This window comes from Crinia signifera, chromosome 6 (assembly GCF_055691185.1).
Source record: "Crinia signifera chromosome 6, ASM5569118v1, whole genome shotgun sequence".
NCBI classification, from domain to species: domain Eukaryota; kingdom Metazoa; phylum Chordata; class Amphibia; order Anura; family Myobatrachidae; genus Crinia; species Crinia signifera.
The window spans coordinates 215,339,613-215,461,508 of record NC_139222.1 but is presented as its reverse complement, the minus strand read 5'-3'; the positions used below and the strand labels follow the sequence as shown (position 1 = coordinate 215,461,508).

The 121,896-nt window shown below is 42.1% G+C and overlaps 2 protein-coding genes across 3 annotated transcripts; both read right to left on the bottom strand.

The window, feature by feature from the left end:
- Window positions 1–238: 238 nt before the first annotated feature.
- Window positions 239–20,423, bottom strand: TEPSIN (TEPSIN adaptor related protein complex 4 accessory protein). The gene is made up of 13 exons (XM_083148807.1): window positions 20,268–20,423; window positions 16,638–16,710; window positions 16,169–16,260; window positions 16,003–16,096; window positions 15,300–15,367; window positions 15,030–15,102; window positions 13,462–13,533; window positions 11,565–11,765; window positions 10,844–11,012; window positions 9,733–9,846; window positions 9,497–9,575; window positions 5,419–5,553; window positions 239–3,366 (listed from the first exon to the last, which is right to left on the bottom strand). The coding sequence occupies exons 1-13, from the start codon at window positions 20,301–20,303 to the stop codon at window positions 2,893–2,895; spliced, it is 1,680 nt and encodes a 559-aa protein (XP_083004933.1). The 5' UTR covers window positions 20,304–20,423; the 3' UTR covers window positions 239–2,892.
- Window positions 20,424–31,251: 10,828 nt separating this feature from the next.
- SLC38A10 (solute carrier family 38 member 10) lies at window positions 31,252–103,884 on the bottom strand. Of its 2 annotated transcripts, XM_083148805.1 has the most exons (17): window positions 102,960–103,884; window positions 100,553–100,670; window positions 96,011–96,056; window positions 94,381–94,474; window positions 92,710–92,853; window positions 86,546–86,670; window positions 73,634–73,736; window positions 71,739–71,921; window positions 67,178–67,289; window positions 54,402–54,508; window positions 47,157–47,316; window positions 44,401–44,568; window positions 42,386–42,817; window positions 40,733–40,822; window positions 36,432–36,455; window positions 35,727–35,876; window positions 31,252–34,330 (listed from the first exon to the last, which is right to left on the bottom strand). In XM_083148805.1, the coding sequence occupies exons 1-17, from the start codon at window positions 103,047–103,049 to the stop codon at window positions 33,309–33,311; spliced, it is 3,168 nt and encodes a 1,055-aa protein (XP_083004931.1). In that variant the 5' UTR covers window positions 103,050–103,884; the 3' UTR covers window positions 31,252–33,308. The 2 variants fall into 2 exon arrangements, with proteins under 2 accessions (XP_083004931.1, XP_083004932.1); XM_083148806.1 differs by lacking the exon at window positions 36,432–36,455.
- Between the last annotated feature and the right edge of the window lie 18,012 nt (window positions 103,885–121,896).

Here is a 121,896-nt window from a genome sequence, read left to right as displayed (position 1 = left end):
ACAGCGACCATATTTCCAGCGATTTTAGCCCCTATCGCCCCCTGTGTACACAGCTTTAGCAGGACTCTTATGACCTTCAATTGGCTCTGTAACCCCAAACCAAATAAAGAAGCTTCAACCAATGCAGCAAAATACATGCAGTTTCAATGTGATCTCAGCCCTTATGCACTATAGCATAAATCTATATAAACAGCAGCTATTCAGTGCCCCATGAATGGAATAATTGGGATAGAACCACTTCTGATACAAATTTGTATATTTTCCATTCTCATCAAAAGAGTGGATACCATGTTAACAAGCAGAACAACAATTGCACCCTTCCACACAGCAAAGCCCTCATCAACACAATTCTCTTTTGATGAAACTTGGAAAAAAATAAAGCAAAATATACATTTTAAAACAGCCATTGAAAATAAATGTCCCTCTTCATCCTGAACAATCCTGGGGTAGTAAAAAGCCTAATCTGGCATCAATATTTTGACCGCGAGTATCCCAATCACTGGCATGTTCATTGCATCCTCTGTAGACTGATAGATATACAGAATAATGTAGAATTGACACGTAGAGTTGTGCAAGTAGAACCTTCTATCTCAGCTGTTCAACAAACATTAAAAATCTTAAATTTTACATGCGGCTATTAAACAGTGCTGTTTGATGCTTAACAAATGCCAACATGGAACTAGATAGGTTTTTATTATTTTATTTATTATCATTATTATAGATGAATCATAGAAAAACGCTGAATGTGTGGTCAGTGGTACTCCCAGTGAGTGGCATGTTGGAGCCACCGTGAGGAGTGATGTAGATGTGGGCAGCAAGGATGGTGTAATGGTTAGCATTACTGCCTCACAGCACTGAGGTCATTGGCTCGATTCCCACCATGGCCCTAACTGTGGGGAGTTTGTATATTCTCCCCGTAATTGCGTGGGTTTCCTCCGGGTACTCCGGTTTCCTCCCACAATCCAAAAATATACTAATTGGTTCTCAACAAATTAACCCTAGAATGTTTGTGTGTGCGAGTACATGTGGTAGGGAATATAGATTGTAAGTTCCACTGGGGCAGGGACTGATGTGAGTGTTCAAATTTTCTCTGTAAAGAGGAATATGTATGTGCTATATAAGAAACTGTTAATAAATATTAATGAAGAGCAGTTAAGGGGCTCTTGAATCTGGTTTTCTCTCACTGCCTTAGATAATGAAGTTCCCTGTAATTTTCTGTAATGTATTTTTTGGCTGAGGCAGTCTGACAGATATCGTTATTTGGATGCGAATAGTGAGTTACTGTGGACAACACATGCAGATACAAAGTTACACATCTCTGACCTATTCTGAGTCAGACAGAATTCGGCAGATCTGGCTTCCTGTGAAATGGACATTTTGAGGCACATTTGGCAGATGACAATCTGATTGTGCCGATGTGCTTTTTCTAATAGTAGGGACATGCGAGTGTAGCTAGAGGTCTGCGCTATTCTGACTCAGGAATCCATAGAAGGGAAGTCTGTAGCATTGGTCTGGTGCAATCACCATTGAGGATGGTTGCGTATATCGATCCAAAAACATTGGGCATCCTGCTTGAAAGCTCATGGACAGACCCTCGCATTAGAGTCCTGTGTCTAAAGGTGAACATACACTACTGCAATGTATATCAGCAGTGTATGGGCCATCCGACCCTCCTGAACCGCCTGGGACCTTCCTGGGTGGCAGGATAGCATGCAATGGTCCTTTCATATGATGTATCGCATGTGACCCCACTCCAGGAAGGGGGGCCCCTGAGCCGTAGGTCTGACGGGCAGCAAACAAACCTGATCCCATTTGGTCCAATTTTTCGTACTAGTGTATGGGCACGATCCACTATGTTTTTTTGTCACAGAGCAAGCTGGCCATCAGATCCGGACACCCTGCATGACCCTGGACCTGACTGACCACCATTTTGGACAATGTTGCTGTATGCATTCCCCAGAGCAGAGCATGTTGATTATGCTACCGTATTCAATATAAATGCTTCTGCTAGCATATAAAGCTATTAACCATACTGCACCAGCTTATATCTCTTTACTTATCTCAAAATATCTCCCATCTCGACCACTCCGCTCTGCACAAGATCTGCGTCTCTCTTCTGCACAGATCACCAGCTCCTATTCACTATTACAGGACTTTCATTGGGCTGCTCCCATCCTATGGAATGCCCTTCCACGCACAATAAGACTATCCGCTAGCCTCCAAACTTTCAAGTGTTCCCTGAAAACTCACCTCTTCAGGCAGGCCTACTATCATATTTAAGTGTTACACGCATAACCCTGTGCTATATAAGAAACTGTAAATAAATAAATAATAGATAAATGCTGCAGCTGACACAAGGGGGGGGGGGGGTATGACGATGACACAATAGACCCTGTTGTCCCAAATAGGCTAGTAGCCATATTTAATTACTACATTTAAATTATGGGTTGACCTATAGGAAAATACAGGGGATAATCGATCTCATTTTTGGAATTTTCACTGTAAAACACACAGTATAAGCTGGGAATAAAGGTGTAATATCAGCTGATTCACCAACAAAATCTAATTTAGTATTTGTTTATAATTAGATTGAGAGACGTCAATGCCTTACACTGCTGCTGTGTAAATAGCAGTCCTTCATGGCATTTTCTATCGCTCTCACCTTCCAGCACAACAGGCAATTGTACATTGTTTTAGAACGGTAATTGGCATGTTAGAACGTAATTATATCATGTGCATTCTTCATATCATCAGGCACACTCCATTTTTCCAGTACTGGAAAGCCCAGCTACCCATGCTTCAAGTTTTCACCAGATCTACAGTTGTAAATAAACTTGTGCCAAAAGAGGACTCAAGTCCAATACAGGCCTCCATTCAGCACAACATGTAACCTCAGCTGTTCAGGAAGGAGAATACAGAGGGCAGACATGGCTTCAGAGTTCCTGCCTGTACTACCGTATCTACCGTGGTTGTATCATCAGCTTTGTGATCTACTATTGTACTTGTCACAGGCATAATCAACTCCATGCCTTCAAAAAGTGATAAATGGCCATGTTTAACAGTCTGAGCCAATGCCTCTGCATCACCTTCCACAGCTGGGCCTTTATCAGCAGCTGTTGCACCAACGTCCATGCTTTGGCTTCTGTCTTGCACAGATCCATTCACACTAAATCCACAACAGGCAGCATTTGTGGAGCTGTATTCTGGGATGAGTGAAGAGGAGGCCAGTGCTTTCTCTCCGTCTGGTTCGGGAAATACATCAGTTAAAAGATCCAAGGGGCTGGGTTGAGGGGATGGTGGTGAAGGCACATGGACAGTCTTGTGCACGGGTGACATCCGTGTAAGTGCTTCAAACTGGAGAAGAATCTTAAAAGAGTAATAAAAAAAAAAAAAAAATATTTTAAAAAGGCATGGTGACTTAAGGTGGCCATACACACACAGATTTATCTTCAGATCTGGCTGGTTGGAACAAAAACATGGTTATGGATGAGAGCAAATGACAGTTGACCATTTGCTTGGAAATGCTGGAAAACTGACAAACTGTCACTCATCCATAACCATGTTTTTGTTCCAACCAGCCAGATCTGAAGATAAATCTTACTAGTGTATGGGCACCTTTAGTAATGAGTATGCAGTATTTATTTGGGTCTTTTTTTTTTTTCCCTTCACTAAATACACATAATTCTTCTTTATTCAGCTGCACTTAGTACAGGTACATAAGATGTAATCCATTCTAGCGAGCAGGACCCTCTCCATTTATTGCTTTTTCTTTTCATACTATTTTCCACTCCATTCAAGACCCCTAACCTTTGGTTTCTGACACCCTAACAATTATTTTGGTGTCCTGTCCCTTGATTCAGCAATATTTACCTACCATGTAATTATCCTACATCCTGAGTGACCAAACCGGTCCCCGAGATCTACCAACAGTCTACGTCATGGGTCCTCAAACTGCGGCCCCCCAGATGTTGTGAAACTACAAATCCCAGCATGCCTTGCCACAGTTTTAACACTCCCTTATAGCAAAACTGTGGCAAAGCATGCTGGGATTTGTAGATTCACAACATCTGGAGGGCTGCAGTTTGAGGACCCATGGTCTATGTTTTCCAGACCACTAGCTAGTGCACAAGTGTAGTCATTACGGTCACATTTACAAAAAGGTGTTGCCTGCATTCCTAATGAACACAAGTGGTCTGGAAAACATTAACCCTTTCAAGTCCAACGTCTAGTCAGGCTCAACAGCCCTAGCGCTAGTAGCAGATCCAATGGTGAGCCACTTTAAAATAGGAAGATTACAATCCTTCATGATTCAATGTAGACCATTTTCTTACAATTTATTTAAACATTAAAACCAGACTGTTTGAATTGCAAAAAAAAATAAAAAAAATTGGACTGCAAAGATTAACTGTTGGCAGACATCGAGGACTGGTTTGGCCACCTCTGTCCTACATTATTATGCTCATATATTTATGTATGCTGTTACCCTGTGGAACCCTTGTGGCACCATATAAATGATAAGAAGAAATACACATTTTTAGGAAACATGTATTAAAATGGTTAAGAAAGTTCCTAGACCACTGATTCCCAAACGGTGTGAGCTGGAACCCTGGGGCGCCTCAGGACACTTGATTGGTGGTCAAGGTGCAATTCAAATTATATATGCTCCATGTAACAGACAAAACCAATGCTGGTGTCTGCCACATAAAAAAAAACACAATTTACTTAAGGACTAGGGATACCGTGAAACAAAAATTTTAATACTCATGGGTGCCACTATTAATAAAAGTTTGGAAACCACTGTCCTAAGTTTTGATATTAAAAAGAGAGTGTAATAAGCCATTATTTCTGCCTGGCAAATGTATTCCTCATTTGGGACAGAAATGTACAGCCAAAGTCATCTCAGCATTGTTAATGATTTTCGCTCACTGGCTCATGCCTATTCTTAGTATTAGGGGATTGAAATCCCATTATATACAGTAATGATCAAAGCGGACATCAAATAACACAAAATGCCTCTACTGTGCCAATTTAGCCCCGCCCCCTATCCACGGACCGGTGATTTGCGTTATTTGAATCAGCGGGGAAGGGGGTGCAGGGGCTCTGGCCAGCAAGCAAGAGACTGGCCAACCTTCCCGGGGATCCGGGAGGTGGACCCAATTTTCAGGAGCCTCACGGCCATTCTGGGAGAGTAGACAAGCCTGACATAATTATACCAAAAGTACACGTTGAAGGGTTGTTACCAGCAAACTATTGTGATACTTTGTAATTGCGGCTACTTGATGTCATAATATAGGTGGCAATAATTTGAATTATAAAATGAAAAGAATGCTGAGACTACCCTACATTTAGACACATCCTAGCATGCTCAGTAACGGTGTTTAAAAAAAACACAAAACAAACCCATAGGTTAGGCCTTACCTTCCTGGCCTTGTCCATAACAGGTCCGGGGGGTCCTTTGCTGAGCTTCATCAAATTTTTTCTAACCACTGACAACATGTGGTCATGTGACAAAAGATCAGAGGTCACGAGAGAAGCAATAGCACACAGTGAGCGCTGCAAAAACAAAGGACACCAATGTTTAAGATTACCCCTATCACTACGTAATGAGTGATCATACACAGAGAGCGAACTTACCACTCAGAAAAAAGAATGGGGAGTTTACATGGTAGGGTCATCCACAACACGAATGCTGGTCTCTAACCTCAGCAATACTAAAGGTTTAGTAGGAGTTCTCTAACAAAAAAGCAATGAGTCTTACTACTACTACATACTGTAAGAAAAATATAACTGACCAATGATGCCCCCTGGTGGACTTTTGAAAAAAAAAAAAAAAAAAAAAAAAAAAAAAAAAAAAAAAAAAGAGCTGCCTCAGTGACTCTTGCCAGTTGCTTTTAGTGGTATGCAGCTATTGAAAATTTAGGGGTATCGGATAATGGATTATCCAGGTGTTCTCCAAATACCCCCAATGCTGGCACTGTCTGGGATTATGTAACCAGCAATAACACATGGTTCTAGATACTTATCTCGGATTCCCTATGTGGACATTCTTAACCAATAAAAAAGCAGGTTATAATTGGATAGTCTAATAATTTGTATAGCGTGCACAAAGCAGAATTATTAATATGTTATTACAGTATGCTTTAACTTAAAGGAAGTGCAATGTGAAAGTACTTAATAAAGACATACTGTACTTGTAACATCTATAGAAAAAATTCTGTTATAATAAAGTTTAAAATGTCTTTTATTAGTAAAATAATACAATTTTAGAGACACTGGGCCAAATGTATGAAGCAAGGAAACAATGGGTGGACTATAGCGCTGCCCCTATGTCTGTGCCTTTCTAGTGCAAATGATGAGGATAATGCAGTGTTTTAATACAATTGTAATATTGTTAATTGCAACAATAGGTGTGGACATAAAGGGTAAAATGGTGTTCTGTACCAGTGTTGATGGTGATGCACTCAGGGTACTAGGAGCCCCTTGGGGAATTAGGGGGATCAACGGACCCCTTTGTACCATAAACCAGTTTGGCTTATGTCACCTAGCAGCTGTAGGTGTATATGTCCAGTGGGAGTTCACCTACGCTGTGTGGGATCACAGGTGGTGCAGGTGTTACAGTCTCCTTCTAATGTCAAACGGTGGAAAAGTCAGGTGGTGGTGTTCATACTAGAAATGTATGAAGCGTTAAAGTGAATGAAAGAGTGATAAAGCACCAGCCAATCTGCTGCTAACTCATTTTTCAAACACAGATAAAGAAAGAAACCACAATGACGGCCAAAGCTGCTGTATAGGGAGTGTGTAAAATTACTTAAGACAAAAAAGAAATGTATACAGCGCTTGGGTTTGACTGAAAGATGCACACTACCACTTGTAAAATATATACATTTATTAATTAGTATACAAATATATTAACATTATTAATGAGAATTTTCATGTAAAGAAAAACCAATATTAAAAAATTAAAAGAATCAATGATTAAAATATGGACTGCCTGCATACCATGCTGTTCTCAGTGACTTAAGATCCTACTGGGCATTAATCCGGGACTTCAAAGCATATACAGCTGTAATCACAAGGAGACTTATACAACTACCCCGTTTCCATTCTGGTAAATATACCCGCTGGTGCATGGAACGGTTTTCTATGCATTCTATGGAGCGAATATGCTAGCAAAATTCAAGATTTCAATAGATTCAATTTCTTATGGCAAGCCCCACGCGGGGAAACGGAATACACGTCAAGTAATCTGCCTGCGCTCGCCACACTTTATAAAATAAACTCCACACCGACGTGGATAGTGGGGGTATGAACAGGTTGGGAGGACGCGTAATGTGTGCGCTCGCCACGCTTCGGGGCTGGCATAGATAGTGGGGGGTTTGAAAAAGGAGGCATTTGCCAGTATGTAACATGGAGCACTGGCAAATGCGTCCTTTATTGTGTATGCGCCCACAACCCTCTTTGTGCATGAGACGCACGTGTTACCGAACCCCTAACCCCGTCTCCCTGAAGCGGACACAGGTAGGATTGCAGTACCCTGCCACAAGAATTACATGGAGCACCTGTCCGCCAGCGCAAGGAATCTGTCGGTTACTGGCTCTGTGTGCAAGGCGCTCACTAGGCTTGCCAGGGACAGAACGGTGACTACTCTGCATGACTGGGACACTACGCAGAGCCACCTTGGGGACACTACGCTGAATATGCTAGGCAGCCGTTGGACTACGCTGACAACATAATTTAGGCTGCCGCCGTGAAACTACACAAGTACCATATATTCATCGTCTGCAAAGCTACTCTGTCAGTCACTTCATTGGTTACCTGTATTCTACCGTATGCAATACAAAATTCTTTTACTTACACACAAAGCTATAAACCAAACTACACCAACATACATATCTTCTCTTATCTCAAAATATCATCCAACACAACCTCTATGCTCCCCCCAAGATCTGCGTCTCTCATCCACACTCATTACTCGCTCCCATTCCCGACTGCAGGACTTTCTTCAGGCTGCACCCACTATGTGGAATGTCCTCCCAAGCACAATAAGACTCTCCTCCAGTTTCCAAACCTATAAGCGTTTCCTAAAAACTCATCTCTTCAGGCAAGCTTATCAAATTCCAGAACCAGTCATAGAACCTTGCGTTCTGGTGGAATCGATGCAATAAAGAATACAGTATCTATCCTTATGTATCAATGCCTATTTCCCTATAGATTGTAAGCTTGCGAGCAGGGCCCTCCTACATTTTGACTGTCTGTAAATACCCTGTTTGTTGTATCACTGTCTCCTTTGTAAAGCGCAACGGAATATGCTGTGCTATATAAGAAATTGTTAATAAATAATAAATATATTTGTATACCAATTCATAAATGTATATATATTTTACAAGTGGTAGTGTGTATCTTTCAGTCAAACCCAAGCACTGTATACATTTCTTTTTCATTTTTCAAACACAGGGCCAGATGCACCAAGCTTCTAAAGTGATAAAATGAAGAGTGATAAACAGCCATCCAATCAGCTCCTACCTGGCATGTCACAGACTGTGTTTGAAAAATGTCAGGTAGGAGCTGATTGGCTGGTTGTTTATCACTCTCTAGATTATCACTTTTGAAGTTTAGTGCATCTGGCCAACAGCCTGCAACATGACAGGCTGTGGGTCAGATGCACAGAAGCTGATTGGCTGGTGCTTAATCTCTCAACTTTAATCAATTGTTAGGGCTTAATACATTTGTCCCATTGTATTAATGTTTTTCCTGATTAACAAAAACAATTAATTGTAAATGAGTTTTTATGTACAGTAATTTAGACATCTTATCATATCATTAGATGTAAGGAGAGCAATTTAAGAAAAATCACACCAAGGCAGATACTCCCAACAGATCCAGAAATAGGATCATTTTAGGCTTAGGGACAAAAACAGTATTGTTAATATCTTTCCCGCGGTAATGGTTTTGAGAATAAGCGGTCGTAGCACATTAGGGGTACTGTAAATCTTGACTTTTTGGATCAAAGTAACACTGCATCCCTAGGATGTATTTTATCAGAACAGAAAACGTAATTAGTACTTTTGGGCGGACTCAATTTATACGCCTCCTCCTGCTCCCATGTTAACGTTAGTAATATGAAATTAGTCATTTTGTTTAAGTAGGGTCTTTAAAAATAAAAAAATAAAAACTCAAACGAGTCTCCTACTTCAGAGTTAGACGCCAGTCAGACACAGCTAGACCTGCATTGTATGTGCATCTACGGGGCAGTACGGATGGCGTAATGGTTAGAATTACAGCGTCACAGCACTGAGGTCATGGGTTTGACTCCCGCCTTGGCCCTAACTGTGTGTATATTCTCCCCGTACCTGCGTGGGTTTCCTCGGGGTACTCCAGTTTCCTCCCACAAACCAAAAATATACTGGTAGGTTATTTGGCTCCTAACAAAATGTGTGTGGACAGAATGACGGCTTGATCCCAATGTCCTAACACACAATCTATGGTAATTCCTCACCAGTTTAACACAGGTCTCATCTCCTTCCAATGAATGGTTTAACATCTCAAACACCACTTCACAGTTCAGCAGTGAACACCTGGAGTGGAAATACAATCATCAGAAGCAAGAACTTGTGCAGAACAAGGACACAGATGCAGCACGCAGTGACATGAAGCGTGGATTCTGATTGGTGCAGATTACACAGATGTCATAAAAAATAATCAATTCTTTCTATCTATGGAAAACTCACTCACCCTCTAACAAAATGCTGCACTTCCTCTTGGGTTAGGAATACCTTTTGACCCCTGATCACTGTTAAAACCAACTGTGCCTCTTGTAGACAGTCCCCAGGGTGAGCAGGTTCCACCCTGCCAACAGAGAAAAGTAAAACAGAAAGAGTCACAATACTGAATCTCCCTCTACCCCCTCTCTGCAGATTTACCATACAAATGTCATGTTCCTTCTGTTTGTCCACCATAAGGAAATGCATATGGTGTCCTGTGGATATACTGTATGTGGAAATGCTGGCATTGTACAGGTGGAAACAAGCCAATGTCTCTCTACACACACAATGGATGCAGCCACATATTTGCCCACAATATGGCCGCCTTCAGTGTCTGTCAGCATTTTGTCTGTGTATTGAAAAATAAGAATAAGCATGCTCTAATTACCTCATAACAAGCAACATTTCTCTAATTTAAAACTTATGTGCACCATGATCTTATCCAATGCTGCTGGATGGCACATACACAATGTAGTCACTATTGGCCTTATTCTAGTTCACTCTGTCTGACAAAATCCTTCTTAGATGGACAAAACCATGTGCACTGCAGGTGGGGCAGATGTCACATGTGCAGAGAGAATTAGATTTGGGTGGGGTTTTACTTCAAAGTGAGATCTATATTGCAGTGTATAAATAAAGCAGCCAGTATTTACCCTGCACAGAAACAAAATAACTCACTCAAATCTAATTCTCTCTGCACATTTTACATCTGCCCCCCTGCAGTGCACATGGTTTTGTCCATCTAAGAAGGATTTTGTCAGAAAGAGTGAACTAGAATAAGGCCCTATGTGTTATTTGCACAGATGGTGCATTGGGATGTTTCCATTTGCAGGCAATCAGAACATTTGAAGACTAGTTTGTAAATTAAATCAACTATCCTAGGTTCCGGAATTTAGGAATCAGGGGTTCAATAATATAATGGAGGACTCCCTAAAATACAGGACTCTTGGGGCAGGTCCACCAGACATGTGCTGTTCGACAGTAGGTCTAGATTTGACACACCATTTCTACAATCCTACAGAGAACCGAATATTGCTTGTACCTTTAATTTGTCTCAAGGCCTTTAAAAGCAGATAATCTACCTTTCAGTGCCCTCTCTGTTGCTGCAGCGGGACTGGCCATCACTGCCTGTTTTGCTACCAGCATCTGAAGAACGACTGTGTGGAGATTTATCATGTAAGGAGTCCTGGGAGCTATGACCGCTGTCACTGTCATCCCATCCTCCCCCAGGCACTCCTGTGCGATAACTGCCTGGAAGGCAACAAAGAAAAAACATACTGTATGTACTGTAATTAAAGATAATTAGAAAAAATCCCCATCAAAGCATTACACCTCTTACTGCAGGCATCAATGTGCAGACTGAGCACAATAAGTTAATAACAGTACATCTATGGAGTATATAACCTTCAAATCTAATTCTGTTGCACAGGTGTTGGTTAACTTTTGTGAGCTGAATGTTCTAATGCGTCGACTGGCAAAAGGCAAATATGGGGCAAAATGGGGCTGAAAATTGCCAAGCAAACATTTGTCGTCATCACAATGACCTGTAATGTTTACCTTATATAGGAAATCGAATGTGTTTGTTTTTTTGCACAACTTTTTTTATTTGAATTTATATAACAAATGTGAGAAACACTTGCATTTTTAGCTCATAGAGATGTTGGCGCTCAAAGGGTCAAAACATCCTACTTCTCTTATTGGCTCCAGGCAATTTCTAATCTACCCTAAGCAATGCACCAACATTTCAAAGCATACAAAGAACAAATACAATACCCCAGGTATACACTGCTAAAAATGACACACCTCTGAAGGTCTGTGCTCCTGGAGGCATGGTCTTCTCTGCAGGTGGATGCCAGTCACCAAGAGGCACTGCCACAGGCTTATACGTGTCTTCTGTCTGATCCCTAACACATGGAGGAGGTGACGAAGTTCCTACTAGTACTGCCTGAGTCACAGCCACTGCTGCTCTCTGTATACCACTGAGCAGAGCTTCACTTGGCGTCCCTGAAGGAGAACATCTGTGGGTTAGTTTATTATGTAAGCACTTTCAGCTTTGACGAGTAAGAAAGTCAAAAGATACAATATATTCTGCAAAGCAAGACCTATATAAAAAAAATAATGATACAATAACGGTAAACTGGGAGTCAGAGTGAAGCAAAAGGCAGAAATACTGCACCTCATTCAGTGCTGTAATTCCTATAATTATCCATCTATCCTTTCAGGTGCAAACATATCCTACTGCCCAAAGAGAACATTATTTCTCTGGGACATCATAACCTGCCCCAGTAAAAGTTCCTCACCACATTGGGTCTATGCTATGTGCTGGCTACAGAAGGACATGAAGTTAACCCAGGTAAATAGCGAATAATTGGGGGGGGGGGGGGGGGGGGTTCTAGTTTACTCGCTATTTAGCGAGTTCGGCCTTGTCCCGACATTTTGGGGACTGCGCATGGTCTATTATGCGCACGTGCAGCTCCCCTGCGAGCCATTTGCAAGCATCAGGGCGGGCCAGGGCAGACGGTAGCGGGTATTGCCCAGCGTTTTATGGGCATCCCCATGGGTACATAGGCGGGCCGGTGCCTGCCAGGGGCTGGTGGCAGATGTCATACGACGTCAGCCACCCATCCTGTCTTTGTCTATTTGCGGAGCTAGGAGAAATGATTTGATGGTCTGCAGCCACCGAATGATTTCTCCTGCAGCGGAGGCATGTCAGGAGAATGTGTTTTTGTTACACATCCCCTTGCATGTTAATGAGGGGAACTGGCGATGGTGGTGGTGGGGGGCATTAGAACGGGTGGCATCTCAGGCGCTCCATAAGCTGCGATTTTTGCAGTTTACCAAGCCAACCTGAATCGGCTCCAATGTGCAAAGCATGGATAGCACCCAAGTTTAACATTTCAGTCCATGTCCCCTCCACATTTCTCTCTATAAATACTTAAGACTCTCATTCACATAATCCAGGCAACAGTCTTGCATTTTATGGTTTTATCATCTAGGACAGGGGTTCCCAATCTTTTTTGATTCACGGCACCCTAGAGAATCAGAATTTTTTTTCACTGCACCCCAAGGTCCAAAAAAAATTAATTTGATTGGGTTTATATGCGATTCTTAGTGGCAGATATGTGGTAAAGGGCAGGATTTGCTTCTGTTTGTACATATTCTATGATTGGCAGCCACCAGCACTGGTTTTGCTCATAAATAATTAACCATTAATAATTTGAGTTGGTCCTGGACCACCAAGCCGCGGCACCCCTGCATGTGTCCCGAGGCACCCCAGGGAGCCACGGCACACAGTTTGGGAACCACTGATCTAGGCCTTAGGCTGCTGCTCTCCATGCCCTGAAAGCACAATGAACAGGACTTTGGAAAGTTAGTAAACATTGGTGCCTCTTGTGTTTAATGATATGCTGCGCAAGCAGCCACACTGATGCTGAAACCGGTCTAACTTCATTTGATGCAATAAAATTCATATTAGCAGTCTTCTTCTTTACTGCCTAATCATTTTAATGTCAGCAACATGCTATGCAAAAACACAAGGGAAGAATCAGCAATCAATCTAGAAGTTTAAAAACATACCAAACTGCTTCTGTAGTGGGAAGGAAATACTGAAAACTAAATTACAGACGTTCTATTTTCTTTCTCTTGACAGCAATCATTGTATCTAATCATGAAAGTCAGATCTCAAAAGAAATAAGTTAACCTGAATTGTTTTTCTCTTGGGAAAATCCAAACCCTTGCAATGTCTGTGGACGAAAGACTTGAGAACCCATTCCTAAAAATGAAATAATGTAATCAGTGTCTAGAAATAAATATATAGTATATCTCCAGTCTTTGGCATTACAGGTCTGAAATACTAGCAGCTAACATGTTTTATCATATTAAATCATTCTACACTTAAAATGATACTTTCCTATAATAAATCTATTACAAGGTTTTAACCCATTGAGTGTCAACATCTGTGAGAGAGGTTCAAAATATCTGCTAAAAATGCCAGCTTGACTAACATTTGTTATATCAATTCAAATAAAAAAATGTTGTGTAAAAACAGATTATATTTCCTATATAAAAAAAAAAAAAAAAAAAAAAAGTAAAAATTTCAGATTATACTGAATAAAACTGCTTGGCAATTTTACACCTACTGTATTTTGACAACTTCACTTGGCACTCAAAGGGTTAATTACATTTTGTTTGTTAATCAGTTGCAAAAAATGTGGCCTGGTATTTGGTTTTAAACAATAATCCATTTACAATATTACAAAATGTTATTATATTTTCAGGTTTATAAAATGTATGCATGTATGTATTTGGTTTTGTAATGAAAGCAACAATTTTGTGTACTTATTCTGTTACAAAGGGCCTTATTCTAGTTCACTCTTTCTGACAAAATCCTTCTTAGATGGACAAAACCATGTGCACTGCAGGTGGGGCAGATGTTACTTGTGCAGAGAGAATTAGATTTGGGCGGGGTTTTACTTCAAAGTGAAATCTATATTGCAGTGTAAAAATAAAGCAGCCAGTATTTACCCTGCACAGAAACAAAATAACTCACCCAAATCTAATTCCCTCTGCACATTTTACATCTGCCCCCTGCAGTGCACATGGTTTTGTCCATCTAAGAAGGATTTTGTCAGAAAGAGTGAACTAGAATTAGGCCCAAAGTGTACCTACAGTATTACCTGCACACCATAGAGTTAGGGGGCTCAACAAATATTCATAGTAATTGAGAAATTCAATTCACTAGAAACAATTGACAGCACCAAAGCCTTGTAGTTAGTTGTTCCCAATAAACTGCATATCTAGCTGAATTTTATCTTTGATTGTGGATTAATATTATAGACCCACAATGACTAGGTAAGACAGTTATCGGGTCTACACCATATGTTCCACATGCATTAGGCCGACAGATGAAACGTTGACACACATTTTTGTTATTTTGTCCCAAATGTTTCTTTCCTTTTATCTGTCCATCATCACTAGAAACTAGTACCTTCGCCGGCTTGCTTCGCTCCAGTGCTTCATTACTAGACTACTATTTCCAATAGATATCCACTTGCATATTGAGTTAAGCAGATCCTACATTTGGGACAAAAATAACCAAAACAACATGCGTGTGTGAACCGATTTCATGTCAACATTTTGACCTTGTCGACCTATACATTGTCAAACTATCATCCAGATACCATTACGTTCAGCCACTCAAAAAAAGTGTGATAGGACTGTACTGTTAAAGTGCATGCCTTATAAATGTATGTGGTTGTTAAACGTTACCTGTCTGGGACTTGGTTGGCACCACATTTGGCATAGGAGGGGTGATGTCGGAGAACAAGCTGCTAACAAGTTCCTGGAAGCAGGAAAAGACAATACAGCTGTAATAACACAATGGTAACACCTGCAACGTACAGCAACAGTGATTATTGTCTTCAGTTATCAAACAATGGACTCCAACAACATGACTTCTACAGTTTAATCAATTGTATATGGAGTATGCATATAAAAATAAAACAAACCTGTGCACTAAGGCAATGCTAACAGCCTTACCTGAGCAGTGCTTCGTACCTTCTGGTACATGCTGATACCGTGAAGGGGGTCTGGTGGGCCACTTACAGCTGCAAAGAAAAAAGGTATAAGTCAACATGTTTGTCCCACAAAGCATGGAAACATGCTTTCTTCAATTTATTATTCAATCACAATGCATGGGTACAAGGATATACCATTTATATAAGATAATACTCATCATAGAAATATAGAATTTGATGGCAGATAAGAATCATATGGCCCATCCAGCCTGCTCTGTAGGGTTAAGGGATTAGGGTTAGAGCAGGCATGTCCAACCTTGGCCCTCCAGCTGTTGTGAAACTACACATCCCAGCATGCCTTGCAATAGTTTTAGCAGTCCCCGATAGCAAAACTGTGGCAAGGCATGATGGGACCTGTAGTTTCATAACAGCTGGAGGGCCAAGGTTGGACATGCCTGAGTATTAGGGGTATCAATAGAGAATACATTGTTAATGCCATTGTAAAATAGAAATTACACAGTGTAATATTGGCTGGCCCAATATTGCAGCATTATGGCTTTAAAAAGATTGGATTGGAAGACTGGTATCCAACTACACATGTGGAATCTAATAAACCAGCCAAACCTAACACTAACATGCTTGCGTGGTCATCATTGGAGGAGGCATTCATATAAGTCTTCCTTCTTTGTTAATTGTACATTACATTTAGGAATTGATGTCTGTACCTGCAGCCTCCTGGATGTACACCACATTGCGCCTGAGATCCTGGATGAATTGATCAGACCCATGAGTACACAGATAGAGTAGAATTTTCAGCACCTAGATGAGACAGAACATTACAATATATTCTAGTCACCACTTCACACCCATCCATAGTTTCTATGAACTAACCTTTAACTTAACATTGCATGAGCAGCTCTGCAAGCGGTTTATTAGATATTCCAGGAGACACCGACAGCTACCGGGAGACTCATGAGGGATTTCTAAAGGTCTTGTTAGGGATATGACAGCATTTGTTCCATTACATACAGGTCTACAAAAATGCATAATGCAGTGACAATACAACCGACATTGACAGCAGATGTCACACCTTTACACTGCTTGGGGCCACAAATAATGTTTTGAGGCTTAATAACATCATGTGGTCTAATCTGATTGATTCTCTTAATAACCAAATTGTAAATTACTAATAACTCCATTCAATAACTTCCAGTAGGGTACACTGCACACATAACCTCTGCTATTTTACTTCATGGAAAGGGGGGGGGGGTTCTAGAAAATGTACTATACAAATCGAATAGAAAATATTCTTTATGTGACAGCAGTTGTACAAACTTCAGCAGAGGTGGGTAAAGGATACTGGCAATTTCCTCATATAAGTATCCAGGACATGGGGTCTCATCATCAGATGTCCCTTTTATCAGCAATGGAAGCTAAAGAAACAGAATATGTTAGGAATAAATCACAGAAACTGCAGAAGAGAGCTGGAACTTGGGAGCTCCTTCTGAGGCAGCAGACATCACAGCTAGAAGTATGGTTGGTCCAAGTACCACGGTCTTGGAAAGCATGTCAAAGCAGAGTCAGATGCCTACCTCATAAATCCAGCCAGCAACTTTCCAGTCACTAGTACCTGGAGCAATTATTCAGCCACACTTTCTCAGTACCTTTCCCAAACATTCGTAATCATACACAATTCTCACAACAATCCACCATGCACACACCCAACTTCGCTCTTTCGCCAATTCTTTTCCATCAACTCCCTTTCCAGCATTCTATTCTCCCTTTCTTTTAAATGTATTCCTTTAACGGTAGTGTTTGCACACATGAAATATATTTTTTTCTCACCCACTTCAATTATCACCACAAGCAATAAATCTAAAATTAGCCGTGCATATCCTTTTTTGACCCAGTTATGTCTTCTGGCAACATTTTACCCAGCTCATAGCCATGTCTACTCACTGTTATTCTTCACAAATCTGATCCAAAGACTGACAATCTCCTTAGGTTTAGGATTATCCCCCCACACCAACACACAATTCCTTAACTCTGTAACAAATCATACTATCTATTAGTTTAAAAACCCCTCTTCTACACCTTTCCAGTCATAGCCCTGCATTGACCTTTCTTTTCTTCCTTCTTTATATTCTTTTCAATCCACCTGTGTACCCTGAAGTTGAGTCTCTCAATTCCCTTACAACTTTATTGTCTGAATCACATATTTCATCTTCTTTGACTTAGCTACTCTAACATTAATTGACTTCAACATTCTTTGCCACCACAAAATTCCTTTCACGTATATTTGTTCCAGTGGCTCATCCAAATGGACATCATCTCCCAGCCAATGTGATAAGAATTGCTCTTCTCTGGCTTCTATTGCAACTCTAATTTCTCTGACACTCACAAACCTTCCATATATCTTATTGTTCTATTAATAACCATATTGACGGCCACTAAGAAACAAAAATCTCTCAACTCAAATCCTTTGTTGTCTTCCTGAATAGGTAACCCTACGGTTTATAATAACCCTATACTGCCCTTGTTGGTTTGCCTCTTCCCAAAATAATGCTCTTACTTCAACCCATGACAATGGACAATAAACAAACTATCTACATGCAAATCTGTCCCCACATCATTGATGGAAATGTTATGTTTATTTCCCTCACTATAAATGCATCCTCTTCCAACACTGGCATTTCACTTGTCTAGCACCTTTGACACTTATTCTTCCCCCCTTGCTTCACAATCCACTTCCATATCCATAGCCCAGGACTGGTCGCCTATTTTAAAAACAAAGATAGACACTCGTGCCAGAAACTAGTGTCGTCTACCCTCTGCCTTTCTCGTTGTACAATTATTTTATAGGTGATGAAACCCAAATATACCTTTAATTACCTGGCCTATTTATTATCTCAGATGACTCAACTGCCTCGCTGCTATTTCCATATAGAAGTCATAACACCACCTAAAAGTCAACATAACAGAGCGCATGACCCCCTCCCCCATCATCAACAGTACACCACATTTTTCTTCAATCTTCCACACCTGCTGGCTTGGCATGCCCCATATCTCTAGCATTTATGTACTCCTGACATCCAGTTGCCTACATCTTGCTAGTAGCATATACTCTTTCCTAACCCAAAGTGAAGCCAATACGCTGATCATCACTTGCCTTGACTACTGCAACCATCTCTTAGATGCCATTTATCAACCATCACTTTAATCCTAAATGCTGCTACAAAACCAACTTCCACGCCATACATGAAACATTTACAGCACCACTTTCTCATCAGATTCAAAATATTCTTCATAAATCGAACTGTAAAGTGATACTCCATAAAAACCATAATGAAAATTCAACATTTTTCTTTTATAAATAATACTTATTTTTAAATGTTATTGCAATTTGCTGTAAAAGTGAAAACAGATTGTAATAATTGCAGAATACCTCACATAAGAAGTAGTACTTTGCATCCGTGCATACTAAAAATGCAATGTTATAAGTAATCATAATTTTAATTGGTCTGTGTGTGTGCGTGCCTGTAAATTTAGAACAAACACATACTCACAATAATGTAATAAAATGTTTGGAAAGCATTGAGAGGTAATGATGGCGAATAAATATATGTAAATATATAAAAACATTTCAGTTGGGAAGCATGAATGCAGAAAGGGAGGAGTTATTGAAAGGATTAGGACATGAATCATGGAGAATGTTGGAAAAGGATTTCACTGGCCAGCTGGGGCACATTCCTAATATATGAAACATGCATATGGATGGGAGAGAATTCTACAGATGGACACATTGTTAAGTAATATTTCTAAAGGTAAAATAGCTATTTCCCTTCCATAGGTTGCTGTATTTCCTGTGCCCTTGGTAGAGATACTAAAAGGTGTTTTGAATATGTTCTTGAGTCTGTCTTTTAACATTAGTTAACTTTAACTATGAGACGCAATCCTCGAACCAGGAATTTCGCGTTCTCATACACAAAAGATCTGAGTCCTGGAACCAGCTTAATTCAAAATAGTTAGAAATGGTTTGAATAAATTTAGAGAATTTCTAGTCAAGGGATGGGGAACCATCCGCACTTCAGCTGTTGTTGAACTACACATCCTAGCATGCCCTGCTACAGTTGTACTATTTGCCCATCCTAAAACTGTTGCAGGGCTGTTGCGTAGTTCAACAACAGCTGCAGGGCCAAAGGTTCACCATATATGCTCTAGTCTAGTCCATGGACAGCCGTGAATCAGATGTTTTCCATTGCACTGCCAATATGCTTAACTACACTGCTGTGAGTAACCAGAGGGAACACTTTTCAAAAATGGAGAACAAAATGCATGTTTTGAACAGGAAGTGAAAAAACACAACTTTCTATTGCCTCGACCTATTCTTCCATTAGTAACACTAGCAATGCTGTAACATTTTGCTTGGTTTGTTGATTTAATGGTCAGTTTTGTCATACTCACACTTTGTTACAATAGTTTTTCCATGTATTTTGTATGTGTTCAGGCACTATATGAATATGTTCTACTGAGCTATTTATATGAATGATAGATAATACAATCATCAATGCTTAAACCACTAACATTTGCAGTGTTTTACAATTAAACAGATCAGTTTAAATAGTTATAAAGGTGTTACAATCATAGGTAATTATGGGTCTACTGCTGAACACTGAAAAACATCTAGGTTTAGGATTATATTGTAAATTGGGATTTAAATATCTGAACGATATCCTACTGTATATACTATAGCATGTCCTAGGCTGCACTGGGAGCATAAAAAATACAGGATGAGGATCATACTTATACACTGCATTACAGATGCAGCTTCAGCACCAAAGAGAACTAAAAGTGTGTGTATACTTACACATACATGCTCTCACCAATACAGGTACCACATGACCAATGGAGGAATCTACTAATACTAAGGACTAGTTATAATCCCCAACACATACATATTACAGACAATAGACGGGCAGCTCTCTGTTACCTGCTGCAGGAAGGTCAGCCGGTCCAGCACTGCCATCCTCACACCGCCCCGTGCTGTGCTGGGCTATGAGACAGCAGCCAGCGGCCTCACTGACAGCCGGAACTGGCGTTTACCTCTCACAGCTATCACCGCTCCCACGCCATCCAATCCCCGCGCAGATCCCTTCAGCTCAGCCAATAGTCATCATTTTGGGGAATAGACCAATGAGAATACGCCTATATCCGTTCTCCGACGATTGGCTAAAAGGCGAATATGGCGGCGCCCGTACAGAAAGAAAGTCTATAGATGCAGCAGCATCATGAGCAACAGATCGGTCACTCAGGGAAAGTGGACGCTGGAAACGATCCCCCGGCTATTGGTGGAGTGCAGGGTGCAGGTGAGGACGCTGGACGGTATCTAACTGTTAATAATGAAACTAGGCTAGTCTTAAGGTGCCATATATCTACAGTCATTAGGTCGACATGGGTCTAGGTCGAAAGGTCATTAGTTCGACAATGTCTAGGTCGACAGTGAAAAGGTTGACATGTGGTTTCACTGTTTTTTTTTTTTACCAGAATGTCAACACAGTTGACATGGGCTCAGTTTAAGTGCACTCGCATCGCTCGCTATGCGCCGGGCACTATTTTATTCTCCCACCATGCCCTATTGGATGGTAGGGCATGAAATACCGCCTGTTGGCTCGAAAAACTGTAAAAAAACCCATGTCGACCTTATGACTATTGACCTAGACATTGTTGAACTAATGACCTGTCGACCTAGAACCATGTCGACCTTTTCCTATGTTGACCTAGGGGTTGGTTGCGGGCAGGGGGGGGGGTGCGGGCATACCTGGTGTAGGTGAACAGTGGGTCTGCCCGAAAGCGCCCCCCCCCCCCCCCCCCCACACGAGGGTATGCGGGCAGACCCGCTGCTCACCTACACCAGTTGGCTGTGGTGTGTAATGGTGGGAGTGTGTTGTAGGGGGGGGTGTATAACACTGGTCTATCCCTAGGAGGGGGGGCGGGTTTGTGTATAATGCTGGGTGGGGGTGTCCTAAGGCAGATACTATGTGTGTATAACGCTGTCAATCACTCTTGTAACCCCACCCAGCATTATACACACAGGGGATGAGTGACAGATTTGGCTAAATATATAACAGATTTTGGATTGGTTTATAAGACAAATCTGATTGTTGCTGTACTTACTTACAGTATTTAACACTTTGCTTAAAGGCAGCATCCTATGGAAAATGTGTGTCAGCAGATGTGAGTGGAAAAACTGACCTGCGGAAAGGAGCATGTGCAAAGGAGTTTGACGCACTAAAACAGTGTATCACAAAGGCTGTAAGTTACCCCTGCATCGTGTTTCACATAGCAGCATTGCATTCAGTAAAAGGGTTGGGCACACTGGCATGTTTGAATTATATGCATAGTTGCCTACCTTCCTGCATTCTGCAGGAGACTCCCTGCAATAGCAGCAATCTCCCTCATTAGTCTAGCAATCTCCCTCAGTTCAACTAGCCCACATTACACAGTTAAATTTTTTTGGGAAAAGAAAGCGATTAAGGAAAGACTGTGAATGAGATGAGGGGGGAAGGTGACTGAGTGAGGTGACAGAGTGAGGAGTAAGGGGCGGAGGCAGGCCTCATTCTCCCAAGCATCAGGCGCTCTTCTGCTCCACGGTGCCCGCAGCTGCTCTGTGCCTGGCCCACTTGCAGACGCTGTGGCTTGTCCAAGGGTGGCTCAAATGGATCTCAAACACAGTGCTCAAGGCACCCGTCCAGGTTTTAAAGATACCCACGCTTGAGCACAGATGACTTACTGTAATATGTACCTCAGTCGGTTTGTCTTTACCATTTGTTCCCTAGTAGGGATATCCCTAAAAGCTGGAATTTTGGAAACCACTGCTTTATGGTGATGGTGATTTAGACATTAACCCTAAAGTTGCAGGTAGTTAGGATGAAATTACCCCTGGACCAATTTGGTGGCATACAGAATGAACATTCTTTGCTGTATTTGTGAGGTATTTTATGCAGTAGGCATTACATCTAATGTAGTGTGGGCTGGCGTTGGGGCGCTGTCTCTCCTTGCATATTACTTTTCTTATGCTGAGGGTACATGATAGTGTCATGCAATAGAATGTCATAAATAAAAAATAATGCTAATTATTAAATTATATAGGATTAAATTAACCCTCCTTACTTCTCTTTCAATAATCCGCTAATTTTTATATCCACTGAAATTTGTCTTTTAAGGCTTGTCTAAATATTGACTCATTGCTACACAATGGGTCTTTCAATATTTCAAACACTGCACAACTTCCTATCTTTATTTTATATTGGGGAACCTCAAATAGACTTCATTTTTTTTTTTTTTAGATATATATATATATATATATATATATATATATATATATATATATATATATATATATATATAATTTATTGTAAGTGAAAATGATCAACATTGTAAAACATTTTTTTCCTCTATACAGGCGAAGCGGAGCCCAAGGTGACTGAAAGACCACTTCATAAATCAATGCTCAGCTACCATCTCCTTTCATAGCTAATGCCCAGATCTATTCTCTTTCCATGGTGTGAAATATCTTTTCAAAATTAAAATTAATTTTATTTAATTGCATTCCTTTATTGTCCCATTCTCTTTGTTATGGTGCCCATACACAGCCCAATGTACGGGTGGGATGAGATGCGCGCTCCCACGCACATCATACAGCACATAAAGTATGTTCTGCCTGTACTTTATCTAGATTGCATCACTTCTAGTTAAAATGCACAGTGCTTTAGCACCCCGCATGTGTTTTGAACTAGTTGCGATGCAATATAATTAAAATCGCTCAATTTATGGGCGGCATTACTTATCATGATGATCATACGCAACATTCAAAGGCCCATATAAGGTAATATAAACCATAAAGACGATATGGAGAAACATTAACTGCACGAAAAGATAAATCTGAAAATTAGGTGTGAATGTTTTTATTTCGGGAGTTCTTTTGTAAATCATTTAGTGCTGGTGCATTCCTACTGGTCACAATGCATCTACTAGAGCAAAGTCTCTCAATCCTTTTCCATCTACAGTAAGTACCCTTGCCACACATTGTTTTTACCCAAACTGTTCTTGGATGGTTTGTAGCAGTCACTTTTGGAGGATGTTTTTGTACCATTCTTCTTCATGGCTGTGTTCTTAGGCAAAATTGTGTGTAAACCAACTCCTTTGGCTGAGAAACAACCCCACACATGAATGGTCTGGGGATGCGTTCCTGTTGGCATGACACAGGACTGATGGTAGGACTCACCTTTTTTCCTTCAAGCATTTTTCCAGATGCATCAAGCAATCTATGGGGGTTATTTTGGTTCACTCCTTCTGACAAATTCTTCCTTAGATTGGCGGGGGGGGGGGGGGGGGGGGGGGGGGGGGGAAGGGTACAGATGTAAAATGTGTAGATAATTAGATTTGGGTGAGTTATTTTGTTTCTGTGCAGGGAAAATACTGGCTGCATTATTTCTACACTGCAATATAGATCTCACTGTGAAGTAAAACCCCACCCAAATCTAATTCTCTCTGCACAAGTAACCTCTGCCCCACCCGCAATGCACAGGGGGCCTTATTCTAGTTCACTCTTTCTGACAGAATCCTTCTTAAGCTGTGTACACACGGGGGCGATAGGGGCTGAAATAGCTGGAAATATGGTTGCTGGCGACCATATTGCCAATGATTGGAGAGTGCTCTCTCCCATTTTCAGCCCCATTATAATCGCTGGTCACAGGAGCTTGCTCCTACAACCACCTGATTACCTCTACGGCTCCCCCAGCAGAGGTTCCTTCTCATCAGCGACCATCTCTGGTTGCTGATGAAAAGGAGAAACTGAGCAATATATTGCTCAGCCATATATGATTGAGCAATATATCTCTCCCCTATCCCTCCCCCCCCCCCCGTGTGTACACAGCTTAAGATGGACAAAACCATGTGCACTGCAGGTGGGGCAGATGTTACTTGTGCAGAGAGAATTAGATTTGGGTGGGGTTTTACTTCAAAGTGAGATCTATATTGCAGTGTAAAAATAAAGCAGTCAGTATTTACCCTGCACAGAAACAAAATAACTAACCCAAATCTAATTCTCTGCACATTTTACATCTGCCCCCTGCAGTGCACATGGTTTTGTCCATCTAAGAAGGATTTTGTCAGAGTGAACTAGAATAAGGCCCATGGTTTTGTCCATCTAAGAAGGAATTTGCCATAAGGAGTGAACCAAAATAACCCATTAAGTGACTATACCCCAGTCCTTAGCAGCCCAATACCTTTACATTTTGCTAGTTTTACTTCTTATTAGCAATTAATAAATTATCACCTCCAGAATTATCGCAAAATTATAATGGAGAATTGTTAACATACTATCAAAGTTTAATTTGTTCAATTATACATTTTTTTTCTTTAGAATTGGATACTGTACTGCTTAGTATACTACACTAATTGATTGTTCCCTCCATGCCCAAACTCATTTTTGTTAAAAGCTTGAAGATACCTGACCTATGGTAGTGGGGAAGAGACAGGAGGGAGGTATGTCCAAACTGTTTCCTTCCAGCTGTTGTGAAACTACACATCACAGCATGCATTGCCATAGTGTTAGCATTCCCTAACAGCAAAACTGTGTCACAACAGCTGGAGGGCCTTAGTTTGGACATGCCTCCCACAGGTTCATGTTTTCCAGGTCTCCTCATAGAATCACAAGTGTTATAAATCAGCTCCACCTGTAGATCTTTTTAGATGGAACTAATAAAAATACAGGTGTTCTGGAAACAATGAACATAAACTAGGGTCCTAAGCACAGAGTTTGAGAACCATTGCTCTATTTCTTCCATTACATTGAAAGATCTCTAAGCATCAGTATTTTACCTCAGTCAGAATCTGTAGTATGTAAACTGCAACTTTTCCAACTGCATTGCCATGATCCCCAGTATTTCTGTTGCATATTCGTAAGTGCTGTATAAGGGGATTTTGGTAAGAACTTACCGTTCAAATCCCTTTCTCTAAGTCCATCCTGGTGACACAGCTCTACCATGGGATGTAGGAGGTTTCTCAGGAGCAAGGCACCTATACTGACTTCTTTTGAGAGCAGACTCCTTCCTTCTGCATCTCAGAGTTCATCAGTTCAACTTCTAAGGCACACTGGAATATATTACACAGTACAAAGCCTGAACTTTTATTATGCACAATCAACATAACCAATAACATGACAATACATGAACAGTATAACTTGCTGAGCGTAAGTGAGGAATCGCTGTGTCACCAGGATGGACTCAGAGAAAGGGATTTGAATGGTAAGTTCGTACAAAACGTAAACTTGCGGATGTCCTTTACCCTTTCAACGTATATTCGCAAGGCGCGAACCACGTCAAGTTTCCTTAACTTGTCCCTATTCTTTGTCCCATCTCCTGGTTTAAATTAAATGAAGACACTAACTTAGGCACTTTTCGAAGCACAGCCCTGTCTTCATGAAAACTCAAAAATAGAGCCTTGTAGGACACCCACCTCCAAAACTCACCTAGCTGAAGCTATGGCCAACAAAAAGGTAACTTTCCAAGCTAGAAACTTAAGATCAGCTGACCTTAATGGCTCAAAATGAGGTTTCTGTAACACAGACAAAACCAAGGACAGGTCCCAAGGCGCCACTGGCTGCCTATATGGGGGTTTGTGCATCATGACTCCCTGTAAAAAAGTCTGAATTTCAGGTAACAGGGCTACCCTTTTCTGAAAGAAAATTGATAATGCCGACAACTGTACCTTAAAGACTGCTGACTAAGCCCTGCAGAAAATACATCATGGAGAAATTCTAACAGTCTAGACAATTTGAACCTAGAGGTGTGTACCCTCTGACGCTCACACACCCTGATATAGATCTTCCAGACACAATGGTAATTTGCAGCTGAAACAGGCTTGGGAGCCCTGATAATGGTCTGGATAACCGCTTCCAAAAACCCTTCTTCCTTAGTAGGGAGATTTCAAAAGCCAGGCCGTCAAATTTAAACTAGCTAGGTCCAGGTGTAAAAATTGTCCTTGTTTGAGCAAGTCCAGGCGAAGAGGTAGAAGCCAAGAGTCCATCGACAACCTCATTATGTCTGAATACCACAAACTCCTCGGTCAGTCCGGTGCAATCAGTATGATTTGTACCTCCTGCGTCCCACTCTCCCTCCAACAGCTGTTCCTTGCTGAGGAAATCCGCCTCGACATTCCGGATCCCCGGAATGAATACATTGTTAAGACCAATAGTGATCAGATGAATAAGCAGGAGGTGGTCCAAAGTGGCGATCAGAGGTCCAAGAGGGGGGGCACCAACGCGTTTTGCTGGGTCTAAATGCCAAGATCCTTGATAAAGCTGGCATTTAGACCCAGCAAAATGCGTTGGTGCCCCCCCTCTTGGACCTCTGATCACCACTTTGGAGCACCTCCTGCTTATTCATCTGATCACCATTGGTATGACTATAGATACCCGGCTTGGATGCAACAGACCACTAACGGGACAATACATTGCAGTACTGTTCAACAGTTGTTAATTTAACACCACAAAATTTGCAGTTAACTAACCTGGCAGGCGCTCGCTCCCCCAGAGCAGCAGCACTACACCTCTCTGTCATGAAATAACACACGGTGCACAATGTCAGGCAATTGCACAGAATACTGTATCAGTGTTACGTATCTGTTTGCTTGCTGACCATGATTCCCAGCGATCAGCGGGGGAAGCGCTGCCCAGGAGAAACTTCTCACTGCACTGTAATGAAAATCCCTTGCTTTAGCTCCACAGCCTGGAGAGAAAAGGGTGCCAGCACAGAGAGTAGGAAGAGACCAAGGGGGTTATTCTAGTTCACTCTTTCTGACAAATTCCTTCTTAGATGGACAAAACCATGTGCACTGCAGGTGGGGCAGATGTTACTTGTGCAGGGAGAGTTTGATTTGGGTGGGGTTTTACGTCAAAGTGAGATCTATATTGCAGTGTAAAAATAAAGCAGCCAGTATTTACCCTGCACAGAAACAAAATAACTCACCCAAATCTAATTCTCTCTGCACATTTTACAGCTGCCCCCTGCAGTGCACATGGTTTTGTCCATCTAAGAAGGATTTTGGCAGAAAGAGTGAACTAGAATAAGGCCCCAAATCTCTGCTTCAGCGGGGAAGGAAGCCTATTGTCGCCTTTTCCCCCTTTAGCCACTCCCACAAGTTTCTCCTCACCTCCAGTGCCTCTTCTCCTTCATGGGACCACTTGGATGCGTCCAGCAGCGCTGGACTCCCGTGATAGGCTTCACTTCCTTTTCAGGATTACAGCCTATAAACCACTTAAGATGGTGGCCACCATTGCGGGGGTCTGTCCCCCACAATCCACCCTAGGCAGTGAGCCGGTTCAGGATGCCCCCGGTGCCCAGGAAAACCTCTCTATAAAGGATGTTAAGCGCTGTGCAGAAGACGCAGCAGCATCTCTGCACACAGAGAGCTGACAGGACGCGCTTCTGGCAGCCTTTTGCTGTGCTCTCTTCTAGTAGAAGTAACACACTGGAAAACCTGCACTAACTAGTGAATTAATAAAATTAAAAACACTAGCTACTCTATCCAAAACCGGCTGCAGCCCACAGCCGGTCAGCCCAGCACCCACTCTGGTGGGCACCTAAAACAAACTGGGGAACTCTGGGATGCAGAAGGGAGGTGCCTGCTCTCAAAAGAAGTCAGCATATGTGCCTTGCTCCTGCAGACCCTCCTACATCCCATGGTAAAGCTCTGTCACCAGGATGGACGAAAGAGAAATAGGATTTGTTGGATGGTACAATTGAGCACATATGGGACACCATGCTCGCTCCATCCACCACCGCCATGCTGCACCACAGACTGTCCAGGAGTTGGCAGATGCTTAAGTCCAGGTCTGGGAGGAGATCCCCCAGGAGTCCAACCGCCACCTCATCAGGAGCATGCCCAGGCATTGTAGGGAGGTCAAACAGGCACGTAGAGGCCACACACACTACTGAGCCTCATTTTGACTTGTTTTAAGGACATTACATCAAAGTTGGATCAGCCTGTAGTATGTTTTTCCACTTTAATTTTGATTGGAACTCCAAATCCAGACCTCCATGGGTTAATACATTTTATTTCCATTGATAATTTGTGTGATTTTGTTGTCAGCACATTCAACTATGTAAAGAACAAAAAGTATTTAATAAGAATATTTAATTCATTGAGTTCTAGTATGTGTTATATTAGTGTTCCCATTTTTGAGCAGTGAATATCATATGTGATCCATCACCCTGGAAAGCTGTTGGGTTCAAGGAAGATTATGTAAAGGCCCCCATACACTATACGATTTTGGGACGATTTCATCCGATTTCGGCACTTTGGGCCGATAACTGGATGAAATCGTCCCAAAATCGCAGGTGTGTGATATATGATCCGATCCGATGCGCGGTCCCATGCGCATCGGACCGGATCAGGGAGGTCGGACGGTCAGCACATAAGATCATCCGACCTCCCTGTATGCTATGCATATGCCTGCCCACCTGTCAGGCATATGCATGCAGACACCGGGGGGCGGGGGAGCATGGCGGGCAGACACACTGACCTGGCCGGCATGCTGTGATAACAAATAGCAGCGGCAGTAGCGGGGGCGGGCGGCGGCTCACAAATGAGTTCCCGGCGGTGAGAGCTCTCTCAGCCAATCACAGAACGGCCGGTCATTTGACAGGTATTTTGAAAATCTAATAGCCGCCACTGTGCGTCCCGTCCCACAGCGGCAGCGCTGCTATTTGTGATCACAGCATGCCGGCCAGGCACTACTGCCGCCGCCCGCCCCCACTACTGCCGCTGCCCGCCCCAACTACTGCCGCTGCCCGCCCCACTGCTCCTCACCGCCCTGCAGCTCCCCATTTGTTTTACATGTGATAAATCGCAAGCGATTTATCACATGTAAAAACTGGCTCATCAAGTGCCGGGCGGCTCACAGGAGAATTGGGTCCGACTTGTCCTAAGGACAAGTCGGCCTAATGTATGGGGGCCTTATGACTTCTCCTCTTGGAGAAGATGGACAAGTGTATGGGGGCCTTAACCCCTTGTTAGAGATGTTCTGCTAAAAATGCCATCATTGCTTACATTTGTGATATCAATTCAAATAAAATAAAAAAAATGAAAAAAGATTATATTTCTTACAGAAGGAAAACATTACATGTCATTATGATGAATAAAAATGTTTGCTTGCCAATTTTCACACATTTTGACAAATTTACTTGGCACTCAAAGGGTTAAGGCTTAGTCGTGTTAATTTGGTGACAGAAACACAATCCATGAAGCTTCTGCCTAGCAGTTCTTATGCTGTCAGGACGGATTGTTAAGGGCTAGCACACTGTAGTCGTATAATGTTAGCTTATATGGCCTACCACTTCACAAATGGGCTGGCCGTGCGCCTCAATATTTCCACTTCACAATAATGGAACTAAAAAATAAAGAGGGAAGCAGTTTAACCAACGGCTGTATTGGGAAGGTAGCATTCTATGACATTGCAACAGAAGTTCCCAAAAATCAATTTAACATTAGGCTGGGTACACACCTAAAGATTTATTGGTCCAATCTGTCTGATGCAAATAAAACTCTGGAAATGTATATGAGCAAATGAAAATCAGCATTTGCTTCCAAATATTGGAAATAGACAAAAACAATTGATAAATTTGATTTAACCAAATTGTCTAACTGTCCATTGTTTGTTTTCTAGCATTTGGGAGCAAATTTTTTCTTGGAATTTGCTCCCATACATTTCCTGGTTTTTGCTCGCACCAGATAGATTGGACAGATAAATCTGTAGGGGTGTACCCAGCTTAAGTTACATAGTTACATAGTAGTTAAGGTTGAATAAAGACTTGCGTCCATCGAGTTCAACCTAAAATTACCTGTGCCCAAAGCTGGTAATCCTTAAAATCTGGACAGTTAGGGTGCTTTTGATGACTGTTTTGGAAGCTCTGGAATTATATGGCATTCTATGGCTTGATTTACCATTTACATAGAGTGTATACTTTATTTGCTGCACCAGTAAGCACAAGGTGCACCTGAAATATCAATATAAACCAATTAAGGGGTTGTGCATGTAAGTTTGGACATTTATCATAGCATTCAGTAGTTATACAGGTTGAGTATCCCTTATCCTACTGGGGACATCTGTAACAGCACTACTGGGCACATTATATGTAAATGGCACTACTGGGGACATCTGTAAAAGTACTAATGGGCACATGATATGTAACTGGCACTACTGAGGACATGATATGTAACTGGCACTACTGAGGACATGATATGTAACTGGCACTACTGAGGACATGATATGTAACTGGCACTACTGAGGACATGATATGTAACTGGCACTACTGAGGACATGATATGTAACTGGCACTAAATATATGCAAGAAAATGATTCCTTAGTATTCAAATTCAGTGCTTGAGACAGTCCACAAACTTTCATGTTTTAACACCTTGTTTCATGCACAAATAAAATATGTGCATACTTCATGTGTTTATACAACGTAAATGCAAGATACCTCATTCAAATATAAAATCATTCAGAAATACAGAATAATCCAAAATGTTTCTGGCTCCGAGCATAAGGGATACTCAACCTGTATTATGAAAATGGATAAAAACTTTTTAAAGTAAATAAACCTATTCCACAGCAATTTTCGGAATTAAATATACATTGTTAGCATGAAATTGTCTTATATATTCTGTTAAATGACTCGCTTTGTCTTCTGCTTTTGTAATATGTGTTAGACCAGAATTTTTGTTATTAGAGGCTATACTCACTTGCTTAAGTAATACTGTAAAGTGGTAAAAAAGCATGTTCTCATAGTTTATCAAATATGAACAATTTACAATCAATATAAGATTAATGATGGATTCTTCTAGAAGAGACAAAAGGAGGTGTTGCTGTGAATAGCTCATAGAACAAAAAAACAACCAATGAGATATGAGACATTTGGCAGTTGCAAAATCTTTATGTAAAGACAAGGCAGTAAAACATGACCGAACACCCACAACTGACACCTAGTTACATGATGTTCTGTGACTGGGGGAGGGGAAAAAGAGAAAAAAATACAGTAAACACCTTCGTTATTAACCTTTTCAGTATTCCCAGGACGAATATCAAGATGTTCTATCCAAAAAGATCAGGATGCCAGAAGCATATGGTATGTGCATCATTAGCATTTTTCTGCTTTCGTTACCTGATGAAAATGCTCATTAAAGGATATTGAAACATTGTGATATACAGGTGTACAGCGTCTTTCCTACAACTTACAGTGCAACACATTCTACACTGTATAACAATGTGGACGGATTTCTTTACAGTGTATACTGTATGTAATGGCAGGGGTATCACTTTTTGTGAATGCTAAGGTACCAAAGTTGCACTCCATGGTTGCTTATATATCTCATTATGCCAGTAGGAGCACGGCAGTCATCAGGTTTGATTCCGCACACCCATTGAGACTGCAAGACACACAGACCAGCATGCTTCTAATTGCCCAATATACCCTGTTAATAGTGGGATTTCTTCTCCAGACAAAAAACAAAGAACAATCTGGTGTAAACGTAGCGGAATGACACGACTTAGCTCAGAATGCAAGTACCCATACTTTAGTAATAAGGAAATACATCACAGGAAATTAAAAATTGGTACCTAAAAAGGTATTTGAAAAACTAAGTATTTGCCACAAACAATATTGCAAGACCTCAACTAAGCGAAGTTTAATAGCATTTTGGAGAGGACAAAAAAAATGAGGGCATCTCTAGTTACGCTCCTTTATAAAGCAAGCTGTATTTTACATTTGACAGAAAGTATTTGTGCTTTGGGTCTACTGGGATATTATACCAGTGCAGTAGCAGTTTTATTACATGTTACTACAGAGACGCTGTATAGCATGTGGCTGCTGGGGGTCTGTGGGGGTAACTGCTAGACTGGGACCTGCAGATAACTTGTCTGTGTCCCATGCCATTGAAAATATACTTCCCAAAAGGGCTGCAGTAGATAATTATCAAGTATACTGTATATGGTGGCGGTCAAATGATCTGCAGGTCCAGGTGTAGCGTTAACCATGCAGACCCCCAGCACCTGATCAGAGTAGGATACCCATAGCATAAGCATCCGGAGCTCCCCCTAACAATGAGCAAGACATGTGGTGGTGCAGCAGCCCCTGATAATAAGCAGGTAGACTGAACACTTTCTGCCAGGGGTGTGCTTTAATCCTAGTTAAGCCACTGTGCTACTGGTATCACAATCCTTTTGTGAAGGGTATTGTCACATTACAACTTGTCTTAGAGATCATCAGATGTCTGGTAACCATACTGGATGTAAGTTCTGAATGTGATTGGAAGGATTCATTTAAATTATAACAGTATAAGATTAGGAAAAAAGGCACGAGGTTTGGAGGTCTAACCTCCTCATTAGAAGTGTAAAAGCATTTTAACTCTGAATAAATGCTTCGCATAAAATGTGACTTGTTCTGTATTAGGAGGCAACAAAGTTCACTCCTAACAGTTACAGCACTGCATAAGCAATCAATACTGTGTGCTCCAATGTACTGAGGTGTAAGAACAGCAAGTGACATCACCGTAATGGACGGAAGGCAGAACTTCTGTTATCTCTATAGTGAGTAAACTGCCACTGTGATGGAAGAGAAGATTATGGCTGAAGAAACTTTCCTTACAGTTGTCCAACTACAGCTATTAGTACCTGAGATACATTTGGTCGTGCACAGTATATAATGTTTGGTACAGGTCAATTGTAAAAATCCAATTATTTCATTAGGCGACACATGGGCTAAATAAGGTTCACAATGACTCCATTATAGTCACAGGATGAAGACTGTCAGGTTTTATATTATTTTGAATATTTGCTCATTCAAGTTGGCAAAGAGCACAGATGCCCCTCAACTGGTGTCTTAAAACACAGTTTCTGTAAGACAGACCAGCACAATAAGACCACCAGGAGACTTTATGTGCAGCCTCTTTCCAAAGTCACTGCATTCCCTCATCTCTGCTTTTCCTCTGGCACTTGCTTGATTTGTCGGCTGTGCACAACATGTAGTCCTGCCTCAGCGGCCGCTTTAAGACGCATCTCTAAATCTGTGTGGAGGTCATAAACTCTTGGGTTGTGGTCATGATTGAAGCCGATCATATGAGCTCCATCTTCGGGAATGTGTTCCTCATTTCGAAGATCTCTCTTCTTTCTTCTCAGATCCAAATCGTTTTGAAGCTTCAGGTCTTTGTTGGGCTTGCCTAGCTCATTATCTGGCACTACATCATCTTTTACTTCCACTTTTTGTTCCTCCCCAGCAGGCTTAATAGCATCTACTGGTATCACCGCTTCATCCGCTTGTGACTTGGGGATACTGAGGATTTTACCTTGATCCTGCACGTCTTGGTCTGCCATTTTAACTTTTACCTCTTTAAAATTGAGTTCCTCTTGCAGCTGTATCTTCTCAACTGGAGCTGCTTTCTGTTCTGAGACTTCTGCTTCGAGGTCACCAACATTAGCTTTATTTACAGCTGGTTGCTCCTTCATCCTGGTGATCTTTACAGGAGACAAGGCATCATTTCCCCTTAATTTATGTACATTTATCTGTTTACCATGGTCTTCATTTTTCAAGAGCTCTTGGTCATGTTTCTCCAATGCTTGCTGCTCTTGCTGCACTGGTTTCTGTACACCGAAATCCTGTATTTGCTGCTTCTTCATGCCTATTGTCTGCTGTACAACATCTGCTGCTACATTCTGCTGTGGCTCAACTTTCTGCGCTACAGGAATATCATCAATCTTTTTGACTTCAGGCAATTTTTCCCCATCTTTCAGACCTTTTCCTTTCTCCAAATCAGTATATTCAAGTACTGCTTTTTTCGGGGATGCAAGCAAGGCATCTTCGTCCTTTCTCGGTTGTTGGTTCTGCAAATCCTGTGCAGGCTCTTGGTTAATGCCTAGGTCTTTTTCTGCTACTCCTCCCTTAATCTCTTCCTTACTTCTTGGATGGTCCTGAACATGGTCCTCTGGCTTGTCACCTGCACCAGTAATGTAATAATATATTATTGCGTGCTCCACAAAGTTTGAATACAGTAGATATGCAATTACTACCAAAAAGGTTCCCTACTTAATATAGGATGGAGAAACCATTATACTCTACAGACTGAATTAATTAATTCATTAATCATTTCCCTTAAAACCATTTTTTTTTACCTAAATCAAGTGTCGCCCTACTTCAACAAAGTTTTGAATGTTTTATAGAAATACTAAAACATATTTTTAAACTTCTGGTATTGCAGGATGACAGTCATAGGTATATCCTGCAAGCAAATCCACATTTGTTTATAAGGAAAGAGCATCTACAATGATCAAATGAATGCTATAGCCTCTCCATGTGTAGGCATTAGAGAACCTAGGGGTAAAATTTACTAATGCTTCTAAAAACGAAGAGGTGATGTTGCCAATAGCAATGAACCAGATTCTGTCTATTATTGAATGAATCAAGGGTAGGTAACCATTAACAGGATGTATTTGACATGCTGATGCTCACAATATTGGGGCAAGATCTTGATGGGTGAATGGGAGCGTTAGGCTTAAGTTGGCCATACATCTACAGATGTATTGTCCGGTCTGGCTGGTAGGAACAAAAACCTGGTAATGGATGAGAGCAAATGACAGTTGACCATTTTCTTTGAAATGCTGGAAAACTGACATGGTCAATCAGATTTTACCAGTTTAAATATCAGTTGTTAGAACCACCCAGATCTGACAATCAATCTGTAGATGTATGGCCAGCTTAAGCCTAAAGGTGTGTACAATTTGGTTGCTCAACAATTTTGGCTTAATATCTCTCAGCAATATATTGCTCAGCGACCATATTGCTCAGTGTACAGTTTTCATCAGCGACCAGCGATTCTGGCTAAAAATGCATTGAGCACCAGCGATTTTTAGCCATAAGCAAAGGAGCATGCTCCTGACCCATAAAGGGCTGGCTGTGGGAGTGCACTCCTTGCAATTTATCGGCCACAACATACAAAAAACACAGGCAATATGGTTGCTCAGCAACCATTAAGCCAGCAATACTGGCTGAAATCACCCTGTGTGTACAGGGTTTTAGATTATAGAATCATCAAAAGCTGCCTGCATTTTCATAGTTGGAATCTCAGTCCGGCATCTGATTGCCAGGATGCCATACCCAACCCCTTGACAGTATCGCAGAAAGCTGGCATTCAGTGACAGTTGGGTGAAACAGTCCCTCTCCTACTACACCTCACCTCCTGCTCCATCTCCGTCACTCACAGAGAATACTTGCATACCTAGCAAAGCCTGGACCTCTGGTGTGTAAACCCTGGCACTATAAGTCCTGCTCCAGTCACATTTGAAAACATATCTGTCTCCAGAATACAAATCATCAACTTTCAGGACACTACAAACCTTGCTGCTCCTGGTGGATTTCCATGTGCTGTTCTTTGATCACCTCCAGGAGCTTTTCCTGTTGGTCTAACAAACGCTTTTGCTGCACTTGCTGCTCCTTGATGACTTGTAATAAGATTGCATGGTCCAGTAACTCTGCTTTCCCAGCATCTGTGTATGCAGGGGGAAAAAGCAATCCTATCAGTCTAGCATTTGGTATGCCAAGCTAACAGGCTTTTTCACCTTCAGGGGAGACATTTATGAACTTGAACATATCTTTTTACTTTTTGTTTAACAAATATGTTGCTTTATATTACCAAGTTCCTTCTGAGTTTTCAACAAAGGCTAAATATTCTCCTGACATAGGTACGTTTCTTACACTTGTAAACAACACAGATGCTGTTACACTTGCAACCAAATGATAGTGTCATATCCAAAAGCAATAAGAACAGAAAATGTTGCTTATATGATTTAACAGCCTTGGTGAAAGCTACAGAAGTAGTATTTCGAAGGTAGACTTTTAATTACTCCCGACAATACACCAAACATCACAGCCAAACTGTAGTACACATATCTAAAACAATTCGTAGTAAAAGAAATTAGAATTAAACAACACATGTCTGCACACAAATTAGTTGTTCAACAAAGAGTGGATCAAATATGTTAAGACAGTGTACATGGACTGACAATAGCATTCACACACATACATTGGGTAACCATGCTTACGTTCTGCTAGCCTTCTAAGCTCAGCTGTGAAGGTCCCAGGAAAGCGTGAATGGGAAGAGAAATAGGAGGTCACAATAGGGCATCAAGAAACCAGTCTCTAAGAATTCTGCTGTTCCTACTTGTGAGACTGGTTATCTTTGACGTGGAAATTCAAGTGCGTCTAAGCAGATCTGCTCTACACGGTAATATTCGGCCTTTGCCCCCTCTCTGTCTGATTTAATTAGATGGGGCATGTTCCAAAGACATTAAAGCCTTTCTATTACTAACTTTTTAAATACCAAAAAAAATGATACAACAAAAATGGGAAAAAAATATACTATAAATACAGCACCAATTAACTATGTACCATTTTCCAAATATATTTGAAAAAAAGGTTTTAAAAGAACAGTAACACATTATTAAAATGTATAATTACGGTTTTGATTATCATTAGGGTTCCTCTTTAAAAAAATTTAAATTGTTTTCTCTAGATGTTGAATACAGAAGGAGGCATAAAAAACCCTCCAGATTTGAAAAGCCTATTGTGCCTTTTTTGTTAACCTTTAAAATCTGGAAGGTTTATTTGCCTCACCCTGAATATGCAGTGATTAAAATGTATTTACTGGTCTATAATAATTTTCATGCAATGTAATCTATAGGAAAAAAAGAAAAAAAAAAAAAAAACAGCCAATCACGATAAGGTTATCGCTACTCTTTATAACTGGGGCAGTGTTATTAATGCATGTACAGTATTACAGGAAAATTAGATCCTACAGATCTCAATGAAAAAAAAAATCGAATTTTATAATTATCCCACAGGGATCTGTATCAATATAAAATAGAGCATCTTCTAATCAGCCAAACTCTGTGTGGGATTAATATTCTATATACTGCACTAGAAAGTTGTATCATTAGTCCTTCTGGGACATACTGTATTCTTGAGCACATTATCCATTGAGGCTTTTGATTAACTTTATGTGGTTAGAATTGAAACAATCAGCTTAAAACAGCCAAAGGAAACTGGCACACCACAATTAAAGCATTAAATAAAAGTGTACTGAAAACACATAAACTGCCATAATAATCAATAGCATCAGTATCAGCATTAACAGGTATGATATTTGATTGGCATTTATTTTGGTGGGTCTATACATCTTCAACAAGAGCATGGTAGATAAAGATTAACAAAGAAGCAATCGGGCGCAGATTATTGTTGTAAACACTCCACTAATAAATATATTGGGATATATAAATATTTTATATATAACACTTGTGGGTCATAGGAATTTTTTTTTTTTAAATACTTAAGGCTGCTCCCAGTGGCAATCTGGAAATTGCCTTGTTGGAAATAGAGATGGGGATTCAATATACACAATAGGTTTACGAACGATAATTGTATGTATATATATGAGAGCGTGCCACACAATTGAGACTACCAAAAAATGTATTAAAAATATTCGGAGAGATATTAAAAAGTAATAACAATTATGCAATAAACCTGTAAACAATCAAAATGAGGAATTTCCTTGATGCATAGATCTAGAGTAGCATTCAATATGCCCAACTCCGGCATGTTAGTAAATACTTTTGAGAGAACCACCATCTCTTTGAGTGACTTGAAATTGATTGGGTAATATCACACCCTAAGCAATTGAAAGTTTATAAAGATAACTGCATATGTTTCTGTATTGCAGACAGATATTTGTAAAGGTATAGGTGGCCATACATCAGAAAGATCGGTCTTATAATCATGATTGTGTCCAATTGGTCCTTGGTGATTTTTTGACACAGAATGTACTCACAATCTGTCAAACAATCCATCTGCTGCATGATTGTAGGATTGAAGCATCATTTAAATAGGGGGCTGGCCTACTAGGATCAAAAGGATAGGAATACCAAAAATGCATATTTTTTTTAATTTACAGGTTGCCAGAAACGATCAATCTGCTCACATCTGCTGTGTTATGCCATTATTAAATAGCCCGAATGCAGCAATCCTCTGGAAACTGTTTTCAGAGTGTTGACAGAATTGTGCAAAAGGATGTCTACCGCTCTCTTTAGCCGGCCCCCGTCTGCCGTTTGGAAACTTCTGCGGCTCCCAGCATCTTCACTGCCAGGTGCAGCTTCTAGGCGGCCCGTAGCAGTGAAGGTGCTGGGGGGGTATTCCTATCCTTTTGATCCTAGTAGGCCAACCCCCTATTTAAATGAAGCTTCAATCATAAAAACCTACAGCAGATGGATTGTATGACAGATTGTGAGTACATTGTGTCCAAAAACCACCAAGGACTGCCAGGGAGTTGAAGGGAAATTGGACACTATCATGATTGTAAGACCGGTCTTTCTGATGTATGGCGACCTTAAGAGTCTTGCATACTGTATTTATCAGGTAGATCCTCAAATCATGGTATTTGGCCAATTCAAAACAATTGGCATATCCAGGTGTGTATTAACCCACAGTAAGCTGGATTTGGAGAAAGCCTGTGTGAGTTTAAAATCCTCAACTTTGCAGTCATAGATTTATACAGTAAATATATACAGTGTATATTGAGTCCCCATCTCTCTGGTAGATAAAGGCCTACCAAAATGGGTATCAGGTCATTTGTTGGATATATGTGCTGCATTTAGGATAAAGTGCCGTACTTGTACAGTGCTGCATCTGAGGCCTTAATTGATTATGGCAGCTTATGTATTTTCAATACACTGGAATTTAATGCTTTGAGGGCATGTGCTGGTCTCCTTATGCTGAATACATACACAATATATTGGAACAAGACTACTTTAATAACTTGATTACTGGCTTTCCAGATTTTCTTTTTTGGATTTATTAAGGGAAGCCAGTACAGTTCCATTGTCATGGTCGTACAATTGACAGTATGGTGGATACTATATTTTTTCATTACTTCCCAGTTACTCATTTGCCAGGGCTACCTAGACGGTTCCATACTATGCAGCATTGGGGTAGCCTCTACATGCGGGGCTGCTTCATTTTACGGGCCCCCTCCAGAGGACAGGCCTTATGCTTGAAATCACTGGAGTGTTACCAATACAAAGGAGTAAACTGGATGATTTCCCATCTGTGTTTACCATGTAGTTTTGCCTAAACCACTTGTGGGATTTAAAACTGTGACATACTGCACATGTGTTTTAGTTTTCAGCATTAAAACAGCTGTATACTAGATCTTATGGCAGAAAAACGCAGTATAGTGTATAGTGCTGTAAACGGCATTTTGATACGTCATCCATAGAATTTAAATAAAATAAACACAGAGCCTATAAAATTTACAGATGCTAGAAACATCCTAAAATATTGATGCTAGAAATAATGGGGCAGATGGAACGGGATGCAGTTATAATCCCAGTGGTCGGAATACCGACGCCAGAATCCTGACCACCGAAATCCTGACAATTTATCCCTCTGTGGATGTCCACGACACCCATAAAGGAAGAGTAAATTAGTGTGCCAAGCGTAGCGAGGCACCGGGCCCGATGCGTGGCGAGCGCAGCGAGCCCGCAAGGGGGGGGGGGGGGGGGGCGATCCACGCCCCCCCTTGCCGGGAATGCCGGGATTTCATATCAAACCCGATGTAACAACCAGTGTTAAGTGCATATGCTGCACTTAACGCTAGTTCACTAGGGGGATAATGTTTTTTCATATGTATTACTAGCGCTCCTAGGGACAGCTCGCTGAGTAATGCTTGGCGCGGCTGTCCCCATCAATCCCCCCCAGCAATTAGCAGCCAGGGCAATGTATTAACAGCCTTCTAGGAGTTAATCCGCCCCAGACATCACTAAAGGGGGAATTTACGCTTTGCCTCGTTAATGAGGCGAAGCAGAAGTATTATAGCGGTGCGATAAGCGCCGCTAGAATACATCTGCCACAATGTATTTAGTAATCATCCTCCGATATGCATAAACTTTCTCTCTAGCCCGACTAGTCTATGAAAGGAGACTAATGGGGAAAACACAAGTAGTGATAAAGGCTTATTTTCGAAGCAATCTGGCTAGATTTGACTAGATCGCTTAGAAATTAAGCACACATTGTTGTGAGTGTAAGGCCCATAGCGATATCGATGTGCATCGCTATCGCCGGGAGACGTAGATCATGCATGCAGTATAAATCTAGTCAGATCACTTAGCAAGAGACTGCACATCACCTGTGTTTTGTGAAACAAGCGACAGCGATCTAAGTCACCAGAACCCTCCCCCCCCATCGCTGAACTTTTCTGTGTGATCTAGATTACAGACAGCTCAAGGGAAATAGCCCATGCTAAATCGCTGGTGCAAATCGCTGTGTGTGTATGCCCCATAAGAAAAGAACCAACCTTCTTGATTATCTGCTGGCTTCAGCTCCGCATTTCTTGCTTCGCGCTGCTCCAATTCTGTATCAACAGGTACTTGCTCTTTCTTTTCATCTGGAAAGGCAGCGACAGGTAAGATTCATGACACAGACTTGTCATGTAAAGCCCCATACACAGTAATCAATTACCATCGATATTAAAGCCCCATACACATTAAGGGATCCTTTAGGTGATATAGTATAGTAAATGTCACCACGAATGGCTCTTTTTAAACAATATATTTTACTATATCGCCAACAATGCACAGGCACATGTACAGATGAGGGAGGTCATCAATAAAAAACAGCCATGCTGCTATCGCTCCCCTCATCGTTCATTCCTGGCCAGCATCGGCAAGTGTGTATGCACTTACCAATGCCATCTCCCTGCTGCTGCCAATATGGGCAACAGCAGGGAGTAGTTTATATGTATGGGGCTTTTCATTGAAATAACTCAAAACAAAGGAAATAATTAGTATTTCTGCTTGACTAAGAAAAGAGCAATACACCGGACATGCATATAGTGAAAGGAGCACAAAACAGTATTACAATGGTGGTTCAATAAGTAAGGTAACAAGACCTCTCATGTGTGGTCTCTAATTCTAATTTCCTGCCAGAGCAGGTAGATCCCTCAAAAGCATTAGACTGTGTAGTGTGATTAGATTTGTGTACCTAAAGGTCACATTAGAAGCTTGGGTTTGGTGCACTGCCCTTGATAATGGCAGAAGAGAGTCAAGATGAGCAGCAATTTGTCCGGCCAATCACTTCCACCACAGGTAGTGCACTGAACGAAAACCGGTATCCCTGACACGACAAGTTGGCGATGAATTTCAACTACTTAGATTTAGACACAGAACTCTGACCAAACAATGTACATCAATGTTTTACCATGTTTCTGTTAGCCCCATCATCTCACAACTGATGTTGGGACAGTATGACTGATATGAATCGGTGAGGAAGCAGTGGTCTACCTGCTTTGGCCTGGCAGGAAATTAGAATGAAATAGAGAACATTGCGCAGGAGAAATATTGTTATTTTACTTATTGGACCACTCATATAGATTCAGAATTGAGGGAAACACACACTCACACACAGCTAGGATACAGTGGAAAGAAGAACAGCCATCATTAGCAGCAGTGGGCACATACATACCCTTGTCTATCACTCTACATGTACGAGTAGAGTTAAATGCAGAGCAACCAAATACTACTTATTTCTTGAACACCTTCTAGAAGAGGATAGAATCGGAAACGACCACTTAAGTAACTATACCTCTAACCCACTATGCAACAAAAGTTCCTATTCCAGCTATACTCATCTAATCATTGTTCTGGATACAGCAGACAAAGGAAGACCTCAACTACAACTCTCTCAAGCAAGACAAACCATTGATGAGGTGCAGAAGAGGATTCTTGTAACCGTAGTGGCCATTTGACCTCTGCTAGCACGTTGGAGAGGTCTTACTTTTAGAAAATATGTCTAGCTATATTCATTCTATAAAGGTATTTTAAATGACAGGAAAAAAAGTTACAGTTTGGCACACCAAACATTGGATATATAGGTTCCCTCTATTGTGTGTGTGTGTGTGTGTGTGTGTGTGTGTGTGTGTGTGTGTGTAGCTTTTTTTATAACTCCTTACCTTCCTTGATCTGTTTCTCCAGAACTTTCTCAGCCAGGGCTAGATCAATAATTCCTGCATTCTCTTTAACCTCCATAGCAGCATCCTCAGCCTTCCCGTTTACCTGCAGATCTTTGTTTAAAGGCTGGGCATCCTTATCTACTTTCACTTGGACTCTCTCTGGCTCCTTGTTGGGTAAATCTTCCTCTTGAGGAGACTTCTGAGGTGCTGCTGGTTCATGTTCTTCTTTATGATCCAGAAGTGGATCTTTTTCGGCAAATTTAACATTTATTTTTTCCTCCGCTTGCTCATCCCTTTGACCACCTTCAAGTTGAGATTCTGGGAGCTGCTTCTCCTCGGAAGCCTCATTGTCCTTCCGTATATCTACAGCTACTTCATCCCGTGGAACAGGAGGCTCATGTCTGTGAGCTTCCCCAACTGGAATTGCAATACCTGCAGACAAATACATGGGTTACTTAAAATGCCATAAAGTGAAACACAAATCAACCGATATAATAAAAATGATGCATTTTCTAATGTATTTGATTCTATTTGTGTTCCCTAAGCAAATTTCATTACCATATGGTCAGTAATATGCTTTAGAGATGGAAGCATCCCTGCCTGCGTCGGACACTGTGGGGGAGACAAGCTGCCCCCCGGGAGAGCTGGCAGGAGACGCGGTGGAGGGAGCTGTTGCGCTGGTCCCGCTCGTGCATATGTACTGAGCGGGACCAGTGTGCAGTGAATATCTAATGAGAGGCTCCCCCTGCTGACGTCATGTGTAAAAAAATAAATAAATAACATAATGAATATATATTCATGTGCTGCAAGCACATGAATCCAAATAGCATGCCCCTTCACAGAATAAAATTACTGATTTTTTTACACAAAAAAAAACAAAAAACTTTATTTTAAAAGATCGCATTCCAATTCACTTTAAAAAGATGTCAAATGCAAAATGATGAATCATGGCGAAAATCATGCTGAAAGCAGTTAGTCATCCTAGCATTGAATACACTCTCGGCAAATCAAAGTGAAAACCCCAGAAATACACCAGAGACATACAGTGAGCATGAAACGAAGAACTGTCCGGCATTCACTGTTCACTTTTGGCGAACAGTGAACATTGAATAGGGTGAATCATATTTTCAGTGAAAAAGATTCACCAGAGGGAGTGAAAACAGCCCGATTCGCCTAAAAAAAAACGGTGAATGGGGAGCATGCTTTATTGAAGTTTACGTGCAGTGATTACTGCAGTTACCCTTCTTAATTAACTGTCCACAAGTTTTTTTGACAACAGCAGGTGGTATATTTTGCCAATCCCAGGATTCATGGAACAGCCGTGCATTGTCTGCGCAATCTGAAATCCCGGGATTGGAGTATGAAATCATGGTAATTTTGGGATGCCATGATTGGACAGGTGTGGTATAGGGTTCCGACAGTCGGGATCCCGACAGTCATTAGCCCGACGCCGGGATCCTGACTGGCCGGACTTAGAAAGCATGGTGAGCGCAACAAAGCCCCTTGCGGGCTCGCTGCACTTGCCACCTATTCTATTCTCCCTCTATGGGGGTCATGGACCCCCACGAGGGAAAATAGCGGGTGGCCATCGGGCACCTGTCTGTCTGCGTTTTGACAGTCGGGATCCCGACGTCAGGTAAATGACTATCGGAATCCCGACTGTTGGGACCGCGTCCGGCACCCGGATTGGACACCCTACTTGTCAATAAATTATACACTTAAGTGGACAATATGGAATTCGCTGACACCAACTAGGAGATGTTGCAGGTTCCAGGTACCAATGATAGAAGCCTGGGAGAAGTGGTTCCAAAGGCTGGTGTAGGAACGTGGAGGTGGCAGCAGAGAGTTACCCACCCACAACATAAAAGTCCACAAAATTGACGGTACAAAATAATCTTAATACTCCAGGACTGCTGCCTTAAATCCATTCAAGGGTTTTAAGCCAGGAAATCCTCACTATAGGTTTGCTAGAAAAGATGCATTAGAAACTACTTTTCATGTCTAGACCAGGATACCTTGGTCTGGCCGGTCTAGCTGTACTTCTTCTTGCTTCCTCTTTTCCTCCTCCTTCTGAGGAACATCAATAGGACCTTTAATCTGGGGCTGTTCTTGTTCTACCTTCTTCGGAGGTAATTTAGGTTTGTCCCGGTCGTCAGCTGGTTCTTCCACGATGGGTTTCTGGACTGAGGACACAGGGCAAGCCATCAAATAAAGATGATAAACTTGTGAATTCATTACACAGTGACATGCACTTCTGGACAATGCCTTCTACAACACTGCAGAACTGAGGAACAATCAGATGATCTATAAACTGTGTGAGATCGGGATGTAAAGAAACCCTTTGAGAACACTACCTGCTAATCATTTACTTTTATTCCATTTGGATTACAGTCCAATATATCTGTACAGAAATATGAATATAGACTGGTACTGTAAAATCTGACCTGACCTGAATTATACATACAAAGTGGATGGTAAGAGGAAAGCATTGGGTGAAATTTAATAGGATGAGAGATTCAGAAAGTGAGAAATTTGTTAAGAAATCTCCTTAAAGCGGCAATCCTTTACACTTCAAAGTCAAACTGGTTTTGCGGTGTAAATGATTGCCACTTTAAAAACTGGAGATTTCTTACCAAATCTCACATCCTATTACATTTCCCCCATTGTGTCTGTGGTTAATGTGTCAGTATACTTCACTTTGAAAACAGAGCTTTACAATTTAAAGAAAGGGGAAAAAAATATGTTGTACTCATTCTTCTAAATCATATTATAGTTGATAACATAATGGACGCTGGAGGTTGATACAATAATAAAACACCACAAGTTCATCTATTCTATCTAGAAATACACTTTAAAAGCTGGAACATATACATGAGAATGCACCTTCTGAGCTTACTTGAAAGCAGGGACATCGGTGATCTTTGAATAGGGAATGTAGATACCAATCAAAAATATGTCAGTGGCCTGCCTACACACACACACATACATATATATATATATATATACACATACATATATATATATATATATACATACACATACATACACATATATATATATATATATATATATATATATATATATATATATATATATATATATATATATATACACACACACACACACATTATATATATATATATATATATATATATATATATATATATATATATATATATATATATATATATATATATATATATATATATACATATATATACATATACACACACACATATAAATAACACAATCATTACACTGAGATGAATTGCTTTTGGGTCAGTGCTAGTAAACAGGACACAAGTCATTTTCCCCTGTGGTCACCTTGCAAAGGACTATTTGAGGATATCCAGGTAACAGTTTGACCCCAGTTTCCTCGCTCTCTTCAGTACAATATGCGGAAGCAGCTGGAAAGCCCAGATCACAAACACTGATTCTAAAACAGAGAAATGCTCAATGTCCCGAACACAGCTCCTCTGTCCTTGTATGAACAGCTTGAATAGTAATTACAATTATATGCAACTCTAATCTCACCATGCAGGAAAACATACTATAGATTAGCCCTGAACAGACTTGCATAAATGGGGAAAGGGTCTTTGATTATTTATAGATCTTTGAGCACAAACAATGGCGATGGGTCTGATCTACACAGCAAATGTCTAAACATTTAATAAAGGATTTTTGAGTATGCAAAAAAAAGTTATTGTATGAAATTCCATTGTATGTGAACAAGGCCAATGCATAATTGTCAGCTGAGCCTAATTTCAATAGACAACATTATCTTATTGCCATATCAAAATGCATTTTTTTATTTTTTTATAAATGGCTAAATAGTGACACTTCTTTGGTATATTTCTCAATAATCATTATTATTCTAAACAATTTCCTATGTGACATTGAATATCAAATAACACAAATATGGACAAATCATATCCAGTAGTCAAACCCTATAGAAAACTAGGTCAATCAGACAACAGTTTCTTTAACTGTATAACATTATATAAAACAGTACTTTCACTATATGTAGCAGAGCCCAAACAATTACATATAGCCGTGACCTCCGAGAAACCCCTGTAACATGGCTTGTTTCTCTTAGCTGGCGGAGGAGATATTGGACACAGAGGGTCAACACTAGAAGTATGTGATGTGCTAGTACCATGCTACACACACTGCGCCCCTGCTAAATCAGCAAAGTTGTTAAACAATCAACGTAAAGTTTGTTTTTGTAAAATTGTATTGACAACTGATATCCGATATGGTGTGTGCTTAATACAAACACATGCTCCCAGATATTATATGCAATGTACACTATAAGTAGAGAAAAGTGCCCAGCTACATGGAAGAGTATTTTCTTCTGACAAAAAAAATAAATAGGTACTTGTGTATTTTCACGGCGCCTGATATATCGGATGCGATATCAGCCGATATATCGATACGATCCGAACCGATTTTTGACCTGTTCCTAACCCCACTATCCACTATGCATGGAGTTGACTTTATATAGTGCGGCGAGCGCAGCGAGCCACCGAGCCTGAAGCGTGGCGAGGGGATGCGGATTACTGTGCTCGCCACACTATATGAAATCATTATGAACAGTTCACACATAGGTTCGGATCGCATCGATATATATCAGCCGATATAGCATTCGATATTTCGGGCGCCGTGAAAATACACAAGTACCAAAAAATATATTTCTATATCCAAATCAAGTCAGTCGTACCAACATGGCCCCACACACAGACACAGTAAGAACATGGCTTTGTAGCATCACCTGATATTTTGGGGACATTCTGTTTCATCTCATTCTCTCCGTCTTGCAACCCCTCTTTAATCAGCAATTCCGACTTCTGTGGTGCTGATGTTTCTTCTGGGACTATCACAGTGGTGTAGGTACTGATCACGAGAATGACTAAGCCAACTCCCAAAATAAACTGCACAAACATAAAACAGAACCACAGGTCAGAATCATTATTTATAATATCCGTATTAAAACTCCGCTCAACAGAACTTTAGTTATATTTGCAGCTTATAATCATGCAATGTTCCCATGGCTTTGATTCGTTTATAGTATTTATAGCCTGTCTTATGCCAAGTGGCACATAGATGCTAGGTGTATGAGAACACATCTGTATCAAAAGGTCATGCATCCAAATTGTTCATACACAGAATGTCACAAACAGGTCTAGGATCCCAACTTTCAACGTGTATCAGTCACACCCACATACATATCTAGTGAAGATTTCCATGACGTGGCCGTGATCCATAAAAAACACCACGTATTGGTAATGCAATGTGAAAGCTTTCCTAACATGTACCAATCTGGTCAGCCATGTTGCTTTATTCATACAGATGTGCCCTCATACATTCCGGAGTCACTTGAAGCAGCCCTAATTGGGACGCAATGTCAGATGAGACTCTTCTTTATGGCCCAAAATGCATCTTAGTCACAACACAATGAGACTAGGTCACACAAGGAAACTGTGCTGAATATATGACACTTGTATATGCTGCACCGGGTCTCTGAATCTGTACACTGCTTTTTCTGATCCATATGCAGACTCAGGCACAAACAATATACAAGTGTCATACACACAGGATTTATTATGGGGAGATTAAAGACCCATTTCTAAGCAATCTGACTATATAAGAAGCATGGATCTCTCAGTGTGTATGGTCCCCAGCCACGGCGATGTACGGTTCCACGCGTTGCTATCGCCTGACATAATATATATATTATACATACATACATACATACATATACACATACATATACACACACACACACACACACACACACACACACACACACACTGCATGCAGTATAGATCTAGTCATCACTAGTGGTCTCTCTCCATAGAACACTGGCCGTGACAGATCGCTCAGCACACAGCACTGGTGCAGTCCCCCCAGCACTGTTGCTCAGCCCCTCCATGTGTACAGGGCATGTACACTCCATATCATTATCAATGCGCAGTCCTGTGCATCGTTAATGACTAACATGTTCGCACGAGGGAGTCCTTGATACCTATGGTCACCGTAGCTCCCCAACATTCACGGCATCGGTAAGTTTGTATGCAGCCCATATTGGTGTTGTTGGGGATTGGGTAGTGTGTATGAGGCTTAATGCATCCTAGGTCACATTGTTGTGATCAAGATTCAAAATCTGATGTTAGCAGAGCTGCATGGAACATGCTACTCAGGTCACAACAGGCATGTTGCACTTCATTGCATATGGAGGCAAAATGTATGACAACATATCTGTAGGTGGCGAAATGAAAAAGATCAGTATTGAATGCTCAGGCTGAGCGAATTTGTAAGGCATCAGAAAAGGGCTGCATATAGGAAGCAGCATATAACAGATTCTGATCCAGTGATGGACTGGCATGAAGGTTCTAGTGCAATTTACTAATTGATCTATGGTCCAAACACTGCGGATTTCAATCTACATCATTGTTGGACCTTCAAGTAACCTTGTGCCAAATGTATTAAGCCTTAACAATAGATAAAGTCAAGAGGGTCATTTCTCAATTGAATCAAATGTCTGTAACATGGCAGTTAGGGGCCAACTGGCTGGTCTTTTATCTCTCTTTATCACCCTCCACTTTATCTCTTGGTAAAGCTGCACCTGCAATAGGGCCAGTGCAAGTGTCAATGGCATGACGATGGTAGCATATAAAAAAATCACTGATTGTGCTATAACAGGCAGAGACCCTGAAAGTGGGTATCTCAACACTTGCACATTCAAACGTAGGCATCTACCCCAGGGGGTGTCCAAAACTAGCATTTTTATAATATCGCAGCAGAATACACCTCTGAATCAGGATGCAGTGCACCACTCACAATAATAGTAGGTGTGTTAATAATAGAGCATTGCTATTGCACTTGACTGCAGCTGTACTATTAAAGTTAGATTTTTGAAAACTGCATGAGGTATGCTTTTAGCATCTGTGAACTCAATAGCTTGTCATCTGGGAAATGTTTCTGCCTACCCTAAATCCTTGTGTAATGGCTTAGTATTGCCAGAGCTCTACAAGTGACCTGCCCTACATTTTTTAAGACTCTGTGCCAATTCTCTTTCCCCTGTGTTACTGCAAGTTCTACAGTCTGAGCACAGCCGCAAATGTAATGTGATGGGATGTGTTTGAAAGGAAAATAAAGTTACCATCACCTAGACACTTTCAGCTCGATAGCTTGTGTCTGTTTGGAGAGTCATATTGTTTAACTTTGCAAAATGTTTATGACTTAAGCCCAGTACATACCGGGCGATTCAAGGCAGAAATCACAGAGGATATGGTCGCTGAGGGGTAAGAAGTGGATAGGCAAACCATATGCACTCTAGCCAATGGTCCACATCACTTGCATGCGGCATTGCAGCCTGACTGTGCAATCATAGAGAACTCATTTTATTGCACTGCCACAAAAGTTATTTTCAGCACACAAATATTACACCAACTGCCTGATATTGCTGCATATGTGATGGCTTACCGTAATTTGCGGTTTACATTGCAATTTGGTGATAAGAAGGGGATATAAGAGACATTTCTCTTCCCTCAGCCTGGAATTCTCCTTTACTGCAGGAAATCCCTGATGTCACATTTATTGTTTATTTATTAACAGTTTCTTATATAGCGCACACATATTCCGCAGCGTTTTACAGAGAATATTCGTACAGTCACATGATTTTCTCTCAATGTGGAAGATGGCCAAAAGGCACCGTAACCAGATACAAGTTATTAGGGCCAGCCCATCACTTATTCATACTGAATCGATGAGCAGAAATAAATATTAAACTATATTCAAGGAGTGTAAAATATAGTTAAGTTAAAGAAAGCTTCTGAATGCAGAACATTTTTTTTATTTTTTTCTGTGGGATAAAGAGTGCTCTATAAGTAAAATGATTATTATTTACCAGTTTTACCAGTGTTACAGAACCTTAAAAAAAATCCTCTTCCATCTAATTTGCTTTATACCAAGATGCAGGTGTCCTTTTATTACAACAGTCATCCACCGACCATTCTGTCAGATGGAACTGAGGAAAACAGAGGATTATTGGACTTTCACGGGCTCTCATCTCTTCACAGCCCAGATAACTTGCCCTTTTCAACTTCCGCTTGCCTGCATGGACTCTTGCTTCCCTCCTCTTCACTCAGCTTCTTAACGGAGCCAGTCAAGGCTTAGTGCTTCCTGCATGCTGTAATTAACTACTCGTTGGCAGAATTATAAGGCGTTAGCGGCCCAGCTGTAACATCTGGACTGCACAGATCCTGGGGAGCTCAGCTAGCTAGCAGAACATAGCTCCACAGTATCACACGGTGCCTCAATCTATCACGCTCCTATACCAAAAGTTGAAGCACTACATTTCAATCTACAATTTAATGCAAGTGCATGAGGGGTCTGATTTAGTTGCAGTCGCAATGCCAATACAGCAGCAATCCTTTCCAGTGACAGAACTGAGAGGCCACACAAGTGTAGCAGCCGCTCACCAAAGGTACCACAATGTGTACAACTTAAATGTGCCCTATTGAATGCACGCTCTGTTTTCAATAAATTAACATCCATCCATGACCTCTTCATCTCTCACAACTTCAACCTGCTGGCCATTACAGAAACCTGGGTCACACGATGAGACAGGGCCTCGCCTGCAGCACTGTCACATGGTGGTTTCCACTTCACTCACACCTCCAGGTCTGGTAACTGTAAAGGAGGTGGGGTTGGTATATTACTGTCACAAGCCTTCACATACTCCGTTCTACCACCAGTTCCTTCACTCACCTTTACATCATTTGAAGTTTACTCTATTAGAGTTTTTCCACTTTCTCTCTGCTTATTGCTACTATCGCCCATCCCAAAACTCAATTTCTAGAAGAGTCCTCTGCCTGGCACCCCCATTTCGTATCCTCTGACATCTCCACTATCATCTTGGGTGACCTCAATTTTGCTATGGACAGTCCACCATCTTTGAATGCTTCCAAACTCCTCTCTCTAACCTCCTCTCTCAGCCTCTCCCAGTGGTCCAACGCCTCTACTCATGAGGAAGGCCACTGCCTTGACCTTGTTTTCACCAGGCTGTGCTCAGTCTCTGATTTTACTAACACTCCCCTCCCTCTCTCTAATCACAATCTCATCACCCTCTCGCTCTCCTCCATTACCCCAAGCTCACTGACACTGAAATCATGGAAGCCTACTCTAACCCGCAAAAATACTAATGCTATTAATTTTCCACAACTTTCCACCTCCATGCAACAACAGCTCTCACTAATTTCTACATTTACCTCTCCTGACTCTGCTGTTTCCTACCTCTACCAGACTCTTGAAACAGCCCTTGATGAAGTGGCTCCAGCTACCCGTTACACCTCACGTAGGCTTAGTTGCCAACCGTGCCACTCCAAAACAACAAGACAACTATGAAATCAGTCACAAAAAGTAGAACGCCAATGGCGTAAATGTCCCAATATTTCCTCACAATTAAGACTAGCTACCACTCCTACTGCAATGCTTTGGACACTGCCAAACAAACATACTACCAATCTCTCATTTCTTCTCATGCCACCAACCCGAAGTGACATTTTAAACACATTTAAGTCTCTTCTGTACCCTCCCCCTCCTCCGACTACCATCAGTGCACAAGAACTTGCCTCCTACTTTAAAGGACAAGATTAATAACATTTGAGATGAAATGGTATGCTCCACAACCTCTAACCCTCTTTCTTCTCCACCTGATCCCTCTGGCACTTTCTCTTCATTTGAGCCCACAAATGAAAAGGAAGTATCCACAATCTTCTTATCCTCCTACTCTACTACCTCGCCTCTTGATCCTATACCTGCACAAGTCATTATAAATCTATCTCCTGTGCTTATTCCAACCTTAACTAAAATCTGCAATGTCTCTCTTGCTACTGGTACATTTCCTTCTCTGCTCAAACAAGCAGTGATTACTCCCATTCTGAAAAAACAATTCTGACCCCTAACTCTCTCTCCAACTATCGTCCTATCTTTCAGCTCCCATGCCTCTCCAAGCTATTGGAGAGACTTTTCTACTCTAACCTCATAAACTTTCTTAACTCTAACACCCTATTAGACCCGTTTCAGTCAGCACTCCACTGAGACAGCACTGACTAAAATGGTGAATGATCTGGTAACTGCTAAGTCTAAAGGCCATTACTCACTACTTATTCTTCTAGATCTTTCTGCTGAGTTTGACACTGTGTATCACACTCTTCTCTTACAAACACTACACTCCCTAGGTCTTAATGATACAGCCCTTTCTTGGTTCACATCTTACCTATCTGATCGCTCTTTCAGTATTCGCTTCTCTGACTCTACTTCATCTTCCCTACCTCTGTCAGTCGGAGTTACGCAAGGCTCAGTCTTAGGTCCTCTGCTTTTCTCAATCTATACTTCCTCTCTTGGCAAACTAATCTGCTCTTTCGGATTTCAGTATCACTTATATGCGGATGATACTCAAATTTATCCACCAACCCCAGAGTTGTCACCAGTGGTTTTGGGCAGAGTCTCTGAAAGTCTCTCTGCCATCTCATCTTGGATGTCTTCTCGCCAACTCAAACTCAATATTTCCAAAACAGAATTACTTATATTCCCGCCAATTAAGAACAGTTACCATCCTGACATCTCCATCGCTGTTGACAACTCGACAATCTACCCTACCCCACAAGCTCGTTGCTTAGGGGTCATCCTCGACTCTGAACTGTCCTTTCTTCCCCACATTCAATCTGTCTCCAAATCATGTAACATGCATCTAAAAAACATATCCAAAATACGACCCTCTCTCACACAAGACACTACCAAATCTCTTATCCATGCACTCATTATATCCCGCATTTATTACTGCAATAGTCTCCTAACTGGTCTTCCCAAGAACAGACTCTCACCACTGCAATCTATTTTAAATGCGGCTGCTAGGCTGATCTTCCTTGTAAGATGCTCATCGTCTGCTGATCCGCTCTGCCAGTCCCTTCATTCGTTGCCTGTATCTTATCGTATTCAATATAAAACACTTCTACTCGCATATAAAGCTATTAACCATACTGCACCAGCTTATATCTCTTTACTTATCACAAAATATCTCCCATCTCAACCACTGCACAAGATCTGCGTTTCTCTTCTGCACGGATCACCAACTCCCATTCACTATTACAGGACTTTCATTTGGCTGCTCCCATCCTATGGAATGCCCTTCCACGCACAATAAGACTCTCCACTAGCCTCCAAACTTTCAAGTGTTCACACCTCAAACTCAGGCAAGCGTATCATATCTAAGTTCCACACGCTTAACCCTCTGAAGCACTTTTGTATTATATAGCTTCCTTTCTGGAAGCGCAACGGAATCTGTTGCGCTATATAAGAAACTGTAAAGAAATAAATAAATACTCCGTTGTAACCACAATGCAAATCCAAGGAACATCGACTCCTTGAGTGCCTCTACGGCTGTGCAGAATAACTGCGGAAGCAGCAACGCAGGTGCTATGTTTTAAACGTACAAGATTGCAGACGCATACTGAAACACCCCATAAAAGCTGGAGTTTTGCAGACAAACCTTGTACCCTCCCCCAATTGTTGTCTTCCTGTAATTATCTCACCAATTTAAAATCAGCTGAAAAAAAATCCATCGAAACCAAATAATGGGAAGTGCTGTCTACAGACCAGAGAGGTGTTTTGATCTTGTATCAAATTGAATAAACCATACCATATTCTACAACCTCAATGTATTTCGTATTTAAATCAATCATATAATTTAAACAGCATAACAGAACATATGAATAAAAAAAAAGAAAAACACGAATAACACGCATGTTTGATGTAGTTCCAGTAAAATCCAGGCTCACATCAGCCATAATGTTAGTTAGATACAGGGGTAATTGACTCTGCAACTGATTACCCACTGCAAGCAACATCATGGGTGTACCTTGGCGTGGCTGCAATGCATGTGCAGTCTACAGATAGTAGCTCTGTTATGACTGCATCTGAATCTGTAATGGTTGTACTGTGGAGAACAGACCTGAGATGTTAAGCCCTTGTTATGTATCTTCTTGTAGATGAGAGCAGGGCAGATGAAGCAGATCAGACTCCCCATGGTTGCGCCGGTCACTCCAAGGATGGTCTCCACTGAAACACATAAGACACATCTGGGATTAAAAAGGGAACAAGACATCTAACACATTGTACATAGCAGACGCTTCTGTAACAGTAAAAGTCAGTAGTGTCAAACTCATGGCCCTCCAGCTGTTGTGGAACTACATGTCCCAGCATGCCCTGCCACAGTTTTAGCAATCCTTTATATAAAATCAGTGGCAGGGCATGTGGAATGTGTAGTTCCACAACAGCTGGAGGGCCATGCGTTGGATACCATTGCATTAAGTGATACCTGAAGTAATAGCATCACCATCTATGTTTTATATACATATTTCAATGTATACAAGGCTCAATCTACAAATCTTCTAAAGGCATGGTGACACTTTATTTATACATCACTGATGACATCACCATAAATAAAGTGGCAGCATTCCGTAATATTCACATGATCACATTATTATTGGTGGCTTCTAAAACCCTAACCTTGTAACCAGTGTTCCCAGCCAATATAGAGGTCAGCACCCCCCCCCCCCCCCCCACTCTGACACCATAGCTTTCATATGCCATCATGGCGACGACTGAGTTACTTGGAGTGGAAGTGCAGCCCACGATCTCTCAGCTCATGCTTTGCACCATTACACTGAGGCCGCAAGTACAATGTATTACAGAGCTCTTATATCATATATGCCATAATCACAGGCTGTGCAATGACATGCCCCAATTTCTTGAAATGTCATAGACCGCTGAACCAGCACCAGCTAAGCAAGAACACAGAGCTATAAAAAGAAATACAAGTATGGAACACCCCAAAAGGATTTTAAAAATCTGGGTTAACCCTTTAAGTAGCAGTTACATATTTTGTAACAAAGAATAAGAATGCAGGCACAAAACAGTTTTCAATCCCAAGCTTTCAAGTTTATTTAACAGTCTGAAAGCTTTTGACACTGTCCCACATCGCAGACTGTTAAATAAACTTGAAAGCTTGGGATTGGATTCTAAGATAGTTGAATGGATAAGAGCGTGGTTGCAGGACAGAAAACAGAGAGTTGTAGTAAACGGAGTACAGTCAAAGGAGGGAAAGGTTACAAGTGGAGTACCCCAGGGATCTGTACTTGGACCGGTGCTTTTTAATATCTTTATTGGTGATATTGCAAATGGAATTGAGGGTAAAATGTGCATTTTTTGCAGATGACACAAAGGTATGCAACAGGGTAGACACACCAGGAGGGGTAAAACAAATGATTGAGGATCTAGGCAGATTAGAGAAATGGTCAAGAGAATGGCAACTACAGATTAATGCCAAAAAATGCAAAATCTTGCACTTGGGTCTCAGAAATCCAAAGACTCAATATAGTATAAATGGCACTATAATGGAAACTACTGAGGAAGAGAGGGATCTAGGTGTCACTATTTCAGGGGACTTAAAAGCAGGAAGGCAATGTAACAAAGCAATGAAGAAGGCAAGTCAGATGCTTGGTTGCATAGGGAGAGGTATCAGCAGTAGAAAGAAAGAAGTAATAATGCCACTGTATAGGTCATTGGTACGACCTCACCTAGAGTATTGTGTTCAGTTCTGGAGGCCATATCTCCAGAAGGATATAAATACATTAGAGACTGTACAAAGAAGAGCAACTAAAATGGTGCATGGCCTACATCACAAAACGTACCAGGAAAGACTAAAAGATCTTAATATGTATACTTTAGAGCAGAGAAGGGAAAGGGGGGACATGATAGAAACTTTCAAATATATCAAGGGCTTTAACAAGGTACAGGTGGGAGACATTCTTCACAGGAAGAGGAGCAACAGAACACGAGGACATGCACTGAAACTAGAGGGAGGAAGATTCAGGGGAAATGTGAGGAAGAATTTTTTCACAGAAAGAATAGTAGATAAGTGGAATAGCCTCCCAACAGAGGTGGTAGACGCAAATACAGTAGTACAATTTAAACATGCTTGGGATAAGCATATTGATATCCTTACAAAAGAATAAGGATCAAATATGGTTTGAGGTAACATGTTTAAAAAAGGGGCAGACTAGATGGGCCAAGTGGTTCTTATCTGCCGTCAAATTCTATGTTTCTAAGTAATGTGTCATCGCACTGGAGCCTCCTAGGGGAGAAGTCGCTGTAATGTACGGGGAGCCCTAAAGTGTGTATATATATATATATATATATATATATATATATATATATATAAATACATACTGGAAGACTGGCGGCACTCAGACGACTTGAAATAACAAGAGACCACACTGGTGAACCAGTCTCTTGTTATTTCAAGTCGTCTGAGTGCCGCCAGTCTTCCAGTATATATTTGCCAACCTATCTATCTATCTATATACACACACACACACACACACACACACACACACACAGTGGCGTAACTATAGAGGGTGCAGGGGGTGCAGCTGCTCTGGGGCTTGGGGGGACCAGAGGACCCAGAAGACAATCCCCTGCACCCTCTTGAATTTTTTTTATCAACCTGTGCCCCCCACCACGGTGCTGCTGGTGGTAGCAAGCTCAAGCAGGGCTGCAGTCCGTGCCCTCCCCTCACATCCGGCGCTGCTGACAGCCGCTCGTAAGTTGAAATGAAGACCGCCCACCACCAGTGTTCCCTCTAAGCTGTGCACAGACATCACAACAGAGCACACATAGCAGCAGTGGTCCCTTTTTGCAGTTGTGGACTCAATTATGTTTCACCCATTAACTACATTTGTGCTGTGTTTTCAATGTTTAAATGTTTAATATCATTTTGAAGTAAAGTTAACACAAATGCTGAATGTCATTTTCCAGTTATATATTAGTGACGCACAAAAATTTAAATTTCCTTCCAAAGTTGCACAGCCAAAATCTTTTGCCGCACACAGCCTTCATAAAATTAGAGGGAACATTGCCCACCACCGGTGCTGCTGGACTGGAGATACCTGCATCCCGCTGCTGCATCCCCACTTCCGCACCGACGCCTGCCCCCCGCACGCTGATTGGGAGTAGGAGACCTCCACATGGGAACGGACGCATCTCCTCATCTGACCCCATCCCACAGCCCCGATCTAACCCACAGCCACAGTTACAGTGCCCCACACAGTGTCCCCCTCTTTCCAAACTAGTGATTGCCCCTCCCACCCCCATTTTACTGCCCCTCTTCCCATCCAGGCCAGTGCCCTCCAAATATATTACCCCCTCCCCAATCCAGTACAGTGGCCCCATCTGCTCAAAGACCCCCATCTGACTCTTCCCATTCAAACCAACCCACTGCCCCCCATAAAGAACCCCATCCAGCCCAGTGTCCCCCTCATATATCTATCCCCCCCCCCCAACACACACACCACTTTCCTGTCTGTCCTGCCTTCTATTCTGTCATCCCTCTCTTCTATTCTGACCCTAAAATGCCCCCCCCCCCCCCCCCCATCATTCTGGAGAATTGCTAGGGGGCCTTTTCAAAAATGTTGCTATGGGGCCCACAAAAGTCTAGTGTGTGTATATATATATATACATACATATACACACACATATATACACATACATACACACACACACACACACACATACATTCACACACAAACATACATACACACACACACTGAATTCGGATTTAAGCACAACGATATAAGAGTAATCTGCAGTTTAATATAATTAATGATGTTAGACAGTTTTCTCAGAATTTGGAAATTCTAGTCCTTTATTCTAGTTAGTACTTATTCCAGTGGTTCCCAAATTGTGTGCCGTGGATCCCTGAGGTGTCTCGGGACACTTGCAGGGGTGCCCGGGTTGGTGGTCCACAACCAATACAAATTATTTATTTATACAAATTATTTATGGGCAAAACCAGTGCTACCAATCATAAAGCAAATCCTGGCCTTTACCACATAACTGACCCTAAGACTCGCATATAAACGCAATCTACATAGCCTTATATTTAGTTTGCTTCTTTTTTTTTTTTTTTTTTTACCTAGGGGTGCCGTGAAAAAATTCAGGGTGCCATGATTCAAAAAAAGATTTGGAACCCCTGACTTAGACTTTAGTGGTCCAACTCCATGAAGCAAAGCAGCAGGGGTTAAACCCAATAAGCATACATATGTTTTCACTCATCCATGTATCAAAACCGCTTGATTTTTGAGCATACGAGTGTACAACTCAAAGTGTGCACCATGCTCTACTTTGACGGGGACACCCGGCCTGACATCGATTGCCTCTAATGAACTCCAGCGCTGCTCCAAGATCTCAGTGAGAGGAGGAGGTGTGGCTTCCTGGCACACAGAGCTAGGGATGGCCATCATTGCCTTTGCCAAAAGTGCTGCTGACCATCGATGGTGTATTACTATTCAATGGATGACCATCAATGTTTTTACATATCGATGGTCCATTTTCTCCGTGTCATGGCCCCTTGGGGAAAAAGCAAAAACGAAACTATTCGTTTAAGCTTGACATTGATGGTGGAAAACCATCTGGTTCTCCCCAATCGATGACAAAAATATTCAACACTGGCGTAAACCATCGATGATTTATAATAATCGATGGGCATTCCTACACAGAGCCTTCTCCTAACAGCCCTGCAGCCTGTCCAGTTCTTCACCTTTCCCAGTCTTCAGGGGTGTGGTATGTGACTCCGACAGTCTGGATCTCGACAGTCGGGATCCCGACTGCCCGGAGTCAGATTGCATGGCGAGCGCAAAAAAGTCCCTTGGGGCTATGTTTATATGCATGTGTTGCTTTGTGTGCATATATGGCTGTCTATATACATGTGGGTGTATGTGCATATGCAGCTGTGTGTATACATGTGTATGTGGCTGTGAATATACGTGTGTGTGTGTGTATGTGGCTGTGAATATACGTGTGTGTGTGTATGTGGCTGTGAATATACGTGTGTGTGTGTGTGTGTATGTGGCTGTGAATATACGTGTGTGTGTGTGTGTGTGTGTGTATGTGGCTGTGAATATACGTGTGTGTGTATGTGGCTGTGAATATACGTGTGTGTGTGTGTGTGTGTATGTGGCTGTGAATATACGTGTGTGTGTGTGTGTGTATGTATATATATATATATATATATATATATATATATGTGTGTGTGTGTGCGCGTGTGTATGTATATATATATATGTATACATGTATTAATGTTTGTGTGTGTGTGTGTGTATATATATATATATATATATATATATATATATATATATATATATATATATATATATATATATATACATATATATACATATATACATATATACAGAAGAGAAAGCCGGCACTCCACTGCTTAATAGACATCAATAGCACCCCGTGCCTTCCTCAGCAACAGGCTGTTTCCAGGCTGGCATGTATATAGAAGAGCATAGGCGGCACTTGGGCGTCTTGGAGAAGAAAAAGACCACACACAGGTTCAAGATCTTTCGAGATTTAATCTCGTCATCAGGATCCTGATGACGAGATTAAATCTCGAAAGATCTTGAACCTGTGTCTGGTCTTTTTCTTCTCCAAGACGCCCAAGTGCCGCCTATGCTCTTATATATATATATATATATATATATATATATATATATATGTGGCTGTGTCTGCATATTAGGATGGCTAACCAATAGTCTTAAAGCAGGGGGATGGGGGGGGGGCAAAATCACACTTTCGCCTCCGGGCCTGTTATAAACTTACGCCACTGCACTATACTGTAAGTATTGTAGCATGTACTGACTTGTAATTGGTTTTTACATTGACCCTGTCAGTGCCTGGCGGATGAAATCATACATACTCCCACCCTGTCAGAGCATGAAACATTTCGGATCCTCGTGAAAAGCACTGGGAATAAAAACAGTGTCAATGTGTAAACCGGGCTGCTGACTCATTCTTACAGCATGGTCCCTTTCAGGGAAATCGGAGTGTTTTACTGCCAATGTATTGCACAGTTTCTATGCATAGTCTTTGCTAACCATTAGTTGCAACTTTGCATATTCCCTGGGAATTGAATCAATTTGAGGGAGTTTTAGAACTAGTATGGAAATTATTAAATCTCACCTTTGCCCGTAGTATTCAATAAAGGGCAAATGTGAACTATGCCATTTGCTCAACATTACCTGGAGAACAGAAACAGTGCCTGAAGAAGGACCCAAGTGGACAAGCTTTATTGTGACTGATGTAAAAGAATCTAATAAAAATGCAACTATAATAGTGTGTAAGCGGACTGTTGCGATAGTGCCTTATTCTGATTCGATCTCTCCACCATGCGTCCACATGGCGGAGCGATGTTATGCGCATTTATGCACATGGGCAGACACAGGGTGCGGGCAGGCACAGCAAATTAGCCGTGTGGGAGGGGGTGGCGGTGATGGGTTGCCCCCATGGGAACACCCAGCGTTTCATGGGTGTTCCCATGAAAACGCTTAGCGTTCCCATGCTAATGCGGGCATGAACATAGGTGTGCGCAGCACATTTTATTAGGGGGTGCACCACCAAAGGAGTGTGTGTAGCACCACCTATTGGATGTGTCTAACACCGCCAATCAGGTGTGTTTACCATTATCCATCGGCACTCACTACAATATAAAACGTCTCTCCGCCACACCATAATCTCCTGCCTATTTCAGTTTTAATCTTCTAATTACGCTGTGTAACAGTAAATGCACAAGAAACAAAGATCTAGTACAATTAATAATGCAAAATACACGCAAGCTCTGATTGGCTTACAAGCTGATGCTGCATCTCAAATGACCGAGGGCCGCTGGAGGCCCTGTAGTTGAAACATCATAGCAGCAGGGAGGTGTTCATTAGGGTGTGCACAGCATTAGGGTGTGCATGTGCACACCTAACACTCAATGCGCGCATGCCTATGGGCGTGAAGCAGGTACGGAGGGCGGGCATGTGACATTAGCGGATGTCAACTACCCGCTTTTGAAGACACAACTGAAGGGAAAATGCCCCAAGAATAAGCAGGACCTGAAGACATTTGCAGTAGAGGCCTGGCAGAACATCACCAGGGATGAAACCCAGCATCTGGTGAGGTCTATGCACTCCAGACTTCAGGCTGTAATTGACTGCAATGGATTTGCAACAAAGTATTAAAAAGTGAAAGTTTGATTTAGGATTGTTTAGTTTGTCCCATTACTTTTGGTCCCTTAAAAAGTGGGAGGCACATATATTGAAACCGTTGTAATTCCTACACCGTTCACCTGATTTGGATGTAAATAACCTCAAATTAAAGCCGAAAGTCTGCAGTTAAAGCACATCTTGTTTGGTTCATTTCAAACCATTGTGGTGGTGTTTAGAGCACAAAATATGAGAATTGTGTCAATGTCCAATTAAAGAAAAGCCATACTGTTTGGTTGCTACAGTTTTCAACTTTTTTTTTTTTTAAGGCATTTTTCTTCCAGGTGCATTAACGATCCTCTAGGGCATGTTGGAGCTTGCAGTACAAGCACCACCACAAGCTGTTTTTGGCTGCCCATTAGGAATTCAGCTCCATGTGGAATATCATCAGTTCAGGTGCTGATCGCAAGGTTTTTTTTTTGTTTTTGTTTTAAAGAAGCCTACTGTATGCCATACACCTCCACACAATTGTAAAAAAAAAAAAAAGGCCCAAGCTATATGCACAGGTGCAGTCATTCTTTTTGGGAAGGGTTGTACCAATTAAAAGAGACTTAAGGTTTTTTTTTTTAAGTTAACCCTTTGAGTGCCAACATCTGAGAGAGATGTGCAAAATATTGTCTAAAAATGCCAGCGGCGCTCACATTTGTTATATAAATTCAAATACAGAATGTGTAAAAAAAAAAAAAAGATTTCCTATGTAAGGTAAAACATTTGCTTGGCAATTTTCACACCTATATTTTGACAAATTCACTTGGCACACAAAGGGGGTATACGGTTATTAGGTCAACACATATTAAGTCAAAATGCATTTGTTCGACCATAGACTGTCTACATCGCTTAGGCGGACACATGATATAGGTATGGCAACATGGCTAAGGTCAACAATGGCTACAGTTAAAAGGTCAACATGACTTTTTCACTTTTTTGGTGCCGACAGGCTGTATTTCATCCACTCGGGTGTGGAGGTAGAATAGTGTGCCAAGCGTAGCACACTTTGACGGTGTCCATCTCGACATTTGGGTCAAAAACATAAAACGCTCATATCGACCTTTTAACGGTCGGCCTAGCCATTGTCGACCTAATGCTTGTGTCGACCTTAGCCATGTCAACCTATTTCATGTGCCGACCTAAGTCGTGTAGACCTTCTATTGTCAATCCAGTGCATGTCAAACTATGCATCGATCCAATGACCTATACCCTCAAAGGGTTATACAGGCACGTAGATTTGCCATTGATGGAGTGTGGGCCCAATTCAGAGGAGGAAGCTATTTGAAATGCAATCAAACATTGGTAGCTGATGCTGGCCCCACATATTCGTTCTCAAATGGACAAAACCATGTGCACTGCAGGTGGGGCAGATGTAACATGTGCAGAGAGGTAGACTTGGGTGGGGTTTTACTTCAGTGAGATCTATATTGCAGTGTAAAAATAAAGCAGTCAGTATTTGCACAGAAACAAAATAACTCGCCCAAATCTAACTCTCTCTGCACAAGTTACATCTGCCCCACCTGCAGTGCACATGGATTTGTCCATTTGAGAAGGAATTTGCCTAATCCCCTATGTCACCACTGCTGTCACTGACAGTGACTTCCTGGCCTCTGCAAAAGGTGGCTCTTGCATTAACATACATGGAAGCAGCACTGGTAGCCACTCCAAGCACATCTGAATTAGCCTCTATGTACGTGCGCTATTTGCACATACTGTAGATTTATATAAACAAATCAATAGTACAACCATTGATGGTGGAAAAATAATCAATGATTGCCATCCTTACTCACAATGAAGGGTCATTCAGACCTGATGGGCAAAATTGCAGAGATATATGATCAGATAGTCACTACCCAAACAGCGTGTAAACCCTTGCAAAAATCTTGCAGATTGGCAGCTGGCTGCAAATCCATACACAACTCACCTACCATCAAATTATTTTTGCAGTCTGTACATAACCCTGACCCTTCCACAACACTGCGATAAAAACAGGCTGATTGAAGCCGAAGAGGGCGTCACACTACCTCCATGAAAACACGTGAGAATGCCTGTTTTTCCAGACACTCCCAGATTGCACATGTGGTGTAGCACCCACAACCCATATCTGCTGAGGATTCTTCTTCCTTGTTGGACCCTTTTCTTCCATCTATACCCTGTATATGGATGTATGCATACTTTCTTTTTGCATGTATAGCACATAAATGATTATATTACATGAAAAAATACTTTACATGAGCCCCAAACACTTATTACTTGTACCTAGAGATGTGCAGGTTCGGATTTACCCGGATTTAGTCATTGGCTATCGGCTGTCACATGTTTTGACTCCAAATCATGTGACAGCCGATAGCCAATAAGATACAGTTTTGACTTCCAAGTAAATCCGAACCTGCACATCTCTACTTGTAACATTTCTGGAACTTAGTTATAACTGCATCTGGTCTTGCCAAGGTCACAGTTTACCATATCTAGAAGGCGGTGTACAAAGTTTTCTGGAAAAGTGCCATTTCTTGTATTAAGCTCTCATATTCCTCAGGAGATACTTTTTGTACCAAGGACTCTGCCATTCTGAGGTTCTCCTGAAGCGCCTTGGTCTCTATACAGGCAGGAGTGGTTGTTTTTTTTTCTGCTGCCCTGGATAGGGATTTAATTTTACTTGGACTAAGCAGATTGTATTAAATTTATTCATTAGGCTGAATTCCTAGAATAATCAAATCCTTTTTTTTTTTTTTTTAACATACATATACAAACGCCACCCACTGAAACATAAAAATGTATCTGAATATTCTAAAGAAAGAAGTACACACCCCAAATGCTTGTTGTATATTAAATTGCAATTTTGTAGCTCCCACTGTAGCGAAGGAATAAAAAAAAAAAAAACACACTTGTGTAATGTGGACATGTGTTTAAAAACAAAAGTATATCTTTTTCGCCATGTTTTAAACTTTTGTACAAAAGAAATTACTAAAAAAAGAGCTATTAAACACAAATGAGGAGATCGATTTTCACAGGTTAAAGATAAATCTTGTATCCTGGGAATAACAATTTTTGGTACTTGTTTCCTAGCACGGCGCCCAGATTTGTTACGTACGCAAACTTAGTGAAATCGCATTGCATCACGATATAGTAGCATGTGATGCGATTTTCCTGTTCCTGCTCCCTGTCATTCCCGCCCCCTGTCAGATCCTCTCAGAAATCACTCTGAGGTGATATTCTGTCGTGAGAAGAAGCATACCTCAGAGCTGGTGGTGCTTTTTGGAGATTATTCTGTATTTTTTTTGCGATTATTGAGATGGCTGGATCTATGACCGTGTTCTCGCTGCCTCAGAAGGAGGAGGAGGCGATCGCCTTTTTCCAGGCGCACAATCTGCTTCCGGTGGCACAGAATTGCGCAAATGGGCATGTGATGCGCCTTTCATTAAAGGAATCGATGTGGCGCTGTCATGTAAAAGTGTGCCGGATGAAGGTTAGCCTGAGAGCGGCACTCTGGTTTCCAGTGTGCCTCTTTCCTTTGTGATGATGCTGCGGTTCATCTATTTGTTGGCCCAGGAGCTCACCTCGATTGAATATTGCAGCCAGCAGCTGGACATGTCTAAAAAAAACGCTGTCCTCTATAACCGCTGGATGCGGGAGGCGTGCGCAATGGACATAATGGCGCAGCCCCAGCGTGGATGTCAAGCGTAGAAACAACGCAGGCCGCATTCTTCCACAGCAGTGGATTTTTTGAGTAATATGCCGTGAGACTGGACAGTGCTTCTTGCAAATGTTGCCCAGGCGTGATGCCACGACATTAATGGAGGACAAAATAGAGACGGGCACCACAATCTATACAGACTGCTGGAGGGCATACAGCACTGGCTGGTTATCAGCATTTTACGGTGAACCATCGGTTCAATTTTATTGACCCGGCCACAGGGGTACATACGCAAAATGTAGAACATCTGTGGGGCACATGTAAATGGCGAAATAAGCGCCAAAGAGGCACTGCGCGTCACGAACTGCAGTCATATCTGACAGAGTTCATGTGACAAAAAACATTGCATAGTTGAGGCACTGAAGCTCCTCCCCAAGGACGATTAATTATTATTTCATTTATTGTTCCTTAATCATTACTGTTTTTGATTTTTAATTTGTTATAATTTAATTATTAATGAATGTTCTTAATTATTTATGCTGCATTAATGAAAATATTTTAGTAAATTAGTTATTAGTTAACACATGTCGTCATTACTGTGTCAGCTGTATGATTTTGCAGGTGTGAATGTGTTCCTAAAACACCGGCACTATCCACACCACCCTGAAGCATGGCGAGCTGCGGCGGAACGCGTCCTCCGACCTTTTCATACCCCCACAATCCACGTCGGCGTGGAGTTGAATATATATTAGTGTGGTGAGTGCAGCGATCCCCGCTGATTACTTCACATGTATTCCGGGTCCGCTCGCCACGCTTCGGGCACGGTGACTCACTGCGCTCGCCACACTATATAAAATCAACTATACGCCGATGTGGAGAGTATGAAAAGGTCGGAGTACGCATTCCGCCGCCGTTCGCCACGCTTCGGGGTGGCGTGGATACTAGAGGTGACGCTAAACAATTCCATAGGTGCTTTCAATTGTAAGCACCCATCACATATCATACTATGCACACATCACATCTCATCACTTCTCATAGTAAGCACCCATCACATCTCATCGCATGGGTGCTTCTACTATGAAATATCGCATCGCACCTGTCAATGCGATATTTCATTGTATAAGCACTCCTGTGCATTTCATATGGACATCGCATCGCACAGCACTATACACGCTGCGCGATGAGATTTCACTACGGAGAATAGACCAGTACGCTAAATGTGTACTGGGCGCCGTGCTAGGAAACAAGTACCCAATTTTTTACTCAACCCAGGTGATTGATTTTTTTGTCATTTGGGAGAAACAAGGCTTGTAGCATCATATATTTTCACTGACCTGTAATGTATATGGAAACATGAAAATAGGAAAGACATTTTTCCCCAAATAGTAAAATAAAGCGCCGATTCAATTAGCACTGCAAATATATCAGTGCAATACAGGTCGGCAGATTCTGCTCGCACCTCCACACAGCGCTAGCAGAATGTGCATGTTGCAGGAAATGCGCAGACGCCGCCCACATCTGTTCTGCCAGCTTTTGCGGGTTACTTCAATCGACCTGTAATGTTTACATTCACCAGCATAGGCTAACTCCAAAACTGGACACTAGTTTGCAAAGGTGTCAATTTCATCATCATCATCATCATCAACTATAATAACATTCAGGTTTTTGTATGTGTTTATAGACAAAAATCCAGCTTAAAATGTAAAAATCAGATAGCTCCATTTAAAAACCTGGCATACCAATATCCTTAAGGACTGATTTTCAGGACAACTCCTATAAACAGTATTTCATATACATTCTTCCTGGCCTAGGGAACAAGAACTTGTTTTTCCAATAACTATAAAACACGTTCAAATAAAATTAACTACTCTCCTTTCTATTAACAGCTGTGGGAAAGTGATCAGGTTTTAAAACCATTTACTGCAACTAAGGACTGTTGTAAACTAATAAACAAAAGTTCATAAAATAAAATAAAAAAATAAAATTTTATAAATGAAGCGATCAGTACATTACCATTTGGTATAAGTATTCCACCCAACATAGTGCCAAACACCACTGTTAAGGTCAAGGCTTTGAAGCGCAAGGGTGGCATGTACCCTCCAGCGGTAAATGTGCCATCTTTTTGCTGTAGGAAAGAGAAAATTGACAAGTTTTTGAGTAAGGAATTAAGCATTCAATTGATCTAGTTGTTTATTCATAAATGTACATAAGTGATTTTAAAAAGAAACAAAGAGCCTGAATCCCTACATTATACACAATGCCAGTGTTCACGCAACGGAGCGTCAACATATTTTATCAAATGACTTCCACTGAAAGATATACATTTTAGTAATTTCAGGTAGGTGTTGTCTATTTTCCCATTAGAGAGGATGCCATGTGCAGCTGCACTTTAACACAGCTACATTCAAACCATGCATTTCTTTTTTAGACTAGAGCAGTGGTTCCCAACCCTGGTCCTCAAGTATCCCCAACAATGCACGTTTTCCAGGTCACCCGGCAGGTGCACTCATTATTCAGTCACATTTAATAGATCCACAGGCGGAGCTAATTATTTGCCTGTGATTATGTGTGGAGACCTGAAAATGTGCACTGTTGGGGGTACTTGAGGACCAGGGTTGGGAACCACTGGACTAGAGGACCATAAGAATCCAGAAGTTCTAAGGTTCACTGCTCACAAGATCTGGCATAGATTTATGGACCGTTTGTCAGAGTCACCAAGACAATGACCGACTGGAGGTGTGTTTTATAATGCAATAAAAAGTGCGAAAAGTTGTGGAAACAATAACTAAAAATAAAACCGTGCAAACATGTTTTATATAATTTCCAATTCAGAAATAGTGTAAAAAAACAATTCATGTATATTGCTGCCACTATTTAGGACTACAGAAAGAAGCAGAAAGACTCACACTAGGTGAGTCAAGCAGCGCTCAAATCAATGAAATAATACCCAAAAAAATTAATTTTTAGAAAGGTATAACAATTTTTACTGTTTCTTTAAAAACACATATAAATACAGTACATAAATAAAATCAATTTATAATGGCATAATAGGTGTAGGGGGGGAGATAAAAGTAAATTGGAATGAAATGTAAAAAATATAAATGAATTTGAAAAAAAAAAAAGGTCCCGCCTCAATGGACACAAAGGAGTAGACTGTGTCGACACTTTGGAGAAATAATGGGTAAGTGCACGTTACCGACAATGAATGATGGGTCCCTTGAATTAAGGTGGTACTGGGGATCCTCTCGATGTTTGCGGAGATGTTAAATGCCGCTGGAGGTTACCGCTTGAAGTTAACCAGACTGTATTTAGTTGGAGTGAGAGACTGGTGGATTAGTCTCAATCATCAGGGTTGTCTGGAGCGATTTCACCCAGGTGGTATTTCAAATAATGAAGTAGGGAAGTGGCTTCCGTGCCAGATAGCAGTCCACACTGGTGTAGATGTTGTAAACCAGGGGTTTGATGAGCACGGTGTCCGCCAATTAGAAATGCCAGTTGGAATAAGCAACAATATGATGTCCAAATCTGTCGAGGTTGTCACAGTGGTGTCCAGAGGTGGGAGGCAATCACCTAGGTGATTGCCTCCCACCTCTGGACACCACTGTGACAACCTCGACAGATTTGGACATCATATTGTTGCTTATTCCAACTGGCATTTCTAATTGGCGGACACCGTGCTCATCAAACCCCTGGTTTACAACATCTACACCAGTGTGGACTGCTATCTGGCACGGAAGCCACTTCCCTACTTCATTATTTGAAATACCACCTGGGTGAAATCGCTCCAGACAACCCTGATGATTGAGACTAATCCACCAGTCTCTCACTCCAACTAAATACAGTCTGGTTAACTTCAAGCGGTAACCTCCAGCGGCATTTAACATCTCCGCAAACATCGAGAGGATCCCCAGTACCACCTTAATTCAAGGGACCCATCATTCATTGTCGGTAACGTGCACTTACCCATTATTTCTCCAAAGTGTCGACACAGTCTACTCCTTTGTGTCCATTGAGGCGGGACCTTTTTTTTTTTTCAAATTCATTTATATTTTTTACATTTCATTCCAATTTACTTTTATCTCCCCCCCTACACCTATTATGCCATTATAAATTGATTTTATTTATGTACTGTATTTATATGTGTTTTTAAAGAAACAGTAAAAATTGTTATACCTTTCTAAAAATTAATTTTTTTGGGTATTATTTCATTGATTTGAGCGCTGCTTGACTCACCTAGTGTGAGTCTTTCTGCTTCTTTCTGTGTTCTCGAGTGAGGAGTGACTACCCTCACAATCAAGCAGCTGCTCCACTCAGAGAACCAGCTCATTGCAAGGCGCCTGACTATTCCTAGTGAATAACCTTTTTTTCCCCACTATTTAGGACTAGTTTGAGCAATATACATGTTACAGTGCGCTTTCTGCCCTGTATCTTGCAGTGAGTATACCTGCACTGCACGAATGCTATTCCTGGTCATGACATTATTTAGTAGCCTCAAGGAAGCTTTCTATATATACTGTACAGGCAATGGAAGTTACTGAACTTAGGGCCCAATTCATACCTCTTTGCTATGTTGCACTTATTCACAGCCTAGTGAGCAGGTAAAGACCACCTAAATTCTGACGGGCGCATCGGAACGCCCCCTATCACTCAAGCAGCGAGCGCCACAGTAAATGAAAAATCTGATGAAGGCATTCGCCGTTGGGGTTTGCACATGCGCATATTCAGCAAGGGGGGGGGGGGGAGCAAATTCAGATCACAGCGTGCAGGTCTGAATATCCCACTTAATGCTTACCTAGGTTTTGGCTGGACATTAGCAGTGTACTTAGGGAACTTGTTTTGTTGTTGTTTAGATTATCCCCTCCCTTAAAAATGTGATGGACCAATAAATTGAGCGACCATTCACTAATAACAGAGGAAGGCATTGAGTATGGAGGTCTCACCAGCCACCCAGTTAAAGCCAGATGAGCTAGTCATTGGCTGAAAGGAATCCAGTATAATAAAATCAGGTCTTAAGGGAAGGCGTAACCGAGAAGCTGCTATCGTTCTCAGAAGATCTGCATTCCATGCCCTGCTGTGCCCTGCTGGACAAGTGCAGTGCCACCAGCTTGCCACTAGTGCTTTACCTAATTTAGGATGCTCAGCTGCATCGTCCGAATATGTTTCAGATGCAAATCAGACTCGGCTATCAAGGCATCAACAAGCAGTCACATGGTCCAGCAATAGCAGAGCACTTTGGGGGTTATTCTAGTTCACTCTTTCTGACAAAATCCTTCTTAGATGGACAAAACCATGTGCACTGCAGGTGGGGCATATGTTACTTGTGCTGAGAGAATAAGATTTGGGTGGGGTTTTACTTCAAAGTGAAATCTATATTGCAGTGTAAAAATAAAGCAGCCAGTATTTACCCTGCACAGAAACAAAATAACTCACCCAAATCTAATTCTCTCTGCACAAGTTACATCTGCCCCCCTGCAGTGCACATGGTTTTGTCCATCTAAGAAGGATTTTGTCAGAAAGAGTGAACTAGAATAACCCCCTTTGTGATGGACATTCAGGTTCTTCCACTTATGCACTAACAATTGACCTCCCAATTGTCTATGCCCAATTGGAACATTCTGCTCTGCCCACTGATTGGAAGAACAAACCCCATTGGAAGACAAATTTACTTGGGCCTTAGCAGAAAGCTGGCATTCATAAGTAGGATCACCCAATTCCTTATGGAATGGATAATCTTTGGACAAATAACCAGTCTGCAACCACCATGTCAGACAGACACATATTTATGCCAGACAAGGAGTTACCACTTGAAGAGAAGATCCAGCTCCCTGAAAAACAGAAAGAAAAGGCCTTACAGAGTGCTTATCTGCTCCAAGGTCCTGGAGCACGAGGTGAGAAACTGGTCAGTCATCTCAGCAGTTGAGCAAACTCTTCAAAGAGGCGTAGTCAGAATTAGTGGCTCTGAGACTGGAGAACAATATTCCTCCTGTTAAGATCCCCAGTGTACCACCCTCCACAGTAATGGATGCCACTGCAGACAACACTAGCCAAGTGCAGTTAACATGAGGTAGAAGCCACTGCACCAGCTCCTCAGCCTGCCACAAAGACCACTCACCTTAATGGTTACAAAGGCCTGTGTCTGCAGTAGCCATTTTGGTTTAAAATCCGAACAAAAAAAAAAAAAAACGATTGGACATCCAAGCGTGTATGAAGATTGCCTCCAGCTGCTATAAAGAGCAATGTTATTTCAAAACTGATTTTTAACTATCGACTATTATGAGAATCAAGCATTAGCTTAGAGTTCAAGGTCTTTAGGGAAGATCATTATTTGGGCCTGACATTGTCATTAAAAAAAAAAAAAAAAATGATTTGATGTTTCGGTCTGTATAAAGATTAGAAAAGCATAATATTCAGGCAGGAACACAACATTAGAAAACACTCATGCAACACCAGAGTAACATCTATACGAACTGTTAATGGTTGCTATTCCAACTCTATCACTTGGGTACTAGAAGGGTACACAACTTCTCCATCTGCATACAGACGGGGAAGTTATGTTTTTCAATGTAGTGCTCACCTGCTGTTCAAACAGGAGCGTGTTTAGGGCCTGCCGACAAGGCAGGATCATCATGGGAAAACCAACAGCCACAGACATCATGAATCCCACCCGGATCATCTCTGTGACCAAGTTGGAAGGAAAGTTCACCAGTACATTACCAGCAATGGTTTCTGTGTAACTGACATAGCCAAAGAAGCCAACCTGGGAAAAAAAAAAGGCAAGGATAGAAACTTTAATAGGTACAAACTTTCCCTTCAATCTTATCATTACATTATAACAAATGCAGCATTTATACTGAAAGTGATCCATGTGCCGCATACAAATAGGGCCAAAATTGGCACGAAATGCCATTTCAGGAGGATTTGGAATTCCATGTCACTCAGTGTGTATCCCTAATATGCAGGTGTCTACAGTCGCACCCCAAACTCAGCGACTGGGGCCACGTGTAATGAATGAAGCAGCGATATGTTGTTTAGACATTCATTACATCATTCAATGTGTACCCAGGATTGCCCTTTTTAAAATACTTTTTTTTTTAAAGTGGCAATCATTTACCAGGCAAAATGCCCGGGTGCAATCGTGCACAGCCATTGAAATCGTACGCTATTACATTATTATTATGTGCGTCCCCAGCTTTTCACATTTCCTGCGGCACAACTGATTGTGTCTCACTAAAGTCCATGGTTTCTCGTAAATGCTGCTAAACAATAATGGATCAGACTACAAAATGTAACCTTTATGTGAGTCGCTTTTTTCGGTGTTAAGGGCCCCTTACACTTGTGAGATTTTGTGAGATTTCATCCAATTTGAGTCAATTTATCTGACGAGATCTGATGTGCCGCCTGACAAAATCTTATGTGCCTGATGTGTAGGACACAATCTACAATCCTGTGCCATTGAGTATAACCAAGAGATTGGAAGAGATTGAACCTCCTGCACATAGGATAAATCTCGAGTCAATCAGGTTCAATTTGTTGAGACAATAAGTTGACAAGTGTAAGGGGGCCTTTTGTGTATAAAGTGAATCAAAACCTTTCCAGGTATTATTATTATTAAGGTACTACTCAACATACAAAACAAGAGGCATATAATAATAAAATATTCTATATTAAATGTAACATTTTCTTTACACCAAAATTCAATCTAAGGGGTCGATCCTATTAACCACGAAGGGTGCGAGTTGCCGTTCGGGTGCCGTTTTCACGCTGAAAAAGGCACCCAAATTAACCCTAACTCACACACTTCGCAGGGCCGAATTGGCTGAAATTTGCTCGGACCCCTATGGAGGTGTGAGTACTTTTCCGCGAATTCGGCCCACCATAAAGTGCACCAGTGTTGTGATGATTCATACTCGGCGAATCATCCGCAAACATCAGGGTTAATAGGATCGACCCCTAACTTCCCACCCTTAGCAAGTCCTCCCATTCTTATGCCTTGTCACAAAATACTCTCACCCCTGTACTCAGACCTACACCTATCCTTTTCTAGGATGACCAACTTTCACTCCTGGCTTCCAAGAGCTCCCACACATAAAATACCTGACCAGACACTACCCCTCAACCTTTTTATCCTTCACATGCCCTCTCAAAATGGGCTTTTTAACTAAGCTGAACTATACCCACCTGTTACTAAATGCCACTGCATATGTTCTGCCAGTTTCAGTCTGTAAATTCTTATAAGTAGGGACCTCTCTCTACCCTGTCTCACGTCCATGCCCCCATCAACTTCAAGCTCTATTAATGAAGTGAAAAGCCCTGTTTCACTGATAACCGGGCTTTTTACCTCTTCACCATGTTCAAAGAAGATTTTATATCAAGAATCTACTGTACCCCTTAATGCAATAAAAAAAAAACATGGAAAAGTCTTGTTTAAACATCGATTGCATTTATATTTCAAATAATGAGAACTCTTACCAAAACATAGAATGTAGTCACAACGTTTAGAGAAGAAGCAAAGATAGAACCCATTGTTTTCACCGAGGGCTCATCCAAGCTGTCGTACGTGGGAAGAACTTGGCTATGAGAAAAAGAAAAATCAGAAGAGCACTTTAAAAACTTGCATAAGCAATGCAGCCTAGAAAATAATGATCAATTTGATCAGAAGACCTCCAAAAATATGTTGCAGAAATATGTAGATCCAGTAATAACATGAAAAAAATAAATGTTTTTTTTGTACAAACGTCTACAAAGACAAGCTAGAAGAGGGAAATTTGTATATATAATTTCTCCATGTTTTGTGTATTAGGCTTCTATTGAATAAAAATAATATTTCAGAGTGTCATGGGATATTATGGCATCTCCAGTCACAAGAGGCTTTAGAATGCATATATGAGCCCCTGTGTTAAATGTGACAGCCTCTCTTCTCGCCTTCTCCTCTTCTGCCAATCAAAATTACATTGTAGCAAACCTGACTGTGGGGCAGTTAGATTTTTTTATTCTTGACAGTAGTCAATTTTTAGAAGAATAGCTAACAAAATGAATATCAGATGCAAGATTAAATTACTACTTGGGCTATGTACTGAAAATCCAAAAAAGTCCTCCCCAAGCCACAAAGACATTTAAGAAAAGTAAGAAAATGCATTAACCTCGCACATCTACCTTTTATTTTATTTTAAATACATATACACAGAATTGCTGCCATTTAAATAAGTAAAAACATCACAGAAATGGCATCTACTAGACATTTTCAGAACCCCTTGTTTTAGTAGGAGCTTTGGCATCTTGTGAATTATTTAATAATAAGGATTAAAAAGGGTTGAGATTACCTGAAGGGTAAAAAAAAAGGGGCAGACTAGATGGGCCAAATGGTTCTTTTCTGCCGTCAAATTCTATGTTTCTAACTGCTTAAATTGACCTCTTTCCAAAAGCTGAAGACAAATATCTGGGTGCACAGATCATTCCCTGGGAGGCAGTTGCTTCAAACAGAATGAAATCCACTATAATGGATAGAACATTTTGCTCCACCCATTCCATTGATATCATTGCAAGGGGACTTTTGAGGCCTCTCTATTGATTTACAAATGCAATAGCCAGAGGGCAGTATTCAATGAGAAAAGTTCTCCGTGTTTTGTGGAGAACTTGTGCTTTGTTCGCCTTGGACGGAGCATTTTGCTCTCCAAAAGCGAGCAACCCTATTCAATGTGAAATGTTCTCCGTCTTTCTAAGTGACTTTCTCCGTGTCTCTCCGTGTAGCAATTCTCCATCTTTTGATGGAGAGCTGGAATGTGAACTTTTAAACTAAAAGGTTTTTTTAAGAAATTTTGGTGTCAAAAAATCTGTTTTTTTTTTTCTGTGAAGGGGCATGTTATTTTTATTCATGTGCTTGTATAGCACATGAATATATATTTAATTTAAAAAAAATATTTTTTTTAATTTTTTTTTTATTTTTTTATTTTTACACAGTGCAGCCAGCAGGGGGCCGGAGCGCTCGAGCCGCTCATTAGATATTCATATATTCACTGCACCCAAACGTAACTATGCACAAACGGGTGCAGTGAATACTGGGTCCCCCGCTGGCTATAGGGGGGTGCAGCCTGGGTCCTGGAGAGCCCCCCTCCCCTCCACAGTCCTCTGGAGCAGCCAGGGAGACTTTAATCTCTCTGGCTGCTTCCGGCTCCCTGAAAGCTCCCTGCTCCCTGCAGGGGTTAAGACTCTCCGCGAGTGGCGGAGAGCATCAGCCACATTGAATAGAGGGAGCAGGAGTGGCAGAGAGCCCTCCGGAACACGGAGAGTGCATGGAGAGCGAAATAAAACGCTCTCCATGCACGGAGAACTTTTTCATTGAATACTGCCCATAGTCTGGTTAAACATTTTTGCAGTCTTTCCTTTTAAGAGATGGTTTCCTCTTACTGAGGTTTAAACACTGCCAATCACATAGATCCACCCTCAACTTGAGGTTCTTTGCCAAAAACTCAAGATAACCATGCTTACGGGAATATTTCCAATGTCAAAACCATCTTCCCCAAGACACTCAGGCAGCAGACATCTTCTTGTGAACAAACAAGGGCTTATTCAAATCTGTAACAAAAGGATCTTGGCCTCTGTCAGAACCAAATGCTACTGCGGGTTTTGAGAAGACCACCAAGGATGACCATATATTGGGAAGAAGCTGCCCCTTTAACAATACCCTGGTGAAATACCAGTGTCTGCTTCAAGCTCATGTGCAGAAAACCGCACAATGACAAGAACTTACTTTGATCAGGTTTGTCCAGGCAGGGAATGACAATCACCCAACATGGACCGCCGAAGGCCGCCATCCATCTATGATGATTATAAACACTATTGGAGCAGTTGCCATTACAAACCATTGTTCCCTAAATAAGTAATGCTTGTTCTGCAAATTAAAAAAGGATCTTACATGTAAACATGAACCCTTGATATTGATACAATGAATTTGCTTTCACCATACTGTTTATGGACCTGGGGCCTGACTCAGAGTTGATTGCAAGAGCAAAATCTTTCTTAAATGGGCAAAACCATGTGCACTGCAGGTGGGGCAGATGTAACAAGTTCAGAGACAGTTACTAGATATGCTAGGTGGCTTATGCTATATGGATAAATGCAAGGTGTATGAGAATACACTAAATATTCACACCCATACATAACTGGTATATGGTACTCAAAGGTGACCACCAATAAGCAATTCTGCTCTAGGACTACTGGATGGAAAGAAGAATATGCAACAGACAATTGTATGGAAAAATTCTAAAAAATATATATTATATTAAACAGTTCATATAAGAAACTGTAAATAAATAAATAAACTGTACAAATTGCATGCACATTTTTAAGCAGCCTCAAATTAGGAGTCATAACGGTTAGACCACCAGTTAGAACATGTCCAACTAAAGGCCCATACACACTGGGTGACTGAGCTGAAAGTCGCATGTTTGAGACGGCTCAGTGTGTATGCGCTGAGCGGCTACCCCCCCCCAGCGGTGAAAATGATCATCGCTGTCCATACATGCTGAGGCAATGGCTTGATTAATTATCACAGATAAAGGGCTGCCCGGACAGGTCCGGTACAAGGTGTAGTGCAGGAGTCCCATATGAAAGCTATATTCTAAACCAAGGGTGGGCAGTAAGCAGCCCTCCAGCTGTTGATGAACTATACATCCCAGCATGCCTTGCCAGTTTCAACATGGACAAATAGCAAAACTAAGACAAGGCATGCTGGGATGCGTAGTTCATCAACAGCTGGAGGGCTGCTTATTGCCCATCCCTGTTCTAAACCGTGGTTTTTATCACAGGAAAATTCCATGCGGATACAACCTGAGGAGATAACTGCCCCAAAACTCTGAGAGGACGGCCTGAATAATTGGACAGAATCCCCAATAACTGCTCCAGCTGTGACACGTGGCATTAAAGGACAATTACTCCTTAGGGTGGTGGCAAGGTATAGGGAAAGAATTTATTTCTTACAAGGGACACTGTAAATAGTTGCCAAATGGTATGAAAATCAGATTGCCACAGTTTCGAATAACGTTAAGAACTGCCTCATCCGCCCTAAAGTTAAGAAAAATAGCAATTTTTGCTAACAAAAAACAAAAGTTTATTTTTTTTATTGAAAGTTTAGACAAAGTCAAAATAAATATGGCATTAAAACTATTGTCTTTCGGGCAAACCACCGATAATGAGATTCTGGACAAATTATTTGAGCATGGCATGATAATCAAAGCTCAAATCGATATGGTAGCAGCTCAACTGTTTTAGGATAAAGAGGTAGACATCTTTGTTTCGCCTAAAAACATTGATCTTCAATAGATTCAATATCTCAGTTTTTATATACTGAACCAGATGTTTTGTTTGATAATGAAGATATCTTGAAGGGGTAGAAAATATCTCAGAGTAGTAAATGACACTGCAGAAAGAGCAATACCTGTTGCAAGTAGTTGCTGGATGTCGAAAGCTCTATCCTGACCTCTCAAAAGCTACCCTCTCCCAACCTCTACTTATACTGGCAAATCAATTTTATTCATTTTAAATATAAGCTAGGGCAAAACTCTGTCCTAAAACCCTATTTTATGTGGTACCACTTGCACTTTCTGAAGATTGCTCTTGTAGTAATTGATGATAAGGATTACAATAAAGAGTTAGTTCATATATTTGTATTCTTTCTCCAACCCCTTCTTTCTGAAGCCTAGTTTTCACTTATGTAATGGTGGAACCAAAATTGGGGGTTTGCGAAAATATAAATTTTTCATACATTAAGGGCTTATGAGACCGGTATTAACGTTATTCGATCAAGCTGAAACTTTGGCAATCTAATTTTTATATGAATTGGCAACTTATTAGCGGCCCTCCGAAAGAAACATTGATTTCTTACGACCACCATATCAATCTTCTTTTTAGATGAGCTCAAATAAGGATCAATAAGTGGAAAGGTCAATAAGAGTGAATCCTCTGTATGCAGAAGATCCTCAGAACATGCCCTAACACTTGACGCTGCCGTAGATACTCCAGCGGCTGTGACCCCAGTGGCTGTGGTGGTGGCAAAGATGACCCCGGTAGGGAACATCGCAGCCTGCAGCATCCCTTGGGCAAAATACAGCAGTGGCCCTCACGGGAAGAACCCCCAGAGGAGGAGGTAAGGCTCTTGCCTTGTAGTGCAGCAGCGATGGGCCCAGCAAAGGCCAAACCTCGACCCCTGTCCTCATCTTTTCTCCCCTCATTCTGGCCCACCCCACATCGATGGGCCCAGCCATGGCCCCCGGAAACACTGGCCACCCCTCAGCCATACAAAATGCTGAACAAGGAAAATGGCCTGTGAGACCTGCTGCTACCTGGAAGTAGCTATGACCAAGATTGAGCTGCTGATGGCTGCCTAGGAGCTGTGCAGCTCAGCCAAATAGGTTTCCTGTCTCATACAGATCTGTACTGTCACTGTTTACTTGAACCTAGCCAAAATATGTACCAGTTTCTCACATGTTGTGTTCTATACAGGTACTATTTTTTACTTGCTACCTATCTGACAGGTGCACTCACCAAGTAGCACCAGTGAATGGCTGCATGGTTGCTGCACAGCTCAGCAAATATATGTTCCCCATGTCCATGTCCCCTATAAGGATCCATCTAGCGCATATCTGTCTCTGTTAACTGTTCCCACCCTGTCTGTTGCACAGCAATGCAAATCTAATTCCTAGTATACCTGGCCAATAAAGCGGATTCCGATTCTGAAAATTGTATGTAATTTTGTGCTGTTTAAACTGTCCAGCTAAAACAGATCCTTAAGAGAGAAAATGGACAGAAACCAGATACTACACCTCTTGCTTAAGCCTAGAAGTGACTGCTGCTTCTGCAGATTATGAAAGCCTACCAGAGAGTAGGTACAAGAGGAGGTGAGGAAACACCTCTTCATGAGTCTTAAGGTCCATACACCTGGGTGACTATGCCCAGTGTGTATGGACAGCAATGATCACTATCATTGCTGCGGGGAAAGACGCTCAGTGCATACACACTGAGCGGCGCCGATGGAGGGGGGGAGGCATTGCATAGCGGAGCGCAAAGCTGTCCTGAAAGCCGCTCATCTGCTGGTTATACCAGCAGATGAACGGCTTTCCTGGCGATGTTGCGGGAGCGCGCAGCAGCGCTCATCGCCAGGCCATACTCACTTTGAGCTGAAAGCCGCTCATACCTGCTGTTTTGAGCGACTTTCAGCTCAGTCGCCCAGTGCGTATGTGCCTTTAGTGTTAAAATAGTACCATCCCCTCTGCCAACCTTTTTTCCCCCATTCGGTCAACTCAAGCTTTACCAGACAAAGAGACATAGCTCATGTGTGTCCTCTTTTGCCATAACATGGAACATTGTACTATACACATTGAGTTGAGTTTTGTAGCTGTATGGGGCGGTCTTATGTCTGAAAGAGGATTTGAATAGTTAGGAGTTGGTTTGCTATATATGTAATCATTTATGTTCAATGATCCTGTGGTCACTGAAGGATTGCCATCTATAGAGCAATATAACCAACTCCCAAACAATATTTAAATGAGGGACTGTGGTTCAAGTGCATGTCAGCTGCTGCTATGCTCAGCGTATTGATGATATGCACAGCATGTCTGCATACAGGTATTGTGTGAAGGAACTAGGCAAATGCTGCAGAAACTATTGAACTGTACTGTTGCTATTAGACATACAGAATTTTTTGTGCATCAGCCCTTTCATTTTGAACCCACTAGAAACATAGTTTGCAGAAACCCTCCATAAGGAGTACACAATTTAAGGACCCCCTCCTCTGCGGCACTAAAGCCAGCATACAATGTTAACATTTCATTATCAAAGTGTGAGAAAATGTATGAGCTGTTGCTGGATGCGAGAGGCCAGGGCAGGTGCTGACAGATGACAGGGAGGTAGATGGGACAACATGGCTGCAATGTACAATGTGTTCTCATACAGAAGGCAGTTATACAGCTCCAGACTGGCAGGGACACATTGCTGCATATTTTGAGGTTGGCCTTATAAAGAATTTCTAGTCATCCTTTTCCTGCAGATATTCCAAAAACTGGACTCTGTCTAAAGTTTAAGGGAATCAAGTGTCATAAATGGTTGCATGCAATTGTGAAAGGCAAACAGCTATACTAGAGGAATCTCACAAGAGAAGAACCATAAAAGGAATTCAAAATAAATGTGTTCCACCAACTTATTGAGAAATGTAATTATCTAGGGTGGATAGTATAGGTAATGTGCACCATTACAGCAGAACTGATTTACAGAATGAATGTAAATGTCAGACATTATCCTCATTTACTCGAATGTAATCACTTTAAGAAAATGTTAAATGGGTCTCTATTTTTGTCATCTATAATTGTTCAATTTCAAGATGCAGACAGACATCACAGGTAAATATTTGGTGAACCAAACTAACAACCACCGGCCTATGGGGGTTATTCTGATTCACTCAGAATAACCCCCATAGGCCGGTGGTTGTTAGTTTGGTTCAGAAAGGCACAATCACTCTCTAATGGGAAAAACCATATGTACTGCAGGTGGGGCAGATGTAACATGTGCAGAGAGAGTTATGGTGTGTACACACGGTGAGATTCCCTGGCTATTCGACTTAAGATTCGAGTGCTACGCAATCTTTGCTATCTCTGTACTTTTTACATACAACTCATACAATGAGCATTAGATTTGCACTATATAGTCATTGCTGCCCTGTCTGTCTATCTGGGTTTCGATTTGTGCCGTCACGGGAGCGCGCATCGGGATCGCAAGGTAAAAAACATGTGCGATCTGCATGCGATTTTGACTATATAGTCAAATCTCATGTAAAATCTCATGTAAAATCTCACTGTGTGTACACAGCATTAGATTTGTGTGTGTGTTGGGGGGGGGGGTGTATACTTCAAACTGAAATTATATATATATATATATATATATATATATATATATATATATCTATATCTATATATCTATATATCTATATATCTATCTATATATATATATATAGATATATATCTATATATATATATATATATATATATATATATATGTGTAAAAATCAAGCAGCCAGTATATGCCCTGCACAGAAACAGTAAAACACCCAAATCTAACTCTCTCTGCACATGTTACATCAGCCCCACCTGCAGTGCATACGGTTTTGTCCATTAGAGAGTGATTGTGCCTTTCCGAGTGAATCAGAATAACGCCCTATGTCATTTTTAAGACAATGGGTGTAAGACTCACTTTCCATGAATATACGTCTTCAAAATGGCTGCTCTCACGGTGTAGGATACTCCTTTTAAAAAGCTAATCTTACATGTTAGGGAATTACAGAAATATGCTGTGTCCCCAATCACAGATTCGTTAATTTGGTGAATAAAACGAATGTCATCATACAATATAGGGCCTTATTCTATTTCACTCTGACAAAATCCTTCTTAGATGGACAAAACCATGTGCACTGCAGGGGGGCAGATGTAACATGTGCAGAGAGGGTTAGATTTGGGTGAGTTATTTTGTTGCTGTGCAGGGTAAATACTGGCTGCTTTATTTTTACACTGCAATATAGATCTCACTTTGAAGTAAAACCCCACCCAAATCTAATCTCTCTGCACAAGTTACATCTGCCCCACCTGCAGTGCACATGGTTTTGTCCATATAAGAAGGATTTTGTCAGAAAGAGTGACTTAAAATTATATTGAAACAAGAACAGGCTACCAACCCTGTGACATGCTTTCCAACCACACCATCTGCAACATAATAGCGTTGCTTTCTCTTTAGCTGGGGCAAAATACCTTGTAAACATATTTTGGTTTTAAGTGTAATGGCGGTTACACCCGTGGTGATGTCATCATGAGAAGTCTGCTGCACAAAATTAACTCCAGCAGTTGCTATATTTTCTTTTTACAAACTACCCCGGACCATAGCCATCCATATACCCCAGACTTGTGAGTAAAAAGAATAAGTATTAAAAAAAAAACACACTAAAAGATGATATGCAAAAGAGATAGAGACAGCCTGTGGTCTTATTTACACCTCATTTCAGAAAAAGAGAACTTGGTGAATAACTGTTGTCAGCAGGACTTCCACGATTGTGAACACTTAGTTAAGGTGCTGAGAGACGTACAGCATCTCCCAGCCCCCACCGCTAAGCCCCTGTAACAATCAAAGGCCAGGTCCAGTGTAGGGGGACAAAACGCACAGCAACAGGATGAGGGCTATGTGCCAGGCCATGTAACCCGATCCTTGTGACACCAACAGGGGAAACAAACACAGGGCTCTGTCAGTGTGAGACCCCATAAAGCCGTCACTTTGAAAAACTTTCTTCCACAAATAATTTTATGGCTTCTGTTGCAGGAAAATGGACATTACTGCCCCAGCCTCAGAATGATGATGAATGACCTATGCCCTCCATTGAGAGGTTGCTCTACACATCTTATACCGCTAAATCCTGCCACTGCCACCACAATATGCATACTACACAAGTGATGCGATCGTATGTATTACGTATTAGCAGTACAATAGAGCATTTGAAAATGGCAACAGTAACATATACTGTATCACAATAGATGTAGGCAATCAGTTGCCTATAGCTTCGTGCCTTTATATGGGCACATGAATCTCCCCATGTATTGGTTATTAAAATGGGGGGGGGAGGAATCTAAAGAATATTTTACGATTTAATATCAAAACCCAACTCAAGTTAAAAAATCCTTTGAGAGATTGTTATTTAAGGTCATATCTATGAATTACTAAAACCATAGTTTATATAGTAGCAAATTCCTCAGTGCTATACAGAGATTATAACATTTACATCCTAGTACACAAGTATTTGTAGAAAATAAAGTGAAACGCAACGTCCAATGAATCAGTTTATTTTTGTAAGTGAAATCTAACCAGAGACAATAGATAGCCGGCAACACATTTTACAATGTATCCGACAAGCTCAATGTAAAAAACAGGAAGTACAGAGGCAGTAAGATGAAGGGAGTCATGAACAGGCCATGGTTTTAGTGCATGGCTCACCCCGACCACAATTAGGGCAGTTGAAGATTGCAATTTCTGCCACTACAGAAAAAACCCAAAAGCCTTGGCAGTCCGTCTGTTTGTAAGACACATGCTGTGATTTATGGCAATTTGGTCTCAAATGGCCACGGCTGCCACACTCTTCCCCCAACGGATCCCCTAGATAAGCTGCTTTACCAGGTAGGCGCCAACAGTGAGGAAAAAACCATGAAAGTGACTGCTACACCAAGCACAGTGCCACTTATAAAGACCCTTGCTTGCAAGTGCTTGGGCACATTAAAAAGCCAAAAGTCTAGTCAGTGGTCGCCAACCCGTCGCTCGCGAGCTACCAGTAGCTCGCGGCAGCGATCGGGGTAGCTCGACCACTGTCACCGCCCGCCCCTCCATTGTCCGCCGCCGTCCGCCCCATCCGCCGTCCGTCCGCTTCATTTTTTCCCTGAGGGGAGGAGAGAGCATTGCGCTTCTCTCCTACCCTTCCCTGTGCGTCCCAGGTCCCTGTGACTGCGGCGTCCGCCAACCAGAGCTCGCGGGCCGGCAGCCAATCAGCAGCCGGCCCGCGAGCTTTGAATGGCAGACGGCGCAGTAACAAGGAAGTGAGGGGAAGGAGAGATGCGTGCTGCGCTGTGCTCTCCTCCCCTGAAAGGGAAGCAGCACGCCGACACAGGAGGACACCGCCGGACACAGACAGTGCCAGCAGCACCACAGGGGGCACCGGATGGCAGCAGCAACAATGGTAAGTGTGCTGCTGGGGAACACCTGACACTGTGGGGGCATATTTATTGGCACTGTGGGGGCATATTTATTGGCACTGTGGGGGCATATTTATTGGCACTGTGGGGGCATATTTATTGGCACTGTGGGGGCATATTTATTGGCACTGTGGGGGCATATTTATTGGCACTGTGGGGGCATACTTATTGGCACTGTGGGGGCATATTTATTGGCACTGTGGGGGCATATGTATTGGCACTGCGGGGGCATATTTATTGGCACTGCGGGGGCATATTTATTGGCACTGCGGGGGCATATTTATTGGCACTGTGGGGGCATATTTATTGGCACTGTGGGGGCATATTTATTGGCACTGTGGGGGCATATTTATTGGCACTGTGGGGGCATATTTATTGGCACTGTGGGGGCATACTTGTTGGCACTGTGGGGCATTGTTGGCACTGTTGGGGCATACTTGCTGGCACTGTGGGGGCATACTTGCTGGCACTGTGGGGGCATTGTTGGCACCATGGGGTCATACCTGGCAATGTGAGGGTATTCCTGTTTCTGGCACTGTGGGGGCATACCTGGCACCGTGGGAGCATATGTATATCTGGCACTGCACTATTGGGGGCATATGTGTATCACACCCCCATTTTCCATGGCTGCACCCCATGTGGCTACAGCTCTTAGAGAGCTGACTATGCCCCCATAGCGGAAAAAATGGGGGATGTAGCCTCGCAGGAGTTGCACGGTAGTAGCTGAACCTTCTAATTTTTGGCGCGTGCCTTCGGCACGCGCAGATGACTCTTCTCCTCTGCCTCCAGTGTTGGGAGGTATGTTTTGGGGCATTGCAGTGTGTGGCATAATGTGTCAGGGGCATTACAGTTTGTGGCATTATGTGTAAAGGGCATTTTTTGGGATATTATGCAGATTTTTAATTTTTTTTTACTTTAGTAGCTCTTCGGGCGGTTTATTTTGTCGCGAGTAGCTCCCGACCCAAAAAAGGTTGGAGACCACTGGTCTAGATAGAATGAAGAAGTGACCTAAGGACATTGTAGGTGCTGGGTAAAAATTACTACTGTTTTTAAATTGATCCACTCACCATGAGCTACTGCTGTACTATGGATTGCATGCATATTAAATCATCCTGTAAAGTTCAATACACATTGGGCGGTGTTTTAGCCCAGCGTGTATGGTGATAGATGATGGGGAAAATTGCTGGGATGAAAAATGCTCAGTGCATACACACAGAGAATTTTCCACCCGGATTAGCGATTTTCCCAGGTGTGGACGACTTTCCATAACAAGACGCTATGGAAAGACGTCCACCCTTCACTCATCTGCTGGCATCAGCAATCGCCACTGCCCTGTATGCACTGGGCAGCTTTCAAGCTGAAAGCAGCTCAGAGGCATAATCTGAGCTGCTTTCAGCTAAAAGTTGCCCAGTGTGTATGGGCCTTTACATGGTCTGTGACCACAGAAAGCATGAGCTATACCTCAGTGAGCAGGAGATAGTATTATGATTTGGATTAATCATCTGTATATTTTCAATTGTATCTACAGTGGTTATTAGGTTCGTTTTATTATAACTCTCAAAACTAATTTTTTCTTTTTTTTTACAAATCTGGATTGTATTCTAGAGCATGCCTCCTTTTTAATTCTTGCTTCTGGTCTACAATGGGTAACCTGGCTTGCAGAATACTACAGTATGCATAGTTATTAATGGTACCATTGTAATACAATGTACACTATACCTATTGTAGATAGCTAGACACCCCTGAGCAATATTTCAAAACTAGTACTTGTAATACCCCTTTTATACCAAGAAAAAACCCAGGTTGGACCCAGGTCAGCTGTGGTGTAAAAGGGGCCAACCCAGGTCCAGTAACACTGGTCTCCTACCCAGGTCCTGACCAGGGTTGAACACTGGTTGTACCTGGGTCATGGGCAGTGTAAATGGTCCCAACCCAGGTTGGGACATCTGGGTAGTGCTGAAAGGATACCAGAAGTGCTGGACACCTTTCCACAGTGCGCTGCAGTGGCAAAAGACAGCAGCCAGGAAGGACACGGGCAGTGCACACATAATTGGATGCATACATAGGGAAAAGCAGGGCTGACCCAGGTTCAGTGTAAACATCACAGACCTGGGTCCGACCTGGGTCACAGTGCTGTGTAAATGGGGTAGGAAGCTGGGTCCAACCCTGGAAACTCCCGTGTTCAAAGACCAGGGTCTGACCAGGGATTTTGGTGTAAAAGAGGTATAAATAAGAAGTAATATAAGGTACAACTGTACATATACATATAGCCATCCTCTAAAAGCTTGCTCTAGATCTAGATTTAGCCATCCAAACACATTCACCTATAGTTTATTTAGTAAACCAATCAATATTACATGTGGTATCAGTGGAAGACATACAGTAACATATAATTTGAGATGTGGGCTTGCAGATGTTGGGTGGGGGGTGTTCATACATAAAACTATAAACAAAAAGAGCACCGGAGGAAACACTACTAGGAATAGATAAATGATGGCTTGCAAATGTAATGAACAAGTGCGAGAATAGCATACAGAGAGGGAGGGAGGTTAGCCATATTTTATTATTAAAAAGACAAAGTGAACACACAATTAAGCAAAATGAAGATACTTACGACTGGCAGGCAAAGGACATACCAAAGATTGGTATGCATCGGAAGAGGCCCTCAAAACGCACATAACCAACTTGCTTCATCCACTGACCACTGAATAGGCCATGCTTAAAAGAGGACAGCACGATCTGAATGCAAAAGAGAACTATTCTTTAAAAATGAAAGCACCTTCTGGTATAATTGGAGACACTACAAAGAAAAATACATCAAGACTTTAGCAAGAAAACAGAGCGAAAAATATAAAAGTGATTTAGGAATTAACAACAATTGTCAAAACTAATGGGCCCCATACATCAGCAATCACAATTTATGGATTTTCAGATATAGGGATATTTTGGCCAGATAAATGGATTTTACAATCGATCTGACTTTGCCCACACATTACAGATTTATTTCAGTGATCGGTAGATTTTTCCATCTAAAGATTGCATCTTCATATCTGGAAATTGCCCCAATCGATTGTCATTTCAGCTGTTCATAATGTAAATAGATGAAGAAGACGAATTGGGAATTCCCACACATCTAAAAAAGATCTGCAGATAATACCAGATTATTAAGCATGCTTAAAAACCTGATTAAGCAAACGATTGGCGATTTTGATTGGGATTGCCAAAAGGGGGAGCCCACACATCTAAAATTAATTGTGGCAATCATCTCCATATCTGAAAATTGTCACAATTAATTGCTGATGTATGGGGCCCTTAAGTTCTTGGGGATCAACCAACTGTTCTGTTGTTGGGTCTACTTTTGCCTTTATGCAGATTCACTTTCACAGTTATTGATACTGAATTTTGGGAGCACCACCAACCATATACTACACCTATTACAGGAAAGGTAGTACAGATGTTGGTTTACTATAAATATTCCGGATGTAATTATTACCATCTGTAGTCAAACTACTTACAAATATACTTCATGTAAGTTTCTATGACTAATGGCCTAATTCAGACCTGATCGCAAAAACAAATAAAGGTGTCCTGCGATAAGGTCTGAATTAGGCCCTAAGGTACAAATGTTCTGGGTGAGCTTTTTGTCACACAGCAGATGTCAATACAATAACCTGTGTCTGTCCAAACACACCAGAGCACGTCCTTGTCAACACTCACAAAAACTGCTGTGATGCGTTGCTTCTGGTCATTTACACTTACAGGAAGTCGAGGAACAAGAAAAAAAAAAAACTCACAGCTGGGATGAAAGTTATTATGACTGCCACTGTACGATGGGAACAGTTCGATTTCACTAATTCTAGCACCCAAAACACCAGGCACAACCTCCATATTGGACCTGTGTGGGTGCCTGCACTAAAAGAGGCTTCTAAATCAACAGGAACATGCAGCACTCCAAACGCGGTAGTCTGTTGCATAAACTTTTTATTGGACAACGTTTCAATATCCCAGGTATAAACAGCTCACCTTAAATACCCAAAAAGTATGCAGGTGGGGGGGGGGGGGGGGGGGGCGTGCACACTGCGGCAACACAGATGGCGCATAGCCATCTGCATTAAACGCCGGCAACACATCTCCCACACATCTGGCCAACATTAGTGACATCACCATCACAACATAAGTTTGTATATATGTTAAAGTTTATGCAACAGACTACCGCATTTGGAGTGCTGCGCGCGCGCACACACACACACACACAAGAATAGATGACGGCACTCCGAAGATTTAAGCAAAGAGTAGATGATAGCAATAATAAATGGCAAAACACAAGACTTGTGCCAACGTTTCAGGCACAATGCCCTTTATCAAGACATGTCTTGATAAAGGGCATTGCGCCCGAAACGTTGGCACAAGTCTTGTGTTTTGGCTTTTATTATTGCTATCATATACTCTTAAATCTTCGGAGTGCCGTCATCCATTTTTGTATATACTTCTCCCTTTGGGGAAATCGTAATTACTCCTTATGCGAGTGCCGGGACTACAAATCTCTCTCTCTCGACAATTTACCAAAGGAAATACCCGATCAGGGAATAACATGTTAGCGAAAATCCACTTCTCTGGTCATACAGTGTGGTACATCCTGAGGCATAAATCTTACTTAAATGCTCAATTTTTTTAAGCAAAGCCCAGACTTTAGGAGAAGCATGTCATATTTGCAGCATGAAGGAGTTTGTGTAATAACTTGATCAGCTGCCTGCTAGATAAACAGGGCAGACGGCATCTAACATTTGAGCAAGCAGCAGGGAAGTATCATTTTCTCTTTTTCCCCCCTTTCATCTACTTTAGTTGCAACACTACATAAGCTTGGTTGTGAGAGACTACCCTGACCACAGCTGGCACAATTCTAGTTACATTCTTTATGTACATCACCGCAGCATAAAACCCATCATTATTTGCTATCAGTTCTTAAGAGATCATCTAAAAATTCCTTGAGTTTGTAAACACTTCTCAAGGCTCTGTGAGAATCCAGTCCCCTAATTACAGAACCAAACTATTTCTCAACATGTACCATAGAACGTACTAATCCCCACATGACAGTTACTTGAAGGGTTAGTCTTCATTGTACAAGTGACCTAGACACACTATTAAGAAACGTCTGGCTTAACTATTATGGAAGACTTGGTATCCAACCTCTGTTCACACAAATGGGCAATCATGGGCATCATGTAATGAGTTCAGTCTCAAGAGGCAGAAGGAGATAACTATTTGCAATTACTACTGTATCTTTGTATTACACAATTGGTAAATGTAATGCAAATTAGACTAAGCAATGTTAATTCCTATCCTTCTTATACATTTATCCGTGGTGGCTTAGAGCCGTCACTTTCACAGAAGTTTTAAGGGGTCTGTGTACGAAGCCTTGGATAGAGATAGAGTGGAGATAAAGTATCAGCCAATCAACTTCTAAATGCCATGTTACAGGCTCTCGTTGAAAAAGTACAGTAAGAAGCTAGTTGGCTGGTACTTCATCTCAATCCACTTTGTCTCTCTAAGGGTGCGTACATATTAGACCACAGGTTCTCAAAGTCGGTCCTCAGGACCCCACACAGTGTATATTTTGCAGGTCTCCTCACAGAAACAAATGAAATTAGCTCAACCTGTGGATCTTTTAAAATATGTCAGTCACCTTTTGGGTGACCTGGAAAACATGAACTGTATAGGGTCCTGAGGATCAAGTTGAAGAACCACTGCATTATACAATAATTTAAATTGTTCACAACATTGCAACGTTTGCAGTGTCATCTAAGGTTTACGCACCTTGAAGCTTAGTACATAGACCCCTTAGTCACAGTAGACTAAGCTTGAAAAGTGACTTCAGGATTTTATTATCACAAAACATTAATTAAATAACATTGTTGCAAATTGGTCCAACCAACTGCAAAGGGTCTTACAGGAAAGAAAATATGAAAAAACCATATAGGGTAGCTTCCCAGCGCTGATCAATTCCTCTAGATCAGGGGTGTCAAACTTAAATTCATCGGGGGCCGCATCAGCAGTTTGGTCAACCTCAAAGGGCCGGTCCCCCAAAAAGTACAAATTACAGAAAACTTGTACAAGGTGTACTTTAAAGCAGTATGAAACAGGACATGCATATAACAATAATGCGATAACAAAAATGGTGGGCCATCAAACACAGAGCTATGCTGCAGAAATTTAATTCCACATCCAGTACTAATTATATTGAGGTGCAGGGTTCAGTGGTAGACAGGGACAGAAGGTACAGAGCTGCCTTAAGGATGCTAGAGGAGGTGACACCATTTTGGGAAAGACCTTTTAATGTGGGCTAGCAAGATACACAAGCAGTGACTAGAGGAGAGCATGGCCTGGTGTGTAAATGTCACCCTCAGTGACAGAGATCCCCACGTACAGTGACCAGCCCGAGCTATACACTACTAACCTATTTCAGTCAGCCGCCTCGCACACACGGTTACCGCTACTACCAGCAGTCCAGCACGGATCGCCAGCTGCGTGACGTCCCAGTCCCAGCAACCAACCCTGCAGCTCCGGCGAGCGAGCGAGTGCGCGCGGGGTGGGGGGTGGGTGAGAGGAGGTGGCCTAGGCAGGAGCTGGGACACACTGCCCCTGCGTGCTATCTCCTCGCGCGGGCCACATGACGAGGTCTGGCACGCCGGATTTGGCCCGCGGGCCTTGTGTTTGACACCCATGATCTAGAGGAATAGATCAGCACTGGGAAGCTACCCTATATTGTTTTTTCCTGTTTGTATCTATAGGAGTGGTGCTCCTGGATAGCGACCCATAAATTATAGCTGTTAAATCGAGAATCACCTTGTTAGGAAAGTAAATATGTATTAATATATGTGGACTTTGTAGAGGAGAGGTAAAAGGGTAGAAAAGAGCTTAAAAAGGGTATGCAATGTACCGCTGCTATTTCCGACGTGGGAAATAGCGGCGGCTCCCTGTTCAATGCTGTCAACGACAGAATTGATGCGGGTTCACAGCAGAACGGGCCGGACTTCAGACGCTGTCAGGCCCGTTTTGCCGGTATCTGGGCTGCAGATTGACAATCCACGGACATTGAATCCCGTCTGTCATTTTTCGGTCGATCTGAACGCAAACGGGCCCGGATAACGGCTGTCGGCAGGGATCGACAGCCGTGATCCCAGATTGCATACCCCTTACTGGGTGCTCAAGAAATTTTCTAAGCTTCCCTGGAGATGTGGGTTTGTTGTGTGTAGGAGGGCATTCCACAGAGTGGGTGCAACACATAAAAAGCCCTGCAACTGTGAGTGGGAGCAAGTAAAGAATGTGGATGATAGATGCAGTGCAGGGGTCCATTATAAAGATATTTAAGATACCCAATGACAGGTATGTAAGTGCAGTCTTGTTGATAGCCTTATATGTAAGCAGAAGTGTTTTATATTGAACTCAGTAGAATACAGGCAGACAATGCAAGCAAATTTTAATATAGGTGCCACATCGACAAAAGAAAAGAAAAAAAAAAAACTTTAAAAAAGTGTATTTTTAGTAGTGACATTCAACAACTGCAAACTCGGTTCATAGATTATCTTATTATTGCCCACTAGTTCTAAGGGATGCTATGCTCTGGTGAACTGCAACATCTGTTATACTAAAACTGAAAGTCTATATTTAACCATGAATGTATTTATGTTGGCATTACAAGCTGCTAAACAAGCCTTTGAGCACAAATAGATTTTTTTGATTCACAATTGAAAACATTTTCATTTACCTTTTCACTATTTTAAACAATTGTGTGAAGACCTGTTTGCTATCTATTCCATGGCTTTACCATACCAACCCTCTTTTTCTGCACATCAACTCAAATCAGAGACTCATTGGGCAGTATTCAATGCCGCTGATTTGCCGCTTTTTACGGCAAATGTGTGTTATTTTCATGCACCACGGCGTATCATTTGCCTGAATGCTGCACATGATTATATATTTAATTTAATTTATTTTTTTACACACATAAGCCAGCAGGGGCCGGGAGCCGCTCATTACATATTCATATATTCACTTCACACTGCTCCCGCTCATTACATATGCACGAGAAGAAGCAGTGCAGTGGATCCCTACCTGCATCCCCTGCCAGCTCTCCGGGGGGGGGGCAGCTGCTGCCTGTGTCCCCGGGAGCCCTCCTTCCCCCCATACATTCCGGCGCAGGCAGGGAGACTTCCATCTCCCTGTCTGCCGCCGTCCCCCGGCTCCCTGCGGGGTTAAAATTCACCGTCAGGGGCAGCGAGCCCCTGCGACATTGTTTAGGGCGACAGGGAGGGCTGGCAGCCAATGCTCCAGCCCTCAGGAACACGGCGAATGTGCAGCGAATCCTAAACAGGATTCACTGCACATGCCGAAAATCGCCATTGAATACTGCCCATTTAAATAGAAGCACAAGGTGGCCAGAGATGAGCAGGTAGCAGAATTAGGCAAATCAAGACATATGCATTGTTAAAATTAGGGGTGCATTAAACAGCACTGAGAACTTCCAAGAGCTAAATGAGTAGTATGGTATTAAAACATCTGCATTCAACAAGCATGTTGGACAATTATAATAAAATGACTGCTGAACAGTAAATTGATATAAATAGCAATACACAGATTGTGTTATACCTTAAAGGGTTCCAATGATGACACAGTTAGTGCCACATGCCTCAGTTTCTTGTGAGTTATTGGAGTGGAAATCTTACAAGCCACATAATGGGACGTTTACTATGGGGACTCCAATGTCTAGTAAATACTCACCACAAACATGAAGACTGTGTAGAATAGGAGCGCCATCGCACTGAAGGACTGAATAGAGGCCATCATATTGCGCTGCAGACTGAGTGGAAGAACAATGCACAGCGAAACCGCAAAGAGGAGGAAAATGCGAAAACCTTCTGTCACCTAGAGGCAAGTAATGGAAGAAAGCATGGATGTTGTATGCCGACAGAAAAAAAAATCATTTTAACCAGCCTAAAAAGGCATACAGACATTTTACAGTATAATATAAATAAATATATTTTTACTACTAGAAGACGTCTAATGTCAAACACATTGAAGGACTTCAGGAGGTTTAAGAGGATTGCATTATCCACTACATATTGCGTTTATTAGTAAGGAATGCAGCATGCAATAGTATGATCAGCACTTTGTAGAGAGTAGCAATATAACCAGGCATGTATCACAAGCGTCACACGTGCCAGTATTGGTTAAGTACAACTGCCTCTCATAATGTTAAAATTACCTGACTGATTAGGAGCCATCTCCTACAGAGATGCCTAATTATTAGATAAAGACAGATGTAAATCTGTAGCCACAGAACTATAACATAAGAGGACAGGTATACATTTCTAACCCCCATGGTTCTGCACCCAAACACCTGAAAATATTACAAAAAATGTTGATTCAATCATTTCTAGGAGTCAAGAGGAATCAGCTTATAAAAAGGGTACTGGTTTCCTAGCACGGTGCCCGTCGTGGGTCATCGCATACCTTAAGTTAAGGTATGCGATGGACCCGACCACCGCGATTTTGGGCTATTTTTAGCCTTTTCCCGACAATTAAAAAAAAATCGGGTCCATTGCATGCCATTATAATGGCATGCAATGCGACCGACGCGATTTAACATTGAATGCATTGTACTCAATGTTAATTTCCTATGTAAAATTGGGTCCATTGTATGCCATTATGCGACCAATGTGATGGACCCGATTTTACATAGGGAACAATGTTAAATGGACCAATGTACCCGATTTTTTATTGTATACCCACCCTGATGGGTAATTTGTATGTGAAATGCCCCCCCATACTCCACACCACGATGAACGCCAACCCAAAGAGTGGCGAGCGGCGGCGGTACGCGTCCTCCGACCTTTTCATACCCCCACTATCCACGTCGGCATGGAGTTGATTTTATACAGTGTGGCGAGCGCAGCGAGCCAGCGAGCCCCGAGAGGGGACGCTTAATACCTGTGAAGTAATGCGCGTCCGCTCGCCACGCTTCAGGCTCGGTGGCTCCCACACTATATAAAATCAAGTCCACGCCGACTTGGATAGTGGGGGTATGAAAAGGTCGGAGGACGCGTACCGCCGCCGCTCGCCACGCTTCGGGTTGGCGTTCATCGCGGGGTGGCGTTAACAATGGGGGGGGGGGCATTTGACCCATCAGGGTGGGTATACAATGAAAATTGGGGTCTGGGGGGCATTTAACATTGGGCCCAATGTAAAATCGGGTCTCAGGGACCATTTTACATTGGTTCCAATGTAAAAATCGCATTGCATGCGATTTGGTTGCATGCAATGGACCCGATTTTAGGACCCGATGGATACAATTAAAATCGCAGGCGCCGTGCTAGGAAACAAGTACCATAAAAAGAAAGGGGAAAAAATGAAGTACTTTTATTTGTTATATGATAAATATGCTCAAGTTACCTGAAGCCCCAACAAACGGGCAAAGAAAGAGGACCCCAAGTCTCCAATTACAACATAGAATGCAATGCAGGTTCCCAACATTAGCCCAATCATACTGTGAAAGACAACGAGAGCCAAGGTTAGACAACAAGCCGTGCCCAGGCCATTTAAATAGAGCAAAAAAAAAAAAAAATTTACAAATTAAACTTTCAAAACACAAACATTTGTCAAAAGCTTACAGAGAGCATATAAATAGTATTCTCAGAGCCACTCTGGAGCATAGTGCATTATGCATTTAATGAACAGTCACTAACATTATGGTCTCTGAACACTGCAATGAAACTCAAGCAGGGAAAAAAATTAGGTTTATAAGAAAGTGTATGAGAATAGGTCAATTTTCTTAAAGTGTTATGTTATTGGCATTAAACACATAAAAAATATTCAAGAACACACACTGGAATATTAAAATTAGAGCAATTAAAATAAAAATATTAAAAAAAGACAAATGAAATCACCACCAGAATATAGCATGATGGTGAGACGAAGAAGCAGGAGGAGAACTTATGTGATAAACACATTCCAATTGGTTGTGACATGATGGCAGGTTTATTTAATCACAAATTATTTTGAAATTCAATTACTGGCCAATACAATATTTCTAAGTATTTCCAATTTATTTTCCCTATAGAGCAGTGGTTCCCAAAACTGTGTGCCATGGCACCCTGTGTGCCTCAAGACACTTGCAGGGGTGACCTGGGTTAGTGGTCCAAGACCAATTCAAATTATGTTTTGTCAACATAAACAAAAAGAGTGCTTGCAGCTTCCAATCATAGAATATATAGTCCAACAACAAAAAAAATCTAACTGAACCAAAGTATGACATATGTACTTAATTTCATATTTTGTTTCTAAATTTCTCAATAAAAAAAACAAAAAAACTTTAGGCTTAAGGGTGCTGTCAAAATAATCCTGATACTCTAGGCCTGGCTTTCCCAACCATGGTCCTCATGGCACACCAACAGAGCAGTTTTTTGTGATATCCAGCATTCAGCACAGATGGTTTCATCAGAATCACTCAGGTACTAATTAAGTCACCTGTGCTCAAGACTGGATATCATTAAAACCTGCACTGTTGGTGTGCCTTGAGGACCGTGGTTGGGAATGCCTGCTCTAGGGTGCTGTGATCCAAAACGTTTGGAACATCTGCTATAGAGAACTTGGCCATATATAAACTTTTATTTCCTCCAATGTGAGCACCATTTATTTGGTAAGCCCTTTAATGTGTTTGGAGGTTGTATTTCGTATGTTGAGATATCATGGATTCTGGGAGTATGGAATTCTCTGTGATTCATTGCTGACATCTCCACACTGTCCTGTTGAACAAATTATTATAATAAGAGGTCACCAATAATTTTTCCTTGCATTTCTGTGGGGGAGCAAGAGGAAATGAGGAAATATACATTAGTGTGCCTGCTAAACCATTCCAGAGTCACCATTTAGCTTGATAATAGAATTATTTATGTAAGCTATGATCGCTTAAGGATGATTAACAAAAAAACAAAAACTGTTCAGATATTAAATACCCTAAAAAGACTGATGCAATCAACCAAAAAGGACCATGCCACCTTTGAACACAAGACTCTGAACATACCTTGTCTCCACTAGCATTTTTCCAGCTTTTCCATAGGCGTGGAAAGCTAAAAAGGTAGTAAGAAAATGAGATTTAGCACAGTGTAATGTTATTGTATGGTAAAGTAAGAAAACATATGGGAAGAAACCGATAGTCACTACATAAGATAAACAATAAAGAAAACAAGGGGGCAGGCAGCGGGGTCCAGGCAGCGGCTGGGAGCTAGTAGCGGCATTTGCCGTGAGGCAGGGCAGGAAGCGGCTAGTGAATATGAAAAAATATTTAGAGAAAACTGTCTGGACACCGATTGGCTGAGAGAATCTCAGACAATCAGATGGGAGGCTGCGGATTGGCTGAGAGAATTCACTCAGCCAATAACTGGCCTGCTAGTCAGTTCAAAATATATTTTCAAATTCACCAGCCACTTCCCGCCCTGCCCTCCAGCAAATGCCGCTACTACTAGCTCTCAGCCGCTGCTCCGACCCCCAGACCGAACCCCACCGATGCCGGACCCCGCTGCAAGCTCTCTGGGAGTTTTTTTACATGCAAGAATCGGATGCGAAAAAAATAAAACCCTGACATTTTCTCTGTGGTTTTGTTTAGCGGGATTACAGCTTTTCTCCATAGAGAAAAAGCTGGTTATCGGGAAACCGCTTTCCTATCTGCTGAACTTTGATAAATAGCGGGGTTTTCACTGCTGTAATCGGAGATCTCAATTCACCTACTCTGAAATATATTTTTACTTATAAAAAAGTTCTTGGGGGGGGGGGGAATCAGAACTATTGGGACAGCACCCCTAATTACCACATTCATCTTTTTTTTTTTAAATCTGTCTACAGTCTTATTATTTTTTAAATCCTTCACTTTTATCTGACAACAAATTTTAAAACAGACTGAAGCATTTACAATATTCGGAAGTTCAAGTTAAGGGCAAGTGTGGCAGCACTGGGTGCACAGGAACGGACAAATGGCAATAGTGTTCTGGAAGTTGCGAGTCTATTCGGGTCCACCATTTCAAATATATTAATAAGTAATAATGTTTAATACTGAATCAATCTTCATGAATATCTAATAACCTAGTATGTATCACTGTCACAATATTTTGACTGTAATAATGAAGCAAAATGTATGTTTACATAAAATCGATTTATTGTATTTCATACAGTCTGTATATAAATACTAGGTCTGTATATAAATACAAAGCACCATATGGCAGTAACCATGCGATGCAGGGTTACAACAGTAGAAAGTAGGCAGGACAATAGGTGCTTGGTGCTATTAACCATTCCAATTACATCCTAATTTTTACTATATAGTGGTGTACTAACTGATAGAAAAAAAAAAAAAGATATTCTTTTCTAAAGCCAGCTAGTCTCAATATGACTGCACCGCAATGGCTGGGTAATACAGTAAAAGCCTTGTAAGGGTTCATGGCCCAAAATAACTAGACACTGTGCAAAAATATTACAAATTAATAAAAAGGAGTATGACAGTTTTCAGTCAGCAGAAACTAAACAGTGTTTAATATGCCAAACTACTGTATGCTACCACATTAAAAGATTAAAAAAAAAATAAAAAATAACCCTTAAGACATCCTGCTGAACAGGAAGTGTATCTGTTCCCTACTTGTACAGAAGGGAACCATGGACCAAATACTGTAAGTAATGTCACTTCCCAGTAGGCCTTCCCTGAAGTAGGGCAAATGGCATGATAAATGCAGCCTAGAGAGGCTTGTCAAATTCCTCTCTTTGCCTACTCAGACTGAAGAAAGAAAATGCAAAACACTATTCTACTTTTAATATCGAACAATGAACATTTAGACAAACACCCAAGAACTGTAAAGGGGTGTACAAAGGGATGATTCTGCTTAGCAATTTTTCTTTTCAGGGTGAATTGGTATGGGAGAAAATGGACCCAAACCCGGTTGAAAATGCCCCCGAATTCGACCAAAACATGGATCAGCATGGGCATTGAATAGAGTAAAACCAATTCACCCTAAAAAGTGCAAATTTTTTGCCTAGCGAAATATCCGGCAATAACTGAATACCCTGATAAAAAGAAAGCTGAAATTGTTGGTCTATGCCCCAATAGACTTTACATATTTAAAATCAACCAGATCAATATTTGCCCCTGAGAAATTCAAACATTCACTTTGGTGAAGTGCCTAAATCGGTGATGACCTAACATCAGTTTGACTTGTCTGAAAGGCAGCTCACTGGGAATCCTTCCATCCAATTTGGCACTTATGTGCCATTTTTGCATGTAAAAATAGAACTGAAGGACTCCTGAGGAGGTGCCGGTGGAGTTCAAGGGAAATCTATGCAGCCGCAATGTGGGCTGCAATTCGATTTATCTTATGTGCAGGAGGTTCTCTGGATCTGATGCACACAGGGCCACGCATAATACACAATGTCAAACACATGTGATTTGGACGAATTCTTGGGCTGATCCGACAGAATCTGGTGAAATCAGCCAAAATCACATAAGTGTATGGCCAACTTTATAATAGTAAGTCCCCAACTGAGAAGAGTAACAAAACTGGAAAGGACAGATTTTACCACTGCTCAAGGTTAGTGTGGGAATACTTCCACAGAGGATATACCTCAACGCGTTTCTCTGCCTGGTGCTTCTGAGGAAGCCGCTGATAGTGTGACCAGACGGAGAAACACGTTGAGGTATCGGGGAGAGCAAGCCGCAAGTCTAATAGAGCCAACGGTAAACAACTCGGCTAAGACCCATTCGGAAATTTTGCCAGAGGTCGGAGTGGATCGTTGAGAGCTGCAGGCTGGACCCCTTTTGTTGTTTCCAGGAATACGCCTAATTATTAACCACATAAAATGTGCACATAATGTGGGGACTGTGTTGCATTAATTCATACTAAAAACCGGTTTAACAAAGGACTAAGGGCCCTATTCTAGTTCACTCTTTCTGACAAAATCCTTCTTAGATGGACAAAACCATGTGCACTGCAGGGGGGGGGGGGCAGATTTAAAATGTGCAGAGATAATTAGAGTTGGGCGAGTTATTTTGTTTCTGTGCAGGGTAAATACTGGCTGCTTTATTTTTACACTGCAATATAGATCTCACTTTGAAGTAAAACCCCACCCTAATCTAATTCTCTCTGCACAAGTAACATCTGCCCCACCTGCAGTGCACATGGTTTTGTCCATCTAAGAAGGAATTGGTCAGAAAGAGTGAACTAGAATAACCCCCTAACTTAGAAATGCATGCACCTAACAACTACTAACAAAAAGTATTCGGAGAGAAACAATTAAGCTGGGAGAATCTCTCTTTTATTATATGTTTGTTTGTCATAATCGGTGGCCACATTATTAATTTTATGGAAATAAAAGGTTTTAATAAATAACAGTAATATCAAACACAGCACTACTCCATTTTTTTCTTGATTCATTACAAAGGTTTTGGTAATCCCCCTTTTTGGGAGAAAGCTGCAGTGTGGGATAATTTGCAATCAGCGCTCAGTATCATACTGTTGTTTTTTCTACATGAAATATAACGGTACTTGTTTCCTAGCACGGCCACAAGGATCATGATCGTGGGCATCGTGAGTAAAAATCGGGGGCATCGTACCGACGCGATGCCCGCGATTTCCCCATAGGGAACAATGTTAAATGCATCAATTTACCCGCGATGCCCCCGATTTCCCATAGGAATCAATGTTAAATGGCTCAATTGACCCAAATCATCATAGGGAACACTGGTAAAATGGGCCAGAAACCCCAAAAAAACACAGCTAAACAGTGAAATGTCCCCCCAAAAGTAGTTTACGCCACCCCACGATCAACGCGAACCCGAAGCGTGGCGAGCGCAGGGAGCCCGCGAGGGGCGGCGGTACGCGTCCTCCGACCTTTTCATACCCCCACTATCCACGTCGGCGTGGAGTTGAGAATAGAATAGTGTGGCGAGCGCAGCGAGCCCGAAGCGTGGCGAGCGCAGCGTGCCCCGCGAGGGGACGCGGATACCTGTGAAGCGCGCGAAAGGACGCGTTTACCTGTGAAGGTATCCGCGTCCGCTCGCCACGCTTCGGGCTCGGTGGCTCGCTGCGCTCGCCACACTATTCTATTCTCAACTCCACGCCGACGTGGATAGTGGGGGTCGGAGAACGCGTACCGCTGCGCTCGCCACGCTTCGGGTTCGCGTTGATCGTGGGGTGGCGTCAACTACTTTTGGGGGGACATTTCACTGTTCAGGGGTGTTTTTTGGGTTTTCTGGCCCATTTACCATTGTTCCCTATGATGATTTGGGTCAATTGAGCCATTTAACATTGATTCCTATGGGAAATCGGGGGCATCGCGAGTAAATTGAGGCATTTAACATTGTTCCCTATGGGGAAATCGGGGGCATCGCGTCTGGACCATTTAAGCCTTTTTTAGCCGCATACGACGCGACCGACGCAATATTGACTTTTTTCAATGGGAAAATCGGGGGCATCGCGTCGTAGACCACTAAAAATGACACCCGATGCCCGCGATTGTGGCCGTGCTAGGAAACAAGTACCAATATAACTTTAATTGAAGCCATTTTTCAGACAATTATTCTTACCAAGACCAGCATATGTCCTGCGCTTGGTCACACTAGCTGATTTTACAAGAAATGTGCAGGACTGTTGCGTCATCCAGCAACATAACATTAGGAGCAGCGTACCTAATACAAGGCCACACTACAATAAAAGAGAGGGAAAAAAAAAACATTAGTTTCTAAGGCCAAATGTAGTCTAAAATTCTGGCCACAATATAGAAAAACATTTAGCACCTTTTTAGTTAGGCCATATTCTCATTTTAGTGAGTCAATTCATTACTAATAACAACATTTGGGAAAACAGCATACATAGGCTGACTAGCTGCAAAAGACCAGTGCCTTAATTCTCAATGGATGATGACATCTCGAGTGCCACTCCCCACCTACAGAACACACTTCCACATAGTTTTCATCATCATACACCTTAACCCAGTGGTTCCCAAACTGTGTGCCGTGGCTCCCTGGGGTGCCTCGGGACACATGCAGGGGTGCCGCGGCTTGGTGGTCTAGGACCAACTCAAATTATTAATGGTTAATTATTTATGAGCAAAACCAGTGCTGGTAGCTGGCAATCATAGAATGTGTACCAACAGAAGCAAATCCTGCCCTTTACCACATAACTGCCACTAAGAATCGCATATAAACCCAATCTAAATAAAAAAAAATTGACCTAGGGGTGCCGTGAAAAAAAGTCTGATTCTCTAGGGTGCCGTGAATCAAAAAAGATTGGGAACCCCTGCCTTAACCCTTCGAGTGCCAAAATCCCTATGAGAGAGGTTCAAAATATCCTCTAAAAATGGCAGCGTTTCTCACATTTGTTATATAAATTCAAATAAAAAAAAAGTTTATATATCATATATAAGGTAAACATTATAAGTCATTTTGATGAACAAAAATGTTTGCTTGGCAATTTTCACACCTATTTTGACAAATTCACTGGCCACTCATAAAATCCATGGCCATCCAGCTGTTGTTGGACTACATATCCCAGCATTCCTGGCAACAGTTTTATCAGTGTTCAACAACAGCTGGAGGGCCGAAGGCAGGCCCAGCGCTAGCCACTCAGCAGCTCCTGCAGTGCAGGGAGGCACCATACTGAAGAGGCGCTCTCCCTGCACTTCCACTCTGCTACTGACGGGCTGGGTCTGCCTGTGATGCGCCTGTCACACAGGCAGCGGCACGGGCAGCACAAAGCACAGACACAATGCTGCCTCTGCCTCTAGCCTGTGTGATTGGTTCTTCCCCATCCTTGAGGGTCCTCCTAGGGATTGCCATCAATATCTGTGACACCGCTGGGGGAGCGCCGCAGACACCTGCCCACCCCCCCCCCCCCCCCTCCCCAAAGCTGCCAGCAGCACCTCCGACCCCGAGAAAAGTGTTTTACTGACGTCCCTGGGTTGGTTCAAACAACTGCCTGCTGAGAGTTTTCACCCTAGACCACCAGGGAAAAATAATGAATAGATCACCTGCTCATTTTAAAAGCAATTCAATATGCTTAACTAAAACCACACAAATTAAATGTACACCAATATATACACACATAAGTCCGTCATTTAATGTGTGTGTGTTTTATTAAAGCATATTAAATTGTTTTTAAAGATAGCTATATATATATTACGGTGGGTGGCATAATATGTAATGGGCTGTATGACATGTAGCATAATACAGTGGTTCCCAAACTTTTTTGCATCACGGCACGCTAGATTATCAGAATATTTGTCAAGGCACCCCTAGGTGCAAAATTTGCTGAGAATTTCAGAAAACAATATTAAATTAAATAAGTTGTGCTTATATGTCATCCTTAGGTCCACTTATGTGGTGAGGGACAGAATTCACTTCTGTTTATCCACATATTTAAAAACTGGAAGCCACAAACACTGATTTTGCCTATTACATTGACCATAATTACTTTGAATCGGTTCTGGACAACCAAACCAAGGCACCCCTGCAAGTGCTCCGAGGCACCCCAGGGAGCCTAGGCGCACAGTTTGGGAACCACTGGCATAATATGTAATAGGCATAACGGTGTGTGGTATAATGTGTAGTGGGCATTACGATGTGTGACCATGTATAATCGGCAATAGGGTGTAAATTTCCGGAGTGCACTATCACTGGTTTTATGTTGTGCATGTGGGGAATGGAGTGTGGTGAGCAGGGACACCATTTCCTTTGATGGTACAGGGCACCTAATTGTCTAGATACGCTAGTGCCTCTACTGGGCACATTATTTGTATATACATACTTTTATTCAGCGTACGCCTTTGGCAAGCGCTGTCTCTTTGTAAAGTATTGGAGGGCGCAAATTTATAGTTTGCAGGGGGGGCGCCAGATACCCTAGCACCGGCCGAAGGTTCCCCATCCCTGAGCTAAATGATGAAAAATTATATTACTGGAGTAATTATATCACACAATATCAACTACGAATAATTACCTGTTTGAAACAAAATGGCATGGTTAACACACTAACGCCAACAATGCTGTTTACAACGTTCATAACAAGTCCCCAGTAGGAAGCGGCCATGTTTGCTCCCCTCAGCTCTGTATGTTACTTCTATTGAGCAATTCCAAAAATTACATATATGGAAAAAAAAAAAAAAAGTATGGAGAAAATACTTTTGGGATGTCTGTTGAAAAAAAAAAAAAGGGATGTTTTTGTACAAACACCAATAATAACAATAAAACAGATGTTTTTGTATATACACGTATGGAATAATTAAAGGAAGGGGTGTTGGCTTCCAAAGAGAATATAGGCGTTTCAACTGGCGATCTCCGTAATGGGCTTGGGGTCTCCCGAATATAAAGTCAAAGGGGAGCACTGGTAACTGGCCCAGTCTACTGCACCAGCTCCCAAAGGGCGCATGTTACACTGGCGCAATCCCCTGATGCTGGGAGAAATGTCCCAGTGGATAGGGAGAGTTGCCAAGCTCAGTTCCAGGAAAGAGCTGTCACACTCCCACCAATTATAAGGGCAGTAATAGTTATTTGCAGCTTATAGATGGCAAATTCCTGCTGTCACCCGCCCGTAGGGGCTCCAGTTGATGGTCCAGGAAAATCAATAAAACAAGCTGCGTACGTTCGGCCGGTTCTGTCACAACATTCGGAGCTGGCAAATGACGTGTCCCTGGTGCACCGGGTGACGTGGCGGCCACAGAGCTCCGGGAATTGATGCACGACCACAACACAACAAGGACTCGGGGGAGCAAACGAGCGTCACCGTGCTCTATTAGAGACCAATGGACGTCCTTGGGCCCGTCCTTAGGTCACCATGAGCCGGTACCCGGCGGTACCGGAGCAGCTGGCCTTCTTGCACTTCCGTATTACGGCGGTAACTAGGTAATGACCAGCGAGAGAGTAACCGTGAGGTAGAGCGGCTGCAACAATAGATCGTCACCTGGCGGCTGGGAGGACGGGAATGTAGATCGTGTGTTCGTTGTTTGCATCTGTTCCACACTCATTTATATTATTATCGGAGTTGTACTGTAGTTTGAAGTGAACTTTGCAGCTTCTACATAATAGAACGCTATATATATAATTAGATAGGTATAGTTTTCATTATTTTGCTGCTTTCATCAATCATTAGGAAAGCATGTTAGACATTGGGGTGATTCATTTATTTGGGGGCATTTCATTTTAACTTTTAAACAGGATGTTTAGAAACCAAAAGAACTTTCAGGAATTAATTGGTTCTTTTTGGGTTACTGTATAATGCATATTGTGCAGGACATAAATAGACAGGGTTTACCCATGTAAAATGGCTACGCCTAAGGGCCTGTTTGGACTCAGCACATTTCTTCTCACTCCTCAGAAGGCTGCGAGAAAAAATGTCACCACCTTAGCTAACAGGTTTCGGTACTTGTGTAGTTTCACGGCGGCAGTTACGCCGTCAGCTTAGCATCCCTGTCAGAATCAGCGTAGTTCCCAAGGCCAGCGTAGTTAGCGTAGTCTGTCAGAAGTAGCGTAGTGTTCCTGCGGCCAGCGTAGTTAGCGTAGTCAGTCAGCAGTAGCGTAGTGTTCCCGCGGCTGCTTAAGCGTCCCTGTCAGATCCAGCATAGTCAGTCAGAAGTACTGATTGTACTGTAATGTGTTAAGTTGCTTTAATTCTTCTTATTATTAACTAAAATCAAGTTGCAAGTTAACTCATGTCGTCATTACTGTCTCAGATGTATCATATAGCAGGTGTGAATGTGTTCCTGAAACACCCACCACTGTCCACGGCAGCCCGAAGCGTGGCTAGCGGACGTGTTACGCGTCCTCCCGACGTTTTCATACCCCCACTATCCATGTCGGTGTGAAGCTGTTTTTATATAGTGTGGCGAGTGCAGCGAGCCACCAAGCCCGAAGCGTGGCGAGCAGATGCGGATTACCTTACATGTAATCCGCGGCCCCTCGCCATGCTTTGGGCCTGGTGGCTCGCTGCGCTCGCCACACTACATAAAATAAACTCCACGTGGATAGTGGGGGTATGAAAAGGTCAGGAGGACGCGTAACGCATCCCCTCGCGGGGCTCACTGCGGTCACCACGCTTCAGGCTGCCGGGGATAGTGGGGTTTTGAAAAGCGGTGGATAGTGGGGTTTCAAATGGAGGCATTTGCCAGTATGTAACATGGAGCACTGGCAAATGCCTCCTTCATTGTGAATGAGACGCACTTACGTCCACACCCCCTCTTTGGACAGGAGACGCACACGCTACAGAACCCCTAACCCTGTCTGTATCCTGCCGAAATAGCTACTCAGACGCAGGAGCGTCTCATTACTGGAGTGTCTGAGATGCTCCTGCGTCTCAAACAGATGGAGCTCCTCTCCGCCGGCGCCACCATGATCCACTCTCCGCCAAAGAGAGGGGATCATGCTGGTGCCGGCGGTGTGAGAGAGGTGCTGACTAGGCTTGTCAGAGACGCCGGGGACAGACATGCAGTTCCCGGCAACAGTACAGTAGCTACTTGTGTAGTTTCACTGCGGCAGCCTACGCTGATAACGTAGCTAAGGCTGCCGCCGGGAAACTACACAAGTAAGGCAGCCGTTGGGCTATGCTGATAATGTAGCTTAGGCTGCCGCTGTGAAACTACACAAGTAAGGCAGCCGTTGGGCTACGCTGATAATGTAGCTTAGGCTGCCGCTGTGAAACTACACAAGTAAGGCAGCCGTTGGGCTACACTATTAGCGTAGCTTCAAACGTAGCGTAAGCTGCTGCCGTGAAACTACACAAGTACCCAGGTTTCTAAATGGAGCAACAAATGAATTGCTCTGTTTTGCGCCTCATAGTGGCTGTCGCAGGTGAAAATAATTGAATTCCCACCCCGTCTTTTTGTTGTTTTTTGTCTAATTACAGACCAGTTGCGAGGATCAAGAGTTTTTTTTCCATATTTCTGTTGTCACTCACTGTTGCATTCTGGAATTTGTTAGGTAGAGTAATGAAGATCACAGTTGATAAGAGTTCTTGATAGCATATTGATTGAAGAGTGACCGAGTCTTGGGTTTACCAACACAATCACGGGCGGATTAAGGTCTGTGGGGCCCCCATCAATAAAAGTGACATTAGTGACATGGTGTGCCAGCTAGAGCTCCTTAGACAAACTGTGCGAGGTACAGCCCATTAGATACACTGTGCCAGGATTACGCACACCGTAATGCCCATTACATATTATGCCACAGACCATAATGCCCATTACATATTATATCAAAATTTTACTTTGCTACTATACTTAAAGTATTCCATTTGGAGCAATTCTCAACAAAACCCAATCACTATGGTTACTAAGATTTTACACCCAGTGATTAGATTTGCAAGGACTGTGACCGTGACCAAGACAGGACCAAAGGATATGTACTAGCGTTCCCACATATCCAGCAATAGAGGATTCAGGACAGATTTTGTGAAGTCGTTCCTGTGTATGTATTTATGGGAGCAGTGTATGTATGTATGTATGAGAGCAGCAGTGTATGTATGTAGGTATGTATGTATGTATGTATGTATGTATGTATGAGAGCAGCAGTGTATGTATGTATGAGAGCAGCAGTGTATGTATGTATGTATGTATGTATGAGAGCAGCAGTGTATGTATGTATGAGAGCAGCAGTGTATGTATGTATGAGAGCAGCAGTGTATGTATGTATGTATGAGAGCAGCAGTGTATGTATGTATGAGAGCAGCAGTGTATGTATGTATGTATGTATGTATGAGAGCAGCAGTGTATGTATGTATGAGAGCAGCAGTGTATGTATGTATGTATGAGAGCAGCAGTGTATGTATGTATGTATGAGAGCAGCAGTGTATGTATGTATGAGAGCAGCAGTGTATGTATGTATGAGAGCAGCAGTGTATGTATGTATGTATTTATGAGAGCAGCAGTGTATGTATGAGAGCAGCAGTGTATGTATGTATGTATATATGTATGTATGTATTTATGAAAGCAGCAGTGTATATATGTATGAGAGCAGCAGTGTATGTATGTATGTATGTATGTATGAGAGCAGCAGTGTATGTATGTATGTATGTATGTATGTATGTATGAGAGCAGCAGTGTGTATGTATGTATGTCAGGGTTGCCGACCCTCCCGGAATTTCCGGGAGTCTCCCGAAAATCGGGATCCCCTCCCGGCCCCCCGGAAGGGTGGGCAACCCTCCCGGATTCAGGGGGGACCCCCGCTGTCCCCGGGATCGCGGCATTAAAATGCCGCAATCCTCGGGTCTCAGAGGAGGGGGCGGAGCTAAAACGGCACAATCGCGTCATTTTAGCCCCGCCCACTCCACGGAGATCCGTGAATTCCCTGCTTTACCAGCACGGGGCGGGGCTAAGTGATGTCACTCATAAGCCCCGCCCCCTGCGCGGCTGCTGAAACTCTCCTCTCCGGGCTTCTCCCGGAGAGGAGAATCTTAAAGTCGGCAACCCTGATGTATGTATGTATGAGAGCAGCAATGTATGTATGTATGTATGAGAGCAGCAGTGTATGTATGTATGAGAGCAGCAGTGTATGTATGTATGAGAGCAGCAGTTTATGTATGAGAGCAGCAGTGTATGTATGTATGTATGTATGTATTTATGAGAGCAGCAGTGTATATATGTATGAGAGCAGCAGTGTATGTATGTATGTATGTATGTATGAGAGCAGCAGTGTATGTATGTATGAGAGCAGCAGTGTGTATGTATGTATGTATGTATGAGAGCAGCAATGTATGTATGTATGTATGAGAGCAGCAGTGTATGTATGTATGAGAGCAGCAGTGTATGTATGTATGATAGCAGCAGTGTATGTATGTATGAGAGCAGCAGTGTATGTATGTATGTGAGCAGCAGTGTATGTATGTATGTATGTATGAGATCAGCAGTGTATGTATGTGATCAGTGTATCTATGTATGAGAGCAGCAGTTTATGTATGTATGAGAGCAGCAGTGTATGTATGTATGTATGAGAGCAGCAGTTTATGTATGTGTGTATGGGAGCAGCAGTGTATGTATGTATGAGAGCAGCAGTGTATGTATGTATGTATGTATGAGAGCAGCAGTCAGTGGCGTAACTATAGCACCGCAGCCCCCGCGGTCGCGGGGGGCGCTGTGCATATGGGGGCGCCGGGGGGGGGGGCTGCGGTGCTATAGTAATCCCCCGACCCCCATCCCCCGCTTACCTATCCGCGCGTCCCGGCTCCCCTCCTGGCTTCAATCAATGCTATGGAGACGGACCACGATAAAATGGCCGCCCCATAAAGCAGACTGTTCTCTGAAACTGTCTGCGGTATGGGGGCAGCCATTTTATCGTGGTCCGTCTGCATAGAATTTATTGAAGCCAGGAGGGGAGCCGGGACGCGCGGACAGGTAAGCATGCGGCAATGGGGGGAGGGGGCACGGGGGGCCGGACAGACGGACGGCCGGGGAGGGGGGGCGCCCGCCCATTAACGGCGGGGGGGCGCCCCAAACAAAGCTACGCCGCTGGCAGCAGTGCATGTATGTATGTATGAGAGCAGCAGTGTATGTATGTATTTATGAGAGCAGCAGTGTATGTATGTATGTATGTATGAGAGCAGCAGTGTGTGTATGTATGTATGTATGAGACAGGGTTGCCTACCCTCCCGGAATGGCCAGGAGGGTCCCGGAAATCGGGTCCCCCTCCTGGCCCCCCGGAAAGGGTGGCAATCCTCCCGCATAACCCCCCCAGCTCCCGCGATGTGTCCCTCGGCGGGGGGGTCCACGGTTAAAATTTTAGCCCCGCCCCCCCGCCGTGCAATGCCTGAAATACCGGCATTGCACAGCGGGACTAAAATGACGCGAAGCTGTAGGCACGCCCCAACAGGGCAGCATCTGTGTGGCCACGCCCCCGAACCGCCTCTTTTCACTCCCGGATGTGGCCCCGCCCCCCTGCCTACCAGAGCTGGCTGCCCTCTCCCGGAGAGGGCAGCTGAAAAGTCGGCAAGTATGGTATGAGAGCAGCAGTGTATGTATGTATGTATGTATGTATGTATGTATGTATGTATGAGAGCAGCAGTTTATGTATGTATGAGAGCAGCAGTGTATGTATGTATGTATGTATGTATGTATGTATGAGAGCAGCAGTTTATGTATGTATGAGAGCAGCAGTGTATGTATGTATGTATGTATGTATGAGAGTGCCGGTATATGTATGTATTAGAGTGACGGTGTATATATGAGAGTGGTGCTATATGTATGTGAGAGCCAGCATTGCATGAATATATGTAATTGAGAGGCGGAGGATGGACTGCCACTCATGGGCCTGTCCTTTGTGCATGCCACCCAGGCTAAACTTTGCCAGCCAGCCCCTGCCGCCATTACATTTGGACCGGTGTAGCCGAGCTCTGGCCATCCGTGGTCTTTTATTTTTCCAAATGAAAGTGTATATAACAGAGTAGAATTTATTGAGTACATTACGGGGAACCAGGTAGAGAATTGCTCGCAATAAATAGAGGATCTTGGGGAGAAGCATCATTTAAATAGAGGCTAGAAGGCCCATCCAAGTGATGTTATAGTTCCTCCATTGTTTAGTAAGGGAAGAGAATTGGGCCAATATACAGATAATATTAGTACAGTATATTGTTGACACATGAAAAATCTAGTTAAGTGTGCCAAAATAGAAGCTAATTATGGTGATAATGAAAAAGTTTAAGATGTTATGGAAATGCACACAACTCCAAAATATTCTACACATTAATGGCCTATTCAGATACATTTGGGTGAGTTGTTTTGTTTGTGTACAGAGCAAATACTGTCTGCTTTATTCTTACATTCCTGTTGTAAAGCCCTCTTCTCTTCACATGTCACTCACAGCAGCTCTCCCATACTCAAACACTCAGTAACCATCTTTGTCCGCATACTCATCTCCATCATTGGCTACAAGCCTCTAGTAGTACGTTGATCGAGTCCTCACTACTTATACTGTATTTAAGCTGTAATGTGTATTGAACTGTGGCGCTCTTTACCTGTACTCTATTTTTGTTATTTATTCAATGTAATGCTAAGTTTTGTCTCCCTGTATTGTTTCTATGTACCGCGCTAGGAAACACTTGTGGCGCCTTATAAATAAATAATAATAATAATAATAATAATACACTGCAGTATATAGATTTTAGTTTGAACACACCTCACCCAAATGTAACTCTCTCTGCACATGTTACATCTGCCCCACCTGCAGTGCACATGGTTTTGTCCATTAAAGAAGGAGTTTGGTTTTGCAAACAAACCAGAATCTCCCCCTTGGTTTGCTAATGGACAAAACCATGTGCACTGCAGGTGGGGCAGATTTAATGTGCAGAGAGGATTAGATTTGGGCATACGTCCCAACATGTCCCTCTCTAGGAGGGACAGAATGCTCTGTCATACCCTCCAACATCTGTAGGATGGAAATCGGTACTCAACTAGAAAGGGGGCGTGGTCACGAGTAAAGTGGGTGTGTCATCTGGTAAGGGGCGTGGTCATTCCTCTTTCCGTAGGTGTACGGGCTGGGCATTTAAAATAAAATAACCAGCTGATTGCTGTGATGTGTGGGCCACATCACTGCTGGTGGCAGGCCTTTGACAGGGTGTGGGACAGGGCCCTAGTCACGGTTGGTAGCTGTTGTGTGTCGACCCTCGGCGCACATGTGTAGCCAGGAGGTGCCTTCTCCCCAGCAGCGGCAGTTCCCAGGCATCAAGAGACTGACTGTGTCTCTATGTCACCTGCTCCTCCCCATCTCATATGTGTACGGTAACTTCCACCCACTAGCCCCACCTGCTCTCACCCGGCCGCAACAGAAGGTTGCACGCAATGCTTCCTGCCCGTGTCATCGGCTTCAAGTTCTCCGTTCAACTTCTGACTGCCCAGTGCCCATCTGCTGAGTGGCGCACTCCTCTCCCCTCCCAGAGGATGTTGCTGCTCCAGACACATGCGTCGGCTACTGTGTGACGTCGTGAGAGATTTGGTAAGAAATCTCGCTTTTTTTTTTTAAAGCGGCAATCATTTACTCTTCAAAATCAAACTGGTTTTGCAGTGTAAATGATTGCCGATTTAAAAAACAACTGGAGATTTGTTACTAAATCTCTCACTTTCTGTATCTCTCATTCTATAAAATTTCACCCAAAATAACTCACCTAAATCTAACTTTATCTGCACATGTTAAAACTTCTCCCACCTGCAGTGCACATGGTTTTGTCCATTAGCAAACCTAGGGCCTAATTCAACAGTGATTGGAACTGGGCCGATTTGTGCATGTGCAGATCCAGAGAGCAAAAAAGTTTTACACCATCCACTCCATAGGGGACATCGGGCCGGAGCAGGGGAGCGTCCCAATTAAACCGCTGGGCATTCCCCTGGTAACGCAGGTGGGCCGATGCCTGCCGAGGGCAGAAGGCTGACATCACATGACGTCAGCGCACGAGCCCCCTTCGGCAGACCCCTACTGAAATAAAAGTCAGTTTGGACTGACTTATTTCCGAAGGGGAGAGAAATCATTCGATAGTCGCCACAATGGTTGGTGACCATCAAACGATTTCTCTCCCCTTTGGCCGCATGCGAGGGGATGTGTTTGCATACATACCCTCGCATGTTACGAAGAGGATTTGCTACTTAGCGAGCCGTACTGAATCACCCCTGAAATGTTTTTGCGATCAGGTCTGAATTAGGCCCTATATTTTTGGGATTGTTTTAAGATTCAGAATGGCATTTCCCTTCCCTATCCCCACCCCTCGCCTGCCCTACTTTTTCTTGCCTACCTTTCCTTTGTTTTTCATTTTCCTCCGCTTTTCCTTGTCTTTATTTTTTCCTCCCTGCCTCCCCTTTCCTTTCGTTCCCCTGCTTTTCTTAAAATCATTGTTTTTCTTTTTACTCAATTTCTGATCTTCATTTACAGTTTCTCTATCCCTTTCTTTTCATTGTGACATTTGTTTAATCTTACCTTTTTTTACTTTCTCTCTTCAGTATCTTCCTATCACTATTTTCTTTTTATTATGTTCCTTGCTTTCCCTTCCTTCTTCTCGAAAATAATATTCTCTATGTAGTCATCATAAATCCCATAATAAAAAAAACCACTCCATGAATTATTAGTATAAACTAGTGAAAAACATGATCAAAATAATCTTCATTAAATAGAAATATTAAATTCATAATAATGATAATCAAATATTTATACTTCTTCAGCCCATTAGTGTCACATGCTCCTTGATACTGGAATAAATTGCCACTGGGCTAAATAAGATTTTTTATTTGTAGTGAAAAGATAACAAAAAATAAACAAACCGTAATTTCTGTTCATATATATAAACCAATCCAGCACAGCACAGGTGGAACATCACGTGACCCTACTCAGGTCACTGTCCTGCTACCAACCTTGAGTGGAGTTTTGCGGTTAGCTGGAAGAATGCAGGCCAGCATACGGAGCAGAACAAAGCAAGTACAGGTAATCGGGATGATCTGATGAGCAGAGTACAGCACTTGCAGGTAACAGCATTGACCGAATTGCAGCCAGCAGTACAGGTTACCAGGATTGAACCCATATGAGCTGATAACTGCAGGTGCCGGAACAGGGATTAACTGAAGTACAGCCAGTAGTGCAGGTTACAGGGATTGAACTGGATGAGCAGATCACAGCAGGTGCAGGGACTGGGATTGACCAAAGTGCAGGTTACCGGGATTGAACCAGATGAGCAGATCACAGCAGGTACAGGGATCGGGTTTGACCAAAGTAAACCCAGCAATGCAGGTTACCGGGATTGAACTGGAGAAGCAGATCACAGCAAGTGCAAGTATCTGGGATTGATCAAAGTGCAGCCACTTTTGGGATTGGGATTAATTGATGAACAACAGCAGTGTAAAGCAGCTACCTAGAACCGATGAGTGCAGCGGTGCAGTTACTCATGATAGCTGTGGAGCCAGGCGGTGCTATGGATGGAGAAGCACAAGAGTTCTTTAGACAAACAGGAACAGGCTAGTAGCCTACCTGCATGGGTACATACATCAAAGCAATGGCAACTCCCACAGTGCTGGAGGACAGATTTCTACCCCTGGCTGAAAAGTGATTGGCCATGACACCTTAGCTGACTGGAGTGTGTGAGGTCACATAGTCCAGAGTGGTCAGCTGAATTAGACTGTCATGGCCGCACCACCCAGTGCTGGGACTGGAGAGAAACTCCTGTATAGCAGAACCACATGGAGAGTGTAATAGCTGTAGAGACATCAGAGGCCATGAACATGCTGGGATACATGGTGACATATGGAGCTGAAGTATATGACGTTCACCTCTGCGTGCAGACAGGGGAGTGCCCGGCAGGGCATCGCTGCCAAACCACGCATTGTAACAGTATTTAATAGATCCAATAGGTTTAAAGGGATATAAAACATAACATGCTAACATGTGGATTCTGGAAATAGTTGTTATAGATGCATCTTGGTTCCTTCCACATGAGGCTTTCTGATTGAGAGTTGCTGGCACTGACCAATAATGTTGCCAAGGTTTGTCAGGTCTAGAAGCAATCTCATTACCTGAATACACTTATGGATGCATGGTCCAATGCTGGTGGAGTGTTGCATCATATCATCATAAGTCAATATAAATTGTGTCTATGAGCAATTATTCACAATACATCTCATGTCAATGAAAGAAACAAAATTGATGTATGGACACAGACTTATCTTAAGAGGCTTCACAGAGAAATCACAATTTTTTTTTATTACATTTACAAATAAGAGAACATTCTAGTTTTCCCATCTATAATAACATATATTCTGTATTGGAAATAAGCAGCTAATTAACAAGACCAAAGAATGCCTTAAAGAACAATGTGTTATGTGTAACTAATGAGGCACCTGATTGCAGAGTTCAGAATGCTATGCATGGTGATTAGCTTCTCTTTACGTCACTCCAATGGAATAGACACTTCACACAGAGGGGCTGATTCAGCAGCACTTGCTAAGCAGTGGTCTTTCACTGCTTAGCGAACGAGCTAATGCCACCCACTGGGCAAACAACCGCCAGCTGCCCAGTGACTATACACGGAGGAATGCGAATGGAAGCATTTGCTCACACATCTGTCACGGACGTCCGCGGTGGGACACGGCGGGTCCAGTACTCACCCCTCCGTGCTCGCCGCCACCTATCCATGCTGCTTCTTGTGGGCCATGTTGGGTCCGGGTCTGGATCGGCCGGGGAGCGTAGCAGGCGGGGGTGGGTTCCCATGGGTCCTGGGGGATTGTGACTGAGGTGGCATTGGGAGAAGCAAAAATCAGATTGGCTGCCAGGTTAAAGTTTCCTGCCTTCCTGCACTGTCTAGCCAATGGCAGCCCCCACTATGTATTGAGGGGATCTGGCCGGGCAAACCAGTGTCAGTGCAAAAGTCTTCTAGCCGTGTGCAGTTGGATACTTCTGGTGCTCTCTGGCCTCTGCTGCTTCACAGTTCAGTCCGCCCTGCAAACTGTCTCGGAAATTCTGACCCAATTGCTGCTGCCTCTCTTTGCCTCCGGCCCGTGTATCCGGTATTGGCTGCCTGGGTCCTGTGGCACGCTGCCTTGGTACCCGCCAGTTGGTCGTCAATCTCCGTTATCGTTGTGATTTGGGACACAGAGACTTTCCAACTGCAGTCTTTTCTTATAAACTCATTTGGTCCATTACCCATGTCTTTCCCGTGCCTGATTGCTGGATTCATTTGTCCTTCCATTTACTCCAATCTTTCACCATACCACTTCGTCAACCCACCAAAGCTCCTCTTCTCCGTGACTCAGAACTCTGCTATACCATCGGGTACTCCGTGAGTTATTGCAAGAACTTTGCACTTTGTGACTTTCTTTGTTCTGCCTTATTTCAAAGCCGTAATTTGAATAAGTGATTTGCTTTCCATTTCTGAAACCTTCTATAATAAAACCAGCTCCTTTTAACCCTACAACATCTGGTCCTCAAGTAGTTCCTGAGCACCACACGAACCCACCCAGTCCTCTGGCCGTGACACACATCCATTTGCATGTGAGCGTACCGGACAGAATAATTTTTTTCCCTCCATTAGCGAAAAAAAGTCAGTCTGACCTGTCTTTTATTCGCTTTGGCTGTTGCTGAGAATGGGGCGGGCAGTGACGTCATATTGAATTGCTCTCAGAGTACTTTTGTAGAGACTAAACTTTACTGACTGAAAAAATATATTTAAACTATTGGGGGTTATTCTGTTTGATTTGCAAGACCGCGAATTTGGAGCCTTACAAGTCCACCAAACCCCGCCCAGCAAATGCTGGGCCGTCAACTGCCCCCCCCCCCTCGCTGTTTGTGTTCGCACGCAGGTCCTGTGAATGGATTTTTAACATAAACATCCATTCGCAGCTTGTGGGTGATCACCCACATCATCCGATAGTCGCCAACCATCGAATGATGTGGAACGTGCACACATATCTAAGTGACTCTCAGGTCACTTAGATTTGCGTGCACCCATGGGAGGAAGTGTGCGGGCAGCTGACATCTGGTGATGTCAGCTGTCCACCCCCGGCAACACTGGGCATTCCTATGGGCACGACTATCCAACGCTTCCCCCTTCCTTCGCCGTGGCCGCACGCACCCGTCGTATGCACATGCGTAGAAATGACCCTTCGCATACGCCCACCAATGGTCCCTGTGTGTTCTGGTCTGTGCGAATGGACTAGAATAACCCACATTGTATAGCGGGAAACTTGGTGACACCAATCACTAATTACTGATAACTTCTACATTATGTTTTGTGACCATGTTTCTGTCCTGTGCTGTTATGCAGTGGCACAGAGAGAGGGGGTAGAGGGTACTGATTACCCGGGCCCAGGTCTGATGGACCCCTGTTACCTGGAAGCTGCAGCTGTAGCAGCTCTTCTCAACCCAGCACATGCTGCTGTGTGCTAAGCTGCAGTGTGGCCAGGGAGGTGCTCAAGGTGCTATTTAGTTCTACAGGTTGACTCAAGTCGCATTTTGTTTAAGGAAACTGTGCAGAAAATGGGAATACGGAATACTCCAGTAAGGTATGGGTGAGGTGGACGGAATACTTCAGTAAGGTATGGGTGAGGTGGACTATCTTTTATCTTTTAGGTTTTGTATCGATTATACCTTACCTTTCCCATTTCCTGCACAATTTTGAAACAAAAGGGTGTACTGCGACTTTTGAATCACGCAGTATATTTTATTCTAATGGTGCATGGCCAGGTCTCCCATGATTAGGCCATGCCCCCTGAAAATATCCTGCGCCCAGCCAGGCTCTCTACTACTGCCCGACTCATATGTTATTGTTTGTATAGAATGAACTCTGGATGAAACTTAATGATACAAAGAAAAGTCTCCATCATAGAACTGGTGTTCTAGAATTGAAAGAACATTATGTACAGCCAATAGAAGGCAGGAATATAACATGGGTCTTGTGCATTTCTGTTTGAGCCTCAGTTGAAGAAAGGTGGGGTATCAAAAGTAAGCAAGCACAATGTGCATGTTTATTCTCCACCAAATTTCACTCCTGTCGGCTGACACAGTCTTATTCATATACTGTATGCAAAGATAATAGTACTTCACATAATGCTACTATGTTTGCAAAAATATAAATTTGATTCTACCTTCCAGAAGATTGTATGTCAATCTAATCAGGATAGAATTGTGTGTGGCATTATTTAATACATCTTACTTTTATTTGCATACAAAAAAGTGCATGATTCAGCTTTGCTAGAAAAGCCAAAAAAGCATGCAAATCTGCAAAACCATGGCCCTTATTCAGATCTGATCGCAGTACAAGTTTGTTCTCAAAATGGGCAAAACCAGGTGCACTGCAGGTGGGGCAGATCTAACATGTGCAGAGAGAATTAAATTTAGGTGGGGTTTGTTGAAACTGAAACCTATATGGTAGTGTAAAAATAATGCAGCCAGTATTTACCCTGCACAGGAAAAAAAAATAACTCACCCAAATCTAACTCTCTCTATACATGTTACATCTTCCCCACCTGCAGTGCACATGGTTTTGCCCATTTTGAGAACAAATTTGTACTGCAATCAGATCTGAATAAGGGCCCATGTTGTACTGCAGGCGGGGCAGATGTAACATGGGCAGAGAGATTTAGATTTGGTGGGGTGTTATCAAACTGAAATCTAAATTGTAGTGCAAAAATAAAGCTGTCTAACATATGTGAGCTACAACATGCAAAAAAGCCAGTATTTACCCTGCAGAGAAACAATATAAATGTATTTCCTCCCCTTGCATTGCATGGTTTGTTCCAGGCACAAAATTATTTGCTTTTTTTTTTACTGAATCTGGACCAAAGTAGCAGTTTTATATCAGATTTTCCTTGGTGGAGGTGTTTAAAATAAAACCTGCTGAGTTTCTATGAAGCCTCAGAAAGATAATGGGTCTTATTCTGGTTCACTCTCAGAGGCAAATTCCTTCTCAAATGGGCAAAACCATGTGCACTGCAGGTGCGGCAGATATAACACGTGCAGAGAGAATTAGATTTGGGTGAGTTTGTTTCTGTGCAGGGAAAATACTGGCTGCTTTATTTATACACTGCAATATAGATCTCACTGTGAAGTAAAACCCCACCCAAATCTAACTCTCTCTGCACATGTTACATCTGCTCCCCTGTAGTGCACATGGTTTTGTCCATTTGGGAAGGAATTTGCCTCTTAGAGTGAACCAGAATAAGGCCCTATATCCTCCACATTCCATTGTAATGGTATAGCAATATATGCACAAGTAAAGGTGCCCATACACTGAGCCGTAAAATCGGACCAAATTGGCTCAGTTTGATGTCCCCTATGCTTATGGCATAACCTGGAGTAAAATACAAATTTGTGCAATAATCCACACTAGGGCCAGATGTATCAAGCTTCACAAAGTGATAAAATGGAGAGTGATAAACAACCAGCCAATCAGCTCCTACCTGACATTTTTCAAACACAGACTGTAACATGGCAGGCAGGAGATGATTGGGTGGCTGTTTATCACTCTACATTTTATCACTTTTTGAAGCTTGATACATCTGGCCCCTAGGGGATTTATCTACTAGGTTGGGAGGACTATTGAAGATGGGATGTTGTTATGGGCAACCAATCAGATTATGTTATCCTCTAGAAAAAAAGTAGATTCTGAATGGTTGCCCGTGGCAACATCCCATCTTCAATAGAATGCCCATCTTAGTAAATAAACCCCTTGGACTTTAGTTTTGAACAGTAAATGGGAGTTAGATGATGAAAGATAATATTTGATTGGCTTTTAAAGGTTACTTCCAATTATTGCACATTACATTAATTTTTTTTAGACAAGCTTTATTGTTGAATGTATATAACACTTTGGACTTAATTTTCCCAGGTTCATCTGGCAATGGAAGGGTCAACAGATCACCAGCCCTGCAACTCTTCCAAATTCCTGATCTCTAATGAGCCAGATAACACAGTTTTATTATTAATCATCGGTGCTTTCAGAAATTGCCTCAGAATGATCCGACTTCTGAGGAGAAATCAATAGGAGACTGAAATTGTAAGTATGCAAATGACACGGTGACAAAAGCAGTCATCTGTATAATGAACACTTAGACTTCATTTACTCAATTATGTTTCTCGAAAGGCTTTCTCTCCCCCAAAGATTTCACTTCACATCACTTCTACATCAACTTCCAGCCATTTCCCTGCATAAAATTATTTATTTAAATTGAGCTCCTGCTAACGGCGTGCTCATGGCCTCTCCCTAGTTTTTTAGAATCTACAGGAAATCCAGTCTCTTGAGCCCCCTGTATGTAGCTGATACAGGACATAGCTGATAGAGATCCTGACAGATGGAAAGCATACTGTATGGTACAGGAGAGACACTCCAGCAGTGTGAATACCCATGCTCTCATTGGCTTCCATGGTTCTAGGAATACATGACTGTGATTCCAAGGTTCATTCACTTTCTCTGTCACCTTGATTACTTTTGTCCTTTCACAAGGAGAGATATAAAGTTGGTGTAAAAAAAATCTATTTACAATTAATGATTTCTCAGGCTGACCCACTGCTCTCCTTCACAGTGGGCACCAACGCAAAGTTGGTGTTGCACATAATATATGTAGGTTTGTTTATTCAGAGTGGGCATGTCTATCAGTTTGGAATTTGACCACATCCCCTCCTTATCACCCAGGCCCATCGTATGTATCAAAAGCTCTGGCAAAGTACAGATATAATATCTGAAAGTAAAGCAAAAGTAGTCTTTAGTTGTTAGACCTACAAGTGTTCAAACTGAACAATTGAGTTATGGACATCTGTAATGAAGATAGAAAAATGAAATCATTCAGACTCTGAAGGAGGAGGCATTACTTATAATTTTATGGCTATGTAAATGGTACCCACAACACAAAATAATAAATGTTGCCCACTAGTTTACAATTAATGAATGCTGCCTCTTTAGTAAGTAAGTTTAATTTATATAGCGCACTTTCTCCAACAGGACTCAAGGCACTTTAATATAATTATTATTAATACATGTACAGCACGATTATACATTATCCTATATAGTCCAAAAAGAATGTGACCCTGAATCGCACCGTTTGTACACTACATAAGTGTGCAAGCTTACCAGATCGTCCGCTTAGTTGGTGGATCCGGAGGTCAGAGGATACATCGACATAGTGTGTACCCAGCTTTAGTTATAGGGAATGGTATATTGACACTAGAACCTTGGTCAGGTCTACTTTCTCCTGTGGATACAATGATACGTATCCTGTTTAATATACATTTTTCCTCTGCCGATAACCCACAGCCCACACTGGAGATGCATTATATGCCTTGCGATTCTCCCAGTTATGAAAAGATATTATGTGTTTTATGTAAGAACAATGTTTACACAGTTTAAATAAAGTTCAGCTACTTGTTTTGCTTGGATTGATGTTTGCATTTTATTCTAACACATAATAACCTTGGTATTTTTTAAATCTTGGTAACATCAAGTAAGGATTTGTTTATATCAGTAAATACTCAAAAGAAAAAAAAAATGTTTACCGACATTCTCAGGGACTGTAGGCATGTGTGATCCCGCTAAAATGATCACACATGGGCAGTGGAACTGAAAGTTCAGACCTGAACTAACGCTTCTAAAATTAAAAAAAAAGGGGTTATGTTGCCCACAGCAACCAATTACATTCTGTCTTCCATTTTCTAGGATACAAGAGACATAATCTTAAAGGTTGCTATGGGCAACATCACCTATTTTAATTTTTTTAGGAGGTTAAGTAAATTTACCCCAGAGTAAATGCTTTGCTGCTTATTTAAGGGGCACATTACTTTTAGCTAACTTGATTAATGTAAACCTCTATCCACAAAACCCATTGATCAGCTTGTATAAGGTAACTCTTTTTTGGATTACATTAATCCGAAACAACCATCATTTCCCTATGGTTATTTTGTCACTTGGCTCCTAAGTGCTGGAAGGTATAACACTACCACAACACAGGCAGACTACCACATCTATAAATGTGAGAATATTATGGTTATTGCATTTTATTGAATCATACTTACATTACAAAACTTGAGAAAGGTAGTACAATCTAGAACCAGTGATAAATGGTTCTAGATTGTAACATAACTGTTGAACAGAGCCATCCCTAACTAATTTGATGCCCTAGTCAAGATTTTGGCTGGTGTCCCCTTGCACCACTGCTAGTTCTGCCTCTGATTCTGCACCCCTCTCCCAGATCCAAGATCACACAGCAGCAGCCAGCAACACCCATCACCCCTCACCATTAGCAATCCTCGTCCCAGATCCATAACTAGACATTTTGGTGCTCTGTGTCAGCAAGATCATTGGCGACCCCTTCCTCCATATTTTAAATAGATCCAAAAAAGTGGTCTGGTCTTGATGGGAAGGAGTGTGGTCATCCATTTGTACTCACAAATCAAATTATGGAAACTTATACACATTACATTACACTATAGTGTCTCCTATTCATGTTATATCGGACGTTAGTACCCCTTTACCTTATATGTATTACACCTTCTTGTAGTGTCCCATATTCCTGTTGCGTCTCACAGTTGTTTCAGGAATTTACATTACATAATGCCGCATGGCTCCTTATTCACATGACACCCCCCAGTATTGCCCCATATTCACATTAAACTGCTCCTTATTTACATTACACCATGCTGTATTGCTGCTTATTCACATTATGCAACACTGTATTGCTCTTATTCATATTAAACCACAAAGTTTTACTCTCTATTCACATTACACCCGCCAGTATTACTCCTTAGCTACATGAAAACTTGCCATATTGCTCCTATTCACATTACATTACTATGTATTGCTCCTTCACATTACACCACAAAGTAGTGCCGTTTATACACATTACCCCACACAGTAGTGCGCCCTTATACACATGCCACATATTAGCACCTCGTCTAAACATATAATACATAGGGCCTTATTCTACTTCAACCTTTCTGACAAAATCCTTCTTAGATGGACAAAACCATGTGCACTGCAGGGGGGCAGATATAACATGTGCAGAGATAATCAGATTTGGGGGAGTTATTTTGTTTCTGTGCAGGGTAAATACTGACTGCTTTATTTTTACACTGCAATATAGATCTCACTTTGAAGTAAAACCCCACCCAAATCTAATTCTCTCTGCACAAGTTACATCTGCCCCACCCGCAGTGCACATGGTTTTGTCCATCTAAAGAGAAATTTGTCAGAAAGAGTGAACCAAAATAACCCCCATAGTTTGGTTGTTATGGGCAACATCTAGGTTGGATTCCCTGAGTGATAAACAATCAGCTCCTTACTACCATGCTACAGGCTGGTTTTGAAACATGACAGGTAGGAGCTGATTGGCTGGTTTTTTTATCACTCTCTTTTTGAAGCTTGATACATCTGGCCCTAAATCATCAAAATGGTAACTCAATTAGGTAATGCCATGGCTGAGCAGAAATGCAGATTCAGC

Coding starts and splice junctions, on each gene's coding strand:
- TEPSIN (XM_083148807.1), bottom strand. CDS start 20,303: ATGGCAGTGCTGGACCGGCTGACCTTCCTGCAGCAG. Junction 16,261..16,637: donor CTTATATGAGGAAATTGCCA/GTATCCTTTACC, acceptor CAAGACCTTTAG/AAATCCCTCATGAGTCTCCC. Junction 13,534..15,029: donor GCCAACCAAGTCCCAGACAG/GTAACGTTTAAC, acceptor TTTCATTTTTAG/GAATGGGTTCTCAAGTCTTT.
- SLC38A10 (XM_083148805.1), bottom strand. CDS start 103,049: ATGGCCGCTTCCTACTGGGGACTTGTTATGAACGTTGTAAACAGCATT. Junction 47,317..54,401: donor ACAAGGGCTTAACATCTCAG/GTCTGTTCTCCA, acceptor ATGTTTGTGCAG/TTTATTTTGGGAGTTGGCTT. Junction 40,823..42,385: donor GGAGAAACAGATCAAGGAAG/GTAAGGAGTTAT, acceptor CTGCCTTTCCAG/ATGAAAAGAAAGAGCAAGTA.